We start from the raw sequence: 134,705 nt of genomic DNA, 5'->3' as shown, positions 1-134,705 counted from the left end.
TGTCCCTTATTAGACAATTTCTCAGGATCAAATCCTGGTTTCCCCCTTGAATCATGTACTTTCTATGTGTATCTTGAGAGAGGGGAGTGCACCTTTTTAAATTATGTGACTCAATCTAAATGTCCCTAATTAAATGGTTTTTCTCTCAGTTGAACAGTTCCTAAAATAGGTGGAAGTGCAATAGACTTCAGATCAAGAGGAATCAGGATCAAACCCTATTGTCAACTTGAAATCAAATATTTCATGGTTACGCTTTGAAAGAGAGAGTGTTCTTTATTAGGTTATGTAGATCGCCCTCTGAAATGTCCCTTATTAGACAATTTCTCAGGATCAAATCCTGGTTCCCCCTTGATCATGTACTTCTATGTGTATCTTGAGAGAGGGAGTGCTCCTTTTTTGGTGATGTTACTCAATCTAAAATGTCCCTCATTAGATGTTTTTTCTCTCTGTCAGACAGTTCCTAACAGAGGTGGAATTGCAAAGGTCTTTGGATCAAGAGGTCTCAGGTTCAAATCCTATAGTCAACATGAAATCAAATACTTTATGGGTATGTTTTCAAAGCGAGAGTAAAATGTATTAGGTTATCTAGATCTCCAGCTAAAATGTACCTTATTCGAGATTTTTTTCCCATTCAGATAGTTTCTAGCAGAGGGGGTATAGCTCAGTGGTAGAGCATTTGACTGCAGATCAAGAGGTCCCAGGTTCAAATCCTGGTGCCCCCTTAAAATCAATTGCTTTCTAAGAGTGTAAATAGGGTAGAAGTGCACCTTTTTAAATTATGTTACTCAATCTAAAATGTCCCTAATTAAATGGTTTTTCTCTCAGTTGAACAGTTCCTAAAATAGGTGGAAGTGCAATAGACTTCAGATCAAGAGGTCTCAGGATCAAACCCTATTGTCAACTTGAAATCAAATATTTTATGGGTACGCTTTGAAAGAGAGAGTGTTCTTTATTAGGTTATGTAGATCGCCCTCTGAAATGTCCCTTATTCGACAATTTCTCAGGATCAAATCCTGGTTCCCCCTTGAATCATGTACTTTCTATGTGTATCTTGAGAGAGGGAGTGCTCCTTTTTTGGTTATGTTACTCAATCTAAAATGTCCCTCATTAGATGTTTTTTCTCTCTGTCAGACAGTTCCTAACAGAGGTGGAATTGCAAAGGTCTTTGGATCAAGAGGTCTCAGGTTCAAATCCTATAGTCAACATGAAATCAAGTACTTTATTGGTATGTTTTCAAAGCGAGAGTAAAATGTATTAGGTTATCTAGATCTCCAGCTAAAATGTACCTTATTCGAGAATTTTTTCCCATTCAGATAGTTTCTAGCAGAGGGGGTATAGCTCAGTGGTAGAGCATTTGACTGCAGATCAAGAGGTCCCAGGTTCAAATCCTGGTGCCACTTAAAATCAATTGCTTGCTAAGAGTATAAATAGGGTAGAAGTGCACCTTTTTAAATTATGTTACTCAATCTAAAATGTCCCTAATTAAATGGTTTTTCTCTCAGTTGAACAGTTCCTAAAATAGGTGGAAGTGCAATAGACTTCAGATCAAGAGGTCTCAGGATCAAACCCTATTGTCAACTTGAAATCAAATATTTTATGGGTACGCTTTGAAAGAGAGAGTGTTCTTTATTAGGTTATGTAGATCGCCCTCTGAAATGTCCCTTATTCGACAATTTCTCAGGATCAAATCCTGGTTCCCCCTTGAATCATGTACTTTCTATGTGTATCTTGAGAGAGGGAGTGCTCCTTTTTGGTTATGTTACTCAATCTAAAATGTCCCTCATTAGATGTTTTTTCTCTCTGTCAGACAGTTCCTAACAGAGGTGGAATTGCAAAGGTCTTTGGATCAAGAGGTCTCAGGTTCAAATCCTATAGTCAACATGAAATCAAGTTCTTTATTGGTATGTTTTCAAAGCGAGAGTAAAATGTATTAGGCTATCTAGATCTCCAGCTAAAATGTACCTTATTCGAGAATTTTTTCCCATTCAGATAGTTTCTAGCAGAGGGGGTATAGCTCAGTGGTAGAGCATTTGACTGCAGATCAAGAGGTCCCAGGTTCAAATCCTGGTGCCCCTTAAAATCAATTGCTTGCTAAGAGTATAAATAGGGTAGAAGTGCACCTTTTTAAATTATGTTACTCAATCTAAAATGTCCCTAATTAAATGGTTTTTCTCTCAGTTGAACAGTTCCTAAAATAGGTGGAAGTGCAATAGACTTCAGATCAAGAGGTCTCAGGATCAAACCCTATTGTCAACTTGAAATCAAATATTTTATGGGTACGCTTTGAAAGAGAGAGTGTTCTTTATTAGGTTATGTAGATCGCCCTCTGAAATGTCCCTTATTCGACAATTTCTCAGGATCAAATCCTGGTTCCCCCCTTGAATCATGTACTTTCTATGTGTATCTTGAGAGAGGGAGTGCTCCTTTTTTGGTTATGTTACTCAATCTAAAATGTCCCTCATTAGATGTTTTTTCTCTCTGTCAGACAGTTCCTAACAGAGGTGGAATTGCAAAGGTCTTTGGATCAAGAGGTCTCAGGTTCAAATCCTATAGTCAACATGAAATCAAATACTTTATGGGTATGTTTTCAAAGCGAGAGTAAAATGTATTAGGTTATCTAGATCTCCAGCTAAAATGTACCTTATTCGAGAATTTTTTCCCATTCAGATAGTTTCTAGCAGAGGGGGTATAGCTCAGTGGTAGAGCATTTGACTGCAGATCAAGAGGTCCCAGGTTCAAATCCTGGTACCCCCTTAAAATCAATTGCTTTCTAAGAGTATAAATAGGGTAGAAGTGCACCTTTTAAATTATGTTACTCAATCTAAAATGTCCCTAATTAAATGGTTTTTCTCTCAGTTGAACAGTTCCTAAAATAGGTGGAAGTGCAATAGACTTCAGATCAAGAGGTCTCAGGATCAAACCCTATTGTCAACTTGAAATCAAATATTTTATGGGTACGCTTTGAAAGAGAGAGTGTTCTTTATTAGGTTATGTAGATCGCCCTCTGAAATGTCCCTTATTCGACAATTTCTCAGGATCAAATCCTGGTTTCCCCTTGAATCATGTACTTTCTATGTGTATCTTGAGAGAGGGAGTGCTCCTTTTTTGGTTATGTTACTCAATCTAAAATGTCCCTCATTAGATGTTTTTTCTCTCTGTCAGACAGTTCCTAACAGAGGTGGAATTGCAAAGGTCTTTGGATCAAGAGGTCTCAGGTTCAAATCCTATAGTCAACATGAAATCAAATACTTTATGGGTATGTTTTCAAAGCGAGAGTAAAATGTATTAGGTTATCTAGATCTCCAGCTAAAATGTACCTTATTCGAGAATTTTTTCCCATTCAGATAGTTTCTAGCAGAGGGGGTATAGCTCAGTGGTAGAGCATTTGACTGCAGATCAAGAGGTCCCAGGTTCAAATCCTGGTGCCCCCTTAAAATCAATTGCTTTCTAAGAGTATAAATAGGGTAGAAGTGCACCTTTTAAATTATGTTACTCAATCTAAAATGTCCCTAATTAAATGGTTTTTCTCTCAGTTGAACAGTTCCTAAAATAGGTGGAAGTGCAATAGACTTCAGATCAAGAGGTCTCAGGATCAAACCCTATTGTCAACTTGAAATCAAATATTTTATGGGTACGCTTTGAAAGAGAGAGTGTTCTTTATTAGGTTATGTAGATCGCCCTCTGAAATGTCCCTTATTAGACAATTTCTCAGGATCAAATCCTGGTTCCCCCTTGAATCATGTACTTTCTATGTGTATCTTGAGAGAGGGAGTGCTCCTTTTTTGGTGATGTTACTCAATCTAAAATGTCCCTCATTAGATGTTTTTTCTCTCTGTCAGACAGTTCCTAACAGAGGTGGAATTGCAAAGGTCTTTGGATCAAGAGGTCTCAGGTTCAAATCCTATAGTCAACATGAAATCAAATACTTTATGGGTATGTTTTCAAAGCGAGAGTAAAATGTATTAGGTTATCTAGAGCTCCAGCTAAAATGTACCTTATTCGAGAATTTTTTCCCATTCAGATAGTTTCTAGCAGAGGGGGTATAGCTCAGTGGTAGAGCATTTGACTGCAGATCAACAGGTCCCAGGTTCAAATCCTGGTACCCCCTTAAAATCAATTGCTTTCTAAGAGTATAAATAGGGTAGAAGTGCACCTTTTTAAATTATGTTACTCAATCTAAAATGTCCCTAATTAAATGGTTTTTCTCTCAGTTGAACAGTTCCTAAAATAGGTGGAAGTGCAATAGACTTCAGATCAAGAGGTCTCAGGATCAAACCCTATTGTCAACTTGAAATCAAATATTTTATGGGTACGCTTTGAAAGAGAGAGTGTTCTTTATTAGGTTATGTAGATCGCCCTCTGAAATGTCCCTTATTAGACAATTTCTCAGGATCAAATCCTGGTTCCCCCTTGAATCATGTACTTTCTATGTGTATCTTGAGAGAGGGAGTGCACCTTTTTAAATTATGTTACTCAATCTAAAATGTCCCTAATTAAATGGTTTTTCTCTCAGTTGAACAGTTCCTAAAATAGGTGGAAGTGCAATAGACTTCAGATCAAGAGGTCTCAGGATCAAACCCTATTGTCAACTTGAAATCAAATATTTTATGGGTACGCTTTGAAAGAGAGAGTGTTCTTTATTAGGTTATGTAGATCGCCCTCTGAAATGTCCCTTATTAGACAATTTCTCAGGATCAAATCCTGGTTCCCCCTTGAATCATGTACTTTCTATGTGTATCTTGAGAGAGGGAGTGCTCCTTTTTTGGTGATGTTACTCAATCTAAAATGTCCCTCATTAGATGTTTTTTCTCTCTGTCAGACAGTTCCTAACAGAGGTGGAATTGCAAAGGTCTTTGGATCAAGAGGTCTCAGGTTCAAATCCTATAGTCAACATGAAATCAAATACTTTATGGGTATGTTTTCAAAGCGAGAGTAAAATGTATTAGGTTATCTAGATCTCCAGCTAAAATGTACCTTATTCGAGATTTTTTTCCCATTCAGATAGTTTCTAGCAGAGGGGGTATAGCTCAGTGGTAGAGCATTTGACTGCAGATCAAGAGGTCCCAGGTTCAAATCCTGGTGCCCCCTTAAAATCAATTTCTTTCTAAGAGTATAAATAGGGTAGAAGTGCACCTTTTTAAATTATGTTACTCAATCTAAAATGTCCCTAATTAAATGGTTTTTCTCTCAGTTGAACAGTTCCTAAAATAGGTGGAAGTGCAATAGACTTCAGATCAAGAGGTCTCAGGATCAAACCCTATTGTCAACTTGAAATCAAATATTTTATGGGTACGCTTTGAAAGAGAGAGTGTTCTTTATTAGGTTATGTAGATCGCCCTCTGAAATGTCCCTTATTAGACAATTTCTCAGGATCAAATCCTGGTTCCCCCTTGAATCATGTACTTTCTATGTGTATCTTGAGAGAGGGAGTGCACCTTTTAAATTATGTTACTCAATCTAAAATGTCCCTAATTAAATGGTTTTTCTCTCAGTTGAACAGTTCCTAAAATAGGTGGAAGTGCAATAGACTTCAGATCAAGAGGAATCAGGATCAAACCCTATTGTCAACTTGAAATCAAATATTTCATGGTTACGCTTTGAAAGAGAGAGTGTTCTTTATTAGGTTATGTAGATCGCCCTCTGAAATGTCCCTTATTAGACAATTTCTCAGGATCAAATCCTGGTTCCCCCTTGAATCATGTACTTTCTATGTGTATCTTGAGAGAGGGAGTGCTCCTTTTTTGGTGATGTTACTCAATCTAAAATGTCCCTCATTAGATGTTTTTTCTCTCTGTCAGACAGTTCCTAACAGAGGTGGAATTGCAAAGGTCTTTGGATCAAGAGGTCTCAGGTTCAAATCCTATAGTCAACATGAAATCAAATACTTTATGGGTATGTTTTCAAAGCGAGAGTAAAATGTATTAGGTTATCTAGATCTCCAGCTAAAATGTACCTTATTCGAGATTTTTTTCCCATTCAGATAGTTTCTAGCAGAGGGGGTATAGCTCAGTGGTAGAGCATTTGACTGCAGATCAAGAGGTCCCAGGTTCAAATCCTGGTGCCCCCTTAAAATCAATTCCTTTCTAAGAGTATAAATAGGGTAGAAGTGCACCTTTTTAAATTATGTTACTCAATCTAAAATGTCCCTAATTAAATGGTTTTTCTCTCAGTTGAACAGTTCCTAAAATAGGTGGAAGTGCAATAGACTTCAGATCAAGAGGTCTCAGGATCAAACCCTATTGTCAACTTGAAATCAAATATTTTATGGGTACGCTTTGAAAGAGAGAGTGTTCTTTATTAGGTTATGTAGATCGCCCTCTGAAATGTCCCTTATTAGACAATTTCTCAGGATCAAATCCTGGTTCCCCCTTGAATCATGTACTTTCTATGTGTATCTTGAGAGAGGGAGTGCTCCTTTTTTGGTGATGTTACTCAATCTAAAATGTCCCTCATTAGATGTTTTTTCTCTCTGTCAGACAGTTCCTAACAGAGGTGGAATTGCAAAGGTCTTTGGATCAAGAGGTCTCAGGTTCAAATCCTATAGTCAACATGAAATCAAATACTTTATGGGTATGTTTTCAAAGCGAGAGTAAAATGTATTAGGTTATCTAGATCTCCAGCTAAAATGTACCTTATTCGAGAATTTTTTCCCATTCAGATAGTTTCTAGCAGAGGGGGTATAGCTCAGTGGTAGAGCATTTGACTGCAGTGCCCCCTTAAAATCAATTTCTTTCTAAGAGTATAAATAGGGTAGAAGTGCACCTTTTTAAATTATGTTACTCAATCTAAAATGTCCCTAATTAAATGGTTTTTCTCTCAGTTGAACAGTTCCTAAAATAGGTGGAAGTGCAATAGACTTCAGATCAAGAGGTCTCAGGATCAAACCCTATTGTCAACTTGAAATCAAATATTTTATGGGTACGCTTTGAAAGAGAGAGTGTTCTTTATTAGGTTATGTAGATCGCCCTCTGAAATGTCCCTTATTAGACAATTTCTCAGGATCAAATCCTGGTTCCCCCTTGAATCATGTACTTTCTATGTGTATCTTGAGAGAGGGAGTGCACCTTTTTAAATTATGTTACTCAATCTAAAATGTCCCTAATTAAATGGTTTTTCTCTCAGTTGAACAGTTCCTAAAATAGGTGGAAGTGCAATAGACTTCAGATCAAGAGGTCTCAGGATCAAACCCTATTGTCAACTTGAAATCAAATATTTTATGGGTACGCTTTGAAAGAGAGAGTGTTCTTTATTAGGTTATGTAGATCGCCCTCTGAAATGTCCCTTATTAGACAATTTCTCAGGATCAAATCCTGGTTCCCCCTTGAATCATGTACTTTCTATGTGTATCTTGAGAGAGGGAGTGCTCCTTTTTTGGTGATGTTACTCAATCTAAAATGTCCCTCATTAGATGTTTTTTCTCTCTGTCAGACAGTTCCTAACAGAGGTGGAATTGCAAAGGTCTTTGGATCAAGAGGTCTCAGGTTCAAATCCTATAGTCAACATGAAATCAAATACTTTATGGGTATGTTTTCAAAGCGAGAGTAAAATGTATTAGGTTATCTAGATCTCCAGCTAAAATGTACCTTATTCGAGATTTTTTTCCCATTCAGATAGTTTCTAGCAGAGGGGGTATAGCTCAGTGGTAGAGCATTTGACTGCAGATCAAGAGGTCCCAGGTTCAAATCCTGGTGCCCCCTTAAAATCAATTTCTTTCTAAGAGTATAAATAGGGTAGAAGTGCACCTTTTTAAATTATGTTACTCAATCTAAAATGTCCCTAATTAAATGGTTTTTCTCTCAGTTGAACAGTTCCTAAAATAGGTGGAAGTGCAATAGACTTCAGATCAAGAGGTCTCAGGATCAAACCCTATTGTCAACTTGAAATCAAATATTTTATGGGTACGCTTTGAAAGAGAGAGTGTTCTTTATTAGGTTATGTAGATCGCCCTCTGAAATGTCCCTTATTAGAAAATTTCTCAGGATCAAATCCTGGTTCCCCCTTGAATCATGTACTTTCTATGTGTATCTTGAGAGAGGGAGTGCACCTTTTTAAATTATGTTACTCAATCTAAAATGTCCCTAATTAAATGGTTTTTCTCTCAGTTGAACAGTTCCTAAAATAGGTGGAAGTGCAATAGACTTCAGATCAAGAGGAATCAGGATCAAACCCTATTGTCAACTTGAAATCAAATATTTCATGGTTACGCTTTGAAAGAGAGAGTGTTCTTTATTAGGTTATGTAGATCGCCCTCTGAAATGTCCCTTATTAGACAATTTCTCAGGATCAAATCCTGGTTCCCCCTTGAATCATGTACTTTCTATGTGTATCTTGAGAGAGGGAGTGCTCCTTTTTTGGTGATGTTACTCAATCTAAAATGTCCCTCATTAGATGTTTTTTCTCTCTGTCAGACAGTTCCTAACAGAGGTGGAATTGCAAAGGTCTTTGGATCAAGAGGTCTCAGGTTCAAATCCTATAGTCAACATGAAATCAAATACTTTATGGGTATGTTTTCAAAGCGAGAGTAAAATGTATTAGGTTATCTAGATCTCCAGCTAAAATGTACCTTATTCGAGATTTTTTTCCCATTCAGATAGTTTCTAGCAGAGGGGGTATAGCTCAGTGGTAGAGCATTTGACTGCAGATCAAGAGGTCCCAGGTTCAAATCCTGGTGCCCCCTTAAAATCAATTCCTTTCTAAGAGTATAAATAGGGTAGAAGTGCACCTTTTTAAATTATGTTACTCAATCTAAAATGTCCCTAATTAAATGGTTTTTCTCTCAGTTGAACAGTTCCTAAAATAGGTGGAAGTGCAATAGACTTCAGATCAAGAGGTCTCAGGATCAAACCCTATTGTCAACTTGAAATCAAATATTTTATGGGTACGCTTTGAAAGAGAGAGTGTTCTTTATTAGGTTATGTAGATCGCCCTCTGAAATGCCCCTTATTAGACAATTTCTCAGGATCAAATCCTGGTTCCCCCTTGAATCATGTACTTTCTATGTGTATCTTGAGAGAGGGAGTGCACCTTTTTAAATTATGTTACTCAATCTAAAATGTCCCTAATTAAATGGTTTTTCTCTCAGTTGAACAGTTCCTAAAATAGGTGGAAGTGCAATAGACTTCAGATCAAGAGGTCTCAGGATCAAACCCTATTGTCAACTTGAAATCAAATATTTTATGGGTACGCTTTGAAAGAGAGAGTGTTCTTTATTAGGTTATGTAGATCGCCCTCTGAAATGTCCCTTATTAGACAATTTCTCAGGATCAAATCCTGGTTCCCCCTTGAATCATGTACTTTCTATGTGTATCTTGAGAGAGGGAGTGCTCCTTTTTTGGTGATGTTACTCAATCTAAAATGTCCCTCATTAGATGTTTTTTCTCTCTGTCAGACAGTTCCTAACAGAGGTGTAATTGCAAAGGTCTTTGGATCAAGAGGTCTCAGGTTCAAATCCTATAGTCAACATGAAATCAAATACTTTATGGGTATGTTTTCAAAGCGAGAGTAAAATGTATTAGGTTATCTAGATCTCCAGCTAAAATGTACCTTATTCGAGATTTTTTTCCCATTCAGATAGTTTCTAGCAGAGGGGGTATAGCTCAGTGGTAGAGCATTTGACTGCAGATCAAGAGGTCCCAGGTTCAAATCCTGGTGCCCCCTTAAAATCAATTTCTTTCTAAGAGTATAAATAGGGTAGAAGTGCACCTTTTTAAATTATGTTACTCAATCTAAAATGTCCCTAATTAAATGGTTTTTCTCTCAGTTGAACAGTTCCTAAAATAGGTGGAAGTGCAATAGACTTCAGATCAAGAGGTCTCAGGATCAAACCCTATTGTCAACTTGAAATCAAATATTTTATGGGTACGCTTTGAAAGAGAGAGTGTTCTTTATTAGGTTATGTAGATCGCCCTCTGAAATGTCCCTTATTAGACAATTTCTCAGGATCAAATCCTGGTTCCCCCTTGAATCATGTACTTTCTATGTGTATCATGAGAGAGGGAGTGCACCTTTTTAAATTATGTTACTCAATCTAAAATGTCCCTAATTAAATGGTTTTTCTCTCAGTTGAACAGTTCCTAAAATAGGTGGAAGTGCAATAGACTTCAGATCAAGAGGAATCAGGATCAAACCCTATTGTCAACTTGAAATCAAATATTTCATGGTTACGCTTTGAAAGAGAGAGTGTTCTTTATTAGGTTATGTAGATCGCCCTCTGAAATGTCCCTTATTAGACAATTTCTCAGGATCAAATCCTGGTTCCCCCTTGAATCATGTACTTTCTATGTGTATCTTGAGAGAGGGAGTGCTCCTTTTTTGGTGATGTTACTCAATCTAAAATGTCCCTCATTAGGTGTTTTTTCTCTCTGTCAGACAGTTCCTAACAGAGGTGGAATTGCAAAGGTCTTTGGATCAAGAGGTCTCAGGTTCAAATCCTATAGTCAACATGAAATCAAATACTTTATGGGTATGTTTTCAAAGCGAGAGTAAAATGTATTAGGTTATCTAGATCTCCAGCTAAAATGTACCTTATTCGAGATTTTTTTCCCATTCAGATAGTTTCTAGCAGAGGGGGTATAGCTCAGTGGTAGAGCATTTGACTGCAGATCAAGAGGTCCCAGGTTCAAATCCTGGTGCCCCCTTAAAATCAATTCCTTTCTAAGAGTATAAATAGGGTAGAAGTGCACCTTTTTAAATTATGTTACTCAATCTAAAATGTCCCTAATTAAATGGTTTTTCTCTCAGTTGAACAGTTCCTAAAATAGGTGGAAGTGCAATAGACTTCAGATCAAGAGGTCTCAGGATCAAACCCTATTGTCAACTTGAAATCAAATATTTTATGGGTACGCTTTGAAAGAGAGAGTGTTCTTTATTAGGTTATGTAGATCGCCCTCTGAAATGTCCCTTATTAGACAATTTCTCAGGATCAAATCCTGGTTCCCCCTTGAATCATGTACTTTCTATGTGTATCTTGAGAGAGGGAGTGCACCTTTTTAAATTATGTTACTCAATCTAAAATGTCCCTAAATAAATGGTTTTTCTCTCAGTTGAACAGTTCCTAAAATAGGTGGAAGTGCAATAGACTTCAGATCAAGAGGTCTCAGGATCAAACCCTATTGTCAACTTGAAATCAAATATTTTATGGGTACGCTTTGAAAGAGAGAGTGTTCTTTATTAGGTTATGTAGATCGCCCTCTGAAATGTCCCTTATTAGACAATTTCTCAGGATCAAATCCTGGTTCCCCCTTGAATCATGTACTTTCTATGTGTATCTTGAGAGAGGGAGTGCTCCTTTTTTGGTGATGTTACTCAATCTAAAATGTCCCTCATTAGATGTTTTTTCTCTCTGTCAGACAGTTCCTAACAGAGGTGGAATTGCAAAGGTCTTTGGATCAAGAGGTCTCAGGTTCAAATCCTATAGTCAACATGAAATCAAATACTTTATGGGTATGTTTTCAAAGCGAGAGTAAAATGTATTAGGTTATCTAGATCTCCAGCTAAAATGTACCTTATTCGAGATTTTTTTCCCATTCAGATAGTTTCTAGCAGAGGGGGTATAGCTCAGTGGTAGAGCATTTGACTGCAGATCAAGAGGTCCCAGGTTCAAATCCTGGTGCCCCCTTAAAATCAATTTCTTTCTAAGAGTATAAATAGGGTAGAAGTGCACCTTTTTAAATTATGTTACTCAATCTAAAATGTCCCTAATTAAATGGTTTTTCTCTCAGTTGAACAGTTCCTAAAATAGGTGGAAGTGCAATAGACTTCAGATCAAGAGGTCTCAGGATCAAACCCTATTGTCAACTTGAAATCAAATATTTTATGGGTACGCTTTGAAAGAGAGAGTGTTCTTTATTAGGTTATGTAGATCGCCCTCTGAAATGTCCCTTATTAGACAATTTCTCAGGATCAAATCCTGGTTCCCCCTTGAATCATGTACTTTCTATGTGTATCTTGAGAGAGGGAGTGCACCTTTTTAAATTATGTTACTCAATCTAAAATGTCCCTAATTAAATGGTTTTTCTCTCAGTTGAACAGTTCCTAAAATAGGTGGAAGTGCAATAGACTTCAGATCAAGAGGAATCAGGATCAAACCCTATTGTCAACTTGAAATCAAATATTTCATGGTTACGCTTTGAAAGAGAGAGTGTTCTTTATTAGGTTATGTAGATCGCCCTCTGAAATGTCCCTTATTAGACAATTTCTCAGGATCAAATCCTGGTTCCCCCTTGAATCATGTACTTTCTATGTGTATCTTGAGAGAGGGAGTGCTCCTTTTTTGGTGATGTTACTCAATCTAAAATGTCCCTCATTAGATGTTTTTTCTCTCTGTCAGACAGTTCCTAACAGAGGTGGAATTGCAAAGGTCTTTGGATCAAGAGGTCTCAGGTTCAAATCCTATAGTCAACATGAAATCAAATACTTTATGGGTATGTTTTCAAAGCGAGAGTAAAATGTATTAGGTTATCTAGATCTCCAGCTAAAATGTACCTTATTCGAGATTTTTTTCCCATTCAGATAGTTTCTAGCAGAGGGGGTATAGCTCAGTGGTAGAGCATTTGACTGCAGATCAAGAGGTCCCAGGTTCAAATCCTGGTGCCCCCTTAAAATCAATTCCTTTCTAAGAGTATAAATAGGGTAGAAGTGCACCTTTTTAAATTATGTTACTCAATCTAAAATGTCCCTAATTAAATGGTTTTTCTCTCAGTTGAACAGTTCCTAAAATAGGTGGAAGTGCAATAGACTTCAGATCAAGAGGTCTCAGGATCAAACCCTATTGTCAACTTGAAATCAAATATTTTATGGGTACGCTTTGAAAGAGAGAGTGTTCTTTATTAGGTTATGTAGATCGCCCTCTGAAATGTCCCTTATTAGACAATTTCTCAGGATCAAATCCTGGTTCCCCCTTGAATCATGTACTTTCTATGTGTATCTTGAGAGAGGGAGTGCTCCTTTTTTGGTGATGTTACTCAATCTAAAATGTCCCTCATTAGATGTTTTTTCTCTCTGTCAGACAGTTCCTAACAGAGGTGGAATTGCAAAGGTCTTTGGATCAAGAGGTCTCAGGTTCAAATCCTATAGTCAACATGAAATCAAATACTTTATGGGTATGTTTTCAAAGCGAGAGTAAAATGTATTAGGTTATCTAGATCTCCAGCTAAAATGTACCTTATTCGAGAATTTTTTCCCATTCAGATAGTTTCTAGCAGAGGGGGTATAGCTCAGTGGTAGAGCATTTGACTGCAGTGCCCCCTTAAAATCAATTTCTTTCTAAGAGTATAAATAGGGTAGAAGTGCACCTTTTTAAATTATGTTACTCAATCTAAAATGTCCCTAATTAAATGGTTTTTCTCTCAGTTGAACAGTTCCTAAAATAGGTGGAAGTGCAATAGACTTCAGATCAAGAGGTCTCAGGATCAAACCCTATTGTCAACTTGAAATCAAATATTTTATGGGTACGCTTTGAAAGAGAGAGTGTTCTTTATTAGGTTATGTAGATCGCCCTCTGAAATGTCCCTTATTAGACAATTTCTCAGGATCAAATCCTGGTTCCCCCTTGAATCATGTACTTTCTATGTGTATCTTGAGAGAGGGAGTGCACCTTTTTAAATTATGTTACTCAATCTAAAATGTCCCTAATTAAATGGTTTTTCTCTCAGTTGAACAGTTCCTAAAATAGGTGGAAGTGCAATAGACTTCAGATCAAGAGGAATCAGGATCAAACCCTATTGTCAACTTGAAATCAAATATTTCATGGTTACGCTTTGAAAGAGAGAGTGTTCTTTATTAGGTTATGTAGATCGCCCTCTGAAATGTCCCTTATTAGACAATTTCTCAGGATCAAATCCTGGTTCCCCCTTGAATCATGTACTTTCTATGTGTATCTTGAGAGAGGGAGTGCTCCTTTTTTGGTGATGTTACTCAATCTAAAATGTCCCTCATTAGATGTTTTTTCTCTCTGTCAGACAGTTCCTAACAGAGGTGGAATTGCAAAGGTCTTTGGATCAAGAGGTCTCAGGTTCAAATCCTATAGTCAACATGAAATCAAATACTTTATGGGTATGTTTTCAAAGCGAGAGTAAAATGTATTAGGTTATCTAGATCTCCAGCTAAAATGTACCTTATTCGAGATTTTTTTCCCATTCAGATAGTTTCTAGCAGAGGGGGTATAGCTCAGTGGTAGAGCATTTGACTGCAGATCAAGAGGTCCCAGGTTCAAATCCTGGTGCCCCCTTAAAATCAATTGCTTACTAAGAGTATAAATAGGGTAGAAGTGCACCTTTTTAAATTATGTTACTCAATCTAAAATGTCCCTAATTAAATGGTTTTTCTCTCAGTTGAACAGTTCCTAAAATAGGTGGAAGTGCAATAGACTTCAGATCAAGAGGTCTCAGGATCAAACCCTATTGTCAACTTGAAATCAAATATTTTATGGGTACGCTTTGAAAGAGAGAGTGTTCTTTATTAGGTTATGTAGATCGCCCTCTGAAATGCCCCTTATTAGACAATTTCTCAGGATCAAATCCTGGTTCCCCCTTGAATCATGTACTTTCTATGTGTATCTTGAGAGAGGGAGTGCACCTTTTTAAATTATGTTACTCAATCTAAAATGTCCCTAATTAAATGGTTTTTCTCTCAGTTGAACAGTTCCTAAAATAGGTGGAAGTGCAATAGACTTCAGATCAAGAGGTCTCAGGATCAAACCCTATTGTCAACTTGAAATCAAATATTTTATGGGTACGCTTTGAAAGAGAGAGTGTTCTTTATTAGGTTATGTAGATCGCCCTCTGAAATGTCCCTTATTAGACAATTTCTCAGGATCAAATCCTGGTTCCCCCTTGAATCATGTACTTTCTATGTGTATCTTGAGAGAGGGAGTGCTCCTTTTTTGGTGATGTTACTCAATCTAAAATGTCCCTCATTAGATGTTTTTTCTCTCTGTCAGACAGTTCCTAACAGAGGTGGAATTGCAAAGGTCTTTGGATCAAGAGGTCTCAGGTTCAAATCCTATAGTCAACATGAAATCAAATACTTTATGGGTATGTTTTCAAAGCGAGAGTAAAATGTATTAGGTTATCTAGATCTCCAGCTAAAATGTACCTTATTCGAGAATTTTTTCCCATTCAGATAGTTTCTAGCAGAGGGGGTATAGCTCAGTGGTAGAGCATTTGACTGCAGTGCCCCCTTAAAATCAATTTCTTTCTAAGAGTATAAATAGGGTAGAAGTGCACCTTTTTAAATTATGTTACTCAATCTAAAATGTCCCTAATTAAATGGTTTTTCTCTCAGTTGAACAGTTCCTAAAATAGGTGGAAGTGCAATAGACTTCAGATCAAGAGGTCTCAGGATCAAACCCTATTGTCAACTTGAAATCAAATATTTTATGGGTACGCTTTGAAAGAGAGAGTGTTCTTTATTAGGTTATGTAGATCGCCCTCTGAAATGTCCCTTATTAGACAATTTCTCAGGATCAAATCCTGGTTCCCCCTTGAATCATGTACTTTCTATGTGTATCTTGAGAGAGGGAGTGCACCTTTTTAAATTATGTTACTCAATCTAAAATGTCCCTAATTAAATGGTTTTTCTCTCAGTTGAACAGTTCCTAAAATAGGTGGAAGTGCAATAGACTTCAGATCAAGAGGAATCAGGATCAAACCCTATTGTCAACTTGAAATCAAATATTTCATGGTTACGCTTTGAAAGAGAGAGTGTTCTTTATTAGGTTATGTAGATCGCCCTCTGAAATGTCCCTTATTAGACAATTTCTCAGGATCAAATCCTGGTTCCCCCTTGAATCATGTACTTTCTATGTGTATCTTGAGAGAGGGAGTGCTCCTTTTTTGGTGATGTTACTCAATCTAAAATGTCCCTCATTAGATGTTTTTTCTCTCTGTCAGACAGTTCCTAACAGAGGTGGAATTGCAAAGGTCTTTGGATCAAGAGGTCTCAGGTTCAAATCCTATAGTCAACATGAAATCAAATACTTTATGGGTATGTTTTCAAAGCGAGAGTAAAATGTATTAGGTTATCTAGATCTCCAGCTAAAATGTACCTTATTCGAGATTTTTTTCCCATTCAGATAGTTTCTAGCAGAGGGGGTATAGCTCAGTGGTAGAGCATTTGACTGCAGATCAAGAGGTCCCAGGTTCAAATCCTGGTGCCCCCTTAAAATCAATTCCTTTCTAAGAGTATAAATAGGGTAGAAGTGCACCTTTTTAAATTATGTTACTCAATCTAAAATGTCCCTAATTAAATGGTTTTTCTCTCAGTTGAACAGTTCCTAAAATAGGTGGAAGTGCAATAGACTTCAGATCAAGAGGTCTCAGGATCAAACCCTATTGTCAACTTGAAATCAAATATTTTATGGGTACGCTTTGAAAGAGAGAGTGTTCTTTATTAGGTTATGTAGATCGCCCTCTGAAATGCCCCTTATTAGACAATTTCTCAGGATCAAATCCTGGTTCCCCCTTGAATCATGTACTTTCTATGTGTATCTTGAGAGAGGGAGTGCACCTTTTTAAATTATGTTACTCAATCTAAAATGTCCCTAATTAAATGGTTTTTCTCTCAGTTGAACAGTTCCTAAAATAGGTGGAAGTGCAATAGACTTCAGATCAAGAGGTCTCAGGATCAAACCCTATTGTCAACTTGAAATCAAATATTTTATGGGTACGCTTTGAAAGAGAGAGTGTTCTTTATTAGGTTATGTAGATCGCCCTCTGAAATGTCCCTTATTAGACAATTTCTCAGGATCAAATCCTGGTTCCCCCTTGAATCATGTACTTTCTATGTGTATCTTGAGAGAGGGAGTGCTCCTTTTTTGGTGATGTTACTCAATCTAAAATGTCCCTCATTAGATGTTTTTTCTCTCTGTCAGACAGTTCCTAACAGAGGTGGAATTGCAAAGGTCTTTGGATCAAGAGGTCTCAGGTTCAAATCCTATAGTCAACATGAAATCAAATACTTTATGGGTATGTTTTCAAAGCGAGAGTAAAATGTATTAGGTTATCTAGATCTCCAGCTAAAATGTACCTTATTCGAGAATTTTTTCCCATTCAGATAGTTTCTAGCAGAGGGGGTATAGCTCAGTGGTAGAGCATTTGACTGCAGATCAAGAGGTCCCAGGTTCAAATCCTGGTGCCCCCTTAAAATCAATTGCTTTCTAAGAGTATAAATAGGGTAGAAGTGCACCTTTTTAAATTATGTTACTCAATCTAAAATGTCCCTAATTAAATGGTTTTTCTCTCAGTTGAACAGTTCCTAAAATAGGTGGAAGTGCAATAGACTTCAGATCAAGAGGTCTCAGGATCAAACCCTATTGTCAACTTGAAATCAAATATTTTATGGGTACGCTTTGAAAGAGAGAGTGTTCTTTATTAGGTTATGTAGATCGCCCTCTGAAATGTCCCTTATTAGACAATTTCTCAGGATCAAATCCTGGTTCCCCCTTGAATCATGTACTTTCTATGTGTATCTTGAGAGAGGGAGTGCACCTTTTTAAATTATGTTACTCAATCTAAAATGTCCCTAATTAAATGGTTTTTCTCTCAGTTGAACAGTTCCTAAAATAGGTGGAAGTGCAATAGACTTCAGATCAAGAGGAATCAGGATCAAACCCTATTGTCAACTTGAAATCAAATATTTCATGGTTACGCTTTGAAAGAGAGAGTGTTCTTTATTAGGTTATGTAGATCGCCCTCTGAAATGTCCCTTATTCGACAATTTCTCAGGATCAAATCCTGGTTCCCCCTTGAATCATGTACTTTCTATGTGTATCTTGAGAGAGGGAGTGCTCCTTTTTTGGTGATGTTACTCAATCTAAAATGTCCCTCATTAGATGTTTTTTCTCTCTGTCAGACAGTTCCTAACAGAGGTGGAATTGCAAAGGTCTTTGGATCAAGAGGTCTCAGGTTCAAATCCTATAGTCAACATGAAATCAAATACTTTATGGGTATGTTTTCAAAGCGAGAGTAAAATGTATTAGGTTATCTAGATCTCCAGCTAAAATGTACCTTATTCGAGATTTTTTTCCCATTCAGATAGTTTCTAGCAGAGGGGGTATAGCTCAGTGGTAGAGCATTTGACTGCAGATCAAGAGGTCCCAGGTTCAAATCCTGGTGCCCCCTTAAAATCAATTCCTTTCTAAGAGTATAAATAGGGTAGAAGTGCACCTTTTTAAATTATGTTACTCAATCTAAAATGTCCCTAATTAAATGGTTTTTCTCTCAGTTGAACAGTTCCTAAAATAGGTGGAAGTGAAATAGACTTCAGATCAAGAGGTCTCAGGATCAAACCCTATTGTCAACTTGAAATCAAATATTTTATGGGTACGCTTTGAAAGAGAGAGTGTTCTTTATTAGGTTATGTAGATCGCCCTCTGAAATGTCCCTTATTAGACAATTTCTCAGGATCAAATCCTGGTTCCCCCTTGAATCATGTACTTTCTATGTGTATCTTGAGAGAGGGAGTGCTCCTTTTTTGGTGATGTTACTCAATCTAAAATGTCCCTCATTAGATGTTTTTTCTCTCTGTCAGACAGTTCCTAACAGAGGTGGAATTGCAAAGGTCTTTGGATCAAGAGGTCTCAGGTTCAAATCCTATAGTCAACATGAAATCAAATACTTTATGGGTATGTTTTCAAAGCGAGAGTAAAATGTATTAGGTTATCTAGATCTCCAGCTAAAATGTACCTTATTCGAGAATTTTTTCCCATTCAGATAGTTTCTAGCAGAGGGGGTATAGCTCAGTGGTAGAGCATTTGACTGCAGTGCCCCCTTAAAATCAATTTCTTTCTAAGAGTATAAATAGGGTAGAAGTGCACCTTTTTAAATTATGTTACTCAATCTAAAATGTCCCTAATTAAATGGTTTTTCTCTCAGTTGAACAGTTCCTAAAATAGGTGGAAGTGCAATAGACTTCAGATCAAGAGGTCTCAGGATCAAACCCTATTGTCAACTTGAAATCAAATATTTTATGGGTACGCTTTGAAAGAGAGAGTGTTCTTTATTAGGTTATGTAGATCGCCCTCTGAAATGTCCCTTATTAGACAATTTCTCAGGATCAAATCCTGGTTCCCCCTTGAATCATGTACTTTCTATGTGTATCTTGAGAGAGGGAGTGCTCCTTTTTTGGTGATGTTACTCAATCTAAAATGTCCCTCATTAGATGTTTTTTCTCTCTGTCAGACAGTTCCTAACAGAGGTGGAATTGCAAAGGTCTTTGGATCAAGAGGTCTCAGGTTCAAATCCTATAGTCAACATGAAATCAAATACGTTATGGGTATGTTTTCAAAGCGAGAGTAAAATGTATTAGGTTATCTAGATCTCCAGCTAAAATGTACCTTATTCGAGAATTTTTTCCCATTCAGATAGTTTCTAGCAGAGGGGGTATAGCTCAGTGGTAGAGCATTTGACTGCAGATCATAGAGGTCCCAGGTTCAAATCCTGGTGCCCCCTTAAAATCAATTCCTTTCTAAGAGTATAAATAGGGTAGAAGTGCACCTTTTTAAATTATGTTACTCAATCTAAAATGTCCCTAATTAAATGGTTTTTCTCTCAGTTGAACAGTTCCTAAAATAGGTGGAAGTGCAATAGACTTCAGATCAAGAGGTCTCAGGATCAAACCCTATTGTCAACTTGAAATCAAATATTTTATGGGTACGCTTTGAAAGAGAGAGTGTTCTTTATTAGGTTATGTAGATCGCCCTCTGAAATGTCCCTTATTAGACAATTTCTCAGGATCAAATCCTGGTTCCCCCTTGAATCATGTACTTTCTATGTGTATCTTGAGAGAGGGAGTGCTCCTTTTTTGGTGATGTTACTCAATCTAAAATGTCCCTCATTAGATGTTTTTTCTCTCTGTCAGACAGTTCCTAACAGAGGTGGAATTGCAAAGGTCTTTGGATCAAGAGGTCTCAGGTTCAAATCCTATAGTCAACATGAAATCAAATACTTTATGGGTATGTTTTCAAAGCGAGAGTAAAATGTATTAGGTTATCTAGATCTCCAGCTAAAATGTACCTTATTCGAGAATTTTTTCCCATTCAGATAGTTTCTAGCAGAGGGGGTATAGCTCAGTGGTAGAGCATTTGACTGCAGATCAAGAGGTCCCAGGTTCAAATCCTGGTGCCCCCTTAAAATCAATTGCTTTCTAAGAGTATAAATAGGGTAGAAGTGCACCTTTTTAAATTATGTTACTCAATCTAAAATGTCCCTAATTAAATGGTTTTTCTCTCAGTTGAACAGTTCCTAAAATAGGTGGAAGTGCAATAGACTTCAGATCAAGAGGTCTCAGGATCAAACCCTATTGTCAACTTGAAATCAAATATTTTATGGGTACGCTTTGAAAGAGAGAGTGTTCTTTATTAGGTTATGTAGATCGCCCTCTGAAATGTCCCTTATTAGACAATTTCTCAGGATCAAATCCTGGTTCCCCCTTGAATCATGTACTTTCTATATGTATCTTGAGAGAGGGAGTGCTCCTTTTTTGGTGATGTTACTCAATCTAAAATGTCCCTCATTAGATGTTTTTTCTCTCTGTCAGACAGGTCCTAACAGAGGTGGAATTGCAAAGGTCTTTGGATCAAGAGGTCTCAGGTTCAAATCCTGTAGTCAACATGAAATCAAATACTTTATGGGTATGTTTTCAAAGCGAGAGTAAAATGTATTAGGTTATCTAGATCTCCAGGTAAAATGTACCTTCTTCGAGAATTTTTTCCCATTCAGATAGTTTCTAGCAGAGGGGGTATAGCTCAGTGGTAGAGCGTTTGACTGCAGATCAAGAGGTCCCAGGTTCAAATCCTGGTGCCCCCTTAAAATCAATTGCTTTCTAAGAGTATAAATAGGGTAGAAGTGCACCTATTTAAATTATGTTACTCAATCTAAAATGTCCCTAATTAAATGGTTTTTCTCTCAGTTGAACAGTTCCTAAAATAGGTGGAAGTGCAATAGACTTCAGATCAAGAGGAATCAGGATCAAACCCTATTGTCAACTTGAAATCAAATATTTCATGGTTACGCTTTGAAAGAGAGAGTGTTCTTTATTAGGTTATGTAGATCGCCCTCTGAAATGTCCCTTATTAGACAATTTCTCAGGATCAAATCCTGGTTCCCCCTTGAATCATGTACTTTCTATGTATATCTTGAGAGAGGGAGTGCTCCTTTTTTGGTTATGTTACTCAATCTAAAATGTCCCTCATTAGATGTTTTTTCTCTCTGTCAGACAGGTCCTAACAGAGGTGGAATTGCAAAGGTCTTTGGATCAAGAGGTCTCAGGTTCAAATCCTATAGTCAACATGAAATCAAATACTTTATGGGTATGTTTTCAAAGCGAGAGTAAAATGTATTAGGTTATCTAGATCTCCAGCTAAAATGTACCTTCTTCGAGAATTTTTTCCCATTCAGATAGTTTCTAGCAGAGGGGGTATAGCTCAGTGGTAGAGCATTTGACTGCAGATCAAGAGGTCCCAGGTTCAAATCCTGGTGCCCCCTTAAAATCAATTGCTTTCTAAGAGTATAAATAGGGTAGAAGTGCACCTTTTTAAATTATGTTACTCAATCTAAAATGTCCCTAATTAAATGGTTTTTCTCTCAGTTGAACAGTTCCTAAAATAGGTGGAAGTGCAATAGACTTCAGATCAAGAGGTCTCAGGATCAAATCCTATTGACAACTTGAAATCAAATATTTTATGGGTACGCTTTGAAAGAGAGAGTGTTCTTTATTAGGTTATGTAGATCGCCCTCTGAAATGTCCCTTAGACAATTTCTCAGGATCAAATCCTGGTTCCCCCTTGAATCATGTACTTTCTATGTGTATCTTGAGAGAGGGAGTGCTCCTTTTTTGGTTATGTTACCCAATCTAAAATGTCCCTCATTAGATATTTCATTCTCTCAGTCAGACAGTTCCTAACAGAGGTGGAATTGCAATAGTCTTAGGATCAAGAGGTCTCAGGTTCAAATCCTATAGTCAACATGAAATCAAATACTTTATGGGTATGTTTTCAAAGAGAGAGTGGGACATAAATTATTAACTTTTTCGAACAAAACTACATTTGTTGTGGACCTGGGATGCCTGGAAGTGCCTTCTGATGAAGATAATCAAGATGGTTCCAAGATGGCGCTAACCTGTATCGCCTTGCCTATTTTCTGAGCATAGCACCTCGTTTATTGCAAAGTGTGATTTCCCAGTAAAGTTATTTTTAAATCTGGAAATGCGGTTGCATTCACAAGATGTTAATCTATAGTTAATCTATAATGTTTTCGAATAGAAATGTTGTAAATTGTAGCGCTAATTTACCGGAAGCATTTGAGGGAAAATATTTTCTGAACGTCACGCGCCGATGTAAAATGCTGTTTTTATATATAAATATGAACTTTATCGAACAAAAAATGCATGTATTGTGTAACATGATGTCCTAGGAGTGTCATCTGATGAAGATCATCAAAGGTTAGTGCTGCATTTAGCTGTGTTTTGGGTATTTGTGATGCATGCTAGTTGCTTTGAAAATGGCAGTGTGATTATTTTTGGCAGGGTACTCTCCTGACATAATCTAATGTTTTGCTTTCGCTGTAAAGCCTTTTTGAAATCGGACAACGTGGTTCGATTCAGGAGAGGTGTATCTATAAAATGGTGTAAAATAGTCATATGTTTGAGAAATTGAAGTTATAGCATTTATGAGGTATTTGTATTTCGCGCTACGCGATTCCCTGGGCAAGCGTCCCACCTTGCCCAGGGAGGTTAAAGTGACTAGTTGTCACAATCTTCGTCGTCTGAGGAGGAGAAATCATCATTAGCATGTGATGTTCAGAACTAGCATACCCACCGCAAACTTCCGGTGAATTTACTAAATTACTCACGATTAACGTTCACAAAATACATAACAATTATTTTAAGAATTATAGATACAGAACTCCTTTATGCAGTCGCGGTGTCAGATTTTAAAATAGCTTTTCGGCGAAAGCACATTTTCACGGCCGGATAAAAAACGTACCCGATTTAATCTGATTATTACTCCTGCCCGGAATCTAGAATATGCATATAATTATTAGCTTTGGATAGAAAACACTCCAAAGTTTCTAAAACTGTTTGAATGGTGTCTGTGAGTATAACAGAACTCATTTGGCAGGCCAAAACCTGAGAAGATTCCACACAGGAAGCGCCCTCTCTGACCATTTTTTGCCCTCCTTGATTATCTCTATCCAATACAGGGGATCTCTGCTGTTACGTGACACTTCCTACGGCTCCCATGGGCTCTCAGAAGGCGGCAAAAAGCTGAATGACGTAATTCCAAGCCCTGGCTGAAACACACGAGCGCTTTGCTAAGTGGTCTATCAGCGGACAATGGGACTCATGCTCGTGCACGAGACGACCCCATGTTTTAATTCTATCGTCTTTGAACGGATACAATGACTCCCGGTCGGAATATTATCGCTTTTTTACGAGAAAATTTGCGATTTTAAACAGCGGTTGACATGCTTCGAAGTACGGTAATGGAATATTTAGATTTTTTTGTCACGAAATGCGTCGTGCTCGTGACCCTTCTTTACCATTCGGATAGTGTCTTGAACGCACGAACAAAACGCCGCTGTTTGGATATAACTATGGATTATTTGGGACCAAACCAACATTTGTTATTGAAGTAGAAGTCCTGGGAGTGCATTCTGATGAAGAACACCAAAGGTAATCAAACTTTTCTAATAGTAAATCGGAGTTTGGTGAAGGCTAAACTTGCTGGGTGTCTAAATAGCTAGCCCTGTGATGCCGGGCTATCTACTGAGAATATTGCAAAATGTGCTTTCACCGAAAAGCTATTTTAAAATCGGACATATCGAGTGCATAGAGGAGTTCTGTATCTATAATTCTTAAAATAATTGTTATGTTTTTTGTGAACGTTTATCGTGAGTAATTTAGTAAATTCACCGGAAGTTTGCGGGGGGTATGCTAGTTCTGAACGTCACATGCTAATGTAAAAAAGCTGGTTTTTGATATAAATATGAACTTGATTGAACAAAACATGCATGCATTGTAAAACATAAAGTCCTAGGGTTGTCATCTGATGAAGATCATCAAAGGTTAGTGCTGCATTTAGCTGTGGCTTTGTTTTTTGTGACATTATATGCTAGCTTGAAAAATGGGTGTCTGATTATTTCTGGCTGGGTACTCTGCTGACATAATCTAATGTTTTGCTTTCGCTGTAAAGCCTTTTTGAAATCGGACAGTGTGGTTAGATAAAGGAGAGTCTTGTCTTTAAAATGGTGTAAAATAGTCATATGTTTGAAAAATGGAAGTTTTCGGATTTTAGAGGAGTTTGTATTTCGCGCCACGCCCATCATTGGATATTGGAGCAGGTGTTCCGCTAGCGGAACGTCTAGATGTAAGAGGATTTATATACCCTTTGTTGGCAATGACACAGGTCAAACGTTTTCTGTAAGTCTTCACAAGGTTTTCACACACTGTTGCTGGTATTTTGGCCCATTCCTCCATGCAGATCTCCTCTAGAGCAGTGATGTTTTGGGGCTGTCGCTGGGCAACACGGACTTTCAACTCCCTCCAAAGATTTTCTATGGGGTTGAGATCTGGAGACTGGCTAGGCCACTCCAGGACCTTGAAATGCTTCTTACGAAGCCACTCCTTCGTAGACCCGGGCGGTGTGTTTGGGATCATTGTCATGCTGAAAGACCCAGCCACGTTTCATCTTCAATGCCCTTGCTGATGGAAGGAGGTTTTCACTCAAAAACTCACGAAACATGGCCACATTCATTCTTTCCTTTACACGGATCATTCGTCCTGGTCCCTTTGCAGAAAAACAGCCCCAAAGCATGATGTTTCCACCCCCATGCTTCACAGTAGGTATGGTGTTCTTTGGATGCAACTCTTGGTGTTCTTTGGATGCAACATTCTTTGTCCTCCTAACACGATGAGTTGAGTTTTTACCAAAAAGTTATATTTTGGTTTCATCTGACCATATGACATTCTCCTAATCCTCTTCTTGATCATCCAAATGCTCTCTAGCAAACTTCAGACGGGCCTGGACATGTACTGGCTTAAGCAGGGGGACACGTCTGGCACTGCAGGATTTGAGTCCCTGGCGGCGTAGTGTGTTACTGATGGTAGGCTTCGTTACTTTGGTCCCAGCTCTCTGCGGGTCATTCACTAGGTCCCCCCGTGTGGTTCTGGGATTTTTGCTCACCGTTCTTGTGATCATTTTGACCCCACGGGGTGAGATCTTGCGTGGAGCCCCAGATCGAGGGAGATTATCAGTGGTCTTGTATGTCTTCCATTTCCTAATAATTGCTCCCACAGTTGATTTCTTCAAACCAAGCTGCTTAGCTATTGCAGATTCAGTCTTCCCAGCCTGGTGCAGGTCTACAATTTTGTTTCTGGTGTCCTTTGACAGCTCTTTGGTTTTGGCCGTAGTGGAGTTTGGAGTGTGACTGTTTGAGGTTGTGGACAGGTGTCTTTTATACTGATAACAAGTTCAAACAGGTGCCATTAATACAGGTAACGAGTGGAGGACAGAGGAGCCTCTTAAAGAAGAAGTTACAGGTCTGTGAGAGCCAGAAATCTTGCTTGTTTGTAGGTGACCAAATACTTATTTTCCACCATAATTTGCAAATAAATTCATTAAAAATCATACAATGTGATTTTCTGGATTTCTTTTCTCAATTTGTCTGTCATAGTTGATGTGTACCTATGATGAAAATTACAGGCCTCTCTCATTTTTTTAAGTGGGAGAACTTGCACAATTGGTGGCTGACTAAATACTTTTTTGCCCCACTGTATGTTGAAAGTACTGTGTGAGTATCCCTAAGACAAAAAGAGCTAAGACTGCATCAGTGGTTTACCAATCAGGGCTTGGCAACAGTAACAAGGTCTGATGTAATGATTGTCGTACGGAGTGGACCAAGGCGCAGTGGGTTGAGTGCTCATTTTAACGTTTATTAGAACACTGAAAAAACAAAACAAGAAAACGAACGAACAGTAATGCAGGCTACACACAGCTATGCAAAAACAACTTCCCACAAAACCCATTACAAAAACACCCCTCTATATAGGACCTTCAATCAGAGGCAACGAAGAACAACTGCCTCCAATTGAAGGTCAAACCAATAACCCTAAACATAGAACTAAAAAGACTAGACCAGAACATAGAAATATACTAACATAGAACATAACCAAAAACCCCGGAACACTCTAAACAAACACCCCTCTACACAAACACATAGCCCAACAAACCCCAGAACACTCTAAACAAATACTCCCTGCCACGTCCTGACCAAACTATAATAACAAATAACCCCTTTACTGGTCAGGACGTGACAGATGTGTAATAAAAATTCACTTTTTTTGGAGAATGTTTCTTTGGGATCATCAGGTGACATCCTAACAACTGATACACAGAAATATTATTGCAACTTTCCCATGAAACGTGTGTAGAACATTAATATCTTACATTCTGAGAACATGGCAACCAGGTTCTATGTATGTTTGGTGGGACATTGATGGAATAATCTCCAAACTCTCAGAAAATGTTCTTGCAACATCCCTATCAAGGCTCAGTAGAAGACCGAGATGCAGACAGTTTTGAAGTAACAAAACTGTATTACAGAAAGAGGAGGCAGGCAAACGACAGGTCAAGGGCAGGCAAAGGTCAGTAGTCCAGAGCAGAGTCCGAAAGGTACAGAACGGCAGGCAGGCTGAGGGTTAGGGCAGGCAGAGATCAGTAATCAAGGGTGGTGTGACAATGTACAGAATGGCAGGCAGGCTCAGGGTCAGGGCATGCAGAATGGTCAAAAAACGGGAGAAATAGAAAACAGGAACTAGAGAAAGACAGGAGCATAGGAAAAACGCTTTTAGGCTTGACGAAACAAAACGAACTGGCAACAGACAAACAGAGAACACAGGTTTAAATAAGTACACTGGGGATAATGGGGAAGATGGTTGACACCTAGAGGCGGGTGGAGACAAGCACAAAGACAGCTGAAACAGATCAGGGTGTGACAGTCCCATGAAACGCGTCTAGAACAGTAATGTTGTATATTCTGAGAACATTAAAACCATGTTCTAGATCCGTTTGACATTAAGGGAATTTTATCCTATCTTTATCACAAAAACATGCTAAAAAGGTTTTGAGAAAGGTTTTTGCTAACACAGATAGAATGTTCCCCTAACTAACGGAAAACTTGACACTCAAAAATTAGGGGAACATTGCGCGTAACATTACAAAAATGTTCTCTCTCCCTAGAATTGTTAGCTGGGAACATAAGCATTTTGCTGCATCTGCTATAACATCTGCATGTGACCAATTTGATTTGATTTGACATACAGTACCAGTCAAAAGTTTGGACACACCTACTCATTCAAGGGTTTTTATTTATTTTTACTATTTTCTACACTGTAGAATAATAGTAAGGACATCAAAACTATGAAATAACAGGTGGAATCATGTGGTAACCAAAAAAGTGTTAAACAAATCAAAATATATTTTATATTTAAGATTCTTCAAAGTAGCCACTCTTTGCCTTGATGACAGCTTTGCACACTCTTGGCATTCTCTCAACCAGTTTCACCTGGAATGATTTTCCAACAGTCTTGAAGGAGTTCCCTCATATGCTGAGCACTTGTTGGCTGCTTTTCCTTCACTCTGCGGTCCAACTTATCCCAAACCATCTCAATTGGGTTGAGGTTGGGTGATTGTGGAGGCCAGGTCATCTGATGCAGCACTCCATCACTCTCCTTCTTGGTCAAATAGCCCTGACACAGCCTGGAGGTGTGTTGGGTCGTTGTCCTGTTGAAAAACAAATGCTAGTCCCACTAAGTGCAAACCAGATGGGATGCCGTATCGCTGCAGAATGCTGTGATAGCCATGCTGGTTAAGTGTGCCTTGAATTCTAAGTAAACCACTGACAGTGTCTCCAGCAAAGCACCCCCACACCATCACACCTCCTCCTCTGTGCTTCACGGTGGGAACCACACATGCAGAGATCATCCGTTCACCTTCTCTGCATCTCACAAAGACACAGCGGTTGGACCCATCAGACCAAAGGACAGATTTTCACCGATCTAATGTCCATTGCTCATGTTTCTAGGCCCAAGCAAGTCTCTTCTTCTTATTGGTGTCCTTTAGTAGTGGTTTCTTTGCTGTATTCGACAATGAAGGCATGATTCACGCAGTCTCCTCTGAACAGTTGATGTTGAGATGTGTCTGTTACTTGAACTCTGTGAAGCATTTATTTGGGCTGCAATTTCTGAGGCTGGTAACTCTAATCCTCTGCAGCAGAAGTAACTCTGGGTCTTCCTTTCCTGTGGCGGTCCTCATGAGAACCAGTTTCATCACAGTGCTCGATGGTTTTTGGGACGGCACCTGAAGCAACTTTCAAAATTCTTGAAATGTTCCATGTTGACTGACCATGTCTTAAAGTAATGATGGGCTGTCTTTTCTCTTTGCTTGTTTGAGCTGTTCTTGCCATAATATGGACTTGGTCTTTTACCAAATAGGGTTATCTTCTGTATACTACCCGTACCTTGTCACAACACAACTGATTGGCTCAAACAAGGGCACTGCGTTCATCCACCTCTGGCCTGCTGGCCCCCCTACCTCTGCGGAAGCACAGTTCCCGCTCAGCCCAGTCAAAACTATTCGCTGCTCTGGCACCCCAATGGTGGAACAAGCTCCCTCACGACGCCAGGACAGCGGAGTCAATCACCACCTTCCGGAGACACCTGAAACCCCACCTCTTTAAGGAATACCTGGGATAGGATAAAGTAATCCTTCTACCCCCCCCCAAAAAAAAGATATAGATGTAAGATGTACTATTGTAAAGTGGTTGTTCCACTGGATATCATAAGGTGAATGCACCAATTTGTAAGTCGCTCTGGATAAGAGCGTCTGCTAAATGACGTAAATGTAAAGAAGGAAAGAAATTCCACAAATTAACTTTTATCAAGGCACACCTGTTAATTGAAATTCATTTCAGGTGACTTCCTCATGAAGCTGGTTGAGAGAATGTCAAGAGTGTGCAAATCTGTCATCAAGGCAAAGGGTGGCTACTTTCAATAATCTCAAATATAAAATATATTTTGATTTGTTTAACACTTTTTTGTTTACTAAATGATTCCATATGCGACATTTCATAGTGTTGAAACTGTTGATGTCTTCTACAATGTAGAAAATAGTAAAAATAAATAAAAACCCTTGAATGAGTAGGTGTGTCCAAACTTTTGACTGGTACTGTATGAAAAATCAAATCACCATTTATTGGTCACATACACAGTTTAGCAGATGTTATAGCAGATGCAGCAAAATGCTTATGTTCCCAGCTAACAATTCTAGGGAGAGAAAACATTTTTGTAATGTTACGCGCAACATTCCTCTAATGTTTGAGTGTCAAGTTTTCCATTAGTTAAGGGAACATTCTATCTGTGTTAGCAAAAACCTTTCTGAGAACCTTTTTAGCATGTTTTGGTGTTAAAGATAGGAGAAAATTCCCTTAAAGTCAAACAGAACCTTAACCTTTTTTGGTTACTACATGATTCCACGTGTTATTTCATAGTTTTGATTATTATTATTATTCTACAATATAGAAAATAGTAAAAATAAAGAAAAACCCTTCAATGAGTAGGTGTGTCCAAACTTTTGACTGGTACTGTACATGTATTCAATACATTGTCTATAGTTCTGAAGCACAGAAACATTTTTGTGGCCTAAAGCTTGGTCATGCTGCTGCTCTCTCTCTGTATAAGCTAAAGCCATTTCCCCATGGGCATCATCAGCACATTGAGAATCTTCATCGTTTTTTATTTATTCCATCTACTTATTTTCTTTCAGCTGCTGCGAGCTAGGGAGACTTGCATTTCAATTATAGATTGGTATCACATTCAACTCGTTCTTTTCTCTAATCCATTTCTCCCTTGACAAAGGTCAAAGCCTGCTCCGTCTGACTATCTTTAAAATCCTACTTTATGATGCCTCTGCTTTTCATTCTGATCCTTCACCTCTATTATATTCATTAGTAACATGGACTGAACGTACACATATATGATCATTCTGACAATTTGTAACAGCATTACATCTCCATATTTGTGTTCTTTATTCCTGTATTGGAAGCCTATTATCTCCAATTTCCATTGTCATATCTCTTTCTGTCAACAATTACCCTTATCAAATGTCATTACCCTGATACACTATTTATGTAAAACCATGCACTTCATCTCAAATGTCAAACAGAATGATGAACTGGGAATTGCATTACAAATATCTACTATTCATTTTTGAGTTTACTATTTGCTTGACATATCAAAAATCTGTCGTACAGTACATATTCAGCTGAGCTTTCAAACCTGCGTATAAAGATTCACCATGACTTTTCAACATAATTGCACCGTTCATCCTTAGCGCACAGCTAGATGTACTGTAATTTGCCTCCATTTCTTGGATGTGCACCCAATGAAGCATTATCGGGTGCACTTATATAATATTCTTTTCAACGCTTGATTAGATAATATATGTCTACCTTAGCTGTTGGTGTGCTTTCTCACGTCTCACTTTTTTTATGTGGTGTCCATTCAACGTGGTGTTAGTGCAATTCATATTATTCTGTGACAGATTATATGTGACAGAGTATATGATATGTTACGTTACGAATGGAATAGCAGTCGAACAATATAATACGAATGGGAGGACGTATAGAATCATACGTCTTACACGGTCGTACAATAGTATAAGGAATTGGATTATCTAATTTATCATACATCTCGGAGGACGTATAGTATTTCATGATTTTATGTGAGACCAGGTTGCTTATTGCGCCATAGCAATAATTAGAATCAAGGGAAGAATTTATGTTGGCGGATAGAGGAACTAATGACAAAGGTTAGGTGAATAATGTTAATGGTGCCGGAGGAGATGGCTGCCTTTTTTAGGGCTCCTAACCGATTGTGCTATTGTGTGTTATTCTTCGCATTATTTGTAACTTATTTTGTACGTAATATTTCTGCCACCATCTCTTATGACCGAAAAGAGCTTCTGGATATCAGGACAACTATTACTCACCTCCTACTGGACGAAGATTCTTTAACAAATCGGACGCATAGAATTTACTTATTTACACCGTACAAGGCCCAAATCCCTGTCATTCGCATGAAGAAGAGATGGAGATATCTGGGACGTAGGCCAGGTTGCCTTGTAAGGATCCGACGGCGAGTGCGTATTCCGCCTCTGCCATCAGTCCTATTAGCCAACATGAGATCATTGGATAATAAAATGGATGAGCTCCGATCAAGACTATCCAACCAACGGGACATTAAAAATGGTAATATCTTGTTTCATCGAGTCCTGGCTGAACGACGACATGGATAACATACAGCTGGCTGTGTTTTCGGTGCTTCAGCAAGATAGAACAGCTGCCTCCGGTAAGACAAGGGGTGGAGGTCTGTGTCTATTTGTAAATAACAGCTGGTGCCCAAAATCTAATATTAAGGAAGTCTCTAGGTTTTGCTCGCCTGAGGTAGAATATCTCCTGATAAGCTGTAGACCACACCATTTACGAAGACGGTTTTTGTCTATAGTTTTCAAAGCTGTCTATTTACCACCACAAAACGATTCTGGCACTAATACCACACTCAATGAGCTATATAAGGCCATAAGCAAACAAGAAAATGCTCATCCAGAGGAAACGCTCCTAGTAGCCAGGGACTTTAATGAACGGAAACTTAAATCCGTTTTACCTCATTTCTACCAGCGTGTTACATGTGCAACCAGAGGAAAAAATTTATCTAGACCACCTTTACTTCACACACAGAGACGTGTACAAAGCTCTCCCTTGCCCTCCATTTGGCAAATCTGACCATAACTCTATCCTCCTAATTCCTGCTTACAGCAGGAAGTACCAGCAACTCGCTCAATACGGAAGTGGTCAGATGCTAAGCTACAGGACTGTTTTTCTAGCCCAGACTGGAATATGTTCTGGGATTCTTCCGATGGCATTGAGAGTACACCACAGTGATCACTGGCTTCATCAATAAGTGCATCAATGGCGTCCTCCCCACAATGTCGGTACGTACATACCCCAACCAGAAGCCATGGATTACAGGTAACATCCACATTGAGCTAAAGGCTAGAGATGCTGCTTTCAAGGAGGACTCGAACCCGGAAGCTTATAAGAAATCCCGCTATGCCTTCCGATGAACCATCAAACAGGCAAAGCATCAATACAGGACTATGATTGAATCGTACTACACCGACTCCGACGCTCATTGGATGTGGCAGGGCTTGCAAACTATACTGCTCAAAAAAATAAAGGGAACACTTAAACAACACATCCTAGATCTGAATGAAATAATTAATCTTATTAAATACTTTTTTCTTTACATAGTTGAATGTGCTGACAACAAAATCACACAAAAATAATCAATGGAAATCCAATTTATCAACCCATGGAGGTCTGGATTTGGAGTCACACTCAAAATTAAAGTGGAAAACCACACTACAGGCTGATCCAACTTTGATGTAATGTCCTTAAAATAAGTCAAAATGAGGCTCAGTAGTGTGTGTGGCCTCCACGTGCCTGTATGACCTCACTACAATGCCTGGGCATGCTCCTGATGAGGTGGCGGATGGTCTCCTGAGGGATCTCCTCCCAGACCTGGACTAAAGCATCCGCCAACTCCTGGACAGTCTGTGGTGCAACGTGGCGTTGGTGGATGGAGCGAGACATGATGTCCCAGATGTGCTCAATTGGATTCAGGTCTGGGGAACGGGCGAGCCAGTCCATAGCATCAATGCCTTCCTCTTGCAGGAACTGCTGACACACTCCAGCCACATGAGGTCTAGCATTGTCTTGCATTAGGAGGAACCCAGGGCCAACCGCACCAGCATATGGTCTCACAAGGGGTCTGAGGATCTCATCTCGGTACCTAATGGCAGTCAGGCTACCTCTGGCGAGCACATGGAGGGCTGTGCGGCCCCCCAAAGAAATGCCACCCCACACCATGACTGACCCACTGCCAAACCGGTCATGCTGGAGGATGTTGCAGGCAGCAGAACGTTCTTCACGGCGTCTCCAGACTCTGTCACGTCTGTCACATGCTCAGTGTGAACCTGCTTTCATCTGTGAAGAGCACAGGGCGCCAGTGGCGAATTTGCCAATCTTGGTGTTCTCTGGCAAATGCCAAACGTCCTGCACGGTGTTGGGCTGTAAGCACAACCCCCACCTGTGGATGTCGGGCCCTCATACCACCCTCATGCAGTCTGTTTCTGACCGTTTGAGTAGACACATGCACATTTGTGGCCTGCTGGAGGTCATTTTGCAGGGCTCTGGCAGTGCTTCTACTGCTCCTCCTTGCACAAAGGCGGAGGTAGCGGTCCTGCTGCTGGGTTGTTGCCCTCCTACGGCCTCCTCCACGTCTCCTGATGTACTGGCCTGTCTCCTGGTAGCGCCTCCATGCTCTGGACACTACGCTTACAGACACAGCAAACCTTCTTGCCACAGCTCGCATTGATGTGCCATCCTGGATGAGCTGCACTACCTGAGCCACTTGTGTGGGTTGTAGACTCCGTCTCATGCTACCACTAGAGTGAAAGCACCGCCAGCATTCAAAAGTGACCAAAACATCAGCCAGGAAGCATAGGAACTGAGAAGTGGTCTGTGGTCCCCACCTGCAGAACCACTCCTTTATTGGGGGTGTCTTGCTCATTGCCTATAATTTTCACCTGTTGTCTATTCCATTTGCACAACAGCATGTGAAATGTATTGTCAATCAGTGTTGCTTCCTAAGTGGACACTTTGATTTCACAGAACTGTGATTGACTTGGAGTTACATTGTGTTGTTTAAGTGTTCCCTTTACTTTTTTTGAGCAGTGTATTATGGACTACTAAGCAAAGCCACGAGCAGCCCAGTGACACGAGTCTACCAGCCTTCTATGCTCGCGTTGAGGCAAGCAACACTGGAGCATGCATTAGAGCATCAGCTGTTCTGAACGACTGTGTGATCACACTCTCCGCAGGTCAACATTCACAAAGCCGCAGGGCCAGACGGATTACCAGGAAGTGTACTCTCAGCATGCATTGACTAACTGGCAAGTGTCTTCACCGTCATTTTCAACCTGTCCCTGACCGAATCTGTAATACCAACATGTTTCAAGCAGACCACTATAGTCCCTGTGCCCAAGAACACCAAGGTAACCTGCCTACCTTGACTACCGACCCGTAGCACTTACGTCTGTAGCCATGAAGTGCTTTGAAAGGCTGATCATGGCTCACATCACCATTATCCCAGAAACCCTAGACCCACTCCAATTTGCATACCGCCCCAACAGATCCACAGATGATGCAGTCTATATTGCACTCCACACTGCCCTTTCCCACCTGGACAAAAGGAACACCTATGTGAGAATGCAATACATTGACTACAGCTCAGCGTTCAACACCATTCTGGCACTAAAGCTCATCAATACTCAAAGCTCATCAATAAGCTAAGGATCCTGGGAATAAACACCTCCCTCTGCAACTGGATCCTGGACTTCCTGACGGGCCGCCCCCAGGTGGTAAGGGTAGGTAACGACACATCTGCTATGCTGATCCTCAACATGGGGGCACCTCATGGGTGCGTGCTCAGTCCCCTCCTGTACTTCCTGTTCACCAAAGACTGCATGCCAAGCACTATTCCAACACCATCATGAAGTTTGCCAATGTCACAACAGTGGTAGGCCTGATTACCAACAACAATGAGACAGCCTATAGGGAGGAGGTCAGAAACCTGGCAGTGTGGTGCCAGGACAACAAGTGTCTTCCCTGACATTTACTATTATCATGACACAAGACGAGACCCAGCTGCAGACACAGAAGGCAGATGGTTGGAGTCTTACAATGTTTATTAATCCAAAAGGAGTATGCAAGAGAATGGTCATGGACAAGCAAAAGGTCCAGGACGTACAGGCTCGTGGTCAAGGCAGGCAGAAAGGTCAGGCAGGCGGGCACAGAGTCCAGAAACAGGCAAGGGTCAAAACCTGGAGGACGAGAAAAAACAGAAAAGCAGGAGAACAGGAAAACCCCTTGGTGACTTGGAAAAACATACAAGACGAACTGGCACAGAGAGACAGGAAACACAGGGATAAATACACTGGGGAAAATAAGTGACACCTGGAGGGGGTGGAGACAATCACAGGGACAGGTGAAACAGATCAGGGCGTGACAACTATAGCAGTTTTGCACAGATCAATTAGCTGTGTGTGCCTCCAGTTGATGAACTACACCTCCTCCCCAGTTACGCTTACACACAGGTGTTCGGCGAACGCCAGATATATAATTACCACAGGTGGCCACCTATGACTTCCGTAAACAAGCTCTGTAAAATGGAGATATGGCCGTGTGGGAACACTAACCCTAACCCTATCAAGGTGTGTAGTAATTTAACCTTTAGATTTTATTTTTTGTTGATATGAAAGATACGTACCTTATTTCCAGAACCGTACCGCAAGCAATGTCTTTTAACGTTCAGAACAAGGGTCGGGGCTCTTAACAAAATTACCCCAGCCACAAGATATGGGTAGCTACAGATGTAGGATCTCAATTTGAGCCAGTTTGCTACAGCAGGAAAATAATCCTGCAGCAATAGCAAATGGGAATTATTATGTTGATTATATACTGAACAAAAATATAAATGCAACATGCAACAATTTCAAAGATTTCACTGAGTTACAGTTCATATAAGGAAATAAGTCAATTGAAATACATTATTTAGGCCCTAATCTATGGATGTCACATGACTAGTATTACAGATATGCACCTGTTGGTCACAGATACCTTTAAAAAAAATTGGGGGAGTGGATCACAAAACCAGTCAGCATCTGGTGTGACCACCATTTGCCTCATGCAGTGAGATAGTATCTCCTTCGCATAGAGTTGATCAGGCTGTTGAATGGGACATTTTCAGCTTCCAATATTTGTGTACAGATCCTGTCGACATGGGGCCGTGCATTATCATGCTGAAACATGAGGTGATGGTGGCGGATGAATGGCACGACAATGGGCCTCAGGAGCTCGTCAGAATATCTCTGGGCATTTAAATTGCCATCGATAAAATGCAATTGTGTTCGTTGTCCGTAGCTTATGCCTGCCTATACCATAACCTCACCGCCACCATTGGGCACTCTGTTCACAATGTTGACAGTAGAAAACTGCTCGCCCACATGACGCCATACACGTGGTCTGCGGTTGTGAGGCCAGTTGCGAGGCCAAATTCTCAAAAATTATGTTGGATGCAGCTTATGGTAGAGAAATTAACATTTAATTCTCTGTCAACAGCTATGGTGGACATTCCTGCAGTCAGTTTGCCAATTGCACACTCCCTCAAAACGTGAGACATCTGTGGCATTGTGTTGTGTGACAAAACTGCACATTTTAAAGTGGCCTTTTATTGTCCTCAGCACAAGATGCACCTGTGTAATGACCATGCTGTTTAATCAGCTTCTTGATATGCCACATGGATGGATTATCTTGGCAAATGAGAAATGCTCACTAAGAGGGATGTAAACAAATTTGTGCACAACATCTGAGAGAAAAAAAAAAAAATTGCATATGGAAAATGTCTGGGATGTTATATTTCAGCTCATGAAAAATGGGACCAACACTTTACATGGTGCATTTATATTTTTGTTCAGTGTAATTAATGGCATTTTTTTGTGGGGGTTGATGCATTTTTCGTTAGGGTTGTTTAATCAATAGGACTGTAAAGCTCCCAAAAGTAAGACTCCTGTTACATATTTGCAGAAAACCATTCAGGTTTCTTTTGTGACTTTTGCTACTGCTTTCTAAAAACTGATCTAAACAAAGTTGCGCTGCGCTGCTGCCTTTAACACAGTCCAGTGCAGTGCAAGCAAAATCAAAGTGAATGGCACATGGCCACACACAAAATTTCCTTTCGTAGGATAGATGGAGACAAACTCATATTTATTAGTTGGGTGATTGGTCGAGCGTTATTGGGGGCGTGACCTCCAAGCCCTCACCAAAACACAAAACCATGGTGGACAATTTCAGTAGTCACTACCAAATTCAATGACAGCCATCTTAAAATTAATGTACATATATAATATTCCCGGACGACAATAACATTGTTGCCGGGGAGAGATTGTTATCTAGCTACAGGGTTTGAGTCACCTCAGCCGTTTTCTTATAAAAAAGCTCAGCTAGCAATGATAGCTAGCTGGCTAATGTTAGCTAGACTGCGACTAGACTCGGCAGGTCATGGGCCCATAAACATGTCACATAGGCTTCAGGAGCCAGCTGGTTAGATATGATTCCACCATGGGCAACAACAACAAAATATGTTCAACTCAAAGCAAGTTTATCCAGTGACCACAGCATTTAGAATGATAGCTACTGACCATAGCCGCGGGAAGTAGGGGTGCTGAAACACCACCTGAAAAATGTAAAAAATGTAATGATTTATAAAAACACTAATAATAATAAACAATTCAAAAATTCACAAAAGTAGAGCACAGGGCCTTTACTAGTTCTGTATTAGTGGACCGATATAGCCTTCTGGAGCGTGGGTAATTTTTTGTATTCCCGTAGCTGCAGCTCTTGCTGTCCGACAAGTGATATTATTCCGCACATTGCCTACTAGGCCCTGTAGCATATGTGGGCACATGTGATAAAGTAATAAAAATACACATGCATCAATTTAATTCCACAAAATTATGCAAATTAACTTATAGACCAATAAGCATGACTGATCAAATGTATTTTCGGCTGCTAACCAATTAACAGTTAGCATTAACATCCCTAATACAAACCTTTAAAACCCCAACAAATTAAAGATACACCATGCAGAAATCACTCTGCCATTTTCTGGTTGCTAAAATTCTAATAGTTCGCCTAATTTTAGTTTATGAGAGAAAACAAACAAACAAAAAGTATATTGTAGAGAATCATTGTACCATCTAAACCGCTGTGAGATATATTTTCCATAACAAAATATGCTATATTTTCAGGTGTTTAAAGATGGTGTACAAAACTGAAAGTAAACTATGCAAAAACCAAACGTATGAACTGGAAGCATAGAAATAGCTTACATAGAACATATTTACCGCTTCTTAGACTTGCTTTCAATGAGAATGACATATCTATAACATATCTATAACAACACAGTTTTTGGGTTGGGTTGCCCAAAAAGTTACATATTGCAGCTTTAAGAGACATAAATACTGTAGCATGTGGTGTCTCCCATAGACACCAATGCAATAGCAGCTGGGTCTGGTCTACTTAGTTCATTGACTTGCATAACTGCAGACCTATGTTGACCCCATGTTAAACAGCCAAAGAGAGGGGATATAGCTCAGTGGTAGAGCATTTGACTGTAGCTCAAGATGTCCGAAGTTTGAATCCTGGTGCCCCCTTTAAATCAATAGTTCTTAACTATAGTTTGAGATAGGGAGTGTCCTTAATGGGTGCTTTTTTCTCCATCTAAAATGTTCTTTATTAGACCATATGTCTCTCCTTTCAATATGTTACTAAGAGGGGGGATAGCTTAGTGGTAGAGCATTTGGCTCTGGATCTTGAGAGCCAATGTTCAAGTCCCTGTGCCCCCTTCAAAACAAACAGTTTAAACCCATTGTTTCTGGAAAGTATTGAGATCTCATGAGGCCAGCTATGTTTCTCTGATATTCTTGCCTTTGTGTATGGTTTAGAGAAACACTAAAATATTATTTTTGTCAACATATTTGAAATGTATGTAGAGTTTCTTATAAAAACAAATAGTTAGTAGTGAGAGGTTAAAGTTCACAGAACTTGTCATAGGGAACGTTCCTCTGCCCAGGCGTTGCTTACTCATGCCAGATCTTTCAACGCCTGGAAAGGTATTTTAAGTATCAGCTAACCACATCATATGCTATTGCAATCGATCAGTCGATGACACAGTCCATGACGTGGCACACAATCATTGGTTGATGCATGCAACGTCTGAGCATTGGAAAGCAACCATAGTTTTTGCTGAGGCAACATGTTGGCTGTGACCCAGAGCTGTGGGTGCAAAGCATCGTGGGTCATAAGAGGAGATTAATTAAGACATTTTCAAGCAGTAAGCATATTCGATGATGCTCTCTGTTCAATTAGATTGGGGAAAGTCTGACTTTGATTAATGGCCTTGTAACGTTTCATTGTGTTCAATGACCTGTGAGCCTTTGTGCTGAACTGTGGTATCGTTTTGTTACATTAGTGTCAGATATAATCATATAGAAAAGGTATTGGAGTATTTTCGGTTGAGCTAATGAGTTGGATGAGTATATGCTTGGGGAATAATTGGATCATCGTTGAACAGACATGTACATAACTACAGAATATCTTTACAGAGAGGCAGAAACATTTCCGAGTGATTTAGGTGTTTTACATAGGCCTACATCTCATCATTTATTTTGACCTGTTATTTGTGTGTTTACATGTTATTTGTTAGGCAAAAACATAACCTCAACCACGTCTTTTAAATGTTTTGCAGCATTCCAACAGATGGCACTGTTGGCTTCTTATTTGAACCCAAATGTTGAAATATAGAAATGTGCTGGATATTTGCTACTGCTACAGTGTTGTTGCATTTCCAATCAACCAAAAATACATATTGTGTAGGAAATATGGCTGTGTAATATATTATAGCATTTGTTAAAAAGACATGTGAAATATATAAACAGATTGTGACATATGTCACATTTTTATTGTCGATATTCCGGAAGCAACATTCAAAAATGCTGGGATTTGTTAACGTCGGAAAATACGAATCTGTTTATAATGTTGTTTATATCATTTTTATTACCAGGTCATCTTCAGACTTTAAAAGGAGATGAAGTTGGGTAATATTGTAGCACTACTTCCTCTTTAAAAGGCTGTAACTGCAGCACCTCCCCTTTTATTCAGAGGATGATGTCATCCGGGAGTCGCTCAGAGTGTTTTTTTTTCTCCTGCTCTATCGCTCTCTCTTCGCATTTGCGCTCTCCATTAGTGAGGTGACAGGATACTTCTCTGTCTCTCCATATTTTCTCTCTTTCTCACTCTCCCTCTCTCTCTTTCTCCTCCGCTTCCTCTAACAGCAGGGATGTAGTCCTCTGCCTCTTTCAAACTTCAGCACCTGCTATGCTGTGAACTCCTTGGTGACCTCTATTGATTCTATTGAGACCTTTTTTGTCTCTCGCTCCTTACTGAGATATTTTGCTCCACTTGTTTGAGAGGATCTAAGAGGACCTTATTGGGTTTGGAAGTTTGATTTCTCTCTGTACCCTGGTACAGGACCATGGCCATGAAGGAGACCATTCTGCCCATCAGCGAGGTGTCTGGCCCGGCCACGTTGCCCTACCCGGAGGTAGTGGAGCTCAACGTGGGCGGCCAGGTGTACGTCACGAAGCGCTCCACCCTGGTCAGCGTGCCCGACACCACCCTGCATGCCATGTTCACCCGGTGCCCGCCACGGGAGCTACCAAGGGACAGCCGCGGGCGCTTCTTTATCGACCGTGATGGCTTCCTGTTCCGCTACGTGCTGGACTTCCTGCGAGACCGCCAGCTGGTGCTGCCCGACCACTTCCCTGAACGTGAGCGCCTGCAGAGGGAAGCCGAGCACTTCCAGCTGGGCGAACTGCTGCGCCTCCTGGGGCCCCGGGTGGGTTCCAAGCATGGCTCCATGAATGATGAAGGCTGCCACAGCGATATTGAGGAGAGCTCACAAAGCAGTGAGTACCCCACATGTCGTACCTTGACTTCCTCGGACAAGAGGTCAGGGTTCATCACCATTGGCTACAGGGGATCCTACACCACGGTGCGGGACAACCAAGCCGATGCCAAGTTCCGACGCGTGGCCAGGATCATGGTGTGCGGACGCATCGCCCTGGCCAAAGAGGTGTTTGGGGAAACACTGAACGAGAGCAGGGACCCAGACCGGCCACCGGAGAAGTACACGTCAAGGTTTTACCTCAAGTTCACCTACTTGGAGCAGGCATTTGACCGGCTTTCTGAGGCTGGCTTTACAATGGTGGCTTGTAATTCCACGGGAACAGCCGCTTTTGTCAACCAGTACAGGGACGACAAAATCTGGAGCAGCTATACGGAGTACATCTTCTTCAGTAAGTGCAATATGACTTCTCAAGCATTCACTAGCATACATTTTGGAAAAGTGGGTCCAACATGTTTTGTCAGGTTTTAGTATTGTGTCAAATTTCGCTTCACAAGTGAAATGATTGAATGGATTATTTGCCTACCAATTTTGACTTGGATTGTACAGGCTTTTAAAGGTAAAGAAAACATTTTCCTCTATGTGGTTCAAAGTAATCATTACCAGCTTCTTCACTTTCCTTTAGAACATCCTCCCTGTTCCTCTAACCAGTTTTTTTTACATGTTTTCCAAATCACAATAGATGGGTAAAAGTGAGAATAGATTAGAGAGAAAGGTGTGTATGACAGTAACATATAGGGCTCTATTTGAACAAAGTCTTAGCACTGGCCGTAGGCTATACATTTGGGCGAGTATCAGAAATATTTTTGCTATTTTCACAACCAGAATTATGGGTGCAATAGCTGACGGTGGCGTGAAAGGCCTGGGTTTTGATTAATAAACACGTTGTGGGTGTTTCAAGGCTTGACACCTCACTGGCCAATCAGAACATGCACCATGGCTAAAAATGTGGTTTCTTCAAGTCGTGTATTTACGGTCTTTTATGTATTGCATTGTCATCAACTCCAATACGAATATTAGTCTGTTAAAGCCTAGTTCGTTGAATTTCCTGCCCCATATTTGCTAAATATGTTGAATATATTTGCAGACACATTATTGTAATTGCATTGCTCAATATGGAAATACATTAATAAACATAGGCTATAGCATTCACACTGGTATAGAGGCTATGCCAGAGGAGGCTGGTGGGAGGAGCTATAGGAGGACAGGCTCATTGTAAAGGCTGGAATAGAATAAATGAAACGGTATGAAACAAATCAAACATATCTAAGCCACATTTAGATTAAACATTAATTCGATTCCAGCCATTACAATGAGCCTGTCCCCCTATAGCTCCTTCCACCAGCCTCATCTGGGCTAGGCCCACTGTAAATTGCAGTTTGGACATGCCAAACATAGTCAATAAGCAATATTAAATTCACTAGGGAGGAGGTGAGAGGAGTGGCCCTGGGAGTGTGGTGCCAGGAAAATAACCTCTCACCCAACGTCAACAAAACTAAGGAGCTGATCGTGGACTTAAGGAAACAGCGGAGGGAGCACCCCCTATCCACATCAACGGTACAGCAGTGGAGAAGGTGGAAAGCTTCAAGTTCCTTGGCGTACACATCACTGACAAACTGAAATGGTCCACCCACAGACAGTGTGGTGAAGAAGGCGCAACAGTACCTCTTCAAACTCAGGAGGCTAAAGAAATTTGGTTTGGCACCTAAAACCCTCACAAAGATCATCAAGGACAACAACCACCTGAGCCACTGCCTGTTCACCCCGCTATCATCCTGAAGGCGAGGTCAGTACAGGTGCATCAAAGCTGGGAAAGAGAGACTGAAAAACAGCAATCACTAGCACATTAGAGGCTGCTGCCTATATACATACACTTGAAATCACTGGCCACTTTAATAATGGAACACTAGTTACTTTAATAATGTTTACACATTTTGCATTACTCTTCTCATATGTATATACAGTATTCTATCCTACTGTATCTTAGTCTATGCCACTGACATTGCTCATCCAAAAAAATATATATTCTTAATTCCATTCCTTTACTTTAGATTGTGTGTATTGTTAGGTATTACTTGTTAGATATTACTGCACTGTTGGAGCTAGAAACACATGCATTTCGCTACACCCGCAATAACATCTGCTAAACACGTGTATGTGACAAATAAAATTTGATTTGATTTTAAATATCGATAAGGCCAAAAAAGACAGTGTATGATTATAATCAAATTCAGAAAAAAACGAAACAACTTGTTTTAAATAGGTTGTTTGAATACTGTTACAGATATCCTAATTGCTCCCCGTCCTCCCCCGCACATAATACAGACAAGGCAAAATAGACTACGGAGGGTTTTACACACATCCAAACATTTCACAGGAGCTGGACAAAGATGCAATATAAAGACAAAGGGGGAGTGTCCACTCACTGTTATACTGCTCATAAATGTAATGTTTTATAAACATCATGGAACCATCCTATAGGTCATATTTGCACTTCTCCAGAAATAGCAGATGAAATTGCATTGCATTCAAGCCATGTATGTTCTCAACATAAACCCACTGACGGTGAATCTTTCTAATAAGTTTTAAGTCAAATTAAACAAAAAACAATCAATCCGTTTTTTAAAACAACAACTATATTTTTAAACAGGATCAGGTCAGAAGCATGATATCATAAATCACATCTCTCGTTCCATGAGCATAAGGCAATGTATGCACACGTAGGCCTAAGGGCTCATTGGCAGGAGGCATGAATGTTTGTCCTATACATTGACGATCAAAGTATATTAAATAGTATACAGTAACCATAGAATAGGCCTAGTTATAACAAACTTGTAGCCTATCTAGTTTTTTGTATTGGCTTCAACATGGAAATATTAGTCTACACACGTTGCATTCGTATTTCGAAAGTGTACTGCATGTTCAAGCCATGGACAATTGGACATTGCCCAAATGTTATAATAAGATTAGCCTACCATTAGCCTGCCATCCCATTATTTGACAGGTCTAATAGGCTAGTGGAAGATGCAATTGTTTTTACCAAATGAAAAAGGAAAAGCAATAAGAAGTCTATTGTAATAACTTGATGACACCGTTTTACGGGCTCCTAACCGACTGTGCTATTTTGTTAGTTTTTTTCACATTGTTTGTAACTCATGTTGTACATAATGTTGCTGCTACTGTCTCTTATGACCAAAAAGAGCTTCTGGACATCAGAACAGCGATTACTCACCTCGAACTGGACAAAGATTGTTTCTTTAATGAGTTTGGTGCAAAGGATATACTGCTTTGTCAAAACAAGGCCCAAATCCCTGTCATCAGCGTGAAGAAAAGACAGAGAAAAGGGGGAGGAGTGCCTTGTAAGAAAACCACCACTACCCTCCGTATTATTGGCCAACGTGCAATTATTGGAAAACAAACTGGATGATTAAGACTATCCTACCAACAGGGCATTAAAGACTGTAATATCTTATGTTTCACCAAGACGTGGCTGAACGATGACACGGATAATATAGAGCTGGCTGGCTTCTTCGTGCATCTGCAGGACAGAGCAGCTACGTCTGATAAGACAAGGGACGGGTGTGTGTGTCTATTTGTCAATAACTGCTGGCGCGCGATATCTAATATTAAAGAAGTCTTGAGGTATTGCTCGCCTGAGAATACATCATAATAAGCTGTAGACCACACTATCTATCAAGCGAGTTCTCATTTATATTATTCGTAGCCGTCTATTTACCACCACAAACCGATGCTGGCACTAACACTGCACTCAACGAGCTGTATAAGGCCATAAGCAAACAAGAAAATGCTCATCCAGAAGAGGCGCTCCTAGTGGCCGGCGACTTTAATGCAGGCAAACTAAATCCAATATACCTAATTTCTACCAGCATGTCACATGTGCAACCAGAGGAAAATCACTCTAGACCACCTTTACTCCACACATATGGATGCACACAACACTCCCCCTCAACCTCCATTTGGAAAATCTGACCATAATTCTATGCTCCTGATTCCTGCTTACAAGCAAAAACTAAAGCAGGAAGTACCAGTGACTCGCTCAATACGGAAGTGGTCAGATGATGCGGATGCTACGCAGCAGGACTGTTTTGCTAGAATAGACTGGAATATGTTCTGGGATTCATCCAATGGCATTGAGGAGTATACCACCTCAGTCACCGGCTTCATTGACGACGTCGTCCCCACAGTGACCTTACGTACATTTCCTAATGAGAAGTCATGGATTACAGGCAACGTCAGCATTGAGCTAAAGGCTAGAGCTGCCGATTTCAAGGAGTGGGACACTAATCCGGACGCTTATAAGAAATCCATGAGAAAACTGGCTTCAATAAGTGCATCGATGACGTCATTCCCACAGTGACCGTACGTACTGTACATACCCCAACCAGAAGCCATGTAGTACAGGTAACATCCACACTGAGCTAAAGGGTAGAACTGCTGCTTTCAAGGAGCGGGACTTAAACCCATACACTCATAAGAAATTCCGCAATGCCCTCAGACGAACCATCAAACAGGCAAAGCATCAAGGCGGGACTAAGATTGAATCCTCTGCTCTGACGCTCATCGGATGAGGCAGGGCTTGAAAACTATTACAGACTACAAAGGGAAACCCAGCCGCGAGCTGCCCAGTAACGCGAACCTACTAGACTAGCTAAATGCCTTTTATGCTCGCTTTGAGGCAAGCAAAACTGAAGCATCCATAAGAGCACCAGCTGTTCCAGACGACTGTGTGATTACGCTCTCCATGGCCGATGTGAGCAAGACCTTTAAACAGGTCAACATGCACAAAGCTGCAGGGCCAGACAGATTACCAGGATGTGTACGCAAAGCTTGTTTACTGTACACTGACATGTTCAACCTCTCCCTGACCGAGTCTGTAATACCTACTGTACATGTTTCAAACAGACCACCATAATCCCTGTGCCAAGAAAGTGAAGGTAACCTGCCTAAATGATTACTGCCCTGTAGCACTCACGTCGGTATCCATGCAGTGCTTTGAAAGGATGGTCATGGCTCACAACACTATCATTCCGGAAACCCTAGACCCACTCCAATATGCATACCGCCCCAACAGATCCACAGATGACGCAATCTCAATCGCACTCCACACTGCCCTTTCCCACCTGGACAAAAGGAACACCTATGTGAGAATGCTGTTTATTGACTACAGCTCAGCATCCAACACCATAGTGCCCACAAAGCTCATCACTAAGCTAAGGACACTGGTACTAAACCACTCTCTGCAACTGGATCCTCGACTTCCTGACGGGCCGCCCCAGGTGGTATGGGTAAGCAACAGCACATCTGCCTCAACACTGGGGCCCCTCAGGGGTGCGTGCTTAGTCCCCTCCTGTACTCCCTGTTCACCCATGACTGCGTGGCCAAGCACGACTCCAACACCATCATTAAGTTTGCTGACGACACAACAGTGACGATGACAATGATGAGACAGCCTATAGGGAGGAGGTCAGAGACCTGGCAGTGTGGTGCCAGGACAACAACCTCTCCCTCATTGTGAGCAAGACAACGGAGCTGATCGGGGACTATAGGAAAAGGAGGGCCCGACAGGCCTCCATTAACATCGACAGGGCTGAAGTGGAGCGGTCGAGAGTTTCAAGATCCTTGGTGTCCACATCACCAACAAACTATCACGGTCCAAACACACCAAGACAGTTGTGAAGAGGGCACGACAACACATTTCCCCCCTACAGTACTAGGGCTCTATTTCTGGCTGGCGTTACGCCAACTCAATTGTAAAACGCACGCTCATTTGCAATTTTGAACTGTTAAAGCCGGTGCTCTTCTTCTATTTTGAAACCCTAGCGCCAGGATTGGTAATTTACCTGTCTTATATGAGCTCGCTTGCACTGAGATGGGAGCGGTGGCAATATCTGAGGTGTGTCCTTAAAACCATGCACCAAAGTGTCAATTTCAATATGAGATGGTGGGGATATTTAGACCAACCGAAAGCTGGTCTTAGCTGTAATGTGGTTGGTTATGGGATGGATTTTGACAATGAAAGCGCAGCCTATCCTGCTGTGACACACGTTGCTCAAATGCACAAGAAAAGTGCTATTTTTGTGCCTGTAAACCTTGTATGTGTAAACATAAAAAACCATCCTGTCATATTTGTGTGTGTAGGTGGCAGGGAAGTCAGGCGCAGGAGAAACCAACTTGGGGTAAATGGAGTAGTTTAATAAATATAAAACAAACTCCAAAAAAAACAACGTACATAAATAAATAAACATGGGTAAAATAACCCGTCACGCACCAATACAAAACACGAGCCCATAACACAAACAATCTCTGACAAGGACATGAGGGGAAACAGAGGGTTAAATACACAACATGTAATGAATGGGATTGGAACCAGGTGTGTAGGAAGACAAGACAAAACCAATGGAAAATGAAAAATGGATCAATGATGGCTAGAAGACCGGTGACGTCGACCGCCGAGCACCACCCGAACAAGGAGGGGCATCGACTTCGGCAGAAGTCGTGACACATCCAGTGTATGCTCAATATGTTTGGAGTGTTGACTTTCAACATTGTTGTAATTGGCTTTTATGAGTGTAGGCCTTTACACATCACACTTCTCAAACAAATAATACGAGGCTCCTGTAAATGGTACGTGTGAGGCACGTTCTCAAAAACCAAGGTATAGCTTAAGCCTACCGTTGATAATATATTATATAATGAAAACGAAATAGTTAGAAAATGCAAATATTTATTTTATGGAAAAGACATGCATGTTTCTGGAGGATACACTATGCTGCCTTGTTGCCAAAATGACCAAGCGGGCGTAGATTACTATTCGATTTGAGAAGGGCGTTCCTCCCTCTCCGCTTTCGGCGATGACATGACGGGCCTTTGCCAGGTTCAACCCAGGCCAGCATAAAATAACTCCCTCATTTAAGTATGTGTAAATGAACAGTAATAATTCAATATTAAACTGATTATGTCAGTAGGCAGATAATGCAATAGTCATTGAGCACGGTTACATGCACACAATAATGCGATTATTGTGGATGGTCAGGTTAATATAATAGTTATTTGAAAACATTTACATGCTTTGCAAGAAAACCAGGTGTTTTAATCGGCATATGCTTACTTCGATTATGACCTCATGCAGATTTAAGATAAGCAAAGTGTCACGGCTGTCGAAAGGATCGGACCAAAGTGCAACGTGGTTGTAGTTCCACATTTTATTAAATCCGTGAAACTTTGCAAAACATAAATAACTGAATTTACAAAACAACAAACCGTGACGCAGAGAGAAACAAACACAACTCAAAATATACAACCCACCGCATACAAATGGAAAACCCCCTACATAAATATGATCTCCAATCAGAGGCAACAAGAAGCAACTACCTCCAATTGGAGATCAACCCCAAACAAAACCTGACATAGAAATAGAAACCCTAGAACCCAAAACATAGAAATAGTAACCCAGACAACCAACCAAACACCCCCTGCCATGCCCTGACCCATCTACTATAGAGAAATTACTTCTTACAATGGTCAGGACTTGACAGTACCACCCCTCCCCCCAAAGGTGCAGACCCAACTGCACACAAGAAAAAAACAACAACAACACAACAACCACAAAAACACAAGGGGAGGGTAGGGAGGGCGACAAAAGTCTATGGCGGCTCATGTGCTCCACCCAGAACCCTCCAGCAACGGAGGTGGCTCTGGCTCAAGGTGTAACCTCCATTCCGCCTGCAGATTCCTCCGCTTCTGTAACATATGCCTGTGGATCATTATTGGAGGAATCGGACTGTAGATCCTTACCGGAATCACTGTGCTGTGGACCACTGCTGGAGGTTCCGACCTCCAAGCCGCCGCTGGAGGATCTCTGTTGCAGGCCGCCGCTGCAGACCTCCGCTGAAGGCTCTGGGCCGGAGACCTCCGCTGAAGGCTCTGGGCTGTAGACCTCCGCTGACGGCTCCTGGCTGAGGAGCGTCGCTGGAGGCTCCGGGCTGAGGAGCGTTGCTGGAGGCCCCGGGCTGGGGAGACACACTAAGGGCCGAGTGCTCACAGCAGGCACCGGCCGTACTGGGTTATGGATGCGTACTGAACGTGGAGCAGGAACTAGTCTCACCGGACTGGGGAGTCTCACTGGGGACCGAGTGCTCAAAGCAGGCACCGGCCGTACTGGGTTATGGATACGTACTGAACGTGGAGCAGGAATCGGTCTCACCGGACTGGGGAGACGCACTGGGGACCGAGTGCTCAAAGCAGGCACTGGCAGTACTGGGTTATGGATACGTACTGGAGACTTGATGCGTGGTACTGGCTTAGGTGGTGCCAGACTGGTAACATGCACCTTAGGACTTGTGCAGGGAGCAGTAACAGGACACTCCGGACTGGGTATGCGCACTGGAGGTCTGATGCGTGGAACTGGCTTAGGTGGCGCCAGACTGGCAACACGCACCTCAAGACGAGTGCAGGGAGCAGGAACAGTACGTACCGGGCTATGTAGGCGAACTGGAGACCTGGCATGCTGAGCAGGCCTACTCCTTCCGGGTTCAATGACCATCTTCGCCCTACACCGGCAAGGAGCTTGCACCGACCGCATTGGGCTGTGAGTGCGTATGGGCGATATAGTGCGCACCACGCTGTAACTCATCGCTCGCTCCTCAGCACGCCCGCTCCACCGTACTCTTTCTGCCAGTACTTCTCTTTGGATTCTCGCGCTTGACTCCTTGACTGGCTTCTGTCTGCTCCACGGCTGTCTTTGATAGGCACGGGAAGTTAGATCAGGGCTCCCCCCTGATGTCGACAAACTCCCCTTATGCCCCCCCCCCAAAAAAAGTTTATGGGGCTGCCTCTCCACCTTGATTATTGGTGGATATAGTGCTTCGTAGTATCGTCGCTCCCTCTTGGCTTCCTCTAATTCCTCCTTCGTGCGACGATACTCCCCAGCCTGGCTCCAGGGTCCTTTTCCATCTAATATTTCCTCCCAAGTCCACGACTCCAAGTACTTTTTCTCACGCCGCTTGGTCCTTTTACGGTGGGTTGTTCTGTCAGGGCTTTCAGAAGGATTGGACCAAAGTGCAGCGTGGTTGTAGTTCCACATTTTATTAAATCCGTGAAACTTTGCAACACATAAATAATTGAATTTACAAAACAACAAACCGTGACACAGAGAGAAACAAACACTACTCAAAATATACAACCCACCGCATACAAATGGAAAACCCCCTACATAAATATGATCTCCAATCAGAGGCAACAAGAAGCAGCTGCCTCCAATTGGAGATCAACCCCAAACAAAACCCGACATAGAAATAGAAACCCTAGAACCCAAAACATAGAAATAGCAACCCAGACAACCAACCAAACACCCCCTGCCACGCCCTGACCCATCTACTATAGAAAAATGACTTCTTTCAATGGTCAGGACGTGAAACAAAGTAAGGTGTTTACATGACCATAATCAGTTAAATATCAAATTATTACTGTGCATGTAAACGTACTAATTTAAACCCCTTAATATTAATCGATGTAAGGTCAATCGAAGTAAGCATACGCTGATTAAAACACCTGTTTTCTGAGCAATCTTCCAGCTGTGTAGTTGATCTACACATGTGCTAGCACCAGCTGAGCGTGCCTCCCTCTTTAGTGCAAGTGAAGTGAGTTCGGAACAACTGAATGTATCCCTTTTAGAAGTAGTTTTCACATACAAACTTTCAGAATCAAATATGCTTCCCAAAAATAACATGGTCGCTGTGGTAGAACGTTTATTTGATTGCCGATTTTCTGCATTTATCAGAGTGCCATCAGGTAGCCTGATTTCAGATGTGTCCATGTAAACAGGATTGTTAGGGAAATCTTTCTTCTTGCAAAGCATGTAAACATTTTCATTCAACTATTATATTAATCTGGCTATCCACAATAATCACATAATTGTGTACATGTAACCATAATCATTGAGTCTGGATCTGAGTACCTCCTGACCCTTCACCGAATGCAAACAACTTTGTGGCGTCTGATTGGTCCAAAAACCAATGGGTTGAGCTAGAACACATGCAGGTAAAGTGGCAGTTTGAAAATGTGTCATTGGCTTTGATACTCTGATTGGTTGGAGACAATCCAATCGCTGATGACTTTGTTTTATACCATGCCCCTCGCGCCTCTCCTCACCACAAACAACTTCAATGCTGGCAGTCTCAGACTAAAGTATGCAGCGAATGACAGAGTAACGGAAGAATTTAGTTTGAGTCCTCAGGCTAAATTCACACCCCTTCTTGCCTGTGCACTCGTTCACACAACCCTCAAAGATTTACAAGCAGTGGATTGGTGTAACTGTATTGGTAGACATTTAATCTACACCTATACAATGCTTTTACATCTTTGAGGGGAGTGAAGGCTATGGATGCAGGGCGTAACAAGAAATGGGATGCGGCTCAAAAAGGACAAAAAATTACCTAAACTGCCATTCACTTTCAACAAGTTTACCATAGGATATCGATTGCTTGTAACCAAAAATAAAAAAAATCTGAACTGCTGAAATTTCTGAAATAGTGTTAATATAAACACTTTGGCAAAATAATTATTAACCACCATCAAGGCACGCAAATTACATAGGCAATAAAATGTGAACCTCGTTGTGAATGGACAAAACGTTTGCTCCATTACTTTTTGGACTACTAATTACAGTTTTATAGTACTGCGTTACTAGCTAGCTAACTACTCATTTTGTGTGTAAACCAGCCTGATTTAATTGATCCGTAGAATGTTATCTTGAGTGGGCCAACAAATGGAAGTTCCATACTGCACTGGGCATGCTAGCTTTCTAACATGTAAAAAAAATAAAAGAATAAATGGAAATGAACATCAGTATTTGCCTTCAGTAATCATATATTTTTACATTACAATAAACTAAAGAGTTTTCCAAACTTAAGGAAGATGTAGTGGTGGAGAGTAGACTTACATTTTATTTTAATTTAAAAAAAAAGATTTAACCTTTATTTAACCAGGTAGGCCAGTTGAGAACAAGTTCTCATTTACAACTGCGACCTGGCCAAGATAAAGCAAAGCAGTGCGACAAAAACAATAACACAGAGTTACACATGGGATAAACAAACGTACAGTCAACAACACAATAGAAAAATGTATGTACAGTGTGTGCAAATGTAGTAAGATCAGGGAGGTAAGGCAATAAATAAGCCATAGTTACTCCAGGTGTCGACTCCCATTTCTGAGTGTCAACATTTGATTTCTCTTGGAATCAACTTAGAAGATGTAGTATTTTTTTTAATGGAGGAGATTAGTTGCCGTACTTCTGAGAACAAAACCACTTGCATCCTTCAACGCGAGCAAGGTATGGAGAGAGAGTGGAGGGGCACAGTATAGGCAGGTCGGCCTCAGGCAGACAGTCAGAACAGTGCACTACAGTGGTTCTTCCTTTAAAAGTTGTGGCGCACTGCAGCGCAGCTTTCGGGGTGCTGCAGAATTCTATGGCACGTTATTTAAGTGTTAGCTATTGTTGCCAGAATGACACAATTTACCACAATCTGACACCATCTACCACAAATGGTCACGTCATAAACTCAAAACTTTTAAAGGAAGAACCACTGTAGGCCTATCAAAAGCTGTAACTCGTAATGGAATGCTGTGTCTTGCCATTTCTTGGCTTGCAATGTCTCGCGAATTCAGTGAAGCAGGGCCTATCATCAAGGAATAGGCTAGAATATTCTGCACGCAACAGACCGAAGACTGAACACACACTAGCATCATTAACAAAGCGGAGGCGAGCCAGATCGAGAGAGAGAGGAGGGGGCAGGCAGGCAGGCAGGCAGAAAACATTTCTTGGTTATCTGTACCTCGTAATTTCTTGACTTGCATGCCTGGCAAATGCTTTTTACAACATTCCCCACATATCTAGTTAGGCTATAGGCCTTACACGGAAACTAATGTTTTGTGATAACTGCACTGTGATTTTAATTTTGTGGGGGAAAAACTAAGAAAACAGTTTTCGGGTAGGGATTTTTCTTAATGTTATGGATCCCAACATCACACCCCTAATCAAATCCCCAGTTCAAATCGTTTCAAATGTTATTTGTCACATACACGTGTTTAGCAGATGTTATCGCGGGTGTAGCGAAATGCTTGTGTTTCTAGCTCCGACAGTGCTGTAAGATCTAACAAGTAATTTCTAACAATTGCATAACATATACCTAATACACACAAATGTAAGTAAAGGAATTAACAATATATAAATATATGGATGAGCAATGTCAGAGCAGCATAGACTACAATAGATTAGTATAGAATACAGAAAAAACATATGAGATGAGTAATGCAAGATATGTAAACATTACTAAATTGACTAGCGTTCCATTTATTAAAGTGGGCAGTGATTTCAAGACAACGTATATAGAAAGCAGCCTCTAATGTGCTAGTTATAGCTATTTAACAGACTGATGGCCTTGAGATAGAAGCTGTATTTCAGTCTCTCTGTCCTAGCTTTGATGCACCTGTACTGACCTCGTATTCTGGATGATAGCGCTGTGAGCAGGCAGTGGCTCGGGTGATTGTTGTCCTTGATGATCTTTTTGGCCTTCCTGTGACATTCCCAACAATGAACGGCGCCGACATCTGAATGCTTATTGTAGGCCACATCACATTTATTAGTGCTCACATTCTAGGACAATGGACAACGTTCAATGTCCTTGAAGTAGCAGAGCATGCTTTTTCAATGTCGGTAGTCTTATGTTTGATGATAAAAAAATTGTTTTTTTTTTTTCAAAAATCAATGGCTGATAATCACACCTCACAAAAAAAAAACTTTTCTTCAATGGAGTTGCCACTGACAAGCAAAAATATATAATCTTCCTCCTTCCCAGGCCCCTTGGATGTGTTCTTCAACCTGACAAGAGATAACTAGGCAGCCAGCTCCCACGGGGCAGCAACACATCACACTAAAGCCGGCCGACAGGCCCTGTCGACCCCGCTACCCCCTGCCCCTGTGTGCCTGCTCTCCCCCCGTCAAGCCTCCCCTTTCCGTCAAAGCCTTCACATCCAATGGGACCAAGCCAAGAGTTCTTCATTAGCAGCAGGGAAACGTGACTGGGGGAGGTGAGACAGGGGTCTGGCAACAAGTCAGGGAGCAAAATGTCTGGAACTGTAGACAGTCATAATATAGACTGGGCATTTTGTCTTCATGAACACCTTTCAGTTTCCCTGAAGTCTTTGCAGTCATACAAACGCACATTCAGACACACATACACAATGATACACAAGCACACATAGCCTACATCCACACAGGCACACTATGTACGCACAAACACGCACACACACTCCCCTCTTTCTCAGTATTTATTTGTATTGATTAGAATGTTCCAATCTGTTTAGATTGGAGCAGTCCCCGCCCCCTCCACAAATCATTCCATATTCCCGAGACACACCTCACCCCTAGATACACCCCACCAAAACCCCATCTATCTGCCCTCAGGCAGTTTTCGATCCTTCAATCATTCCTCTTCCAATGAAACTAGGGGCTCTATTTTCGGCTGCCGTTAAGGCGGCACTAATGTCAAACGCTCGCTCTTTGGCAAAGCCAGCTCTCTGCTATTTGGGTTGGATATTAGCTCGCTTGAACTAAGGTGGGAGGGGTGGAAATATTTGAGGTGTGTCCTTAAAAATGACAATTTGCCAATTTCAAGCATGATGTTTACGACTCACCAAAAGTTGGTCTTAGCAGTAATTAGTTATGGCATCGATTTTGCCAGCGGAGACACACAGTAGCCTAATCAGTAGCCTATAAACAATGTTTTATTAAAACATCAGAAGCAGCAAAACAGTCAACAGACATTCTTTACATTGGACATTATTATTGTCCATGAAGCTTCTGTGAAAACTTTGGACTCATTAGGCCTATGTGCGATGCCAGGGGACTGAAAGGGGGCAGCAGGTAGCCCAGTGGTTAGAGCGTTGGGCCGTAACCGGAAGGTTGCTGGATTGAATCCCTGAGCTGACAAGGTAAAAATATGTCGTTCTGCCCCTGAGCAAGGCAGTTAACCCACTGTTCCCCGGGCACCGTAGATGTCAATTAAACAGCCCCCTGCACCTCTCTGATTCAGATGGGTTGGGTTGAATGCGGAAGACACATTTCAGTTGAATACATTCAGTTGGACAACTGACTAGGTTCCCCCCTTTCCCCTAACGAATGAAAGGTGTCCGAAGTCTTTTTAGGACATCAAATCACATTTTATTTGTCACATCTTCTGAATACAATGCTCCGAATACCGTGAAATGCTTACTTTCAAGCCTTTAACCAACAATGCAGTTCAAGAAAATATTTACAAAATAAACTAAAGTAAAAAAAATGTAATCAAATAAAAAAGTAACACAAGAAAATTACATAACAATAACAAGGATATATAGAGGGGGTACCGGTACTGAGTCAATGTGCAGGGGTACAGGTTAGTCGAGGTAATTTGTAAAGTAACTATGCATAGATTGGTCAATGTAAATAGTCCGGGTGGCCATTTGATTAATTGTATAGCAGTCTTATAGCTTGGGGGTAGAAGCTGTTAAGGAGCCTTTTGGTCCTAGATTTGGTGCTCCGGTACCGCTTGCCGTGAGGTAGCTGAGTGTACACTCTATTACTTGAGTGACTGGAGTCTTCGACAATTTTTGGGGCGTTCCTCTGACACCGCCTAGTATATAGGTCCTTGATGTCAGGAAGCTTGGCCCAAGTGATATACTGGGCCGTAGGCAATACCATCTGTAGCGCCTTACGATCGGATGCCAAGCAGTTGCCATACCAGGCAGTGATGCAACCGGTCAGGATGCTCTTGATGGTGAAGCGTATAACATTTTGAGGATCTGGGGATCCATGCCAAATCTTTTCGGTCTCCTGAGGGGGAATTGGTGTTGTCTTGTCCTCTTCACGACTGTCTTGGTGTGTTTGGACCATGATAGTTTGTTGGTGATGTGGACACCAAGGAACTTGAAACTCTCGACTGCTCCACTTCAGCCCCGTCGATGTTAATGGGGGCCCGTTCGGCCCTCCTTTTCTTATAGTCCATGATCAGCCCCTTTGTCTTGATCACATTAAGGGAGAGTTTGTTGTCCTGGCACCACACTGCCAGATTTCTGACCTCCTCCCTATAGGCTGTCTAATCGTTGTCGGTGATCTGGCCTGTCGCCAGCAAACTTAATGATGGTGTTGGAGTCGTGCTTGGCCACGCAGTCATGGGTGAACAGGGAGTACAGGAGGGGACTAAGCACGCACCCCTGAGTGGCCCCAGTGTTGAGGATCAGCGTGGTAGATGTGTTGTTGCCTACCCTTACGATCTGGGGCGGCCCGTCAGGGAGTCCAGGATCCAGTTGCAGAGGGAGGTGTTTAGGCCTAGGGTCCATCACTTAGTGATGAGCTATGTGGGCACTATGGTGTTGAACGATGAGTTGTAGTCAATGAACAGCATTCTCACAAAGGTGTTCCTTTTGTCCAGGTGGGAAAGTGTGGAGTGCAATTGCGATTGCGTCATCTGTGGATCTGTTGGGGTGGTACCCTAATTGGAGTTGGTCTAGGGTTTCAGGGACGATTGTGTTTATGTGAGCCATGACCAACCTTTCAAAGCACTTCATTGCTAACGACATGAGTGTTACGGGGCGGTAGTCATTTAGGCAGGTTACCTCTGCTTTCTTTTTTACAAGGGCTATGGTGGTCTGTTTGAAACATGTACAGCTGAAGTCGGAAGTTTACATACATTTAGGTTGGAGTCATTAAAACTCGTCTTTCATCCACTCCACAAATTTCGTATTAACAAAACTATACTTTTGGCAAGTCATTTAGAACATCTACTTTGTGCAGGACACAAGTAATGTTTACAACAATTGTTTACAGACAAATTATTTCACTTATAATTCACATGTATCACAATTCCAGTGGGTCAGAAGTTTACATACACTAAGTTGACTGTGCCTTTAAACAGCTTGGAAAATTCCAGAAAATTATGTCATGGCTTTAGAAGCTTCTGATAGGCTAATTGATATTATTTGAGTCAATTGGAGGTGTACCTGTGGATGTACCTTCAAACTCTGGGAAAATGGGAAAATAAAAATAAATCAGCCAAGACCTCAGAAAAAAAATTGTAGACGTCCACAAGTATGGTTCATCCTTGGGAGCAATTTCCAAATGCCTGAATGTACCACGTTCATCTGTACAAACAATAGTATGCAAGCATAAACACCATGGGACCACGCAGCCGTCATACCGCTCAGGAAGGAGACGCGTTCTGTCTCCTAGAGATGAACGTACTTTGGTGCGAAAAGTGCAAATCAATCCCAGAACAACAGCAAAGGACCTTGTGAAGATGCTGGAGGAAACAGGTACAAAAGTATCTATATCCACAGTAAAATGAGTCCTATATCGACATAACCTGAAAGGCCGCTCAGCAAGTAAGAATCCACTGCTCCAAAACCGCAGTAAAAAAGCCAGACTACGGTTTTCAACTGCACATGGGGACAAAGATTGTACTTTTTGGAGAAATGTCCTCTGGTCTGATGAAACAAAAATAGAACTGTTTGGCCATAATGACCATCGTTATGTTTGGAGGAAAAAGGGGGAGGCTTGCAAGTCGAAGGACACCATCCCAACCGTGAAGCACGGAGGTGGCAGCATCATGTTGTGGGGGTGCTTTGTTGCAGGAGGGACTGGTGCACTTCACAAAATAGATGGCATCAGGAGGATATATTGAAGCAACGTCTCAAGACATCAGTCAGGAAGTTAAAGCTTGGTTGCAAATGGGTCTTCCAAATGACCCTAACCCTAACCCGACAAAGTCAATGTATTGGAGTGGCCATCACAAAGCCCTGACCTCAAACCTATAGAAAATCTGTGGGCAGAAATGAAAAAGTTTGCGAGCAAGGAGGCCTACAAAACCTGACTCCGTTCACCAGCTCTGTCAGGAAGAATGGGCCAAAATTCACCCAACTTATTGTGGGAAGCTTGTGGAAGGCTACCTGAAACGTTTGACCCAAGTTAAACAATTTAAAGGCAATGCTACCAAATACTAATTGAGTGTATGTAAACTTCTGACCCACTGGGAATGTGATGAAAGAAATAAAAGCTGAAATAAATAATTCTCTCTACTATTATTCTGATATTTCACATTCTTAAAATAAAGTGGTCATCCTAACTGACCTAAGACAGGGAATTTTTACTAGGATTAAATGTCAGGAATTGTGAAAAACTGAGTTTAAATGTATTTGGCTAAGGTGTATGTAACCTTCCGACTTCAACTGTATTACAGACTTGGTCAGGGAGAGGTTGAAAATGTCAGTGAAGACACATGCCAGTTGGTCCACGCATGCTTTGAGTAGACGTCCTGGTAATCCGTCTGGCCCCGTGGCTTTGTAAAGGTCTTGCTCACATTGTGTGATCACGGAGAGCATGATCACACAGTCATCCTGAACAGCTGAAGGTCTCATGCATGCTTCAGTGTTGCTTGCCTGGAAGCGAGCATAAAAGGCATTTAGCTCGTCTGGTAGGCTCGTGTCATTGGGCAGCTCGTGGCTTGGTTTCCCTTTGTAGTCCGTAATAGTTTTCAAACCTTGCCACATCCGATGAGCGTTAGAGCCGGTGTAGTAGGATTCAATCTTAGTCCTGTATTGATGCTTTGCCTGTTTGATGGTTTGTCTGAGGGCATAGCAGGATTTCTTTTAAGGGTCCAGATTAGTGAGCCTCTCCTTGAAAGTGCCAGCTCTCAGTCTTTAGCTCATTGCGGATGTTGCCTGTAACCCATGGCATCTGGTTGGGAAATGTACGTATGGTCACTATGGGGACGACGTTGTCGATGCACTTATTGATGAAGCCAGTGACTGAGGAGGTATACTCCTCAAGGCAACTGGATGAATCCCGGAACATATTCCAGTCTGTGCTAGCAAAACAGTCCTGTAGCGTAGCATCCGCATCATCTGACCACTTCCGTATTGAGCGAGTCACTGGTACTTCCTTCCTTTTTGCTTGTAAGCAGGAATCAGGAGGATAGAATTATGGTCAGATTTGCCAAATGGAGGACGAGGGAGAGCATTGTATGTGTCAGTGTGTGTGGAGTAAAGGTGGTCTATAGGTTTCTTTCCTCTGGTTGCACATGTGACATGCTGGTAGAAATGAGGTAAAACTGATTTAAGTTGTCCTGCATTAAAGTCCCCGGCCACTAGGGGGCGCCTCTTCTGGATGAGCATTTTCTTGTTTGCTTATGGCTTTATACAGCTCGTTGAGTGCGGTCTTAGTGCCAGTATCGGTTTGTGGTGGTAAATAGAATAATATATAATATAATATAGATGAAAACTCTTGGTAGATAGTGTGGTCTACAGCTTATCATGAGTTATTCTACCTCAGGCGAGCAATACCTCGAGACTTCTTTAATATTAGACATTGCGCACCAGCAGTTATTGACAAATAGACACACACCCCCGCCCGTCGTCTTACCAGACATAGCTGCTCTGTCCTGCCGATTTACAGAGAAACCAGCCTTCTCTATATTATCCGTCACGTCTCGGGGAAATATAAGATATTACCGTTTTTAATGTCCTGTTGGTAGGATAGTCTTAATCGTAGAGTTTGTTTTCCAATGATTGCACATTGGACAATAATACAGAGGGTAGGGGTGTTTTTTTAATTATTATTTTACCAGGTAAGTCAGTTAGGAACAAATTATTATTTACAATGACAGCCTACCGGTGAAGAGTGGGTTAACTGCCTCATTCAGGGGCAGAACAACAGATTTTTACCTTATCAGCTCAGGGATTCCATCCAGCAACCTTTCGGTTACTGGCCCAACAGTCTAAACACTAGGCTACCTGCCTACCGTCTTGTCGGCGAGTTCTTACAAGGCACCCCGCCCCCCTCCCCCTTTTCCTCAATCATTTCTTCACGCTGATGACGGAGATTTGGGCCTTGTCTTGACAAAGCAGTATATAATTCTCGTCAGACTCATTGTGCTATCTTTCATGCCATCCAGTGTTGTGTATATATTGTCAAAGTGTTTATTTTCAAGGATTTGTTGTTTACTGTTCATTATCGCCCTGAAATGTAAATCATTTTTGCTCCAATTCAAATATATTTATATGTTATTGGTCAGTATAATAATTCGATATAGTAATGATTATTTAATGCAAACAACAGAAGCAGTTGCTGTTTTAAATATAGTGACAATCTCTTTTGAAATAATCAAACTTGAGTGTTGGTGTTTTTCTTTCATGCCTCTCAATGGAATTCGAATTAAACCGAATCGAATCATGGAATGCTGTTTTTTTGACTAAAGTAAAAGCTCATAACTTGGGTTCTGATAAAGATATCTCAGTTTGTAGTTTTCAGTACTGTAAAAAGATTTTAAAAATGAGTGGTTTTTCTAGGCAGACACAAATGGTTCAATGTTGTTTTCTTTCAGTAGTTGATCTATAGCCTCAACTATTACCACTGTAACATTCTCTATCACTGTACTGAACTGTTGTCTGTTCTTTGTGAGACAAGGATTGAATAAGCACTGTAAAGCTTTCCGTTATATCAATACACCACCAAGTTATTGGTTGGTTTCCTTTTCATCAATATAGCACAAGATCAATGACATCCACAACATTAACCAGCATAAAATAAAAAAAATTTAAACAGAGTAAAATACTTTCAATAGAACCTTGACCGATCGGTCTCGGCTACAAGTTAAAGATAGGGCTACTTTCACATTCCTGTGTCATGCCAAGGTGTGGCAGAGAGAGCTCAGAGGTGTCATTTAAAATGCTTCCATGGGAGGTGTTGTATTTTGAAGGAAAAACAAGATGCCAACATAAGATGTATGTGAGAACACTCCGTGGGAGGGAGGGGGGGAATCATCATATCTGACATCTATATACTGTATCTTACACCCCCCCCCCCCCCCGCCATTCAATGCACCATGATAGTATAACACTTTTGAAAGTGAATTGTGCTAGAGGGCATAAATGGATAGGGTGACGAAGCAAAAGTGTTGCGTGACATCTGAGGAGTTTGAAGCTACGGCTGCTGCTGACAAATGCTTGACTGGTTAAAAGGTTGAGCAGGCTGTTGGTTTATTTTCATCTTTTCTTCCTGTCGGTGGAAAAGTTTGCATTGCTGTACACACTTCTTCTCTGAAACTGATCCGCCTGTGTCATCCTACTAGGGTCTTGCATAATTCATTGACCACTCTGCAACAGGGCAATGTATTGACATTTATGAAGGAAACAAGCCTTCATTCCTGAGCAATGATAGAGCATCACTACGATAACAAAGCAGATTTGTCCCCTGTTGAATACAGTATAAGCATAGAGCTGCTATTGTGCTCAAAGATAGGCTGACTCCTGAACATGTGTTGTAACTGCATGCAGTTGTTCAAAATATGATTTGATACACTTTTCATATGCTATTACAAGGAAATGTCACAGGCCCATAGGTAACATAATGGTATATTACAGTATATTAAAATATAACAAATGTTTTACAGTGCAGGCACATTGTTTGCACATTATGAATATTCAAAAAATACAAGAGAGACTATCATGTCTAAGACATAAACTGCAAATAAACTTGAACTTCTCATAAACTTCTCAGCTCACTGGTCACGATAACAACACCCACCCGTAGCACGCGTTCTAGCAGGTGTATCTCACTGGTCATCCCCAAAGCCACCATCTGCTTTGGCCGCCTTTCCTTCCAGTTCTCTGCTGCCAATGACTGGAACGAATTGCAAAAATCACTGAAGCTGGAGACTTATATTTCCCTCATAACTTTAAACATCAACTATCTGAGCAGCTAACCAATCGCTGCAGCTGTACATAGCCCTTCTGTAAACAGCCCATCCAATCTACCTACCTCATCCCCATATTGTTTTTATTTACTTTTCTGCTCTTTTGCACACCAGTATTTCTACTTGCACATCATCATCTGCACATCTATCACTCCAGTGTTAATTTGCTAAATTATAATTACTTGCAACTATGGCCTATTTATTGCCTTACCCCCTGACACCATTTGCACACACTGTATATAGACTTTCTTATCTTCTATTGTGTTATTGACTGTAGGCTTGTTTATTCAATGTGTAACTCTGTGTTACTGTTTGTGTCGCACTGCTTTGCTTTATCTTGGCCAGGTCGCAGTTATAAATGAGAACTTGTTCTCAACTAGCCTACCTGGTTAAATAAAGGTGATATAAAAAAATAAAAATAAAAATAGGAAGCATTGACCATGTTAAAAGGACTGTGATGGTTCCACCTGTCACCAGTTGGCGGCAGAGACCAATCCTAGAGACATTAGACACTCAGGTGTGTCCAATGTACTCATTATGATTATCCTGTTAAAATAGGTGTGTTTTCTGTTGTCCTTTGCATAAGTTGGAATTGTGTGCCGTGTATGTTTGTCTCCTGAGTGAGTTTTTGAGACTTAGTGGTTTATTGTTTTCCCTGTGTTCCGTTCGTTACCATGCAGGTGCTTCTACACCTGCATTGCTTGCTGTTTGGGGTTTTAGGCTGGGTTTCTGTACAGCACTTTGAGATATCAGCTGATGTAAGAAGGGCTATATAAATAAATTTGGGCTATATAAATAAACTTCTCTGCACCTGGGTCCAACCTCACCATGTTACAAGGATACTGTGAGATTCTGGCTATTAAGCTGCTAGCTTACGCTACTGTACCTGTAGACTTCCAGTCATTGTGCTAACGCTAGTTGACATTGGCTTGTGAAACTACCTCCAACTTCCTTCCGGTGGAGTACGTTAGGAGGACGGGCCATTGTAAAGTCTGGAAACAAATGAATGAGAGTCAAACATGTGGTTTCCATATGTTTGATACCTTTCCATTAGTTCCATTCCAACCATAGCAATGAGCCCATCCTCCTATAGCGCCTCCCACCAGCCTATTCTGCTTACTTTACACTGGATGCAGAGACATAAAAATCCACAAGTTAATCTGACTCTGGGTAAGTAGAAAAACAGCCAGAATCTTAAACCATAAAGTTCAGCATTGACCACATTTAAAAGCATTCAAGAAAGCTTTTTCCAAAACTGAGTTATCCATCCCTCATCTGGCATTATACACTTTTAACCTTTATCCCTAAACCAAACTGCAGTACCTTACCATGCATTATACACTTTTAACCTTTATCCCTAAACCAAACTGCAGCACCTTACCATGCATTATACATGCTGTTATGGTTCAGCAGTTTCACACTGTTTCTCAGACCAAATAAATTGATTGCCAATGTCTTTGGCCTGAAGGTCAATAGACAGAAACATTGGCAATAAGCTAGAATATATATGTGAAACTTTGCAAACAAGGAGTGTGCAATATATAAAAATGTTCCATATTCCAGCATAATGCAGACTTATTCTTGACATGTTGTACTCTGAGATAAAACCCAAAGGTTCTTGCTGGCTGAGTGTGTTAAATGTTTTTCTCATACAGTAGCTGGTATTCCACAGAGACCGAACATGCATGCTCACACACACACACACACACACACACACACACACACACACACACACACACACACACACACACACACACACACACACACACACACACACACACACACACACACACACACACGTTCAATTACTTCTATGGAGTTAATCCTCTTTGCCGGGGACATATAGGGAGTCAAAACCCCTAGTCGGTCCCTATTACAGCCCATTCTTATCTAAAGCCCCACATATACTGCACACTGCGACCAGTCCGCAAATCTGTACTGTGCATTAGGCCTGTCTTAAGCTATATTAATGTCTTACATTTGGTCATTGATATGTCTTCAGTCTACTGTTTGGGTGGTTAGAATTCTTGTTACTTCATTTTTGATGCTATTCATAGTCCTGAAGCAACTGCTAGCCAAAGTTCCAACAAGAAGAACACATAATTCCCTGATGCATTGTCAGTTAAAGGGACACTACGCTCCAAAATCAGAGGTATTCAGACCTCAAATATGGTCTTATGTTGAGAAGTCCACGTCCCAGGCCATCTGTTGTGTAGATTCAGCTATATGCCACATCCCCAAACGAATGGAAAAGATAAGCACAATATCATTTCCAGATCTTATTCAGCGCTTATCCCTTTCCACTCATTTTGGGCATATAGCTGTGTCTACACAATTGATGGCGTGGGATGTGGATTCCTCATGACAACAGGGTCAGGGTTTGTGGGTCTAAAAGCGTCTGACATATTTTGATTTTGGACTTTAAGACCATGGTAAAACGGAAATGTCAATATATGGCCTCATCGTCTTCAACATGCCCTGAGTTGGCTATACATTTCCAGAGAGCAACCTAGAACTGTCCTGGCATAATACGATTTGCATGCAGATTTCATTTTAAAAGTTTTCTTTTCTGCCAAGCGAAATGCCAACAAACAAGAACCGAGAGGCATGACAGAGCAAAGTTGTTTTATGCGGCGACATTCTTCAGTGCTGCAGATCCAACGCTGGGACAAGTGACAAACGTGGCGGGACTCCCAGCACATCTGGCCAAATGATGGATTTCATCTGACGTCAGGCGGAGGCCGGTTATTGACTTTCTTGCCGTTCGCACACTCTGTAAACTTCACTCCATTTTCCTGCCCCCGGTCATCAACATTCTCAAGGTGAATGTGTTTTCACTAGCGTTGAATGAGATTACATGGCCATCTTGTGTAGACAACAAACCTACAGGGTTTACCTGGCATTGTGCTGCATTGGGTTTGTCTAATAAGGCTTGCAATTCTTTCATTTGGATAAGCATTTGGGGTAGGCTCAGAGATAGGTAGTTGACTCTCCATTTGAAACAAATAGTCCCAATTCGCAATTTCTCATTTGATTTGCAATTGTTGTCCTTTAGAATTGTCAACCACACAAATTTCAGCGCGTAATAGATAGTGAGCACAATAGCAGGAGCATAATCAGTCTTCAACAAAAGATTCACTGTCAAATTCCCTTAAATATTAGGATATGCTTTCATTCAAATTACCTTTGTATTTTATGAACTTTGACTCTATGCACTCTCACAGAGCCCTACACACTCATGCACACTGACACGCCATCACACACAAACACTCACTTCATAATTTGCTCACACAAACATATGCACATACATTTATACTGACTCTACACACATCCACTCACATACAATCATCACATACGCTGCTGCTACTCTGATTATCATATACCCTGATGCCTTTGGCAATTTATCCATTTACATACAGTTGAAGTCGGAAGGTTACATACACCTTAGCCAAATACATTTAAAGTCAGTTTTTCACAATTCCTGACATTTAATCCTAGTAAAAATTCCCTGTCTTAGGTCAGTTAGGATCACCACTTAATTTTAAGAATGTGAAATGTCAGAATAATAGTCGAGAGAATTATTTATTTCAGCTTTTATTTATTTCGTCACATTCCCAGTGGGTCAAAAGTTTACATACACTCAATTAGTATTTGGTAGTATTGCCTTTAAATGGTTTCACTTGGGTCAAATGTTTTGGGTAGCTTTCTACAACAAGTTGGCCCATTTTGGCCCATTCCTCCTGACAGAGCTGGTGTAAATGAGTCAGGTTTCTAGGCCTCCTTGCTCGCACACACTTTTTCTATAGGATTGAGGTCAGGGCCTTGTGATGGCCACTCCAATACTTTGACTTTGTTGTCCTTAAGGCATTTTGCCACAACTTTGGAAGTATGCTTGGGGTCATTGTCCATTTGGAAGACCCATTTGTGACCATGCTTTAACTTCCTGACTGATGTCTTGAGATGTTGCTTCAATAAATCCACATAATTTTCCTTCTGAATACTTTCCGAATGCACTGTATTTTACAATAATGTGTTGATCTGTGCATTAACGTATTCATATTTCCCCAACATATTTAAATGTTCTACCGGTTATGGTTAGAATGATTTCCATCAGTACCGTTACTTTTCAAAGAAATCTCTACTATAGCCATACAACGATCCCTTTCTGTTTACATCTTAAGCCCATAAATGGTGCAGTCTGGTAGGCTACATAGTAATCTGCTCAATGGCCCAATCCCTCAGCTGCATACCAAAACAAGTGTCAGGGCTGCCACTTTGCTGAAAACCTCATTCCCAGATTGTAACTTTTTTAGTAAGTACAATTGCGCTGGGGATTCTTATCAAGCAAATGCCAGCTGACTATGGTGGTCTGTATCTGCCTAAGTCTCATTAATTAGGCAGAAAGCTGTCTGTTAACATGCCTGAAAGATAGTGGCGGTAGCCACTTTGCCTGTCATTTAAATCCAGATAGACACCAGGAATGTAAGTAGTCATGACCAAGTAGTCATTGTGGACTCTACCGGACCATGAAAACGGACACAGATGGGAATGTTCCATGCACCCGATTAGCAGATGAAAGCATGAGTGAACACAATATGTTTACACCGTTTCCATGTGCATTATTTCTAGGACATCGTTTTGGCCCCAGAGGAAAAAATGAGCTTGTCAGGCCATCTGCTCTCCCAGACTCCCACTACTACACAGGTTGTGAGCCTGAGTATGAACAGATTAGTGCTTTCATTGTAATTGGATGTTCACTAGCAGGATTTTTAACTTGTTTCGATAGCCGTTGCTACTACAGAGTAAATGTGCACATTGATTTACAGATTACAGGTGGCAATAGCCACAAACCTGTCTGAAAATACCCAGCTGAGAATGTACTGCTAGTGAAATTTGAATTCTCACATAGTAGAAGAAAAAAGGATAGCCATCCTCTTCCTCAATACACCAGTCTCCACTGATGTACATGTATTCAATAGAATATCTACAGTACTGAAGCATAGAAACAACCTGTATTTTTGTGGCTTTAAGGCTTGATCATGCTGCTGCTCTCCCTCTGTATAGGCTAAAGCCATTTCCCCATGGGCATCATCGGCGCATAGTTTTATTTTTTATTCCATGCGCTCCTTTTCTTTCCCCAACTCAGCTGCTGCGAGATAGAGAGACTTGCATTTCAATTATAGATTGGTATCAGATTCAACTCGTTCTTTTCTCTAATCCCTTTTTCCCTTGACAAAGGTCAAAGCCTGCTCCATCTTTTTCAGTCTCACCACCTTTATAATCATACTTTATGAGGCCTCTGCTTTTCATTCGGATCCTTCACCTCTATTATATTCATTAGTAACATGGACTGGACGTACACATATATGATCATTCTGACCATCTTTAACATTATATCTCTATATCTGTGTTCTTTATTCCTGCTATGAGTCTCTCTATTTCTCATCTCTTTTTTTCAACGATTACCCTTATCAAATATTACCCTGATACATTATCCATCGTATTGCTTTCAAGCCATGCACTTCATGCCAAACGGATGTTGAATAGGGAATTGCATTACAGTTATCTGCTTTTCATTTTTGAGATCAGTTTGCTTGACATATGTTTTATTTTATTAACATCTCAGGTCAGGTGTACATCTTTTGTTCTGTGAGTATTCAGCTGAGCTTTCCAACCTTATTAAGATTCACCAAGTCTTTTCAACATAATTGCACCTTTCATCCTTAGCGCACAGCTAGATGTACTGTAATTTGCCTCCGTTTCTTGGATGTGCACTCAATGAAGCGTTATCGGGAGCACTTATATAATATTTTTTTCAACACTTGATTAGATAATAGATGTCTTCCTTAGCCGTTGGTTTGCTTTCTCGCATATCTCACTTTTTTATGTAGAGTCCATTCAACGTGGTCTCGGGCAATTCATATTATTCTGTATGTAAATCTGTAACACTCCATTTGGTATGATATGTTATGTTAGGCTACATTATGAATGGAATAGCGGTTTTACAAAAGGATATGAATTAGAGGACGTATCGTACCATATGTCTTACCTGGTCATACAATAGCATACAAATGGAATGACATAATTATCATACATCCTGGAGGACGTATAGTATTGCACATCTTTATCTGAGACCAGGTTGCTTGTTGCACGTAACAACAAATGAGAAATATGGGAAAAATGTGCGTCGTAGAGGACCTAAAGATAAAGGTTAGGAGAAGTAAAAGGACAAATGCAGGGTGCATTTACATAGCAGGTTAGGTGAATTGGGTTAAGTTCATAAGGGTTAGAGGAATGGTTAGCTAAAATGATACAGTTGTCCCCAATGCGACTCGAACATGCAGCCTTTGGTTGCTTGACTGTCACGGATTACTCCTCCTCATCCTCCCTGACCAACCTCCCTACTTTAATTTCTGTACCAAGTAACTAGACCATTTGTAGGTATCATACGTCTTGGCAGTACTCAGAAATAAGTAAAGTCTAATTCGTGTTTGGGTCATTCCATGTAATTTCATCAAGCCATGACACCCACCATCTCAGATTGTTCTGAAATCCTTTCTGTAGTTAGAAACAGATAAGATAAGCATTCTGGAAACACAATTTTGTTGAAATATATAATTTGGTCCTCCCAAGTGGCACAGTGGTCTTAGGCACTGCATCGCAGTGCTAGCTGTGCCACTAGAGATTCTGGGTTCGAGTCCAGACTCTGTTGCAGCCAGCCGCGACCGGGAGACCCATGGGGCGGCGCACAATTGGCCCAGCGTCATCCGGGTTAGGGGAGGTTTTGGCCGGCAGGGATGTCCTTGTCCCATCGTGCACTAGCGACCCCTGTGGCGGGCCGGGAGCAGTGCACGCTGACACGGTCGCCAGGTACACGGTGTTTCCTCCGACACAATGGTGCAGCTGACTTCCGGGTTAAGTGGGCATTATGTCAAGAAGCAGTGCGGCTTGGTTGGGTTGTGTTTCGGAGGATGCATGGCTCTCGACCTTCACCTCTCCCGAGTCTGTACGTTGGAGCGATGAGACAAGACTAACTACCAAATGGATACCATGAAATTGGAGAGAAAATGGATAAAAGTAACAAAATATACACAAATATATACAAAAATGGTTCGCACCTACAGACAGCGAGTCAGGTGGCTGTGGCAGGCAATATAAAGCATGCAGTGCTGCAAAGAGGCATTCAGTTACTGTTCGAATGTCACGACTTCTGCCGAAGTCGATGCCCCTCCTTGCACGGGTGGTGCTCGGCAGTCGACGTCACCGGTCTTCTAGCCATCATTGATCAGTTTTTCATTTTCCATTGGTTTTGTCTTGTCTTCCATCACACCTGTTTCCAATCCCATTAATTACTTCTGTATTTAACCCTCTGTTTCCCCTCATGTCCTTGTCGGTGATTGTTTGTATGTTATGTTACGTGGGTTTGTGTATCGGTGTACGACGGGTATCCTTTACCCATTTTATTTTGTACTTTGGTTTGGAGTTTGTTTTCATTAAATACTCCATATTAACCAACTTGGTTTCTCCTGCGCCCGACTTCCCTGCCACCTACATACACGAATATGACATCGACTGAATGTTAGAATGGGCAAAATGCAGTTGAAGTCGGAAGTTTACATATGCCTTAGCCAAATACATTTAAACTCAGTTTTGAACAATTCCTGACATTTAATCCTAGTAAAAATTCCCTGTCTTAGGTCAGTTAGGATCAACACTTTATTTTTATTATTTTATTTTAACACTTTATTTTAAGAATGTGAAATGTCAGAATAATTATTTATAATTATTTATAGAGAGAATTATTTATTTCAGCTTTTATTTCTTTCATCCCATTCCCAGTGGGTCAGAAGTTTACATACATTCAATTAGTATTTGGTAGCATTGCCTTTAAGTTGTTTAACTTGGGTCAAACGTTTCGGGTAGCCTTCCACAAGCTTCCAACAATAAGTTGGGTGAATTATGGCCCATTCCTCCTGACAGAGCTGGTGTAACTGAGTCAGGTTTGTAAGCCTCCTTGCTCACAAACTTTTTCAGTTCTGCCCACAGAATTTCTGTAGGATTGAGGTCAGGGCTTTGTGATGGCCACTCCAATACCTTGACTTTGTTGTCTTTAAGCCATTTTGCCACAACTTTGGAAGTATGCTTGGAGTCATTGTCCATTTGGAAGACCCATTTGCAACCAAGCTTTAACTTCCTGATTGATGTCTTGAGATGTTGCTTCAATATATCCACATCATTTTCCTCCTGATGATGCCATCTGTTTTTGAAGTGCACCAGTCCCTCCTGCAGCAAAGCACCCCCACAACATGATGCTGCCACCCCCGTGCTTCACGGTTGGGATGGTTTTCTTCGGCTTGCAAGCCTCCCCCTTTTTCCTCCAAACATAACGATGGTGATTATGGCAAAACAGTTATATTTTTTGTTTCATCAGATCAGAGGACATTTCTCCAAAAAGTACGATCATTGTCCTCATGTGCAGTTGCAAACTGTAGTCTGGCTTTTTTATGGCGGTTTTGGAGCAGTGGCTTCTTCCTTGCTGAGTGGCCTTTCAGGTTATGTCGATATAGGACTCTTTACTGTCGACATAAATACTTTTGTACCTGTTTCCTCCAGCATCTTCACAAGGTCCTTTGCTGTTGTTCTGGGATTGATTTGCACTTTTCGCACCAAGGTACGTTCATCTCTAGGAGACAGAACGCGTCTCCTTCCTGAGCGTTATGATGGCTGCGTGGTCCCATGGTGTTTAAACTTGCGTACTGTTGTTTGTACAGAGGAACGTGATACCTTCAGGCATTTGGAAATTGCTCCCAACAATGAACCAGACTTGTGGAGGTCTTGGCTGATTTCTTTTCATTTTCCCATGATGTCAAGCAAAGAGGCACTGAGTTGGAAGGTAGGCCTTGAAATACATCCACAGGTACACCTCCAATTGACTCAAATTATGTCAATTAGCCTATCAGAAGCTTCTAAAGCCATGACATCATTTTCTGGAATATTCCAAGCTGTTTAAAGGCACAGTCAACTTAGTGTATGTAAACTTCTTACTTACTGGAATTGTGATACAGTGAATTATAAGTGAAATAATCTGTCTGTAAACAATTGTTGGAAAAATGACTTGTGTCATGATCAAAGTAGATGTCCTAAACGATTTGCCAAAACTAGAGTTTGTTTACAAGATTTTTCTGGAGTGGTTGAAAAAATGAGTTTTAATGACTCCAACCTAAGTGTATGTAAACTTCCGACCTCAACTGTATAATTTGATCTTTGAGAATTTAAACTAATTGATTGCAGACAAATTGGCCATTTTAATTTATAGGATTCATCTAATAATAAATAATGATAGTACCTAACTTCCAATTTAGACTAAACTTTTCTGACAATGAGTAAAACATGAGGAGTCCAAATAAGTGGTCAAAAGCCATCCACAGACCCCCCACATCCCACATCAATCCCATCCCAACAACGAGTCTACAGTATCAGTTCTCGATATCTGACAAGTAGTATGGAGCTGTGGCTCGGAATATTGTTTGTTCATTCTATGTAATTTATTCTCAGTGAAATTTGTGATATTTTTTCCCCCCTGTTCAGAGAAAAAATATATGGGGGATTGGAAGTGATGCAGACAATTACATTGATGGAAGCTACAATCTATCTACAATATTAAAGCTGATCTACTCCCCCTACCCCGACGGTCAAAGATAAAAGTAAAAAAGAAAGTTGTACTAATAAAACGCATGCATAAGAGATTCTCCAATTAAAATGTTCCAGGCGTTTATATATAAACTCCAGTCGTAATTTATCAAACGTTTTTATCAAAGTCAGCAGGCCTGATTTCCCAGATGTTTCATAGTGTTCTATTGTTTCCAGTACTTGCCTTATATTATCTCCAATGTATCATCCATGTAAAAAAAAAACTATCTGATTAGAATGAATAATGTCCGACAATCCCTTTTTTAATTCTATGCGCTATGCATTTTGCATCACAACACTGGTGTTAGGGGTCTCAATTTTTTTTTTTAAAGGGATTGGATCTTTATATTTCCCACTTGTATCCTGTTTCAGTAATAAAGAAATCAGACCTTGTTGTGTCTGATAATCTACCATTTGCATAGGGGTGGTTAAAACATGCTAATAACGTTCCTCTAAATATATCAAAAAATGTTTGGTATACCTCCATTGGTATGCCAACCAGCCCAAGAGTTTTCCTGGACATAAAGGCTTTAATTGCATCAAGAAGATCCTCGGCAATTTCGCCTTCACATGAGTCTTTCTGTACGGCTGTTAAGTTAACATTTATTAATAGATAAAAATCCATGTATATGCCATTAGCTTTGGTTAGAGGAGATGGAGTAGACTGAAACCAAAACATATGCTTAAATTACTTTACTTCCTCTATCAAAATATAATTTGGTGAATCATGGGTGACTGTCATTTGTAACAAGTTTCAGTAAATTCTTTCTGTTGAAGATTAAAAAATGATTTTGTACATTATTCCCCATATTCCATCCAGTTTGTTACACTTGATCTTTCTTGAATAAGTTCATCCATGACTTTTTGTTTTTCATCTAACTTATTCTGAGCCTTTAAGTCTGTCTAGTTCCTTTGTTAGTATGGTCTTTTGACCTAAATTGCTTTTGTTTTACAGATGAGTACTGAATTGCATGGCCTCTAAAGGCACATTTAAGTGTCCCATACAATAAGGGGATTTGCTGTACCTAATGTTATGTCGCAAAAATTCAGTTATGAATTCCTCTGTCCTAGTGAAAACAAGTTATCATCCGATAGGCTTTGATTACATTTCCAATATCCTCGCCCACGTGGAAATTCAGGTAGAGTAATGTATATGCCAATTATCTGATGGTCCGACCACATTCTGTCTCCTATCAACACTTTTTTTAAACTTTTGCTGCCAACGAGAATGACATAAGAAAGAAGTCAACTAGCTTGATTGTTCCTGCACCATGTATATCTCACTAGTTCAGTATATTTAAGCCTCCATATATCCACAAGTTCCAATATATCCATGACATTAATGATTTCCTTAAGATCATGAGGGTGATAGCTTGTAGTGTGACTTCCTTTACAGTCCATTGAGGTATTTAAAACCATATTATAATCTCCCACCATAATAATAGAGTATTATATTGCTTGCAGGGTTGATAATTTATTATATATATTTTCAAAGCGTGGATCATCATTATTTGGTCCGTAAAGGTTAATGAGCCATATGTTCATGGTCCAACAACATATTTAAAATCAACCATCTACCTTGCAGATCTGTTTGGACAATTTGCACATGATCAAAATTACTGTTAATTAATATCACCCCTTTTGAATTTCCTGTAAACAATAGATATTGTATTCCATCTCTTTGAGCCAGGTAAGTATTGTTATTGTATTATCTGCTAAGCCATTACAATTAACTGGCTATACTTATTTCACCATTTACCATAATGAGACACAATTTCAAATCTATTTATCGTAATATACACTACCTCATGAGAGCCAGTTTCATCATAGCGCTTGATGGTTTTTGCGACTGCACTTGAAGAAACGTTCAAAGTTCTTGAAATTTTCCGCATTGACTGACCTTCATGTCTTAAAGTAATGATGGACTGTCATTTCTCTTTGCTTATTTGAGCTGTTCTTGACATAATATGGCGCACTGGGAAGGAAAGAAATTCCACAAATGAACTTTTAACAAGGCACACCTGTTCATTGAAATGCATTCCAGGTGACTACCTCATGAAGCTGGTTGAGAGAATGCCTTGATGACAGCTTTGCACACTTGACAAAGGGTGGCTACTTTGAAGAATCTCAAATCTCAAATATATTTTTATTTGTTTAACACTTTTTTGGTTACATGATTCCATATGTGTTATTTCAGAGTGTTGATGTCTTCAGTATTATTGTACAATGTAGAAAATAGTAAAAAATAAAGAAAACACCTTGACAGAGTAGGTGTGTCCAAACTTTTGATTGGTACTGTATGTACGTATGTATGTACGTATGTACGTACGTACGTATGTACACACACACACACACACACACATACACACACACACATACATACATACATACATACATACATACATACATACATACATACATATATAAAATACAGGAAAATCATGTTTTTTACTGCACTGGGCCCCAGTCTCTTGCTGTTTGACAGACAGTTGTTGGACTGAAATTTGCTATCTAGGTTTGAATCCCAGTCAGGCTATCCCCTGCATTCGCTACAATACATTTGCCATGCTACAATGCTAATGTACGTAAGTGCATGTGATGAATGTGAATATAATCTTTTTCCATTCTAGATAAAGTGCACTGTTTTTGGATGTGCAAGGCTGTGAGAGACACAGTGGGGAAATTAGGGGCAGTTTCAATGAAACAGGTCAAAAAAATTAAGATTACAAGAGAGTTGTTTACTTTAGAAGGTGCCCAAATCAGCTTTACAGGACACCGCATCATTTGATGTGTCTGAAGTATAAATGTGTCTGAAGTATAATTCTGTATATGCATGGGTTTATTAAGACTAACTACCCAAGATGCAATAAACCCGATTTGATATTTTCTTTCTTCCAGGACTGATGGAATATCCGCTACCAAGTTCTTTTTACAGGTTTATCAATGATTCTGTATCTCTCCCTTTGAAAGCCTTTCTGAGGCAGTTGCCTTAGGAGAGCAGTTAAAAGCACCCGGATCCAGATGTGAAGGGACCTCTCAAATTAAGCTTTCACTATGGTCCTTCACCACTTTTACTGTGAGACTGGGGGTGTGCTCGGTCCTCCTTTTCCTGTAGTTTACAATTATCTCCTTTGTCTTGATCACGTTGAGGGAGAGGTTGTTATCCTGGCACCACACTGCCAGATCTCTGACCTCCTCCCTATAGGCTGTCTCATCGTTGTCGGTGATCAGGCCTACCACTGTTGTGTCGACGGCAAACTTAATGATTTTTATTGTGTTTTATTTCACCTTTATTTAACCAGGTAGGCCAGTTGAGAACAAGTTCTCATTTCCAACTGCGACCTGGTCAAGATAAAGCAAAGCAGTGCAACAAAATTAAACACAGAGTTACACATAAACAAACGTACAGTCAATAACACAATATAAAAAAATCTATGTACAGTGTGTGCAAATGTAGAAGAGTAGGGAAGTAGCCAATAAATAGGCCATAGAGGAGAAATAATTACAATTTAGCTTTAACACTGGAGTGATGGATGTGCAGATGGTGATGTGCAAGTAGAGACACTGGGGTGCAAAAGAGCAAGAGGGTAAGTAATAATTTGGGGGTGAGGTAGTTGGGTGTGCTATTTACAGATCGGCTATGTACAGGTACAGTGATCTGTAAGCTGCTCTGACAGCTGATGCTTAAAGTTAGAGTGGGAGATAAGACTCCAGCTTAAGTGATTTTTGCAATTCGTTCCAGTCATTGGCAGCAGAGAACTGGAAGGAAAGGCAGCCAAAGGAAGTGTTGGCTTTGGGGATGACCAGTGAAATATATCTGCTGGAGCGTGTGCTATGGGTGGGTGTTGCTATGGTGACCAGTGAGCTGAGATAAGGCGGGGCATTACCTAGTATAGACTTATAGATGACCTGGAGCCAGTGGGTTTGGCGACAAATATGTAGCGAGGCCCAGACAATGAGAGCATACAGGTTGCAGTGGTGGGTAGTATATGGGGCTTTGTTGACAAAATGGATGGCACTGTGATAGACTACATCCAGTTTGCTGAGTAGAGTGTTGGAGGCTATTTTGTAAATTACATCGCTGAAGTCAAGGATCGGTAGGATAGTCAGTTTTACGAGGGTATGTTTGGCAGCATGACTGAAGGAGGCTTTGTTGCGAAATAGGAAGCCAATTCTAGATTTAATTTTGGATTGGAGATGCTTAATGTGAGTCTGGAAGGAGAGTTTACAGTCTACCCAGACACCTAGGTATTTGTAGTTGTCCACATATTCTAAGTTAGAACTGTTCAGAGTAGTGTTGCTAGTCGGGCGGGAGGGTGTGGTCAGCAATCGGTTGAAGAGTATGCACTTAGTTTTACTTGCATTTAAAAGCAGTTGGAGGCCTCAGAAGGAGTGTTGTATGGCATTGAAGCTTGTTTGGAGGTTTGTTAGCACAGTGTCCAAAGACAGGCCAGATGTATACAGAATGGTGTCATCTGCGTAGAGGTGGATCAGAGAATCACCAGCAGCAAGAGCGACATCATTGATATACACAGATAAAAGAGTCGGCCCGAGAATTGAACCCTGTGGCACCCCCATAGAGATTGCCAAAGGTCCGGACAACAGGCCCTTCGTTTTGTCACAGTGAACTCTATCTGAGAAGTAGTTGGTGAACCAGGCGAGGCAATCATTTGAGAAGCCAAGGTCTATTGAGTCTGCCGATAAGACTGCGGTGATTGACAAAAGTCGAAAGCCTTGGCCAGGTCGATGAAGATGGCTGCACAGTACTGTCTTTTATCGATGGCGGTTATGATATCGTTTAGGATCTTGAGCGTGGCTGAGGTGCACCCATGACCAGCTCGGAAACCAGATTGCATAGTGGAGAAGGTACGGTGGGATTCAAAATGGTTGGTGATATGTTTGTTAACTTGACTTTCAAAGATTTTAGAAAGGCAGGGCAGGATAGATATAAGTCTATAACAGTTTGGGTTTAGAGTGTCTCCCCCTTTGAAGAGGGGGATGACCGCGGCAGCTTTCCAATCTTTGGGGATCTCAGACGATACGAAAGAGAGATTGAACAGGCTAGTAAAAGAGGTTGCAAAAATTTTAGCGGATCATTTTAGAAAGAGGTTCCAGATTTTCTAGCCCAGCTGATTTGTAGGGATCCAGATTTTTTATCTCTTTCAGAACATCGGCTGTCTGGATTTGGGAGAAGCGGGAGGGGGGTTGGGTAAGTTGCTACAGGGGGTGTTGAGATGTTGACCGGGGGAGGGCTAGCCAGGTGAAAAGCATGGCCAGCCGTAGCAAAGTGCTTATTGAAATTATCAATAGATTTATCGGTGGTGACAATGTTTCCTATCCTCAGTGCAGTGGGCAAGTTGGTCAGAATGATATCTATGAGGGTGCCCATGGTTACGGATTTAGGGTTGTACATGGTGGGTCCCTTGATAATTTGTGTAAGATTGACGGGATCTAGCTTAGATTGTAGGACGGCCGGGGTGTTATCCTGCCAACAGCCAATGGCATCGCACGGCGCGAAATACAAAACCAACTAAAATACCACAATTCACTTTTCTCAAACAATCAACTATTTTACACCATTTTAAAGATAAGACTCTCGTTAATCTAACCACGTTGTCCGATTTCAAAAAGGCTTTACAGCGAAAGCAAAACATTAGATTATGTTAGGAGAGTGCCCAGCCAAAAATAATCACACAGCCATTTTCCAAGCAAGCATATATGTCACATAAACCCAAACCACAGCTAAATGCAGCACTAACCTTTGATGATCTTCATCAGATGACACTCCTAGGACATTATGTTATACAATATATGCATGTTTTGTTCAATCAAGTTCATATTTATATCAAAAAACAGCTTTTTACATTAGTATGTGATGTTCAGAACTAGCATTTCCACCGAAAACTTCCAGTGAATTTACTAAATTACTCATGATAAACGTTCACAAAATACATAACAATTATTTTAAGAATTATAGATACAGAACTCCTTTATGCAATCGCGGTGTCAGATTTTAAAATAGCTTTTCGGCGAAAGCACATTTTGCAATATTCTGAGTACATAGCCCGGCCATCACGGCTAGCTAATTTGACACCCACCAAGTTTGGCCCTCACCAAACTCAGATTTACTATAAGAAAAATTGGATTACCTTTGCTGTTCTTTGTCAGAATGCACTCCCAGGACTTCTACGTCAACAACAAATGTTGTTTTGGTTCCACATAATCAATAGTTATATTCAAATACCTCCGTTTTGTTCGTGCGTTTAGGGCAGTATCCGAAGGGTGACGCACGAGCGCATCTCATGACAAAAAATGTCAAAATATTCCATTACCGTACTTCGAAGCATGTCAACCGCTGTTTAAAATCAATTTTTATGCTATTTTTCTCGTAAAATAGCGATAATATTCCAACCGGGCGACGTTGTATTCATTCAAAGGCTGAAAGAAAAAAATTGAGAATTCACATGAACGCGCATCTCCAGTGTCACTGTTCCCAGCCTGACCACTCACAAAATCTCCTGCTGTTTTTCACCCAGAGACTGGAGAGACGTCGTTCCACTTTATGGCGCCTTCTGAGAGCCAATGGAAGCCTTAGAAAATGTCACGTTACAGCAGAGATGCTGTATTTTCGATAGAGATGCCACAGAAGGAGAACAAATTGTCAGACAGGGCACTTCCTGTATGGAATCTTCTCAGGTTTTGGCCTGCCATATGAGTTCTGTTATACTCACAGACACCATTCAAACAGTTTTAGAAACTTTAGAGTGTTTTCTATCCAAATCTACTAATGATATGCATATTCTAGTTTCTGGGCAAGAGTAGTAACCAGTTTAAATTGGGTACGTTTTTTATCCGGACGTGAAAATACTGCCTCCTAGCCCCAACAGGATAAGCATCCAGGAAAATGCTCATCCAGAGCCGCCATAAGCAAACAGGAAATGCTAATCCCCCGTTCCTTGTGGACAGGGACTTTAACACAGCATGCACTGACCAACTGGCAAGTGTCTTCACTGACATTTTCAACCTCTCCCTGTGTGAGTCTGTAATACCAACATGTTTCAAGCAGACCACAATAGTCCCGGTGCCCAAGAACACTAATGTAACCCGCCTAAATGACTACTGACACATAGCACTCATGTCTGTAGCCATGAAGTGCTTTGAAAGGATGGTCATGGCTCACATCAACACCATTATCCCAGAAACACTAGAACCACTTCAATATTCATAATGCCCCAACAGATCCACAAATGATTCAATCTCTATATCACTCCACACTGCCCTTTCACACCTGGACAAAAGGAACACCTATGTGAGAATACTATTTATTGACTACAGCTCAGCAGTCAACACCATAGTGCCCTCAAAGCTCATCACTAAGCTAAGGACCCTGGAACTAAACACGTCCCTCTGCAACTGGATCCTGGACTTCCTGACGGGCCGCCCCCTGGTGGTAAGGGTAGGTAACAACACATCCGCCACGCTGATCCTCAACACGGGGGCCACTCAGGGGTGTGTGTTCAGCCCCCTGCTGTACTCCCTGTTCCCTCATGACTGCACGGCCAGGCACGACTTCAACACCGTCATTAAGTTTTCCAATGACACAAGAGTCGTAGGCCTGATCACCGACAGCCATGAGACAGCGTATAGGGAGGTCAGAGACCTGACCATGTGGTGCAAGGACAACAACCTCTCCCTCAACGTGATCAAGACAAAGGAGTAAATTGTGGACTACAGGAAAAGGTGGACTGAGCACGCCCCCATTATCATTGACTGGGCTGTAGTGGAGCAGGTTGAGAGCGTCAAGTTCCTTGGCGTCCACATCACCAACAAACTAACATTGTCCAAGCACACCAAGACAGTCGTGAAGAGGGCATGACAAAACCTAATCCCCCTCAGAAGACTGAAAAGATTTTGCATGGGTCCTCAGATCCTCAAAAGTTTTTAGAGCTGCACCATCGAGATTATCCTGACGGGTTGCATCACTGCCTGGTATGGCAACTGCTCGGCCTCCGACCGCAAGGCACTATAGACGGTAGACCGTACGGCCCAGTACATCACCGGTGCCAAGCTTCCTGCCATCCAGGACCTCTATACCAGGTGGTGTCAGAGGAAGGCCCTAAAAATTGTCAAAGACTCCAGCCACCCTGGTCATAGACTGTTCTCTCTGCTACCGCATGGCAAGCGATACCGTAGCGCCAAGTCTAGGTCCAAGAGGCTTCTAAACAGCTTCTACCCCTAAGCCATAAGACTCCTGAACATCTAATCAAATGGCTACCCAGACTATTTGCATTGCCCCCCCCTTCTACGCCGCTGCTCTCTGTTATTATCTTTGCATAGTCACTTTAATAACTCTACCTACATGTACATATTACCTCAATACCAGTGCCCCCTGTATAAAGCCTCGCTATTGTTATTTTACTGCTGCTCTTTAATTACTTACTTTTATCTCTACTTTTTTTGTTGGTATTTCCATAAAACTGCATTGTTGGTTAAGAGCTTGTAAGTAAGCATTTCACTGTAAGGTCTACTGTTGTATTTGATGCATGTGACAAATAAAATTTTATTTGACTCACCTCCACCAGTCAAACAAGGAGAATGGTCTAATGCCTCCCATCAAAAAGAGAGCTGGTCCAAGCAAGCACAGCTTACACCTGAAGCATGAGGACTTTAGGCGAGTAGTGAACTTCATCAACAGCTACACAGAGGATAGTGCAATAGTGTTATAAGGACGCCACACAGGACACAAACACTTTGGTGGAAAGCTGCTGCCATCCCATGTGACAAAAGCAGCAGTGTGGCGTCTCTACAAGGAATCGATGACAACACTTGGTATGTAAAGCATAAACAACACGTTTTCATTATTTAACTGACCAACATGACTGGCACTACTTTTATTGATCTCACATTATTTCTGTATTTTCCAGAGGTACGTGTAGTCGGGCTGTGTGTTATCATTTTAACTTCCAGTTTCCAAGATGATGTTTCTGTATGCAGTGCTGCTGCTCTGCACATGTGTAGGTAAGTGAAACTTACCTGATAATGATGCATTACAAAATGATATCACGTTTTACATTACATTTTCTTTTCATTAACTTATCTTAATGTTATTTTGTTGTTTGCAGGTGCACTATCCTTCTGAGCCTATGCAGCCAGGTCCCATCTACTTTTTAACTCCTCGCAGGTGTGGCTTGTTTGGTGTCTGCTGTGAAGGAATACCACAACAAGTCAACTACTTGATTGTGATAACTGCAGTGGCCAAAACAAGAACAATTTGGTGCTCTGGTATTGTGCCTGGCGGACCATGCACAAGCTCCACCACAGTCTGGACCTTCACTTCCTGATCGCAGGCCACACCAAGTTTGCCTCCGACTGATGCTTCAGCCTCATCAAGCAGCGCTTCAGAAAGACCAGAGTGAACACTTTGTCTGAGATTGCTGGTGTTGTGAAGGACAGCACTGTGACAGGGGTCAACATCCAACAGCTGAATGGACTGGAGGATGGTACAGTGCTGGTGGAAAGCTATGGCTGGCAACAACACCTGACTCTGTACTTTAGGCCACAGTTCAAGCAGTACCAGCACTTCAGGTGAATATCATTTTCATTGCATTGTATGAGGTTATTCTTCTTATCTAAACTTGGGAGGTGAATTGATGTTGTGCAAGGTTGTAATGTCTTATTTTTTTGTTATTTCCTGTTTTACAGCTTCCATGCTCTGGAGCCTGGTGTTGTTGTTGCCACGGAGCGTTCAGACTCAGTCGGCACCAGGTTTCAGCTGTTGCGCAACGCTGACATCTTTCCTCCCATAGATGGTCTGCCTGTACAAGCACCACCTGGACTGGACACAGCTAGGCAAACGTATCTTTTTGAGAAGATCAGGGAGTCTTGCGACAAAGAGGCTATGGACATCACATGCCCTGCACCAAAGTCAAGGGCAGGACAGAAACAGGCTCTCAGAATATAGATTCCCTTGTTCGTGCGTGGTTCAGATGGACCATCAGCACTATCTGCAGTGCCTCTATTCACATGACTCTCTCCTAACACACACGCCATATGTTGCTGCTACTATTATTTATTTATCCTGCTGCTCAGCCACTTTACCCCTGACTGTATGCATATAACTACCTTGTCTATCAATATCGTTATTGATATTGTTCGTGTACATACTGTATATTTTATTTATATTGACATGATCTATTTCTGATATTGCTACGATGCAAGTAACCATTTGGCTGTACCGTTTACACCTTCTGTAGAGACCCATCCACTTGCAAGACAAATATTGATATATAAAATGAATACTGATATGTGTGGTCGTAACATGATTTTGTGACACACGACACAGACTCACTAAACACAAATGCTTTGTTTGTAAGTTATGTCTGAGTGTTGGAGTGTGCCCTTGGCTATCCGTCAATAAAAATAAATAAAAACAATTGGGTCATCTGGTTTAAGGAATTTGAATTTTGATACTTACTTCAGTATTTCTATTTTTGGCAACTTTTACTTCACTACATTCTGAAAGAAAATAATGTTCATGCTCTGGTCTTTTTCCATCTTGATTACTGTCTAGTAACATGGTCACGTTTTGCAAAGAAAGACCTAGCGAAGCTGCAGCTGGCTCAAAACAGAGCAGCATGCCTTGCCCTTAACTGCCGATACAGAACTAAGGTAAAGAACATGCATGCCAGTCTTTCCCAGTTAAGGGGCTGATGAGAGATGATCCACTTCTCTTCTTGTTTTTATGAGAAATGTTTGACGAAAATTCTAGATTGTCTGCATAATCAAATAACATTCAGCTCAGACACCCATACCCCATAAGACAACCCACCAGGGGTATCTTCACAGTCCCCAAGTCTAAAATGAATTTGTGGCAAAGCAGTTTTTTTATACTGAGCCATGATCGCATGGAACTCCCTTCAATCTCCAATTACTGAAGGCAAACAGCAAAATTACATTTAAAATCAGATTCAACTCATGTAACGGCGTGAGCTGTGAGGGGACACACGCATGCACATACACACTAACACATTATGCTTTAGTTGTATTGTTTATCATTTTTTTCTTGTATTGTTTGTATATTACATTTGTGTGACTTTCCTTGTCTATCAGTGTTTGGTTAATTGTCATGTTTTTTTTGTGGACCCCAGGAAAAGTAGCTGCTGCTTCGGCAAAAGCTAAAATGGGGATCTAAATAACAAACAATTTACAAATAAAATATTTCCCTGAGAACATTGTTTCTTTCCATCATCAAAAACAGGCAAAATATAGGTAGCCTAAACTGTTGTTCTGTGGTTGAAGAGAGAGAGAGGCAGAGAGCGAGGGAAAGAGAGAGACTAAACACTACTATGATGACATAGTGCACATAAATAACTTTTGCCAGTAAATTCCCATGTACCGAATAAAGAACACAAATTAAATGAGTTTCAATTGCATTTTCAACTCCACTGATGGTTGTGGAATTTTTTTGTTGTTGTGTTACAGTATATTGCAAATGTGTCCACTCTGGTCTTTGCACAGGCACTCTGGCCAACATTTCACAGATACAGTGCGGGTAGGATAGCCTACATGAATAGATTATGGACAAAAGATGACGATTCTTTTTATTTGTCAAAAGGCAGCCAAATATCGATCATAATGTCTCCAGAATAAGACCCGCGATATTTAATGGAAAGCAGTATCAATTACCTTGTGAAGTTCATCATCACTTATTTAATCTGTAGCCTAATAAACTGCCTTCTATACCAACAAGTCATAGTGAGGGGAACACAACATGTCATTGTTTGACTCCAAGTTGACTTCGATATGATGGTTATTATATTCATATTTATGCATAAGGGCATTTCCATCGCCATTTCTCACAATTCATTTTACAGACGGACAAAGATCCTACCTTGTCTTGCGTGTTTTGTCAACATTTGGAAAATTTGCTGTTTCATCAGGCCTGTCGTGAATTTTTTTTTATCCGACATGTACAGTTGAAGTCAGAAGTTTACATACACCTTCACAATTCCTAACATTTATTCCTAGTAAAAATTCCCTGTCTTAGTTGTGTTAGCATCCCCACTTTATTTTAAGAATGTGAAATGTCAGAATAATATTAGAGAGAATGATATATTTCAGCTTTTATTTCTTTCATCACATTCCCAGTGGGTCAGAAGTTTACATACACTCAATTAGTATTTGATAGCATTGCTTTTAAATTGTTTAACTTGGGTCAAACGTTTCGGGTAGCCTTCCACAAGCTTCCCACAATAAGTTGGGTGAATTTTGGCCCATTCCTCCTGACAAAGCTCGTGTAACTGAGTCAGGTTTGTAGGCCTCCTTCCACGCCTACACATTTTCTATAGAATTGAGGTCAGGGCTTTGTGATGGCCACTCCAATACCTTGACTTTGTTGTCCTTAAGCCATTTTGCAAGTATGCTTGGAGTCATTGTCTATTTGGAAGACCCATTCGCGACCAAACTTTAACTTCCTGACTGATGTCTTGAGATGTTGCTTCAATATATCCACGTAATTTTCATCCTCGTGATGCCATCTATTTTATGAAGTGCACCAGTCCCTTGTGCAGCAAAACACCCCCACAACATGATGCTGCCATACCTGTGCTTCACGGTTGAGATGGTGTTCTTCGGCTTGCAAGCCTCCCCCTTTTTATGGCCAAACAGTTCCATTTTTGTTTCATCAGACCAGAGGATATTTCTCAAAAAAGTACGATCTTTGTCCCCATGTGCAGTTGCAAACAGTAGTCTGGCTTTTTAATGGGGGTTTTGGAGCAGCGGCTTCTTCCTTGCTGAGTGGCCTTTAAGGTTATGTCGATACAGGACTCGTTTTACTGTGGATATAAATACTTTTGTACTCATTTCCTAAAGCATCTTCACAAGGTCCTTTGCTGTTGTTCTGGGATTGATTTTAACTTTTTGCACCAAAGTACGTTCATCTCTAGGAGACAGAACACGTCTCCTTCCTGTGCGGTATGATGGCTGCGTGGTCCCATGGTGTTTATACTTGCGTACTATTGTTTGTACAGATGAACGTGGTAACTTCAGGAGTTTAGAAATTGCTCCCAACAATGAACCAGACTTGTGGAGGTCTACAATTCTTTTTCTGGGGTCTTGGCTGATTTCTTTTGATTTTCCCATGATGTCAAGCAAAGAGGCACTGAGTTTGAAGGCAGGCCTTGAAATACATCCAAAGGTACACCTCCAATTGACTCAAATGATGTCAATTAGCCTTTCAGAAGCTTCTAAAGCCATGACCTAATTTTCTGGAATTTTCCAAGCTGTCTAAAGGCACAGTCAACTTAGTGTATGTGAACTTCTGACCCACTGGATTTGTGATACAGTGAATGATAAGTTAAATAATCTGTCTGTAAACAATTGTTGGAAAAAGTACTGTGTCATGCACATTAGATGTCCTAACCGACTTGCCAAAACTATAGTTTGTGAACAAGAAATTTGTGGAGTAGTTGAAAAACATGTTTTAATGACACCAACCTAAGTGTATGTAAACTTCCGACTTCAACTGCACTTTACTTGCACAAAGTTTGCATGGAAACCTGATTATAGTCCCAATGTTACCGGAGAAGGGCGGTGCCATCAGTGGTCCTAATTCAGCACTGACCAACCCCACCTGAGTAGCCTTTCCCTACTGTCCCTAGGGCTCAGTGATGTTCGTGTATCCCTGACAAAGACTCTCCCAGAGAATCGACCTGAAACATGAAGACTCAGCAGGGAATTATATGGGAGAGTGGTTAGAGGGAACTAGACCCTTTATAGGGAGGGTTGAGATTTGACTCAGTTCAATAGTAGATCGCCAGCTTGTCCTTGGATGTGAACAATTTAAGTTAAAATATGTAATTCGGTAACACTTTAAGTTAAGTTTCCACTATTACTATGTAACTACACAATAACTGTAGTAACAATATAGTAGTTATATGTGTTAGTATGTAACTACTTGGTAATAAGGTTTAAGCCCTATAAGTTATTACACAATTGGAACACGGAATGTGTAATTACACATCCACTTGCTGAAGGTTATTCCACATGTGTAATTACTGATGTTATTGCACATTTTCTTTTTCCACTATATAACTGTTTTGTAATTGCACATTTTAAAGACACTTGTGAATTACCATGTTAATAACTCAAACCAAAATCTGACATGTAACTACAAGGTGCCACTATCATCAAATTCACATGTAATACCTCTGTTGATAAATAGGCTAGGACCTAGTAACAACAATTTTAACAAGACACTCCCTGTCATTAACTTTCACCGACAATGATGAGACGTCATATAGGGAGGAGGTCAGAGATCCAACAGTGTGGTGCCAGGACAACAACCTCTCCCTCAATGTGAGCAAGACAAAGGAGATGATTGTGGACTACAGGAAAATGAGGGCCGAACAGGCCCCCATTAACATCGACGGGCTGTAATGGAGCACCTCGAGAGTTTCAAGTTCCTTGGTGTCCACATGACCAACGAACTATCTTGGTCCAAACACACCAAGACAGTTGTGAAGAGGGCACGACAACACCTTTTCCCCCTCAGGAGACTGAAAAGATTTGGCATGGATCCCCAGATCCTCAAAAGGTTCTAGAGGTGCATCATCGAGAACATCCTGACTGTTGCCTGGTATGGCAACTGCTTGGCATACCAGGCATACCAGGCGTGTGATAGAAAAAAATACATTTCTGTCCTACTAATGATGTGTTTTTATAGTCTCCACTCTAGCTTCCTACAGTTAGACTGGGTGTATGGTCAAGGAAAATGGGTTTTGCTAGAGATAGCTTGAGCTGACAATGACTTGGTGATAAAAACTAAAGCCGACATTCCATAGACAAAATGTGGTGCGTGTGACCCGAGATAGAGATAGCCTGGAAGAGATTAGAACAATCCCTTATTGTTCTAATCATCCTGGCATCTGGGAAACTAAGTCGGGGTCAGGTTGAAACGGCACCGGGTTCGGATGACCTCAGGATGACTAATGATGCCCCAATCTGCATGGGAGGGGTGGAACCAGCAATGACTAAGCATCTTTAATGTCAGCCATATAACAACTCTGCATTGTCTGTAAGGGTTAGGCTGCTCGGCCAAACAGTCTTATTGCAATAATTCATCAATATTAAATGAAGATGATTGTTTGAAGAAATGACAAAGTCTCTCTCAGTATGAATTTCCACGACAGGCGTTACAGAGGGTAGTGCGTACGGCTTCCTGCCATTCAGGACCTATAAACTAGGCGGTGTCAGAGGAAGGCCCAAAAAATTATCAAAGACTCCAGTCACCCAAATGATAGACTGTTCTCTCTGCTACTGCACGGCAAGCCGTACTGGAGTGCCTGTCTAGGCCCAAAAGGCTTCTTAACAGCTTCTACCCCCAATATATAAGAATGCTGAACAATTAATCAAATGGGGCCCACATACTCACTGTTTATTATCTATGTATAGTCACTTTACCCCTACCTACATGTACAAATTACCTCAACCAACCTGTACCCCCGCACATTGGTACCCGCATCCCCCTGTATATAGCCTTGTTAATATGTAATTACATTTTTTACTTTAGTTTATTTAGTAAATATTTCTTAACTCTATTTCTTGAACTGCATTGTTGGTTAAGGGCTTGTAAGTAAGCATTTCATGGTAAGGTCTACACATGTTGTATTCGGTGAATGTGACAAATAACATTTGATTTTATTTTCTATTTGTTTATTTCTATGTTTTGAGGTGGCTCAATGGCTATATCGAATCAATTGTCATACAAGAACAATGTAGTTACATAGGATATGCTTGTAATTATCATGTTTTACCATATATATATATATATATATATATATATATATATATATATATATATATATATATATATATATATATATATATATATATATATATATATATATATATATATATTACATCAATTTGGGCGGCAGCGTAGCCTAGTGGTTAGAGCATTGGACTAGTAACCGAAAGGTTGCAATATTGAATCCCCAAGCTGACAAGGTACAAATCTGTCATTCTGCCCCTGAACAAGGCAGTCCCCACTGTTCCTAGACCATCATTGAAAATAAGAATTTGTTCTTAACTGACTTGACTAGTTAAATAAAGGTACAATTTAAAAAACATTTTTTTTAAATGTGCAGTGCCTTCAGAAAGTATTCACACCTGTTGCCTTTTCCCATATTTTGTTGTGTTACAAGGTGGGATTAAAATGTATGTAATTGTTATTTTTTTCTCAACGATCTACACAAAATACTCTAATGTCAAAGTAGAAGAAACATTCTAACATTAGTAAGTCTCTCTTTGAGATTTGCTGGGTAAGTCTAAGAGCTTTGCACAACTGGATTGTATAACTTTTGTACATTATTCTTTTTTAAATTCTTCAAGCTCTGTCAAGTTGGTTGTTGATCCTTGCTAGACAGACATTTTCAAGTCTTGCCATAGATTTTGAAGCCGATTTAAGTCAAAACTGTAACTTGGCCACTCAGGAACGATCAATGTCTTGGTAAGCAACTCCTGAATGTGTCTCCCAGTGTCTGTTGGAAAGCAAACTGAACCAGATATTCCTTTAGGATTTGGCCTAAGCTTAGCTCTGTTCCATTTCTTTTTATCCTAAAAAACCCCTCCCTAGTCTTTGCCGATGACAAGCATACCCATAACATGATGCAGCCACCACCATGCTTGAAAATATGGAGCGTACTCTGTGATGTGTTGCGGTTGGATTTGCCCCGAACATAACACTTTGTATTTAGGACATAAAGTTAATTTATTTGGCACATTTTTTGCAGTTTTACTTTAGTGCCTTATTGCAAACAGGATGCATGCTTTGAAATATTTTAATTTTGTACAGGCTTCCTTCCTTACACTCTGTCATTTGGGTTAGTATTGAGTAACTACAATGTTGTTGATCCATCCTCAGTTTTCTCACAGCCATTAAACTCTGTACCTGTTTTAAAGTCACCATTGGCCTCATGGTGAAATACCTGAGCGGTTTCCTTCCTCTCCGGCAACTGACTTAGGAAGGACACCTGTATCTTTGTAGTGACTGAGTGAATTAATAGACCATCCACAGTGAAATTAATAACTTCACCATGCTCAAAGGGATATTCAAGGTCTGCTTTTTTTACCCATGCTAAAACAGGAAAGGGCCTTCCCAAACTGTTGCCACAAAGTTGGAAGCACAGAATCATCTAGAATGTTCTATGCTGTAGCGTTAAGATTTCCCTTCATTGGAACTAAGGGGCCTAGCCCGAACCAGGAAAAACAGCCCCAGACCATTATAGTTGGCACAATCCATTCGGGCAGGTAGCATTCTTCTGGCATCCGCCAAACCCAGATTCGTTCTTCGGACTGTCAGATGGCTTAACGCCCCAATAGGACCACAGCTTCTATCTCAAGGCCATCAGACTGTTAAACGGCCATCACTAACATTGAGTGGCTGCTGCCAACATACTGACTCAAATCTCTAGCCACTTTAATACTTAAAAATCGAATGTAATAAATGTATCACTAGTCACTTTAAACAATGCAACTTTACATAATGTTTACATACCCTACATTACTCATCTCATATGTATACACTGTACTCTATACCATCCACTGCATCTTGTCTATGCCGTTCGGCCATCACTCATCCATATATTGATATGTACATATTCTTATTCATTCCTTTACACTTGTGTGTAAAACATAGTTGTGAAATTGTTAAATTACTTGTTAGATATTACTGCATGGTCGGAACTAGAAGCACAAGCATTTTGCTACACTCGCATTAACATCTGCTAATCATGTGTATGTGACCAATAAAATTTGATTTGATTTGAAGCGTGATTCCTCACTCCAGAGAACATGTTTCCACTGCTCTACAGTCCAATGGCGGCAAACTTTAACCACTCCAGCCAATGCTTGGCATTGCGCCAGGTGACCTTAGGCTTGTGTGCAGCTGCTAGGCCATGGAAAGCTATTTCGTGAAACTCCCGATGAACAGTCCTTATGCCGATGCAGTTTGGAACTCTGTAATGAGTGTTGCAACCGAGGACAGACGATTTGTGAACTTGTGTGGCCTACCACTAAAAGCACTTACAGTTGACCGAGGCAGCTCTAACAAGGCAGAAATTTGATGAACTGACTTGTTGGAAAGGTGGCATCCTATGACGGTGCTACGTTGAAAGTCACTGAGCTCTTCAGTAAGGCCATTCTACTGCTAATGTTTGTCTATGGAGATTGCATGTCTGTGTACTTGATTTTATACACCTGTCTTAAACGGGTTTGGCTGAAATAGCCAAATCAACTAATTTGAAGGGGTGTCCACATACTTTTGTGTATGCGACTCACCACCTGGATTCGGTCTTATGTAGCAAAATGTGAAATGGTGTTTTTTACTATTGGATAAAAGTTGAGACTCAGCGCTACAAAAGGTATATCATACACTGCATTTGAGGAACAATGGGAAAGTACTTCTGCTTTGAAAGTTGATCAACTTGTAAACTCACTTTTGATAATATTGCCTTTGAATGTTTTGGTATCTAGTGAAGAGCTCTTCTTTGTCTACACCCATTTTACCTCTTTTCAGAACTTCCGTTTTAGGCAGCTATAGAAAGACTAACAAATAGAAAAAAAAGAAGAAAAATATTGTCAAGAAAAAATGGTGTGTATAGATATTTACAAAAAATAAGGTGGCGGTTCTGTCTGGCATTTAAGTGTTGACAGCCAGTAGACACAATGTTTATAAGGCAACGTCTTTAAATAGCGACGCATTATTTTCTGTTGGTTGTGAGCAAACTTGTCCAACAAAAATATAGGATATATTTGTTGTCTTAATGGGGAAGATGTTACAGGCTTAGATTTTTCCATATATATTTTGAGGTTGGATGTTAGGTATCACCTCGTTTGTCAATTGGCGTCATCTCGTTGGTTGGAAGGTGTTTCACCTGTGCTGGTCCAGGTGATATTTAAGAGTGGCTGGCCCAGTGCTCCAGTTGTCTTGAGAGATGATGAGGAATAACACCTTTAGTTGGCACTCCCTATTTCAGTTCTAGACAAACAATCCTTTATCTGATCATCCCTGTTTTTGTGGTTTTTCTTCACTTTTTGTATTTCTTCCTGTTTTTTAAGTTTGGTGTGGGTTTTTCTTTTGTTTGACTCTTCTTGGGAAAATTTAGTGGGTGCTCATGGTGGGGTTCTTTTAGGTCCCAGTTGTTTTTGCTAGTCAACTTTCAATGGACACCCCTATGAGTGGGATCAGTTTGTGGAACCATTCAACTAATCTTCAAACCATCGTATTCTACTACTCTCTTCACCCCACTGAGAACCATCGATACAGCTGGCTAGCCTATCTTCAAAGAATCATCTTCCTGAGCGAGGGGAAGCAGAGTGACATTTGTAGTTCTGTTCAGGACTACACGACGGGTCACCGGTTGCTGGGCGAAGGCAGTTGAGAACAACAGTAGAAGAGACAGGTGAGGACCCCTTTTGGACAACCAAACCCCTTTCGAAGAAGGCTTGGTTCCGACAGAGATACCCAAGGCATTTACACGTACACTGCCTTTCAAAAGTCTTCATCCCTGTAACGGCTGTCGTGAGAGAGAGTAGACCAAGGTGCAGCGGAGTTAGTGTTCATCATTGAATATTTAATAGCAGAAAGAACACTATACAAAAATAAGAAAACTGACAGCCAAACAGTCCTGTCAGGTGCAAACACTAACAGAAACAATTACCCACAAAACCCAAAGGAAAAACATGCTCCTTATGTGTGACTCCCAATCAGCAACAACGAACTTCAGCTGTGCCTGATTGGGAGCCACACACGGCCCAAAACAAAGAAATACAAAAAACCTAGAAAACGAACATAGAACGCCCACCCAATGTAACACCCTGGCCTAACCAAAATAAAGAACAAAAAACCCCTCTCTATGGCCAGGGCGTTACAATCCCACTTGGCATTTTTACTATTTTGTTGCATTACAACCTGTAATTTAAATTGATTTTTATTTGGATTTTATGTAATGGACATACCCAAAATAGTCCAAATTGGTGAAGTGAAATGAAAAAAAGTAACTTGCTTCATAAAATTCTAAACAATTTAAAATGGAAAAGTGGTGCGTGCATATGTATTCACCCCCTTTGCTATGAAACCCCTAAATAAGATCTGGTGCAACTAATTACCTTCAGAAATCACATAATAAGTTAAATAAAGTCCACCTGTGTGCAATCTAAGTTTCACATGATCTGTCATGTTCTCAGTATATGTACACCTGTTCTGAAAGGCCCCAGAGTCTGCAACCCCACTAAGCAAGTGTGCACCACCAAGCAAGCGGCACCATGAAGACCAGAGAGCTCTCCAAACTGGTCAGGGACAAAGTTGTGGAGAAGTACAGATCAGGGTTGGGTTATAAAAAAATATCTGAAACTCCCAAGGAGCACCATTAAATCCATTATTAAAAAATGGAAAGAATATGTCACCACAACAAACCTGCCAAGAGAGGGCTGCCCACCCAAACTCAAATCAAATCAAATTTATTTGTCACATACACATGGTTAGCAGGTGTTAATGCAAGTGTAGAGAAATGCTTGTGCTTCTAGTTCCGACCATGCAGTAATATCTAACAAGTAATATAACCTAACAATTCCACAACAACTACCTTGTACACACAAGTGTAAAGGAATGAATACGAATATGTACATAAAAATATATAAATGAGTGATGGCCGAACGGCATAGGCAAGATGCAGTAGATGGTATGGATTACAGTATATACATATGAGATGAGTAATGTAGGGTATGAAAACATATAAAGCGGCATTGTTTAATGTGGCTAGTGATACATTACATCAGGGTGGCAAGATTCAGTAGATGGTATAGAGTACAGTATATACATATGAGATGAGTTTGTAAAAGTTTGTGAGTGTTTTTGGTGACAAGTCAAATTTCTTCAGTCTCCTGAGGTGGAAGAGGCGCTGCTGCGCCTTCACCATGCTGTCTGTGTGGGTGGACCATTTCAGTTTGTCCGTGATGTGGACGCCGAGGAACTTAAAACTGGTTGATCAGGCAAGGAGGGCATTAATAATCAGAGAAGAAAAAAGAGACCAAAGATAACCTTGAAGGAACTGCAAAGCTCCACAGTGGAGATTGGAATATCTGTCCACAGGACCACTTTAAGCCGTACACTCCACAGAGCTGGGCTTTACGGAAAAGTGGCCAGAAAAATGCTTGAAGAAGAAAAAAATAAGCAAACAGTGTTCGCCAAAAGGCATGTGGGAGACTCCCCAAACATATGGAAGAAGGTACTCTGGTCAGATGAGACTAAAATGTGCTTTTTGGCCATCAAGAAAACGCTATGACTGGCGCAAACCCAACACCTCTCATTACCCCGAGAACACCATGCTGTGGGGATGTTTTTCTTCGGTAGGGACTGGGAAACTGGTCAGAGTTGAAGGAATGATGGATGGTGCTAAATACAGGGAAATTCTTGAGGGAAACCTGTTTCAGTTTTCCAGAGATTTGAGACTGGGACAGAGGTTCACCTTCCAGCAGGACAATGACCGTAAGCATACTGCTAAAGCAAAACTCGAAAGGGTTTAAGGGGAAACATTTAAATGTCTTGCAATGGCCAAGTCAAGGCTCAGACCTCAATCCAAATGAGAATCTGTGCTATACTTTAAAGATTGCTGTACACCAGCGGAACCCATCCAACTTGAAGGAGCTGGAGCAGTTTTCCCTTGAAGAATGGGCAAAAATCCCAATGGCTTGATGTGCCAAGCTTATAGAGACATACCCCAAGAGACTTGTAGCTGTAAATGCTGCAGAAGGTGGCTCTAGAAAGTATAGACTTGGGGTGAATAGTTATGCATGCTCAGGTTTTCATTTTTTATATCTTATTTCTTGTTTGTTTCACAATAACAAATATGTTGCATCTTCAAAGTGGGAGGCATGTTGTGTAAATCAAATAATACAAAAAAATCTAATTTAATTCCAGGTTGTAAGGCAACAAAATAGGAAAAATGCCAAGGGGGTAAATTCTTTCGCAAGCCACTATAAATACATTCATGATTTCTTACTCCAAATGGGCGGCAGTTTGTGTGCAAAGTATGAGATTACTGTGAGAGTAATTTCTAAATGTACCAAAGTATTATGTCTCTGCCCCCCTCTCTCTCTCCATCTCCTTTGTAACAAGCTGCCATATTGTCAGTCCGCTAGGGCCTGTTTTAATGTATTACCTGTGTTACCATTTAGTTATTTAGTAAATAAATAATTAAACCAATTTGTGTAGTACTGAGTCAAGTAAGGCTGGGGTTTTTGCAGATGCAGGAGGTTTTGACTGTTCAGAATGATATGATACAAGGTTATAATTAATACGTTGACTGTTTTATGGATGTGATAGGTAAAGACCTTTAGACTTTAATTCGGGAAACGGTAACTCTTTAAACAACGGCTCTTGTGCTGCCCCAAATCCTAATGAGTAAATTGTTACATGATTAATTTAATCGGGTAACAATTAAACATAGTTAGTTGACTAAATAAATAGCAGTCATCAGATTAATGAAAGTAAAGTCACGACAGTAGCCAGTATGTAAAACAATCGCATATAAAAAATATACGTAAGTGAACCCTTTCATCAAAATAGCCGCTATCCACTAACACTACAACTACTGCCCATGCACACATTCTTATTCTGAAAACTGGAAAGAATCTACCTGTGTAGTCTACCTGCTATTAATTATAGTCACCCAAACCATTCTGCAATTTCATTTGACTCTGCTGATAAAGCTATGTTGACACTCTTCTTTTAATGCTGCAATGTGGTTTCGATTGAGTCGCGTCCCTAAGACTTATTGAGATAGGGTGCCAAGAACCATCCCACACAAAAGCACATTGATGAATGCCTTTGTCTCAGTGAGGTAGTAAACCTTGGATGGCACACTTTCCCTATGGACCCTGGTCAAAGGTAGTGCACTACAGTATATAGAGAATAGGGAGCCACATATGACATGCCTTTGTCAATCCAGATGAAAAAAGGAGAAAAACTCAATGATAGGGCCTTACTCCTTGTATGATATGCTATTTATCTAATGGAGTCACATTTTCTCCTCTGATGTACTGGCTCCCTAACTCTAAAGTCCCTCTATTAGCTTGACTTTAGTTGTCTAAGCATTGAGAATAGCAAGTTATTCATGCTCTATTTTCAAATCAAATGGGAGACAGTCGGACAGAACATTCTCAGTTTTTTTTAAAGACCCAGGGAACGTTCTAAATTGGTTTGATTTCTACTGACCCTCTGCAGTCTATTGCATTATTTTTTCTATTCGTACCACTGAGTGTAGAGAAAGCCGGAAAAATGAAACCTGGCACTGATTTGATTCAACTTAAAAAATTGCTGTGTGGGGGGGAGAAGCAATAGAGATACAGGATGTGTGTGCGCACGAGCGTGTGTGTCAGAGATAACGAGATCTGTCTCTATCACTACTGTAAATCCCAGAGGTAGAAACATCTCTGTCCACACAAAGGAACTGCATTGTGGGATGAGTAATCTAGGATCTACATATGTAATTGGTTTCTGTGGTGGATGCAGTCATTGTGAATGATGTTTGGCGTCCTAGAGGTTTGGGCTGCTGTTGCTATTAGTGAGATAGTAAACCAAAGTGGAAGCCTTGAATTACAATGCCTTTGAGGTGCATCACTGATTTACAGCCTGCATGTGTTTGTAAATACAGGCATGCAGCGGCCCACCAAAAACCCAGGGCTGGCTGACATTTGAAAACCAGCCATATCAGCTATTGTGAATGTAGATAATTGTTGTGTTTTTGTTTATTCTGCACTGAGTAGGGGGGTGTAGAAGCATTTTTTTGATGACATTCATGTTTAATATTTCAATTAAATGTTATGGGCAAGTTGTAGAATCGACATAATGGAAATTATGCCTCTAGTTCTGATTTTACAAAACCAGGGGTCAGATTCAACCAAACTCATTCTACAAAAAACCCGAGCTGTGGAATATTGCAAAATACTAATGCTGCAAAAAGGCACCATTTCACTTGAATCAAAATGAGTTATTTGTAAACATGCGCATATTGTCTTTATGCAGATTTCAGAATATTTACATGAAAATCTGTAGCCAATTGAATGGAACCCAAGCTACTGACAAGGATGTTATGCTGGGTGTTGAGATGCGTTAGCCTTCATACTGTAACCAGAGAGAGAGAGAGTGAGAGCGTGAGTGAGAGAGTAATCTATCACAACTGATTCAACTGGTCAACTAATCACCAAGATGAATTAGGTGTGCTTGTACTGTAACATAAAATAAGTTGAATGGCTGTGGCACTGAAGGAGAAATTTGGGGAAAATGGCAGCATGACATACACAGGTGCTCCCTACTCCAATTGTCTCAACATGTGACTGACCTTGTCTCTCTGCTGTGTGTTCGACAGGGCCGGCATCAAAGATCGTCTCCCCCAAACAGGACTGTGAGGAGCACCAGAAGGACAAACTGGGCACCGACAAGGGCAGCGAGAGCGGCACCTCCCTCAACGAACTCTCCACCTCCAGCTCCGAGACCCACTCTGAGGCCACCTCGCCTCAGGACGGTCCCAACTTGGGTGGGGGAGGCGGCGGGGGATCCATGGCCCCCTGCGGAGCCCTCCAGTCTGTCTCCCGGCAGCCCAGCACCCTCACCCTGGGGCGGCCCTCCAAGAAGGGCTCGTCAGTGCAGTGGATGCAGCTGCCGAATAAGCGACGCAACAGCGAGCTCTTCCAGTCGCTGATGGGGCGCGAGGGCGGCCTGAGCAGGAAGAAGAACACGGAGAGACCCAGCGCAGAGGAAGAGATGAAGCAGTGCATACAGGACTTTAACAACATCAAAATCCCACAGGCTTTCCCCGAGCGCAAGCGGCAGTGGCAGTCCGAACTACTCCAAAAGTACGGTCTATAGGGACCCTTTTCTATCACCATGCCACATGCAGTAGTAATTTTAATTTGGATTCCCCCCCATTTGGCTGGTTTTAAGTGCTTGATTCATTCTAAAATGTCTTCCAGTTCAAATGAACTTAAAAGGATGATAAACCAACTTTTTGTGAGGGGGGGCACAAGGTTAGTAAGCACATGCATTTCTGGGGCACATGTTAAAAGAAGCACAGCAGAACTCCCCTTTACCGGTATGTTGTCTCTTCAATTCTAGATTGCATTGGAGATTACGTTCGAAACAATATGCCTATGTGAACAGTATATGACTACTTGACATTTAGTGGACAGTTTACAAGGTACACCACCCGTTTCACAAAAATGGTTTGCTCCTACAGACAGCGAGTCAGGCGGCTGTGGCATGCTATATAAAGCATGCAGACATGCAAAGAGGCATTCAGTTAGTGTTCGAAATTCTGCCACCCCCGTGCTTCACGGTTGGGAGGGTTTTCTTCGGCTTGCAAGCCTCCCCCTTTTTCCTCCAAATATAACGATGGTCATTATGGCCAAACAGTTCTATATTTGATTCATCAGACCAGAGGACATTTCTCCAAAAAGTACGATCTATGTCCCCCATGTGCAGTTGCAAACCGTAGTCTGGCTTTTTTACCCGGTACTAGATGGGTGTACCTAATAAACTGGTAACTGACAGTATATTTCCATTATTTGACACATTCAGTGTCAGTGGATTGAAATTGGTGTGAATGCAGATGACTGTTGTTAACAAATAAGAGAACATAGATAAACTGTATACCGCTAAAGACTTAATTTAAAGTACATTATTCTCTATGTAGATAATTAAGTGTTCAACATGTGAATTGTTTAAGAAGTTTGTAAATTCACATAGTGGAAAGAGTGGAAGATGTCCATTCAGGATCTACCATGGACGTCCTTTGTGTTTACTGTTGTTGTTCATGGTCAATATGTGAGTAATAACATTTATTGCTACTTTTTTTATTCTACAATAAAATATATCATGTTATGACACTTTTTAGTCCAGGACCAGGCTTAATCAGTGTCTGCGAAACCAGCTTTTTATGTATACATCTCTCGGTGCTGGGCTAAGAAAGAGGAAGACAATTTTCTTACAACGACTCATAGATAGAGGCTGGTTTTATCATATTTTACATCAGGATTTGAACCTTGGGAAAAGTTATCCAATCAAAAACAATGGTTGGAGCAGCACAGTTTTGGAAGTGTTTGTAGAGAACCACAGTAAATATGGTGTGCTGAAGACCAAGCCTTTGCTACAGTGTTAACCCCAAGCCGTCTTTCTGTTGCTCACCCAATAACTTTTATGAAAATCACTGAAAAATCGTATTATTCAGCAATGGAAGACTGTTTTTGTAAGTCCCTATTTGTTGAAAATCTTTTATCTAATAAAAGTGTTGCTTAACAAGGAAAAAGCTGCTGGCCATTTTCATGAGTTTCCTACTTCCCCAAAAACCTGAATTGGAGATCAGAAGTTTTTAACATCAGAAGAGGTTAACATGCCTTGATGCTCTGTTTTGAGGCAATGCACATTGTCAAGGCTATCTATTTTTGCTCTGCAGAGGTACATTAAGATCTGTGTATGATATCAGGTGGCCAGTATACGCCAGCTATTTTGGTAGTGTACAGCACATTTTCAAGGTGAGATGTTTTGTTTTAAAGGGATACCTTTTGTTTTAAAGACATTTAATGCATTCAATAAAATACGTTATAAACTAGAGGAACTACAAGATTTCCTTCAACACATTTTTCAGACATATTGTGTACAACCCAATTACGAATCCCTTACCATGAGCACATTGCACAAAGCAAAAACAAACCCGAGCTTAGTAAATTGAAGAAAACAACTCGCCAAATTGCTTTGACAGATGGAAAATGTGGTGGCAAATTACATGAACACTTTGACTGCTTTGCGTTTGCTCTTTGAATGAGAAGAAAATGAGCATCAGAGACTCTTAAAACATGCTTCACCGAGTTTAACCCTGTTTGACTAAATTGTCTCGATCCATGGTGCTGAAATGATCATGCAGTTAGTCTTAAATGAAATTGCTGTGTATCACAACGACATTTAGCAGGTGAAGTTCTCTTCTCCGCCAGGGACCAAACGTGTCAGAAAATGGAAATGTGAACAATGTTTTTAGATAATTGATTTTTTCACTGATAGTTGAAGCAAAACTGAAACTGTCTGATACGCTTAGAAACCAGTAATGAGGTAAGATTTCCTTTAAAAACAGCCTTGGTCTATCTCTTGCAATCAGGGCTCATCTACAAGAGGTCGATAAGAGGCCCCATTTGAATATATTTGAACGGAAAATAAAAGATGAAGATTTGCTGGCATTGTTAGCATTGTTTCCATGGTAATGCAGGAAAGTGGGTGGACTCTCCAAACATAATGACAGCCACCCACTCTGGGGTAGATCGTGCTGGTTGATGCATTCATAGGCAAGAATTTTACATTCTGAAGTCCATGTAAACTAACACAACAGTTATTATTTAACCACAGAAAGAAAATTACAGAGACATTATGAGTCTCTGTTGAATCCATTATCGCTGTGTGGGACTGCCAAGGCCATGCGCAAGTCCCAGTGAAATTTATTATCCTGCTTTTTGAAAATCTAGTTCTCACAGGGAATTTACTTTAGGAATTAGATCTGTCAATAGAGGATTGACCATTAGACAAGACCGAGAAGCCCTCTGAAATGTCTGACCGGTGCTGTTGGAAAAATCTCCCACATGTGCCCAGGTTAATGGCAATTCACCAATTTGCATAGTGCTGATCAATTAACCGAAATGTTGGTTTTGGGGGGGTTGTTAAACTAATTGACTGTCGGTTTTTTTTGGGAGCTCAATGTGCCATTTCTCAAATCTTGCAGGAGAAAAACTTAGTTAAGAACTATGTGGGACGCTGGACTGATTGGAAGTTGTAGTTTTCATTATTCAAATATTCAACCTAGATCAGAACAGAAACGTGGTAATTAACTACAATGAAAGCCAGAATATGGGTTTGCGCTCAGGTTAGAATGGAAGGTGGCTGGTGCATAGGAGAAAAATATATGTGGAGTTCAAAAAGTACTCACACTCAAAACCATGAAAAGGAATACCCCAAGGAGGCCTAGATGCAAAAAATAATGTCATTAATTTAATCCATGCTCAAAAAAATACAGAAAGTGCAAGGTGCTATAAAACAAAAATGGAGGATATGTTTCGGGCTCATCAGTGCTGTGAAGGGACTGCTGGTGCCTGTAGACAACATTACAAGAAACATGCAACAATGTCCAATTCCTTATTAAGCCTTCCAATTCCTCATTAAAAACTCTACACCCCGTAGGGCTTAATGAGGAATTGGACCTTACATGTTTTTTGTAATGTTGTCTACATGCACAAGCAGTGCCTCCCCCAGCACTCTGAGCTTTTACATTAATAAGTCCTTTTTTTATTAATATGCAGTTGAATTTCTCTTAATTCAACTACATTATGTAAACACTTTCATTGAATACACAACTTATTATAAACACCGTTTTCCTTATTAAATCTTAGCTTGAGGGCAGAAATATCTTTCCATATTTTGAGGATGGAATTGTTTAAGTAAAGTACCAATGCAGCCGTTTTTATCTCATCATCAAATCATTTCTGGGTAAAAATTAAGTACCTTACTGTGATTGTTTTCAATAAAAAAAGAAATAAATAAGAAAAAATAGCTTCTTAGCAAAAACCAATTTCTCATGCAATAATTTTGCTAGGACTGTCAGTGGTTTGAGTTGGGAGGGGAAAACTGAAAATGAGCTGTTATTGGCAGAGTTTTGGAACTCTCTTTCTTATTGGTCTATTAACTAATTTACCACATGGTGATGTCACCATCGAAGGCCATAACTCCCTCCCACCAAAACAGGCTGAAATTTCAGTTGTTCTTTTCAAACATCTTTTACACTATAAGGCATTTTCATAATTTTCACAATTGCACATTATTATTCCAACCTCATAGTGGAAATATTTATAAAACACAGGAAAATCACATTTTTGACTGCACTGGACCAGACATGCCACATCGGGTGTTCAACAGATAACTTGAGAATGACTCATGCAGCTCCCTCCTTCACACGCTGATGTTGGACTTTTCGCATGGATCAGTCACAAAAATCTGTTGGACGATCGGAAGTCTGCCTTGGGGCAAAATGTCACCAATACTGTATGGGCATGATTGTTACAACAAACCATAATATAAAACCATAACCCAAACCGATAGATCTTTCCTCATTTAGTTTGGAGTGATTATTTTGTACAATTAGCTCAGCCAACCACTCTACTGAAAAAAAAGATCAAATAGATTTGGAACAACAAGGAAATTAAAATGTTCATATCTCGTTTGACTTGGCCTCAGTGTGGACATCAAAGAGCGTACGTGCACCTGCCAAATGAGACCGCAGTACATTAAAATGGATCGATTTTGATGTTACATATATGCATATTTTAAAAAAAGCACAGGAAAATGAGCTGATCTTCAGAAACCTGAAGGTTTTACCTCAGTCGCCGCTTGAAATACATGACTTCATCAACCAAGGCCATATCCCATCCTAAGAGCATTTCTTTGGTCACATGTGCCAAATAAAACAGGTGTAGACCTAAAAGTTAAATGCTTACTTGCAAGCCCTTAACCAACAATGCAGTTCAAGAAATAGAGTTAAGAAAATATTTACTAACTAAACGCAAAAAAATGTAATAAACTCAAAATAACAATACCGAGGCTACATACAGGGGGTACTGGTACCGAGTCAATGCTCGGGGGTACAGTTTAGTCGAGGTAATTTGGACATGTATGTAGGGGTAAAGTGACTATGGAAAGATAATAAAAAGCGAGTAGCAGCAGCGTAAAATGAAAGGGTCGGGGGGGTGTCAATGTAAATAGTCCGGGTGGCCATTTGATTAATTGTTCAGCAGTCTTATGGCTTTTTTGGGCGTTCCTCTGACACCGCCTAGTATATAGGTCCTGGATGGCAGGAAGCTTGGCCCCAGTGTTGTGCTAGGCCATACGCACTACCCTCTGCAGCGCCTTACGGTCAGATGCTGAGCAGTTGCCATACCAAGCGGTGATGCAACCGGTCAGGATGCTCTCCATGGTGCAGCTGTAGAACCTTTTGAGGATCTAGGGACCCATGCCAAATCTTTTCAGTCTCCTGAGGGGTACAATGATAGAGTAGCTATGTTTCCATTAAAACCTGTTAGGGACAGACGTTCCGCAAGCGGAACGCCTCACCAATATCCAATAGAATAGCGTGGCGCGAAGTACAAACACCTAAAAAATGCTATAACTTCAATTTCTCAAACATATTACTATTTTACACCATTTTAAAGATAAGACTCTCGTTAACCTGTTGGGGCTAGGGGGCAGTATTTACACGGCCGGATAAAAAACGTACCCGATTTAATCTGGTTAATAATCTCCACCATGGCCAAGACCAAAGAGCTCTCCAAGGATGTCAGGGACAAGATTGTAGACCTACACAAGGCTGGAATGGGCTACAAGACCATCGCCAAGCAGCTTGGTGAGAAGGTGACAACAGTTGGTGCGATTATTAGCAAATGGAAGAAACACAAAAGAACTGTCAATCTCCCTCGGCCTTTGGGCTCCATGCAAGATCTCACCTCGTGGAGTTGCAATGATCATGAGAACGGTGAGGAATCAGCCCAGAACTATACAGGAGGATCTTGTCAATGATCTCAAGGCAGCTGGGACCATAGTCACCAAGAAAACAATTGGTAACACACTACGCCGTGAAGGACTGAAATCCTGCAGCGCCCGCAAGGTCCCCCTGCTCAAGAAAGCACATATACATGCCCGTCTGAAGTTTGCCAATGAACATCTGAATGATTCAGAGGACAACTGGGTGAAAGTGTTGTGGTCAGATGAGACCAAAATGGAGCTCTTTGGCATCAACTCAACTCGCCGTGTTTGGATGAGGAGGAATGCTGCCTATGACCCCAAGAACACCATCCCCACCGTCAAACATGGAGGTGGAAACATTATGCTTTGGGGGTGTTTTTCTGCTAAGGGGACAGGACAACTTCACCGCATCAAAGGGACGATGGACAGGGCCATGTACAGTCAAATTTTGGGTGAGAACCTCCTTCCCTCAGCAAGGGCATTGAAAATGGGACGTGGATGGATATTCCAGCATGACAATGACCCAAAACACATGGCCAAGACAACAAATGAGTGGCTCAAGAAGAAGCACATTAAGGTCCTGGAGTGGCCTAGCCAGTCTCCAGACCTTAATCCCATAGAAAATCTGTGGAGGGAGCTGAAGGTTTGAGTTGCCAAACGTCAGCCTCGAAACCTTAATGACTTGGAGAAGATCTGCAAAGAGGAGTGGGACATAATCCCTCCTGAGATGTGTGCAAACCTGGTGGCCAACTACAAGAAACGTCTGACCTCTGTGATTGCCAACAAGGGTTTTGCCACCAAAGTACTAAGTCATGTTTTGCAGATACTTATTTCCCTCATTAAAATGCAAATAATTTAATAAAATTTTTGACATGCGTTTTTCTGGATTTTTTTGTTGTTATTCTGTCTCTCACTGTTCAAATAAACCTACCATTAAAATGATAGACTGATAATTTCTTTGTCAGTGGGCAAACGTACAAAATCAGCAGGGGATCAAATACGTTTTTCCCTCACTCTATAAGGTAATCATCATTTGAGAAGGGTGCAATTGGGACCATTCCTGTATGTGGGCATTCATGCATTTGCAGGAACCCTTCTTTATACTTCTATTGGTCGAAGGACACAGTGTGCTAGCCAGCTAGTCCAAGGAGTACTCCGGTACACAGCAGGCAGGGGCGAAACCTTGTGTTAACTAATAAGCTAACTAGCAGGCGGTGACGCTATCTATCAAGCTCGTTAGTACAGGGGACGACTGTAGACAGTGTACTTTGCCCTCGCCTATCGGCCACAGTATTCTCTGGTACACAACAGGCGAGAGGCAGGGGCGATACCATGTGCTAGCTAGCTAACTAGCAAACTAGCTAGTTAGCTAGGACACGGTGTTGCCCCAGCCTTCCCCCTGCTGTGCTAGTGTGAGGCGGGGGAGAGTGTTAAAGTGTCATTCACCCCGTCTGTCGGGCATGTTTTCCCGCAGTTCTGTTGATGATGGTGAGGGCATGTGGGAGTGAAGGACACTGTCTAAACTCCAATAATAATTTTATTTCCGTTTTGACCCACATTCAAAAGTGTCACACAAGCATGAAGATGCAGGAACCAAGGGGGTTCCCGAGGGGGGGATGCCCCAAATTGTGGGCTGCAGTTGCACTTTATTGTGTAATTTATTTGATAAACACAGTTTCCATAATCAGTTGTTAGACAAAAGAAAAATCCACCCCTGTCGAATGGATAGAAATGTAACCAATCTTCAGAAAATTTCTGCTATATCTGCTGTTTCCTTTACATGTCGCAATTATTCATTTTTTTTTAGGACATTGCTTTTATCGAATAAACCTGGGTCAATGGAAACCTGTCTAGTGGTATAATTGAGCGACTGAAGGGAAAAGTGCAGCAGTTATGCATATGCATATGATTAAAGGGGAATTTCACCCTGGATCTGCCATGGCATATAGTCACGTTTTTGTCTTAAACATCAACATTATCCAAACCACAAGCTAGAACAAGCTCATTTTCATTTCACTGGTAAAATCTAGAAATTTTGACTTCCTGTGTTTTCGTCTGCTCATAGTGAACCACAAAGTCCAGCATTCATAGCAAATTTTGAACAACCAGCACACAGTAATCTCAGAATTTCTCTAGGCATTTTGCCCGTGTAGTGTTATGTCTGGCTGTGCTAATTATTATTATGGTTAAAATAATGTTTTACTGTATATGTTTGGCTGACAATGGTAGGATGACAAAACAAAGAACCCTGCAGTAAACATTGTGAAATCATATAAATTATGTATGTGATGGTTTCTCCACGAAGCAACGAGTTGGAGTCACAGCCTGAGCCTCACACCATTAGCTCTGACAAATTGAAAACCCTTGTCATTGGCGATTCCATTATCCACAATATTAGACTTAAAAATAATTATCCAGCGATCATACATTGTTTACCAGTGGGCAGGGCAACCGACATAAAGGTTAATTTGAAGATGGTGCTGGCTGAGGCTAAAACTGCAGAGTATAAATGGTATAGGGATATTGTTATCTACGTCGGCACCAATGATGTTAAAATGAAACAGTCAGAGGTCACCAAGCGCGACATAACGTCAGCGTGTAACTTAGCAAGAAAGATGTGCTGGCATTGAATAATTGTCTCTTCATAATTGTCCAGTTAGGGAGAGTGATGAACTTTACAGCAGACTCATACAACTCAATCGCTGGTTGAAAACAGTTTTCTGCACCTCCCAAAAGATAGAATTTCTAGATAACTGACCCTCTTTCTGGGACTCCCCCACAAACAGGACCAAGCCTCTCCTGCTGAGGCATGACGGACTCCATCCAAGCTGGAGAGGTGTTCTCATCTTATCTATCAACATAGACAGGGCTCTAACTCATCTAGCTCCACAATGAGATAGGGTGCAGGCAAGGCAGTAGGCTGTTACCAGCCTGCCATCTTAGTGGAGTCTGCCACTAGCACAGTCAGTGTAGTTAGCTCAGCTTTCCCCATTGAGGCAGTGTCTGTGCCGCAATCTAGGTCGGGCAAAACTTAACATGACGGTGTTCTCCATGGCAATCTTACTGGAATAAAGACCTCCTCCATTCCTGCCGTTATTGAAAGTCATTGTGATACTATTGCACATCTCAAATAAGACTACTTAACGTTAAATCCTTCACTTCCAAGGCAGTCATAGTCAATTAAGTAATCACTGATTATAACCTTGATGTGATTGGCCTGACTGAAACATGGCTCAAGCCTTATGAGTTTACTATGTGAATTAAATGAAGCCTCTCCTCCTGGTTACATTAGTGACCTTTTCCCCCCGCACATCCCGCAAAGGCAGAGGTGTTGCTAACATTTACGACAGCAAATGTAATTTTATATTGTAAAGAATGACTGCGTTTTTGTCTTTTGAGCTTGTAGTCATGAAATCTTTGCATCCTACTCAATCGCTTTTTATAGATACTTTTTACAGGCCTCCTGGGCCGTATACAACGTTCCTCACTGCGTTCTCTGAATTCCTATCGGACCTCGTAGTCATGGCTGATAATATTCACATTTCTGGTGACAGACCCACTACAAAAGGCTTTCAGAGCCATATTCAACTCAGTGGGTTTTGTCCAGCATGTCTCTGGACCTACGCATTTTGTCCAGTGTAATAAATATTGTGGATCTAAATGTTTTTCCTCATAATCCTGGACTATCGGACCACCATTTAATTAAATTTGCAATCGCAACAAATAATCTGCTCAGACCCCAACCAAGGATTATCAAAAATCGCACTATAAATTCTCGGACAACACAAAGATTCCTAGATGCCCTTTCAGACTTCCTTCACCTACCCAAGGATGTCAGAGTACAAACATCTGTTAACTACCTAACAGAGGACCTAAACTTAACCTTGCGTAATACCTCGGATACAGTCACATCTCTAAAAACAAAAAAACATTTTTCACAAGAAATTAGCTCCCTGGTATACAGAAAATACCTGAGCCCTGAAGCAAGCTTCCAGAAAATTGGAACGGAAATGCTGCTCTTCCGAAAAAGCCCTCACTGCTGCTTGATCAGACTACTTTTCCAACCTGACTGATGAGAATAAAAATTGTCTGAAAAATAAATGTTGGATTGTCGCAAAGCTAACTAAAAAGCAGCATTCTCCAAGTGAGGACGGTCTTCACTTCAGCAGTCATGAAATCATGAACTTCTTCGACGAAAAGATCATGATCATTAGAAAGCAAATTATGGACTCCACTTTGAATATGCATATTTCTCTAAAGCTCAGTTGTCCTGAGTTTGCACAAATCTGCCAGGACCTAGGATCAATGGAAACACTCAAGTTTTTTAATCCTGTATCTCTCAACACATTCACGAAAATAGTCATGGCCTATAAAACTTCCAGCTGCCTACTAGACCCTATTCCAACTCAACTACTGAAAAAGCTACTTCCTGTGCTTGGCCCTCCTATGTTGAACATAATAAAAGTATCCCCATCCTCCAGATGTGTACCAAACACACTAAAAGTGGCAGTAATAAAGCATCTCCTGAAAAATCCAAAACTTGAGCCGGAAATGTTTCTAAATTATCGGCCTATAATCGAATCTCCCATTACTCTAAATAAAAAATAAAAAACTGTTGTGCAGCAACTCACGGCCTTCCTGAAGACAAATTATGTATAACGCTCCGGTCTGGTTTTAGACCCATCATAGTACTGAGACTGCACTCGTGACATTGGTAAATTAACTTTTTTCTTCTTTGGGCTAGGGGGCAGTATTTTCACATCCGGATAAAAAACGTACCCGATTTAATCTGGTTACGACTCCTGCCCAGTAACTAGAATATGCATATAATTATTGGCTTTGGATAGAAAACACCCTAAAGTTTCTAAAACTGTTTGAATGGTGTCTGTGAGTATAACAGAACTCCTATGGCAGGCAAAAACCTGAGAAGATTTCATGCAGGAAGTGGCCTGTCTGACAAGGTGTTGTTGTTCTTGCTTCTGTTTACTGAAGAGTCAGGATCTTAGCTGTAACATGACACTTCCTACGGCTCCAATAGGCTCTCAGAGCCCGGGAAAAACCTGAACGATGACAAGGCAGCCTCAGGCTGAAACACATTATCGCCTTTTCCAAGTGGCCCATCAGAGGACAATGGAATTAGGCGCGTGCCCGATTCGACCCCGTGCAGTATTTTCCTTCGGCTGTTTAGCTAATTGCAGATTCCCGGTCAGAATATTATCGCTTTTTTACGAGAATAATGGCATAAAAATTGATTTTAAACAGCGGTTGACATGCTTCGAAGTACGGTAATGAAATATTTAGAAATCTTTTGTCACGAAATGTGCCGTGCGCACGACCGTTATTTACCATTGGGCTAGTGTCTAGAACGCACGAACAAAACGTCGCTGATGGAACATAACGATGGATTATTTGGGACCAAACCTACATTTGTTATTGAAGTAGAAGTCCTGGGAGTGCATTCTGACGAAGGAAAGGTAAGACCATTTTTGTTATAGTAAATGTGATTTTGGTGAAGGCTAAACTTGCCGGGTGTCTAAATAGCTAGCCCTGTGATGCCGGGCTATCTACTCAGAATATTGCAAAATGTGCTTCATCCGAAAAGCTATTTTTAAAATCGGACATATCGAGTGCATAGAGGAGTAATGTATCTATAATTCTTAAAATAATTGTTATGCTTTTTGTGAACGTTTATCGTGAGTAATTTAGTAAATTGTTAGTAAATTCCCCGGAGGTTTGCGGGGGGTATGCTTTTTCTGAACGTCACATGCTAATGTAAAAAGCTGGTTTTTGATATAAATATGAACTTGATTGAACAAAACATGCATGTATTGTATAACATAATGTCCTAGGTGTGTCATCTGATGAAGATCATCAAAGGTTAGTGCTGCATTTAGCTGTCTTCTGGGTTTTTGTGACATTATATGCTAGCTTGAAAAATGGGTGTCTGATTATTTCTGGCTGTGTACTCTGCTAACAATCTAATGTTTTGCTTTCGTTGTAAAGCCTTTTTGAAATCGGACAGTGTGGTTAGATTAATGAGAGTCTTGTCTTTAAATAGCTGTAAAATAGTCATATGCTTGAGAAATTGAAGTAATAGCATTTCAAAGGTTTTGAAAATCGCGCCACAGGATTCAACTGGCTGTTACGTAGGTGGGACGAATTCGTCCCGCCGGTCCCATAGAGGTTAATGATGTCAGACCAGGCTCTGCATCTGTCCTCGTGCTCCTAGACCTTAGTGCCGCTTTTGACACCATCGATCACCACAATGTTTTGGAGAGATTGGAAAGTGGTTTACATGGACAAGTTCTTGCCTGGTTTAGATCTTGTCAGAAAGAAATCAGTTTGTCTCTGTGGATTGTTTGCCCTCTGACAAATCAAGTTTCAGTGTCCCTCAAGGTTCTGTTTTAGGACCACTATTGTTTTCACTATATATTCTTCCTCTTGGTGATGTCATTCGGAAACATTGCAAAAATCTTAAACATTTTGTCAGAAAATTATTCAGAAAAGCTAATCCATGCTTTTGTCACTTTTAGATTAGACTACTGCAATGCTCTACCCGGAGAGCACTAAATATACTTCAGGTACTGCTAAATACGGCTGCTAGAATCTTGACTAGAACCAAAAATGCATATCACATTACTCCAGTGATAGCCTCTGACTTCCTGTTAAGGCTATGGCTGATTTAAAGGTTTTACTGATGACCTACAAAGCATTCCATGGACTTGCTCCAACCTCTCTCTCCAATTTGGTCATGCCGTACATACCTACAAGTTCACTACGGTCACAAGACGCAGGCCTCCTTATTGTCCCTATAATTTCTAAGGAAACACCTGGAGGCAGGGCTTTCTCCTGTAGAGCTCAATTTGTATGCAATTGTCTGCCTATCAACACAAGAGATGCAGACTCAGTTTTGACCTTTAAGTCTTTACTGAATACTCATCTCAATTTTTTTTAAATTTAGGTTAACTAGGCAAGTCAGTTAATAAGAACACATTTTTATTTACAATGACAGCCTAGGAACAGTGGGTTAACTGCCTTGTTCAGGGGCAGAACAACTGATTTTTACCTTGTCAGCTCAGGGGTTCGATCTAGCGACCTTTCGGTTGCTGGCCCAACGCTCTAACCACTAAGCTACTTGCCACCCCATTAGGTCCTATGATTGAGTGTAGTCTGGCCCAGGAGTGCGAAGGTGAACGGCAAGGCACTGGAGTGACGAACGCCCTTGCTCTCTCTGCACTGGGGTTCCCTGCCTCTGACCGTATTACGGGGCCCGAGTCACTGTCTTACTAGTGCTCTTCCATGCCGTCCCTAGGAGGGTTGTGTCATGTCATGCCAGGTTTTTTCGCTATACTCGACAGGCTGTGCATGGGGTTATATCCTGCCTGGTTTGCCCTGTCCGGAGGTATGGTTGAATGGGGCCACAGTGTCCCTTGACCCTCCCTGTACCAGCCTCCAGTATTTATGCTGCAATGTTCTATGTGCCAGGGGGCTAGTGTCAGTCTGTCCTATCTGGTGTAATTCTCCTGTCTCATTTGTTGTCCTTTGTGTACTTAAGTATGATCCTTCTAATTCTCCCATCTCTCTCTCTCTCGCTCTCTTTCCTCTCTCGCAGGACCTGAGCCCTATGACCATATCTCAGGACTACCTGGCCTGATGACCACCTGGTCGTGCTGCTGATCCAGTTTGTGCTATTTTGCCTGTGGCTATGGAACCCTGACTTGTTCACCGGACGTGCTACCTTGTCATACTGCTGCTCCAGTTTAACTGTTCTGCCTGCGGCTATGGAACCCTGACCTGTTCACCAGACGTGCTACCTTGTCCCGGACCTGCTGATTTTGACTCTCTCTCCCTCTCCCTCTCTACGGCACCTGCTGTCTCAACCTCTGAATGCTCGGATATGAAAAGCCAACTGAGATTAACTCCTTAGGTGCTGACCTGTTGCACCCTCTACAACCACTGTGATTATTATTTGACCAGCATGTCAAATAATAATCATCAATGAACGTTTGAAGATCTTGAATAATGATCTGGCCTTAATGGCCATGTACTAATATAATCTCCACCCGGCACAGCCAGAATAGGACTGGCCACCCCTCAGAGCCTGGTTCCTCTCTGGGTTTCTTCCTAGGTTCCAGCCTTTCTCGGGAGTTTTTCATAGCCACCGTGCTTCTACATCTGTATTGCCTGCTGTTTGGGGTTTTAGGCTGGGTTTATGTATAAGCACTTTGTGACATCTGCTGATGTTAAAAGGGCTTTATAAATACATTTGACTGATTGATTGATAAATCTTTCCAAATATAATGGTAAATGCTTGATGTTTCTCAGTACTTTACACTTGTCCGAATAGTCAGCAACAGAGCAAACAAAGTTTATATAATTCCACTTAAATAATTAAATTGGACATGTCATCCTTTATCACATGCCAGTATTCGTTTTGTATCCAATGCATTTAGTTCACATTAGGATGAAGTCGCCTCGGCCTTCTAATCTAGTTAGATTGCATCATTTCACCTTTCAATATGAGTTATCAACTAATATAAAACCATGTTATCTTGAACATCAGTGTCACCACAGGTGCGATAGTTGTATGATTTAATCTGAATGAAAGCCCACGCATTAGAAAAAAACAGCAGCTCTAATGCAATATTAGCTTCAGAGTGAAACACCCCTATTCTGGCTATTAATCATTCGTAAACAGTGAGTAAAATAGCTCATTTAGCAATCTCAAAAAATCGTAGCCTGTACGATATCATGCATGCGATCTTACCTGTCCTGTCCGCAACGATGGAGCAGCAGACCAAGCAATATGCGAGAGGAGGACCCTATACCGTAGGATAATTATTCTGGTCGGTGTCAACTTCATTAATTACAGGTACTGAGGAAAATGTTACTTGTTATTCGTGTCAGATATTTCCATTTTAGGATAGTTGTCCACTAAATTGCTAGCGCTTGTTGCTCACACTGCTACAGTGGCTACAATGTGGCTACAAACATATTGTGCTTGGTGCAATGTCAATGCGTTATCACGTTATCACTTCGAAATGTCAGTAACATACTGGAAAGTTGCTACCTACTAAGGTAGGTGCTTTGGAGACAGGTAGGCAGCATCCTTTGGATTGGTTAAATAATAACAATAGGCTACACCAACATTAATTTCCATTCATACAAAGTGATTGCCCAGCACTGGGCACAAAGTCGTTACGGTCGGAGCCGAAGTGTGCTGGTCAGACCTCTGGGCTACAGCAGTTCAGAATGCACTAGCAAGCTGTGAGTATACTTGATCATACTTCAGTGGAATGAGGTAAGTTCCCAGCTAGCAAGGAGGAAGAGGCCATCTTCCGGGGGGGCGGAACTGATTGAATCGGCCCAGAATCAAAATGAATGACTGCCGAGAATTGGCCCAAGTACATCAGGCCGTTTCCATCTACCAGAACTCAGCTGACTTTGCCGGCATCTTAGCAGAATCCCCCCAGAAGCGGGCCGATGCAAATTTAAATAAACATATACAAAATTATTTGATTTTGTCCTTTTAAATATTACTATTATACATGTTATACATACAAATTATACCCATCCACAAGAAAACATTTTGTCTCGGAAGAAATACCATACACCTGGTGACCGTGTCAGTGTGCATACGCCTAGCCCGCCACAGGAGTCGCACGATGGGATAAAGACATCCCAGCCGGGCAAATCCTCCGCCGAACTCGGACGACGCTGGACCAATTGTGCATCGCCTCATGGGTCTCCCGGCCACGGCTACTCTTGCGATAAATGCCAGGGGATTTATTTATTAGACCATAGAAAGTCAGAGCCTTGATTAAATAATATCACATCGAGAACTTAGAGTGAGTTGCCCCTATAGCTACTACCCCAAGGTAATGTGGTCTTCATAGACCTATGGGATGAGTGCCCAACTTTGGCCCTAACACCACCTGTCTTTCCCCCAGCAGTCTCCCTTCCAAGTACTGAGCAGCAGACCCAACCTTTAGTGTTACCTTTAGTGGTATAACACTTTGGAAGGCCACTACTTATTTTTAACCTCTACGGGCCACGGTGGCAGTATTGAGAATTTTGAAAAAAATATGTGCCCATTTTTAACTGCCTCCTACACCAACTCAGAAGCTAGGATATGCATATTATTAACACATTCGGATAGAAAACACTCTAAAACAGTTTGAATGGTGTCTGTAAGTATAACAAAACTCATATTGCAGGCAAAAACCTGAGAAAAATAGATTTAAAAAAAATGAGAATTTTGTGGCTGTACTATTTAGTGTCATTGTTTATTAGATACCATAGTGAGAAAGGATTCAGTTCGCAACTCCTACGGCTTCCACTAGATGTCAGCGATCTTTATAAAGTTGTTTGAAGCTTCTATGATTAACAGGGAGCAAATTAGAATGCATTGAAGTTGACGTCCGTGGGATGTCGTCCCTTCCATTATGGCCTGCACCTGCGCAATCATGAGACACGAGACATTTTTAAAAAACGTTTTTCTAGACACAGGTGAAGTCGGGTTGAAACATTACTGATGTTTCACGTTAAAAATGGCTCTAAAGATTGATGCTAAACAACGTTTGACATGTTTGAACAAACGTAAATAGATTATTTTTGTAACTTTTTTAACTTTTTGCCGTGACTTCACACACCCCCCCGCGCTACTTTTTCGTAGCCACCGAAGCGCTAACAACATGGAACAACTTGGAGTTATTTGGACATCAATTATGAACTTTGTCAAAAGAAACCACATTTGTTGTGGACCTGGAATTCCTGGAACTGCCAATGGATGAAGATAATCAAAGGTAATGGATTATTGACAATAGTATTATTGATATTACATGGTTACAAGATGATGCTAAGCTAATTAGGCTAGCTTATTGTTCTTAGCACAGCACCCGGTTTATTGCAACTTGTGATTTCCCAGTAAAGTTATTTTGAAATCTGGCAAGACAGTATCATTTACGAAATGTTAAACTATAATTATTTGAATGACAATATTATAATTTACCAATGTTTTCGAATAGTAATTTTGAAAATTGTAACGTTGTTCACCGGAAGCATTTCAGAGAAGAAAAAAATCAGAATTTCACCGTTACTGTAAAATGCGGTTTTTGGATATAAAAATGAACTTGATGGAACAAAAAATGCATGTATTGTATAACATAATGTCCTAGGAGTGTCATCTGATGGAGATTGTCAAAGGTTGGTGCATAATTTTAGCTGGTTTCTGCTTTTGGTGACGCCTGACCTTGAATTGAAAATGGATGTTTGTACTTTTGTGGCTATGTACTGTCCTAACATAATCTAACTTTATGCTTTTGCCGTAAAGCCTCTTTGAAAATCGAACAATGTGGTTAGATTAAGGAGATGTTTATCTTTTAAATGGTGTAAAATAGTTGATTGTTTGAGAAATTGAAATTATTAGATTTTTGATGTTTTGAATTTCCAGCCTTGCTAGCAATCCCGTCTCAGGGTTCATTGCTAACCCGTGGCCTCAACAGTTTTAACATCGATTAATAATCTAGAATAGATCAACACAATATAGTATTTTTCATATCCCTTAGAGAGACAAAACTGTATAGCATAATTCCATTTTAATACATGTATGAACTCAGTTGACATTCATTGGACAGCACTAGTGCTGAATAAACTTGGACAGAAACGGACACCAGAATAGAGTAACATTTACCATTTTTTAAAATAGTAAAATGTATTACAGATGTATAAGTGGTTTTGGGATGAATTTGGAGTCCATACACAAGCAAAATGGCATCTTTCTACATGGAAACCAATATAATAGACGCAACATTTTTACTTTTCAGGATAATTTGCTCTTGGTTTGAATATAATGTGTTGAAGATCATTCCTTCAAATTACTTCTAATACGGTCTCTCTTCAGACACAGCAGGTGCAAACGATTAGCCGAAGCATCCACAATTAAAAAATGTTGAAGATGCAATCGCAAAATTAAAGTATTTTGTTTTTCATCTCGAGTTTGAAAATCAAATTACACTTGGCATGTTTTACAGCTTGCAATAAAAGACATGTCTTGTGCATTACAGATTTGATTAAGGCTTGTCATAGAATGTTATACTTCTCACTGCAGTTTCTTGAAATGAAGTTCCCTCATGACAAAACTGGGCTGCACATCATTATTCAAGATTGTGAACAGCCCCTTTTTGCATTGAGTTGTTTTTGCAGATTAATTTATGATATAACAGCAAACCAATTGAGCAAAGAGTTGGCATACATGTCTAAGATGTGAGATGTGTTGTCCACATCAAGTAAAACCATAGGAAAAACGGAGTATGTTGTAGCCCTGAAACAAATGTTGAAGGTATAAGCTGATCCTTTGCGTGTTTGAGTGGATTTCAAGTCAAATCAAATTATATTAGTCACATGCGCCAAATACAACAGGTGTAGGTAGACCTTACAGTGAAATGCTTACTCACGAGCCCCTAACCAACAGTGCAGTTTCCAAAAAATATGGATAAGAATAAGAGATAAATGTAACAAGTAATTAAAGAGCAGCAGTAAAAAATTTATTAATATATACAGGGGGGTGCCGGTACAGAGTCAATGTGCGGGGGCACCGGTTAGTTGAGGTAGTATGTACATGTTGGTAGAGTTATATAAAGTGACTAGGCATAGATGACAACAGAGAGTGGCAGTGGTGTGGAGAGGGGAGGGGGGGGCAATGTGAATAGTGTGGGTAGCCATTTGACTAGATGTTTAGGAGTCTTATGGCTTGGGGGTATAAGCCGTTTAGAAGCCTCTTGGACCTAGACCTGGCACTCCGGTACCGCTTGCCATGTGGTAGCAGAGAGAACAGTAGGGTGACTGGAGTCTTTGACAATTTCCAGGGCCTTCCTCTGATACCGACTGGTACAGAGGTCCTGTATGGCAGGAAGCTTGGCACAAGTTATGTACTGGGCCGTTCGCACTCCCCTCTGTACTGCCGCCTTGCGGTCGGAGGCCGAGCAGTTGCCATACCAGGCAGTGATGCAACCAATCAGGATGCTCTCGATGGTGCAGCTGTAAAACCTTTTGAGGATCTGAGGACCCATGCCAAATCTTTTCAGTCTCCTGAGGGGGAATAGGTTTTGTTGTACCCGCTTCATGACTGTCTTTGTGTGCTTGGACCATGTTAGTTTGTTGGTGATGTGGACACCAAGGAACTTAAAGCTCTCAACCTGCTCCACTGCAGCCCCGTCGATGAGAATGGGGGCGTGCTCGGTCCTTTTTTTCTCTTTAGTCCACAATCATCTCCTTTATCTTGATCACGTTGAGGGAGAGGTTGTTGTCCTGGCACCCCACGTGGCCGTGGGGTCTCTGACCTCCTACCTATAGGCTACCTCAGTGTTGTCAGTGATCAGGCCTTCCACTGTTGTGTCATTGGCAAATTTAATGGTGGTGTTGGAGTCGTGCCTGGCCGTGCAGTCATGAGTGAACAGGGAGTACAGGAGGGGGCTGAGCACGCACCTCTGAGGCGCCCCTGTGTTGAGGATTAGCATGGTGTATGTGTTGTTACCTACCCTTACCAACTGGGGGCGGCACTATGGTGTTGAACGCTGAGCTGTAGTCAGGTGGGGACGACGTCATCGATGCACTTATTGATGAAGCCAATGACAGATGTGGTGTACTCCTCAATACCATTGGAGGAATCCCAGAACATATTCCAGTCTGTGCTAGCAAAACAGTCCTGTAGCTTAGCATCTATTTCATCTGACCACTTTTTTTATTGAGCTAGTCACTGGTGCTTCCTGCTTTAATTTTTGCTTTTAAGCAGGAATCAGGCTAGAATTATGGTTAGATTTGCCAAATGGAGAGGTTTGTATGCATCTCTGTGTGTGGAGTATAGGTGGTCCAGAGTTCTTTTCCCTCTGGTTGCACATACGTTTCCCTGCATTAAAGTCCCCAGCTACTAGGAGCGCCGCCTCTGGGTGAGCGTTTTCTTGTTTGCTTATGGCGGAATACAGCTCATTCAGTGCTATCTTGGAGCCAGCCTCTGACTGTGGTGGTATGTAAACAGCAACAAAAAATATAGATGATTACTCTCTCGGTAGGTAATGTGGTCTGCAGCTTATCATGAGAAACTCTACCTCAGGCGAGCAATGGCTTGAGACTCCCTTAGATATCGTGCACCAGCTGTTGTTTACAAAATTACATAGACCGCCGCCCCTTGTCTTATCAGACGTCGCTGTTCTATCCTGCCGGTACATCGTATAACTTGTTCAGATTTACATATAATTGTACATTTTGTTGAGATTGGCTTGACATGACAGGGGTTTTGCATTACAAAACTTTTAGGAAAAACTGATTAGAGCTTGTTTTACACATCAGGAAAGTTTGTTTACAGCATAATAATAATAGCATTCCTGAAACCTCAAACCTGACCATTTAGCATTGCACTGTTGTTATGTTGTGGCAATGTGATGAAAGATACAGTTGGGGTCTTGGGGCTTGACTTGGGGGTAAAATATGCAGCCTATGCCCTTGAACCGTCACCACAAGAGGTGTACCATTAGCGTAGACACAGTACCCTGTTCTTGTGTGCGCCTCTAGGCCTAATTGAGTGCCATGCAGCCAAGCACACTTTCCGCTTGATTAGCACAGTGGGAGAGGGGAAGCCAGAGTAATAGAGCTGTTCCTGCAAATCACCATCGCTCCAAACTGACTCACTACTATCTAGACACGGGACGAAAGAGACACTCCCAATCACTCAGTATAAACCAACCGTCTGAGAGCTATGATTTGGCTCGCGAGGTGGCCTCAAGACATCCATTCTAGGGGTTTGTTTTCACTTCCCTTTGATATAGGTTTAGGTATTTTTAGAGAAGCTATCCGGATTGCACTAGATGACAACAAACTGTGCAAAAAAGCCTTCACAGGCACTACATCTCTGCAGATGCTACATGGTCACAACTCATTTCTCAGTGTGGTTCTGTTTGGCCTGCGAGACTTCCCTTAGTGTTTCCATTGTCTGAGCTTTTTACGCACGCCTCTTGGAGTCGTGAACGCAACACCCTGCTACACTCAACTCCCCGTGGAGTGAAAGAGGTTTGTTACTGTAGGTGCGGGTAAGGATGACAGAGGCAGAGAATATTACCATTAACAGGGAATGTATTCCTTCACACGGTAATTTCACGGAACCAAAGCAAAGAAAGTGAAAGTTAAAGAGCCCCCTCTCCTACATTACCTACCCACAACTTACCTAACTAGCACCACCTGGCGCACTAACCAAAATACAGGGGGTGGTCCGCCCAGGTCTTACCTAGTGTGCATAGACAGAGCACATACTACGGGTATATGTATGCCCGCAGGCCTCTTGCCTAAGCACTCCCAAAGTGCCTTCCCCTTGCCCCCTGGGAACAAAAACAGAATAATACTAACGTAACGTGAACAATTTCAATAATCAAAACACAGTCCTTGTGACAAAAACGTACCACCGCAGGACCGGCTACAAAATACTTTACAAAACCCACAACAACACAGAAACTGGGGAACATAACAGAACTCCCTGTGAATTTTGTATTGTATTTTCATATAACGTAAGTCGTTGTGCACCTAGGCACATCCCCATATTTTGGCCTACATGCTAAGGTGCTACACTAATGCACATCCACTGTGAATATGCATAACAGTGGCTGTCTGTGCCATTTATGATAAGGGAGCATGATTATTTGTTTTTTATGAGCATGGCCTTTTTTCTATTACTGTCACGTTTGTTTGTAGAGAAGGACCAAGGCGCAGCGTGAGTATCGTTCCACATCTTTATTAATATGTGAAACTATGCAAGACATACAATAAACTATAAACAAAACAACAAACCGTGACGACAGAGGTGCAACATGCACTAACTCAAAATAAGATCCCACAAACAACAGGTGGGAAAAGGCTGCCTAAATATGGTCCCCAATCAGAGACAACGATAGACAGCTGCCTCTGATTGAGAACCATATCAGGCCAACATAGAAATACAACATCTAGATAACCCACCCTAGTCACACCCCGACCTCACCAAAATAGAGAATAAAAAGGATCTCTAAGGTCAGGGCGTGACAGTACCCCCCCCCCAAAGGTGCGGACTCCGGCCGCAAAACCTGACTCTATAGGCGAGGGTCCGGGTGGGCATCTAGCCTTGGTGGCGGCTCCGGTGCGGGACGTAGACCCCACTCTGCTCGCGGATCCGCCATCCTCGGTGGCGACTCTATTTCGGCGATCATCGCCGGAAGCTCCGGATCGTGGATCGTCGCCGGAGGAACCGAACTGCGAGTCGTCACCTGAGGCTCCGTACTGCGGGCCGTCTCAGGAGGCTCCGTACTGCGGGCCGTCTCAGGAGGCTCCGGACTGCGGGCCGTCTCTGGAGGCTCCGGACTGCGGGCCGTCTCTGGAGGCTCCGGACTGCGGGCCGTCCGGAAGTTCCGGACTGGCAACTGTTGCCGGAAGCTCCGGACTGGGAACTGTCGCCGGAAGCTCCGGACTGGGAACTGTTGCCAGAAGCGCCGGACTGGGAACTGTCACCGGAAGCTCTGGACTGGGAACTGTCGCCGGAAGCTCTGGACTGGGAACTGTCGCCGGGACAGGTGGCACCAGACTGGTGACACGCACCTCAGGGCGAGTGCGGGGAGCAGGCACAGGATGTACCTGACTGGGGACACGCACTTCAGGAAGAGTGCGAGGAGCAGACACAGGACGTACTGGGCTGTGGAGGCGCACTGGAGACCTGGTGCGCAGAACCGGTGCAGGATATACTGGACCATGGAGGTGCACTGAAGGTCTGGAGCATTGAGCTGGCACAACCCGTCGTGGCTGGATACTCACTTTAGACCAGCAAGTGCGGGGCGTTGGCACAGGATGCACTGGGCTGTGAAGGCGCACTGGCGACACAGTGCATAGAGCCGGCGCAAGATATCCTGGACTGAGGAGATGTACTGGAGACCAGGAGCGCTGAGCCGGCACAACCCGTCCTGGCTGAATGCCCATTCTAGCCCGGCAAATGCGGGGAGCCAGAAACGAACGCACCGGCTGTGAATGCGCACTGGATATACAGTGCGTATCGCCGCATAACACGGTGCCTGACCGGTCACACGCTCCCCACGGTAAGCACGGGGAGTTGGCTCAGGTCTAAACCCTGACTCCGCCAATCTCCCCGTGTGCCCCCCCCCCCCAATTTTTGGGGGGGAGCTGCCTCTCGCGCTTCCGTTGTCGTTCTAACTCCTCGTATCGTCGCCGTTCCTCTCTTGCTGCCTCCATCTGCTCCCTTGAACGGCGATACTCCCCAATTCGTGTCCAGGGCCCTGCTCCACTCATGATCTCCTCCCATGTCCACTCATCCTGGCCACGCTGCTTGGTCCGTTTTTGGTGGGATCTTCTGTCACGTTCGTTTGTAGAGAAGGACCAAGGCGCAGCGTGTGTCGTTCCACATCTTTATTAATATGTGAAACTATGCAAGACATACAATAAACTATAAACAAAACAACAAACCATGACGACAGAGGTGCAACATGCACTAACTCAAAATAAGATCCCACAAACAACAGGTGGGAAAAGGCTGCCTAAATATGATCCCCAACCAGAGACAACGATAGACAGTTGCCTCTGATTGAGAACATATCAGGCCAACATAGAAATACAACATCTAGAAAATATTATTTAGCTCAAATGTTGTGCACAAATGTGTTTACATCCCTGTTTGTGAGCATTTCTGCTTTGCCAAGATAATCCATCCATCTAATCATGTAAATGTAATTAACTAGGAAGTCGGGGCACCAAGGAAAATATTCCTAATACAACTTTTCAGACATTCTAATATCTGATCAATTAGTCTTCTAATTAATGAATTATTCTTTACCTCATGTTAGTCTCATTCCAAACGTCGTAAATTGTTGGTTATCTGCACGAACCCAGTCTTCACAATGAATCATCCATACATCAATTGTCTCAATCATTTATTTATAAACTAACTAACTAAATAATCACAGAAATGCACACACAAACAAAGTAGATATGGTTACAAGTAAATGATAGGGGATGTGCCATAGTGGGCTAAACCGGTATTACGGCTTGGTAGACAAAAGTGTGTGTACACTGAGAAAGGCGGAAATTGCTCAAATGAATAACTACACACTTGATAATTCTAACAATTGAAATGCTAATCCTTTGCACATGAACGCTCACTCATTCGGGAATAATTGCAATCAATATATATATTTACGTTCAGTGTGTCGTCATGATCTCTGTTGGTGTTGGAGAGTTTGTCCTCCCTCTCTCTCTCTGCCGTGGTTAGAATGGAAAGTTCAGAGTAACATTCAGCAATGTTGTTATAGAATAGATGTTTCGGCGGTAGTCGGTCCTCGCATTTACGGGTACATAATTTCTAGCTGCAGACTAGTAATTAGTATCGAAGAGTAGCTCTTTTTCTGTTGGATCAATAGTCTCAGAGTTTAACCACGTGGTATGGTTAAAAGATTCAGCAATCTACTCAAACCTTAACTCCCTCTGTGATGAGGTATTGGTCTGCAGGGAATTCTTCCCGATGGGGGTTATATTCGTAGCAAAGTAGAAAGGGGCTGTCCCATGACGCCAGATCAATGTCTGTGCTCATGGGGCGGGCCAATTATTTAGTTAAACTCCAAAGGGAATTGAAGTTTCCTTAATTAAACAGTTTAAAATCACATTACATAATTTCACAAATAGTTTCATCTTTACTCATTCATTTTATACAACAATTAGATGCAAGCCTCACAACTGAGACTCTTGTATAAACAGAGTTATGGTATGTGGCTGTATTGTCTCATGAGTTTCACAAAATTGTCCAAAACGGACCAGTTCGTAGCTGGCTACTTCACCGACCGTTTATACATTCTCCAGAACATGAATATTGTTCAGTTCTCATGTTCTGTGATGTGGAAGAAGTTCATTTGTTCTCTCTATGAAAACTCACTCTCTCTTATACTCTGGCCATGAGGAGAGAACTCCTCTAGGAATTTATGACCTGCCTAACAGAGCCTGTTGGTAGGGGGAAGAGAGAGAGAGGTGGTGAGAGAGAGAAGGGGATGGCACTCTCTATCCCCAAAGAGAGCAACGTCATGACAACAGAGTGCCCCATGGTGGCTTTGGGGTTATGGTATGGGCAGGCAGGCATAAGCTACGGATAATGAACACAACTGCATTTTATCGATGGCAATTTGAATGCACAGACACCGTGATGAGATCCTGAGGCCCATTGTGCCATTCCTACGCCACCATTACCTCGTGTTTCAGCATGATAATACACGGCCCCATGTCGCAAGGCTCTATCTGTACACAATTCCTGGAAGGTGAAAATGTCCCAGATCTTCCATGGCTTGCATACTCACCAGACATGTCACCCATTGAGCATGTTTGGGATGCTCTGGATCGATGTATAAGACCGTGTGATCCGGTTCCTGCCAATATCCAGCAACTTCACACAGCTATTGAGTGGGACAACATTCCACAGGCCAAAATCAACAGCCTGATCAACTCTATGCGAAGGGTATGTGTCAAATGATGATCACACCAGATTCTGAATGCTTTTCTAATCCACGCCCCTACTTTTTTTTAATGGTATCTCCAACCAACAGATGCATATCTATATTTACAGTAATGTGAAATCCATAGACTTGGGCCTAATGAATTTTTTTCAATTGACTGATTTCCTTATATGAGCTGTAACTCAGTCAAATCTTTGAAATTGTTGCATGTTGCTTTTATATTTTTGTTCAGTGTAGATTCATCCTCTGATCCTTTGATTGGGTGGACAACTGGCATGTCCACCCAATCAAAGGATGAGAGAATAAATCTAGTACTGAAAGCTTAAGCTACAGCTAGCTAGCACTGCAGTGCACAAAATGTGGTGAGTAGTTGACTCAAAGAAAGAGAAAGACAATAGTTGAACAGTTTAACATATTAATTTCTTAACAAATGAAGGAGAAGCAAGAGAGAGATAAATTTTGTTGTATTTTTTTCTCACTTTCACATTCATTTACTTAACTAGCTCAAACAGAGAGGGATGTATGTGAGCTAGATGGCTATCCAACACTGGAACTCTTCCAAGGTAAGCTTTTATTAATTTATTGCCACCAGGGCCCGCGGTTGTAACTGCTAAACTACCCACTGTACTACATGATAGTAGCGCATTTACTTACGTGTTAGTTCTAGTAGCTATGTTGACTAAGACATTAGCTAATATGGTGACAATGATGTAGGCTGTGTGTAGCGGTTATTGTATGAAGGTTTGGATTTTGTTTTTCTTTAGTATTTCTTCTTTTGTATTTTTTTTACCCCTTTTTCTCTCCAATTGGTAGTTCCAGTCTTGTCCCATCGCTGCTACTCCCGTATGAACTCAAGAGAGGCAAAGGTTGACATCCATGCATCCTCCGAAACACAGCACTGTCAAACTGCACTGCTTCTTGACACACTGCTCACTTAACCCGGAAGCCAGCCACACCAATGTGTTGGAGGAAACACCGTAGAACTGGCGACCGTGTCAGCGTGCATGCACCCGGCCCGCCACAGGAGTCCCTAGAGCGAGATGGGACAAGGACATCCCAGCTGGCCAAAACCTCCCCTAACCTGGACAATGCTGGGCAAATTATTGACACAGCCCGGGATCAAACCCGGGTCTGTAGTGATGTCTCTAGCACTGCGATGCAGTGCCTTAGACCACTGCGCCACTCAGGAGGCTGGAAAGCTTTTTTGCCTGGTCACAGACAGCTGTTGTGTTGTGCGCTGAAGTCCGCTGAAGTCCACAAGTGAAGGGAAGGAGAAGGAATTATAAAACTAGCAGCGTGATCATGCTGTTTGTATGTGGCTGCTATGAAAGTGAACTGTGTTAGCGGGTGATCAGGGGTTTATTCTGCAGATTCTGTTGAAAAACGTTTCTTAAACTGTAGCAAATGGAGCGAAATGGGGATAAACATACCTGAATTTGTCAAATATGAACTAGTTTGCAAATGTTGAACTAATGATTACCCCCTATATCAGCTAGATGCAGGCAATTGTATGCAAGGCGGTATTGAATGCGTCACTGACTGTCACCTTGATTACAAAAAAAATTATCTCGACCTGTGCACTTACGTTGTAAACTTTCATTCAAAGGCTACGTTGCAGCAACCTCATGATGCATATAGGGAACATTTGAGTATTATGTAGTAGCCTAAACATATTGATGTTACATTGAGCTGGGTGAATGGAATATGAATTACAGTCACCCAATATGCTGTAAAAGAAATAAGGTAATTCTCATCGAAATACCAAAATCGTCTGACCCATAATGATTCAAATCCTATCAGAAAAGGTCACAGGGAACTTTTTTCCTCAGTCTGGGACACGTGTTCTCACAACCTGGGGTTATGTCATTTATTTGTGGTTGTCTTGCAATACTGTATGCTCATTTAGATCATATAACAAGGTTACCGGTAATGGGTATTGTTGTTTTGGTATTACAATGGCAGAATCACATGTAATTACTGTGAAATGATCACCCTTAACACGACAAGATGTGTCAAGAGCAGGGAATCAGCTGGATGTAGGTATTCGATATGATCAAAGCAGTCTATTTTTTCTCATATCGCCTTGGGAGCTGATTGATCCATCTATTTTTGTTAGAAATTAATTTTATGTAAATGTTTACCACAGATTACCATTTGATTGCTTATGACGTTTATGACAAATGGTCTTTACAATGGTCTACAATGAAATGCACAAAAGAGACCGTATTAGATCTCAATTCTATCCACCAAAGCTTCCATAAAAGTCTGTCTGTTGTGCCAATGCTAAATCACCACTGCAAATAATTCCAGGAGGCAGCTTCCCCCAGAAGACTAGGAGGAATTAAAGCAATGTCGAGTGAGGGCTGCTGTCACCCTGATTGCCAAGCCTACTCATGAAATCCAGAGCGCCTTGTGTTATCACATACATTTATCCCGTTACATACACTTCAGTTACAGACAGCTCTTACATGTTTGCTCACCAAAAGACAACATACTGTAAATACAGTAGTATTACAGTGGGTTCCATTTTGGGAAAACAAAAACATATTTCTCTTTAATTGAAGAACCAGCAAAGTGTACATGACAGTTAGAACAAAATGATATTACAATAGAACATTCAGAACATGCAAAGAATGTGTGATAATGTCGTGATGTTAACGTCTTAAAATCGCTGTGTTTGTTGTCTTCACCACAAACCACTCGTCATAGCAGCAAGGCATCTGAGCAGTATGGCGAGTTGTTAGCATTCAGAGACCCAACATTTTGACAATCCAACTCCATTCCCTGTTTGGTATTCACATCCTGCCGATTTACATTGGTAGATCTTTGTTTTGAGTAAGAATTTGTTGGATATGTGGATCAATTTGTCACATTGAAAGCTCTTTTTGAAATACTGTCTCTTGATTATTTTTGAGGGGCATGCAAGAAAAGCGTACCTTAAATACAGTTGATTAGTATTGCCTAGTCACATATTATGTTGTTTAATGTCAAACTCCAGGAATCATTTAAGAGCTCTTCGACTCCCTGATAGTGTCACTCACTCCTCCTCGCTTGATCCTCCTGCCCTCCAGCCAGTGTGGGACCAAAATGCCAACAAACAGATATCAATCTGGGTGACAGACAGAAGAGATCAGCGTTGAGAAGTAGAGGAAGTTGGATTTCAGTACACGGGTGCATCCATCTGATGACAAGGCCGTGGCCCAAATTACTCAGTGCTGTTCCCGAGGTGCACTGTCGACAAATCTGCCTGATAAACTGCCAACAAGAGTGGTCCATTCGACCATAAAAACAGTGTTGCAGATTATAGGATATTTACTTCCATTGGGTTAGGTATTTATTTCCTCCTTAAGTGACAGTGACAGTGGTCAAAGTACCCTATAAGAACACAATGTAATTGAACCCAACCCACATTGCAGTCTTTACAAAGTAGCATGCTGTTACTGTTGCTACCTAAGCAGATGTTTACATTTGTCATTTACAGTAGCAGACACTCTTATCCTGAACAACTAGGGTAAAGTGCCTTGCTCCAGGGCACATTGGCAGATTTTTCACCTGAAGGATACAAACCAGCAACTTCTCAGTTACTGGCCCAACGCTCTTAACCGTTAGGTTACCTGCCACCCAGTCTTATTAACCCAGCACACTATGAACTGCTGTACCAAATCACCCCACAAATGTGATGTTCCCTCTGTACATTTTGTGTTTATTATTTTGTATTTTCCCCTCCACTTTCTGTTCTCTTTATCTTTGTGTAAACACACTTACTTCTAAATACATTGCTGTGGTGGGTTTGACATAATCTGTCCCTGAGAATCTTTCTCCCCAACTCTCCTCAACCTCAATATCCTCCTAGGATCATTAAGAGGAAGGAAACTAGAGGGAAACCGAAAACAATCAGGAAGGCTGTGTTTACCTGAGCGTATCAATGCGATGATGATGATGATGAATGACGGCTTGATGGCCATAATTCACTGGGGAGACGTTGGTGTGGAAATTTGGTTATTTCATTTGGCAGGTTGCATCTGTCATCGTGTAACGATTGATTTAAGGACCCGTCAGTCATTGATTATGCCTCTGATGGGAGTAGATGGCCATAACGCAGGTTTGGAAATTTAATTCATTTTCTGAGGAGATACAGTTAGGGATGTGTGGGAGAAGGTCTAATGGAAGAATTCCATCTGTATTCGTTTTTTTATCAGTCTTTTTACGCTTTGGGTGTTTATATTGTCTAAAGGTTAAGTGTATAACATTGTTTGCTACGGAAGCACATTTTAAAACTTCAGCTACTACTGAATATGGTATTGTTATTTTACTTAGATTGTGTATGCTTTTACTGTAGACTTCCGATTATTGTCTAATTTCCTATCAAAGAAATTAGAGCCTTCGGAGTGCCGTAAAACTTCTGCTCAGTGTATAGAAATCCACACCGCATGGCCTTTTCCGTAGTTAGTAATAGGAAATAAGACGTTTCACCGGTACCTCGTCTTTATAGCGCAACATCAGACTTCAAAGGGACACACTTTCATTTGTAAGAAATCATTGTCAGAAAATTGTGTGTGATGTGCAGTATTATTTCTTTCTCCAACAAAGAATAAAAGAGAACGCCAATTATTCTGCCACTTATCACACTCCTCCTCGGTCTCGGACCAGCCTGCTTCTGCTGAATGAGGGGCCTCTGAACATCTCTGTGACATTTACTGCAAAGCAAAAAACTGCATGATCATGCTATGCAAGGCGGAACGGCAGAGCCACAATTCACTTTATGTACACAAGTGTTTTGCTCCACTTTGTGAATGCACAGTACTATTGCCTAGCTATAATATTGGATTACCAGTTCAAAAGGCAACACTTGGCAGCTATTACCCACTGGGCACCAACTGGTTGAATCAATGTTGTTTCATTGTTATTTATCATCGTATTGTGATGTCGAATCCACGTGGAAAATACATTGGATTTGAAAAAAGTAATCAACGTCGTAAACTGTTGTGTTGAGCGTGAAATTCCAACCACCGCAAAGACAAACCTTGTATAAAATATTTGTATCTTTGAAAGAATGTCAGATCTTTATCATTATAGCCACTACCAGAAAAAAACAATAGGCTAGGCAGCACTTCTTACTGGAGACCTGACCCATCAACAGCTATCCATTTAGTCTCCTATCCAGGGTTTTAACCAAGCCCTGCTTAGCTTTGAAATTTGTCACTGACTACTACCAATGTGCTATCGTGAGAATATTTATTGAGACATCTCTTAATACTAAATATACTGAACAAAAATATAAAACGCCACATGCAACAATTTCAAAGATTTTACTGAGTTACGGTTCATATAAGGAAATCAGTCAATTGAAATAAATTCAACAGGCCCTAATCTATGGGTTTCACATGACTGGGAATACAGATATGCATCTGATGGTCACAGATACCTGACAAAAAAGGTAGGGGCATGAATCAGAAAACCAGTCAGTATCTGGTGTGAGCACCATTTGCCTCATGCAGCGCGACACATCTCCTTCCAATAGAGTTGATCAGGCTGTTTATTGTGGCCTGTGGAATGTTGTCCCACTCCTCTTCAATGGCTGTGTGAAGTTGCTGGATATTGGCAGAAACTGGAACACTATTGTACACATCAATCCAAAGCCTCCCAAACATGCTCAATGGGTGACATGTCTGGTGAGTATGCAAGGAACATTTTCAGCCTCCAGGAATTGTGTACAGATCCTTGTGGGGCCGTGCATTATCATGCTGAAACATGAGGTGATGGCGGCGGATGAATGGCATGACAATGTGCCTCAGGATCTCATGACAATGTGCCTCAGGATCTTGTCACGGTATCTCAGTGCATTCAAATTGCTATAGATGAAATGCAACTGTGTTCATTGTCCATAGCTTATGCCTGCCCAAACCATAACCCCACCGCCACCATGGGGCACTCTGTTCACAATGTTGACATCAGCAAACCGCTCGCCCACACACCACCATACACATGGTCTGTGGTTGTGAGGACAAATTCTCTAAAACGACGTTGGAGGTGGCTTACAGTAGAGAAATTAACATCCAATTCTCTGTCAACAGTTCTGGTGGACATTCCTGCAGTCAGCATGCCAATTGCATGCTCCCTCAAAACTTGAGACATCTGTGGCATTGTGTTATGTGACCAAACTGCGCAGTTTAGAGTGGCCTTTTATTGTCCCCAGCACAAGGTGCACGTGTGTAATGATCATGCTGTTTAATCAGCTTCTTGATATGCCATACGTGTCAGGTGGATGGATTATCTTGGCAAAGGAGAAATGATCATTAACAGGGATGTTGTCACGTGTGCTCCCCCTCCGGCCTCTAGGTCACCAGGTTGCTCGTTATGGGTCACACCTGTCACCAGCGTTATGCACATCTGCGCATAATGACACTTACCTGGACTCCATCACCCCCCTTGATTCCCTGCACTTTATATGTGTGGCGGCTAATTTCTGCATTACCAAATGAGGTGTTACAAACTTCACACACTAGTCAGAGTTATACTTAAACTACATCTTTAAAAATAAGAGCTTTGCAAAAGCACTTGACTTTCAATGATGCGCCATTTCTAATGAACCATTGAAAGTGACAACACAAAAGTACAAAGATCTTTTATAGCCAAGATACACCCCTCTCAATCTACATGACGAACCACAGATCTTAGGAACAGTTCACAAAGAAAGGCTTGTACTTGAGAGAGGAGTATCCCATAGCCAGATAGCATTCGCTATAAATTATCATTCAGTTTGGTCCCTAAGACGAGGTTCTAATCTCGTTCCTGGTACTTCATAGCACAAAAACAATATCTCATGTTATTCTAGAATGCTCTTTAGGTTTTATCACCCAAAGACATCGTAAATCTCCTCTGTCAGTGCTATCTCATAGAGGCCCATCCTCAGTAAAACACACACACAATAGTTAATTAACAGAATACTCTATTCTGTCGAATAAAACAACCATTATGATACAATACAAGCATTATAATATAATCTTGCAATTTTCCACGACATATGTCACTCCCTTTGGTTTCTTCCCCAGGCGTAATTGTTTGTGTATCTGTGTCATGTTGGTGCGCTGTTCGTGTTTCTTGTTGCGTTTGTTTATTTATTAAATGTATTCACTCCCTGAACTTGCTTCCTGACTCTCAGCGTACATCGTTGCAGATGTAAACAAATTTGTGCACGTAATTTGAGAGAAATAAGGGTAGGTTTAAAAGGGAAAATTTAATGTAATCATATTTCATAAATCATATAGCATCAATGATACTTTTTAGGCCTATATAGCATTTGCGAACACAACAGCTATTGTTTAAATTCAACCCAGGGTTAAACTCAAAATGAACAATACATACAGCTATAGGGTTTCAAGCTCTGGTTGATTTCAACTGCAATCTTCAAGTTCATTAAAATGTTGGATTCACGTCTCCATCTTCAACCAAAAATGTAAGTTAAAGAAAAGGACTAGGTCAAGTCAAACCTTATTTAAAGTGCATATAAAGTTTGATTCGATTTAGCCCTATTCTTTAACTTAGATTTTTGGTTGATGGAGACGAGCATCCAACATATCAATTATTATTTTGTAGACAAATTGGATATTGAATTGTGTTTGGTTGTCAACACTTCTGCTTGGATGGCTCCATCTGTGCCACTGAGTTAGGCTGGCTTAAATTGCAGTTTTTCTACAAATTAATAATTAATATGCTGGATTCACATCTCCAACTCAACCAAAAGTTAAAGACTAGGATGAAATCGAACTTTAAATGCAGTTTAAATCAATTTTGATTGAATTTTGTCCTATTGTTTTTGGTTGAGATATCAATTATTCATTTGTAGACCAACTGGAATTAAGCCAGACTAAGTCAGTGGCATAAAAGATACATCTCCTTCAAATGTTTATATTTGGTTGTGTTGACAACCAAACACAATTCAATATCACTTTTGCAATAGAGTAGCTAAATATCCTATTAACTTGTTGACAAGATAACAAATGATATGTTGGATTCACGTCTCCAAATCAAACAAAAATACAAGTTAAAGAATAGGATTAAGCCAGTGGCTCAGATGGAACTATCCAAGCATTACATACATCTTCTTTAAATGTTGATATTTGGTTGGGTTGTCAACCAAACACAATTCAATATTCTTCTCTAAGAAAGTAAATAGCCTGAAGTTAAGGCTATCTTATAAACTAATGTAAAATTATTTATTCAACTTTAAAATGATTAACACACATTTTGAGGTTACTGTAACTATAAATGTCTTCTTACGTAATCATAGAACGTGTGCATGTTCAAGACTACATGCAAAGGTTGCAGGTCTGTGGAGATCTTCACAATGCTATAATGATCTGCACAGAATCTCGAGCATCATTGGTCACTTGCACTATGTGCTTTTAATATAATCTCAACTGCAATCCAGGTCATTTGGTTGTGCTATTAAATTAAGCACAGTGATAACACATTTAGTTGTTGCGGAAATACACAATATCTGATAACTGTATTCCCATTTGAACTTTGTTTTGCTTTTAAATGGTTGAAAGCGTAGCGATAATACATTTGAATTCAACAAACTTCTGGCTGCAATTTTGAGTGGGTGATTAAAGGTTGAAATCTCATTGATCAACATCTCTACCAAATATTACCCACATTTCCAAGTTGAAATGATGTGGTGTGCCCAGTGGGTAGAATGTTTTAAGAAAGCTACTCAGGTGTTGAACAAACACTATTGGCTAACTCATGGTTTAAGGAACTGCTCACTTGTTAGCATCAACTGTGAATACCAGATTCATGTTGAATTCACAGGAAAGAAAGAAAATAACCCAGTTCCATTGTGATAGAACCTAGTTCCACAATAACAGGGACGACAGATGTTAAAAGCATGGAGAAGTGCCCATTTAGGCCTATACATTACACTACACCATGAAGGAAAATATATCTAACACTGTGTACATGCATTGCATGTGTCATGGCAAAGACAAGCAGGCAACCTAAAAGCAGTCTTTCCAAAATTCCCTGGACAACTTCTGTTCCGTGAAAACCGAAAGTTTTCTTTGTGACTTTCCTGTGCTGTGCGAGACATCAGAGTGAATAAATAAAAGCTTCCTCTGTGTGGCATGTTGGATCAGGGGCTGGGATTAAGAGCGTTTTCACGGCTAAGGGAGATTTCTAATCTTCTGACAGCAGACCAAGAAAATCTGTCTCAGACTGACAAGGAAGCTCATGTCTCTCCTTCCAGCAAATTCAAATTCTCCTCCATCTAAGATAGCCGAGTAGCCGTCCACAAGAGTTCACGTTTGGATAATTTCTGAGTGGGTAAATAAGTGCATCTGACAAAATATGCAGGTGCATTTGTCAATATCTAGGTACATTTGTCCTCCCCCCACAAATAGAACTGTAAAGTCAGAAAATGTACTGAATTCCTGGCTATGACGGTAAAAATGTACTTCAAAATTCAATTCACTAGTTATATTTTTGATTAAGACATTTGCGACAGCAGCTACAATATGTCACACCTCTTTAGCGGTTGATGTAGTTGAGGATTCTGATTAAGTGTCTGATAGGGCTACTATGCTAACACATGTTGCCATTTTTACAGTCGGGGAGCCAAATTGCTTTCAAAATCAGAACATCTCAATGTCATGGGTAAGAAATAGTAAGAAAGCCCCTGCAGCCTACTGATAACATGGATTTATCTAAACACAAAACAAACCAAAAAATTCTTAAGGGAAAGGATACCTACATTGAAGAGCACTGATATTCCAACCTACTTTCTCAATGTTTTGCCTCTCCAGAAGTCTTGACCCACTGAAAATGGAAATACATAGATATCCTGGGATTGATTTCACAGCTTTGTGGACAGAGCATTGCAGGTTTTGTGGCTCGGATTAGGAAGTGGAAGTGTGATTGGCAGACATTCCTGTGCCCAAACCGTGGACTTGGAATTTGCAGGACATTCCGTAGCTTTATTTTCCAGTCCACAACTTTCATTCTCTGCAAAAAAATAAATACATCTCAATGACATTCCTTAAAGGGACATGTGAATAACTTTAGCAAAGTAAGTTGAGAAAATATCCATAAAATGTTCACCTTTAATAGATGTTTTGACATGTGGATCAAATCAAATTGAATTTGTCAAATGCTTCGTAAACAAAAGTTGTAGACTAACAGTGAAATGCTTACTTATGGGCCCTTCCCAACAATAGAGAAATAATAGATAAGTAAAACACATAATAAAAGTAATAATAAATCCACAATGAGTATGTCACACCCTGATCTGTTTCACATGTCTTTGGGATTGTCTCCACCCCCCTCCAGGTGTCGCCCATCTTCCCCATTATCCCCTGTGTATTTATCCCTGTGTTTTCTGTCTGTTGCCAGTTCATCTTGTTTGTTTAAGCCTACCAGCGTTTTGTGTCTCAGTGCCTGCTTTTTCCAGTTTCTCTTTTCTCATCCTTCCGGTTTTTGACCCTTGCCTGTCCTGACCCTGTACCCACCCACCTGACCACCCTGCCTGTCCCAGAGCCTGCCTGCCGTCCTGTACCTTGGCCTCTACTCTGGATTATCGACCCCTGCCTGCCTTGACCTGTCGTTTGCCTGCCCCTGATGTTACAATAAACATTGTTACTTCACACAGTCTGCACTTAGTCTTACCTTGTTACCTGATAGAGTAACGATAACTTGGCTATGTACACAGGGTACCAGTACCGAGTCAACGTACAGTGGTATGAGGTAATTGAGGTAGATATGTACATATAACTAGGAATGAAGTAACAGATAATGAACAGTAGCAGCAGCGTATGTGATGAGTAGAAAAGTTTGTGCAAAAAGGGTCAATGCAGATAGCTATTAGGTTAACTATTTAATTGGCAGAGAACAGTCTATGACATGGGTGGCTGGAGTCTTTGAAAAACTGTAGGGCCTTCCTCTGACACTGCCTGGTATAGAAGTCCTGGATGGCAGGGAGCTCAGCCCCAGTGATGCACTGGGCCGTACGCACAACCCTCTGTAGCGCCTTGCGGTTGGGTGCCAAGCAGTTGCCATACCAAGCGGTGATGCAGCCAGTCAAGATGCTCTCAATGATGCAGCTGTAGAACTGTTTGAGTATCTGAGGGCCCATACCAAATATTTTCAGCCTCCTGTGGGGGAAGAGGTGTTGTCGTGCCATCTGCACAACTATGTTGGTGTGTGTGGACCATGATAGATCCTATGTGATAGAACCCGCTCTACCCGTGCTCGGCCCTCAGTTTCCTGTAGTCCACGATCAGCTCCTTTGTCTTGTTGACGTTGAGGGAGAGGTTCTTGGTCTGGCTCCACACTGCCAGGTCTCTGACCTCCTCCCTATAGGCTGTCTCATCGTCGTTGGTGATCAGAACTATCTCATCTTTGTCGGCAAACTTAATGATGGTGTTGGAGTCATGCACGGCCACGCAGTCGTGGGTGAACAGGGTGTACAGGAGGGGACCACGTGTTGAGGTTCAGCATGGTGGATGTGTTGTTGGCTACCCTCACCACCTGGGGGCGGCCCGTCAGGAAGTCCACGATCCAGTTGCAGAGGGAGATGTTCAATCCCAGGGTCTTTAGTTTAGTGATGAGCTTGGACGCTGAGCTGTAGTCCATGAACAGCATTCTCACCACAGGCAGTTGGTGGCACCTTAATTGGGGAGGAATTAATTTACCACGGGCTCGTGATAAAGGCTGGAATGTATCAAATACATCAAACACATTCCATTATCTTCGTTCCTGGCCATTATTATGAGCCGCCCTCCCCTCAGCAGCCTCCTGTGATTCTCACATAGGTGTTCTTCTTGTCCATGTGGGAAAGGGAAGTGTGGAGTGCAATAGAGATTGTGTTATCTGTGAATCTGTTGGGGCAGTATGTGAACTGGGTCCAGGGTAGAGGTCTTGACTGGTCCAAAAAGTTGGACTAGTTCTGAAATGGACCTGGGGCTTTCCTACCTGGACCCGATATGTATGAATAAATAATATAGAGACCCGTTCCAATTGGACCCGAGGACAATTATACCCTTTCCGTATAGACCTGGTCGGATTTAGACCCAATCCGAGTGAGGGAAGCAGCAGAAAAGTCATTTTTTAAGCTACTTTATTAACCAGAGCTGATAAAGCACGAGAGGAGGGAGAGAGAGGTGCCACTTTAGCAGGCGGGTGGAGGGGTCGTACTTTGAGCGAGTGACACGGGAGCAGGGAGGAGGGAGGGAGGGAGAGTAGAGAGCAACCAACCAAGTAGACCAATAGCTGCCATAGCTAGGTTATTTATCATCAAATATGATTGCCTGTCTTGAATGCATAAAACTGGGAGAAGCTAGTTAGCTAGGTAGTCTAATTGAGGCTGCAGTGCATGCACTTTCTCATCGTACAGTTACAAATAATGACTCCATTCAGAATATTAAATAGCAGCCTACCTGTTGCCTCTTGGTCGTTGGATCCTTCTCCTTTAACTTTGAATTCCATCATTTTAATTCCATCTTCCATTGATTAGATATCTCCTAACTTTTGCCACATATGGAGGCTCTATGACTGTAGCCTATTTCCGCTTTGATGACTTATGATTGGCCAACAACAACAACAAGCTACACTCGAGCTTGTTGTCTCGTGAAAGCAAAAGCAGCTGGATAAATGATAAAATGTCACTATCTCTCTCTACTGTAGCAGTCACATTCGGATCTGTACGGGCCCTTCCGGACAAGTCAGTTAAAATTACACATACCCTTGACAATCATATTATGTCCGATTCAGACCCGTGATATTATTTCGAATTCTGGATCCAGACCTGCTCGGGTACTGGATCGATTCTTGGGTATTCAGGTACAGGTGGATCCATGAAGACCGCTAATCCATGGTGTCTGGGATGATGGTGTTGATGTGAGCCATGACCAGCCTTTCAAAGCATTTCACGAATATGTGAATGCTATGGGGCGATAGTGATTTAGACAGGTTACCTTGGCATTCTTGGTCACAGGGACTATGGTGGTCTTGTTGAAACATGTAGGTATTACAGACTGGGTCAGGGAGAGGTTGAAAATGTCAGTGAAGACACTTGCCAGCTGATCAGTGCATGGTCTAAGTACACGTCCTGGTAATCCCACTGGCCCTGTGGCCTTGTGAATGTTGACCTGTTTAAAGCTCTTACTCACATTGGCTACGGAGAGTGTGATCACACAGTCGTCCGAAACAGCTGGCTCTCTTGTATGGGTCAGTGTTGCTTGCCTCAAAGCAAGCATAGGAGGCATTTAGCTTGTCTGGTAGGCTTGCATCACTGGGCAGCTTGCGGCTGATTTTCCTTTTGTAATCCGTGATAGTTTGCAAGCCCTGCCACATCTGACGAGTGTCAGAGCCGGTGTAGTAGGATTCGATCTTAGT

General features: G+C 41.2%; 1 protein-coding gene and 22 non-coding genes across 23 annotated transcripts; all 23 read left to right on the top strand.

Moving 5' to 3' along the window:
- The first annotated feature begins 650 nt into the window (after positions 1 to 650).
- Positions 651 to 722, top strand: trnac-gca (transfer RNA cysteine (anticodon GCA)). Its single transcript has one exon. It is a non-coding gene; the product is annotated as a tRNA-Cys (tRNA).
- Positions 723 to 1,328: 606 nt separating this feature from the next.
- trnac-gca (transfer RNA cysteine (anticodon GCA)) lies at positions 1,329 to 1,400 on the top strand. Its single transcript has one exon. It is a non-coding gene; the product is annotated as a tRNA-Cys (tRNA).
- A 604-nt stretch (positions 1,401 to 2,004) lies between these two features.
- trnac-gca (transfer RNA cysteine (anticodon GCA)) lies at positions 2,005 to 2,076 on the top strand. The gene has a single exon. It is a non-coding gene; the product is annotated as a tRNA-Cys (tRNA).
- A 606-nt stretch (positions 2,077 to 2,682) lies between these two features.
- trnac-gca (transfer RNA cysteine (anticodon GCA)) lies at positions 2,683 to 2,754 on the top strand. The gene has a single exon. It is a non-coding gene; the product is annotated as a tRNA-Cys (tRNA).
- A 605-nt stretch (positions 2,755 to 3,359) lies between these two features.
- Positions 3,360 to 3,431, top strand: trnac-gca (transfer RNA cysteine (anticodon GCA)). The gene has a single exon. It is a non-coding gene; the product is annotated as a tRNA-Cys (tRNA).
- Positions 3,432 to 4,036: 605 nt separating this feature from the next.
- Positions 4,037 to 4,108, top strand: trnac-gca (transfer RNA cysteine (anticodon GCA)). The gene has a single exon. It is a non-coding gene; the product is annotated as a tRNA-Cys (tRNA).
- A 908-nt stretch (positions 4,109 to 5,016) lies between these two features.
- trnac-gca (transfer RNA cysteine (anticodon GCA)) lies at positions 5,017 to 5,088 on the top strand. Its single transcript has one exon. It is a non-coding gene; the product is annotated as a tRNA-Cys (tRNA).
- A 907-nt stretch (positions 5,089 to 5,995) lies between these two features.
- On the top strand, positions 5,996 to 6,067 carry trnac-gca (transfer RNA cysteine (anticodon GCA)). Its single transcript has one exon. It is a non-coding gene; the product is annotated as a tRNA-Cys (tRNA).
- Positions 6,068 to 7,625: 1,558 nt separating this feature from the next.
- On the top strand, positions 7,626 to 7,697 carry trnac-gca (transfer RNA cysteine (anticodon GCA)). Its single transcript has one exon. It is a non-coding gene; the product is annotated as a tRNA-Cys (tRNA).
- Positions 7,698 to 8,605: 908 nt separating this feature from the next.
- Positions 8,606 to 8,677, top strand: trnac-gca (transfer RNA cysteine (anticodon GCA)). The gene has a single exon. It is a non-coding gene; the product is annotated as a tRNA-Cys (tRNA).
- Positions 8,678 to 9,585: 908 nt separating this feature from the next.
- Positions 9,586 to 9,657, top strand: trnac-gca (transfer RNA cysteine (anticodon GCA)). The gene has a single exon. It is a non-coding gene; the product is annotated as a tRNA-Cys (tRNA).
- A 908-nt stretch (positions 9,658 to 10,565) lies between these two features.
- Positions 10,566 to 10,637, top strand: trnac-gca (transfer RNA cysteine (anticodon GCA)). Its single transcript has one exon. It is a non-coding gene; the product is annotated as a tRNA-Cys (tRNA).
- A 908-nt stretch (positions 10,638 to 11,545) lies between these two features.
- trnac-gca (transfer RNA cysteine (anticodon GCA)) lies at positions 11,546 to 11,617 on the top strand. The gene has a single exon. It is a non-coding gene; the product is annotated as a tRNA-Cys (tRNA).
- A 908-nt stretch (positions 11,618 to 12,525) lies between these two features.
- On the top strand, positions 12,526 to 12,597 carry trnac-gca (transfer RNA cysteine (anticodon GCA)). Its single transcript has one exon. It is a non-coding gene; the product is annotated as a tRNA-Cys (tRNA).
- Positions 12,598 to 14,155: 1,558 nt separating this feature from the next.
- On the top strand, positions 14,156 to 14,227 carry trnac-gca (transfer RNA cysteine (anticodon GCA)). Its single transcript has one exon. It is a non-coding gene; the product is annotated as a tRNA-Cys (tRNA).
- A 1,860-nt stretch (positions 14,228 to 16,087) lies between these two features.
- Positions 16,088 to 16,159, top strand: trnac-gca (transfer RNA cysteine (anticodon GCA)). The gene has a single exon. It is a non-coding gene; the product is annotated as a tRNA-Cys (tRNA).
- Positions 16,160 to 17,067: 908 nt separating this feature from the next.
- On the top strand, positions 17,068 to 17,139 carry trnac-gca (transfer RNA cysteine (anticodon GCA)). The gene has a single exon. It is a non-coding gene; the product is annotated as a tRNA-Cys (tRNA).
- A 908-nt stretch (positions 17,140 to 18,047) lies between these two features.
- trnac-gca (transfer RNA cysteine (anticodon GCA)) lies at positions 18,048 to 18,119 on the top strand. The gene has a single exon. It is a non-coding gene; the product is annotated as a tRNA-Cys (tRNA).
- Positions 18,120 to 19,375: 1,256 nt separating this feature from the next.
- On the top strand, positions 19,376 to 19,448 carry trnac-gca (transfer RNA cysteine (anticodon GCA)). The gene has a single exon. It is a non-coding gene; the product is annotated as a tRNA-Cys (tRNA).
- A 606-nt stretch (positions 19,449 to 20,054) lies between these two features.
- Positions 20,055 to 20,126, top strand: trnac-gca (transfer RNA cysteine (anticodon GCA)). Its single transcript has one exon. It is a non-coding gene; the product is annotated as a tRNA-Cys (tRNA).
- A 606-nt stretch (positions 20,127 to 20,732) lies between these two features.
- trnac-gca (transfer RNA cysteine (anticodon GCA)) lies at positions 20,733 to 20,804 on the top strand. Its single transcript has one exon. It is a non-coding gene; the product is annotated as a tRNA-Cys (tRNA).
- Positions 20,805 to 21,410: 606 nt separating this feature from the next.
- Positions 21,411 to 21,482, top strand: trnac-gca (transfer RNA cysteine (anticodon GCA)). The gene has a single exon. It is a non-coding gene; the product is annotated as a tRNA-Cys (tRNA).
- Positions 21,483 to 39,975: 18,493 nt separating this feature from the next.
- On the top strand, positions 39,976 to 96,629 carry LOC115205087 (BTB/POZ domain-containing protein KCTD8-like). The gene is made up of 2 exons (XM_029770678.1): positions 39,976 to 41,089; positions 95,618 to 96,629. The coding sequence occupies exons 1-2, from the start codon at positions 40,267 to 40,269 to the stop codon at positions 96,115 to 96,117; spliced, it is 1,323 nt and encodes a 440-aa protein (XP_029626538.1). The 5' UTR covers positions 39,976 to 40,266; the 3' UTR covers positions 96,118 to 96,629.
- The last annotated feature ends 38,076 nt before the right edge of the window (positions 96,630 to 134,705 follow it).

Source organism: Salmo trutta, chromosome 13 (assembly GCF_901001165.1).
Source record: "Salmo trutta chromosome 13, fSalTru1.1, whole genome shotgun sequence".
Classification (NCBI taxonomy): Eukaryota; Metazoa; Chordata; class Actinopteri; order Salmoniformes; family Salmonidae; genus Salmo; species Salmo trutta.
This window is presented reverse-complemented; position numbering and strand designations above follow the sequence as displayed.

Bases quoted from the DNA above. Each gene is read 5' to 3' on its own strand.
- LOC115205087 (XM_029770678.1), top strand. From the start codon at position 40,267: ATGGCCATGAAGGAGACCATTCTGCCCATCAGCGAGGTGTCTGGCCCG. The intron at 41,090-95,617 runs GTAAGTGCAATA...TGTGTTCGACAG, and splicing joins TACGGAGTACATCTTCTTCA to GGCCGGCATCAAAGATCGTC.